Here is a 144,179-nt window from a genome sequence, read left to right as displayed (position 1 = left end):
CAGATGACGCTTTCAATATCCTCTTCTGCATGGAGTGCTCTACAGTCGAGTCGGTGCTTCAAGTTTGCCGAAGATTCGAGCAGGCTAAACAACGACGCCTGGTACATCGCTTTGAGCGCCTTCCGAACACGGCAGCTACATCATCCTGCAATGATCTGGCTCCTCCGCAACAGCCTTCTCAGTCCACTACCATGACTCGGATCGTCAGGCGAGAACTTGAGGCCTTAGCTCCTGCGCCACTCCCATCTCCACTGCCCGACACCGTGGCCATGATACAGACTGTTGCCCGCCAGGAACTTGCCAACGTTGCTCTTTCCTCCATCCACGTACCGCCCTCGTCACCATCGCCTCCTTTTCCTGTAGTGGCTGCTGCAACCACTAGCCAAGCTCCCCCACGTCGCTACGTTAGTCGCAATCCTGCAGAGTGGCGCACCTCAGACGACAGGCAAATTTGTTTTATTTGCTGTCGAGCCGGCCACACTTCACGATATTGCCGCACTCGTACCTTCGCCCTTATTACAACGCTGACCGTCGGTGCTACTACGAACCTCGACGCTTCCCTGCCCAACCTGAACAACTCCGCCCCGCATATGATGGACCTAGACACTTGCCTTCTCACCCAGATAAACCTCACACCGAAGCCGTCTCAAGGGTCCGTCACACCAGCCGATCTCCATCTCCACGGTCTCGTCGATCCCGTTCACCGGTGCCTCCTCGAAACTCCTCCCCATCAAACGCCGGCACCTACTCGGAAAACTAGTGAGTGCAGCGCCCGGCAGTGATGCTGCATTACCGACCCGGACTGTCAACTCGGAACTGGCCCTCGTACCCAGACGTAACCTCATTGACATTTTTGTGGGCGGTCTCAAGGTTCGTATACAGACAACATTAATATCCGAGGAAGTAGCAGGTGGGACAGCGGCCGATGTAGCTCAGTTGGAAGAGCCCCGGACGCGATATTTGGAGGTCGTGGGTTCGGTCCCCACCATTGGAACGTTGTTTTTACTTCTACTTTGTATTTATCTTTCCCCTTAACAGATTACGTTACTAATTTATGTGATTACCGAGGTAAAAATTAAAAAAAAAGACAAAGTGTAATCCTCAATGCTGTCCTTGGCCTCGCCGACTGTTGGCTTCTTTCCTTCGTGTATTATAACGAGTACCCTAATTTCCCCTTCATTTCTTTCTCTCTCTCTACACACACACACACATATATATATATATATATATATATATATATATATATATATAATGATACGTGGTGCCAAGCAAAGAGACGGCACATGGCGACAGGATGAACGATGTCTGGCCTAGCGCGAGGGCTCCTCTCGCGCCACTGCCGATCTTCGCAACACTTCCCGGCGCCACCGAGCGATCGTCCCGATCACTTCGTTGAAGTCTATGGTGACGTGGTGGTTAAAATGTTGAAGAAAAGATTGAAGAGAATGATGCGCTTGCCACCACGATGACGATGAACACCGTAATCCTTGGGTGGTCCGCATACCTTGGCAGACCACACAGAGACCACACGATCAATAGAATTGTAGTGACTCTTGCGGTCTTTCTGGCAGGCTTCTGTGTTGAGGCGGGCAAAATAATGGTATCTGGCAACATGGGATAAGCACTGGGCAGGTATTGACGTAGAGGAATATTCAGGCGTAGAGAAGAAAAAACTGTCGAGAATTTAGGTGGGAAGAAGGTCATAAACGAGGTAAAATGCAGAGTAACCGGTAGTCCTCTGTACTGCTGTATTATAGGCGAAGGTGACGAACGGTAGAATAGTGTTTCAATTTCGACAATCCGATGTGATGTACATGGAGATCCTATCTGATATGGTGCGATGAAATCGCTTAGTTAGACCGTTAGTCTGGGGACGATAGCTTGAGGTTGTCTGATGGAGGGAGGATGATGCGTGAATAACGTCAGCAGCGACTGCCGATACGAAGGTCGTCCCGCGGTCACTTAAGAGCATCCGAGGACCACCTTGACGCGATACAATAGACCGCAAAAAGAAATTGGTAACCTCTTGTGCCAAGACATTGGGCACGGATGCTGTCTCAGTGTAGCTCGTAAGGTGGTCGACAGCTGTAATGATCGAATGGTTGCCTCGATCGGAGAGAGGCAGGTACCATATAAGTCTATGTCGACTAGGTTGAATGGCGTGGTGGGATAAGGTTGGGGTTGCAGGAGTCCAGCGGGTGCAAAAGTCTGCTTTTTACGACGTTGGCACAAGGGGCAGTTAGCGACGTAGCTAGCTACTTTGAAGGATTGACCAGACAAAATAAATCGTCTGTTCACACGGTCGTAGGTTTTGTAAAACCCTAGGTGACCTGCTGTAGTGTACTCATGAATAGCGGCTAGTATACGTGGCCGAAGCATACGCTGCACGCCCGAGATGCAGCTGGTTCCATTTGGACCATAGACGCAGTGGCGTAGGATGCCATCGGTGGGCTTGAAATTGCGTAGTTTTTGGCAGATCCTAGCATTTGGTGAGTTCGAAGCGCTGATAAAGCGCTCGATGATGCGACGGCAGTAGGCGTCGGCTAGTTCCTGCGAGCGGAATGCGTGTTTGTTGTCACAGTCGCCAGAGCCAACCGTTTTGATATGCGATGGAGGGAGAGGTGGTCGGCTCTGCCAAGAGGTGAAAATTTATGGCATAGAAAAAAGCAGGCTAATGCATAAAGTGGGCAGCGAGAAAGAACGTTGGCGTCTTAGTGTTGGCGACCAGATTTATAAATGACATCAAAATGGTACTCTTGCAGGCATAGATTCTAACTGCCAAGTCGGCCTGTCACATTTTCCAGCAAAGACAACCAGCAAAGAGCACTGTGATCGGTCCCAATTGTGAAGTGGCGAACGTATAGATCAGGGCGATTTCTGGACCACCCAGACGACTGAAGACATCCCTGCTCAGTAAATGAGTAAGGTGTCTCAGCTGTAGCCATGGTCCGGCTGGCGAAGGCGAATATTTACTCATGCGAAGATTCGTCGCGCTGCAGAAGTACTGCGCTGAGACCGTGGCCGCTGGCATCAGTGTGCAGGATGGTTGGAGCCCTGTTGCTGAAGTGGCTAAGAACAGGGTTCAATGTGAGGACGTGCTTTAGGTTCTTGAAAGCAGTTTCGCACTCCTCAGTCCACACGAAAAGGCTGCGGGCTTTAGGAAGATCATTAAGTGCAGTTGCAATAGTTGCAAAATGCCTAATAAAACGCCGGAAATAGGAAACTAGGTCGAGAAGACTGCACAAATCTGCAGAACATGATGATGACCAAAGTTCAGGACCAAGATGATTTTTTCAGGGTCTAAACAAATGTCGTCATGGCTAACCGATAGCTCAATATTTTATTTTCTTTCTCTGCGAATTCGTAATTGTTGGTGTTTTGATCTGAAGGCCCTCTGAAGTGAGGCAAGTGAGGACTTTATTCAGGTGCGTGAGATGGTTGTAAACATTTGACAAAATGATAACAATGTCGTCCAAGTAACATAAACAGGTTCTGCATTTTAAGTCATGAAGTACAGTGTCAGACATTCCTTCAAATATCGCTGGTGCGTTGCAAAAGCCAAAGGGCATACCCTAAATTAGTAAAGACCATAGGAAGTTGCGAAAGAAGTTTTTCTTTGTAGTCCTTGTTCATAAGTATTGACCAAAAGCCTGAGCCGAGGTCCAAGGTTGAGAAATATTCGGCGCCTTGGAGACATTCAAGGGCGTCATTCATAAGAGCCATCGGATAAATATCCTTGTGGGTAATTTTGTTGAGTCCGCGGTAATCAATAAAACATCGCACCGGTTCGTCCTTTGTTTTAGTAACACTACTGGAAAGGACCATGAGCTTCTTGTGGGACGAATAATATTGCGCTCGAGCATGTCATTGAGATTTTCTTCAATTACCTTTCGTTCAGAGAGAGAGAAACCCAATAAGGTCTTCAGCCCACGATCGATTTACCTTCAGCAAATGTATGGTGTTGTGCCACATTATTCCGTTCCAGTGGTGGGGAAGTGGCATACAAAATGGCATGGCGTTTTCGAACCAATGTCAGCAATTCTTTGCGTTGGTTCGGCCTGAGGTAGGATTGATCGTCTTTGACAAATATGGAAGAGAGACATCCAATGAATCACGTGGAGGCAGAAGAGCGGTGAGCACCACCAGTGACATAGGTTGAATATCCACTATGCAAGGCAGTAAAGTATCTTTAGCCAGCACGATGAATTCACATGAAGTGTTCATGGCCGCTATTATCGCTGAGCTGCTGCGAAACCGTACAAGACTTGAAGGGAAGGCGATGCCGCGTGCAAGATTACAATGAGATGGTGCAATGAGTACGTCCCCATCAGTGGTGTGTTCTGACACAACTGTAAGAAGTTGTATCAGCTGCGGCGGTATCCGCTGTGGCAATGAGGGGATAACGGCTCAGAAAAGTCAGATGAAAAATCATTGTCATATGAGTGAGATAGTCGCCACCAGACATTAACGCTGAAGCGGTTGACAAAAATCACATTCGAAAATCATCAGGTGTGCGCAAGGTGATAGCACAGCAAACTGCATATTGGCGCGGACGCCGTCGATAACAACTCGAACAGTGCATTTTGCTGAAATGAGCAAAGGGACGCCATTTGCTCCACGAAAATCAGGCTCATCATATGGTGTCGTCACAGATCAGCGTGAATGACAAAAATGGCTATATTCATCATATTATACGGGCGATCGTAAGGATTTTTATTAAGTTCGAAAAGTGAAGTTTCATCCGCGGAAATTGCACTGCTTCGTTTTCTGAATGACGGGCTGGGAGAGTTGTTGCGGGCCAAGTGGAGGAACTGAGCGACGGTATGGAAGAGGAGAACAACGGCAAGGTGGATGGGTCTCACTTGGGTCAGACGAGGATACCGGTGGTGGATGGGATCGGCGAGGTGGACTGAGAATAAGCTGGCGCTGATAATATGAAGGTAGGCTACTTTCGTAGGCGTCGTAACCACGGCGCGCGTTCTGAGGGAGTCGACGACAGAAGCGGGATGTATGTCCTCGAATACCACAGTAGTAATGCACTGGTCGGGAGGGGCCCCAAGGCGCATGATAAAGTGGCGCAGGTTGAGCCGTCGCCATGGCGTTGATGTGGTTGTACGGTGGTGCGGTTCGGGGTGGGATGACCAAAGGAGGGGGATGCAACTACGTGAACGTAAGTCGGCGGCGCTGGGTGAGGTGCAGGAGGATTTATTTGATGTTGCGAAGGGCGCCGTCATTAGAAGGAGGAGAAGAATGACCACACGCACTGGCAGAAAGGGCTGAACGCTTGGAGCTCCTCGCGGGTGATCGTTGAAATCAGTGTCAGCAAAACGAGGTCAGCAGTGGTCCGGAAATTAGTTGAGCCTTGCTGCACTCGGAACGACTGCAGCTGGTCGAGGTGCTGGCCGGTGGTAATAATTGAGTCAGCACTTGAAGGATTCTGGGCAACTAGGGTGTTAAAAGCAACAGATTTGATTCCTTTCAGGGTGTGGTGTACGCATTTAGTTTCCTGCATAGTAGGACTAAAACGCCAGAACATTGCAACTACGTCCTCTATGTAAACCGCATATGACTCATCGGCACCTTGAATGCGGAAAGCGAGCTTCTTCCGACTTCAATCCGGACGGCCGGGTCAGCGAAGTACTGTCGGAACTGCTGTTTTCAGGTAGGCCAATTTGTGGTGTGGGGTTTGCGGTTGATGAACCAGTTTCTGGCTAGCTAAATGAGGTAATAAAAAACGCTTAGACATTTTAAAGCATCGTCCCACCGGTTGTAGGCACTACAGCGATAATAGGTGTTGAGCCAGTCATCCACGTCTTCGCCGCGACGCCCAGCGAACAGCGGCGGGTCGCATTGCCGCGTGGGTAGAGTCTAAGGGATTGGTGCAGCTGAGCATTAGGGTAAGGCCGCATTAGGGTTGCTCTCGGTTCACATGGCAAGGATGGCAGTTGCCAAACGGCGACCGGAACGTAGCTCCAGCGACAGGCAGGCCACAAGGCAACAAGGGGATCGAGGTGTCTGGTTTAACGAAGATTTATCCTGGACTCCGCATATTATTCACCTTCTAACCGATCTTTCCCGTGCCGTAGGTTGTATTAGCCGTATAGCTCCTCTTATCCCTCTCTGGCTTAAGAAAACTTTGTATTACACATTATTTTACTCGCGTCTACTTTATGCAATATTAGTCTGGGGTACCACTACGAAAGGAAATTACGATAGGCTGCTTGTACTGCAGAAGCGCATTCTACGTCTATTTGAAAACTACAAATGTAAAATAAGTGACTTGCCAACCCAGCCACTCTTCCTAAAATATGATTTATTACCAGCCAACAAGGTATATTACTTTAAACTGATGCAAATCATCCATAAAAGAAAGCTGTACACAAGGTACACAGATATATCTCCACATTATAGCTTTCGAACCCTTGTACATAAAACAAAAAAAGCCAGAACCAATTATGGCAAACAGGATCTTGAATATCAAGCAGTAAAATTACTAAACCTTCATGAACACAGGATTGATCTTACGTTACCATTTAATTCCTTCAAATCAACATATAAAGCATTCCTAGACACCACGGAATATATTTATTGAATATAGGTGCACCCATCTGAATCCAAATGATCAGTTTTCGTTTTTCTTGATGATTTTTTTTTCGTTACAGTCTATGTCGTCATGTTATTTCCTGTCAAATACAGATCCAAATTTTTATTGCATTTTTGTTCTCATCTTCGCGCTGTCACATATTCTCTTATGTGTTTGTTTCGCTCCAAAGTGGTGTTATATACTGTAAACTGCATTGTGTGTTCCTATGTAACTTGTATAGCTATTTTTGTTTTTTTAATTTTCTGTATTGTTAATCAGGACATTTCCCTTTGTATGCGTCGTAACGTGTTGCCTGTTGCGAGCTGCACATGGGAGACGAGGCGTTGTCAGGTTACACGCCTTTTGCCTCGTATTCCTTTTTCACTTGAAAGGAAGATAAAGTGAACTGAACTGAACTGAACCACTTGTAAATTAAGGCCAGGTGGAGACGGCATGGTCGTGACGGCAAAGTAAAATATGCCGTGCCTGGCGTTCATTCTGATGACGAACCGAGGCGTGAGACGGAGGCGGCACCACGGGATGATGTTGGTATGTACAAGTGAAAGAAGCAGATCCATGGAAGGCTCACACAGTATATATATATTTATGTATATATATATACGTTCTGAGTCCGCCGCTATGGTTGAGGGTGGCCCTGGTGAACACTCGCAAGGTTCGTATACAGACAACATAAATACCCAAACAAGTAGCAGGGGGGACAGCGGCCGATGTAGCTCAGTTGGAAGAGCACCGGACGCGTTATTCGGAGGTCGTGGGTTCGGTTCCCACCATCGGCACGTTGTTTTTTTCTTCTACTTTGTGTTTAATTATATTTCCCCTAACAGATTACATTACTAATTTCTGTGATTATACAAGTAAACATTAAAAAAAAAGACATAAAGTACCATCCCCAACGCTTCCTTGGCCTCGCCGACTGTTGGCTTCTTTCCTTCATATATATATATATATATATATATATATATATATATATATATATATATATTGTGAAGATGAAGAAGTGCACAAGGAACATGCCAGTCAGTGACATCGTGATCGCTGCGCGTGCTGGATCTGACTGTGTTAGCTGCCGCTGTGTTCGCCGCTGATCTGCTCGGTTCTGCTGATCAAGTCCTGTTGATCTGCTGAATAAACCCCCCATTCTTACATTTAGTGGAGGTGCCGGGTAAGATCTATCCTCTCGCCGAACTCCGAAGCCGTACATTACCAGCTCCTGCGATGCCTGAGGACGTCAACCACCAAGACGTACAAGTTGGCTCGGCCATCATCTGTCCCGGCTCCCTCCGCCAGCGAGACCCCGCCATCTTCAGCGGCACTGACGACCACGATGTAGAGGACTGGCTCACATCCTATGAAAGAGTGAGCGTTTACAACAAATTGGACGCGGAAACAAAGTTAAGCAACGTCATTTTTTATCTCACCGGCGTAGCAAACCTATGGTTTCGAAACCATGAAGCGGACATTCCATCATGGTCCGCGTTTAAAGCCAGCTTCTCTGAAGTTTTCGGCCGACCAGCTGTGAGGAAACTCCGCGCTGAACAGCGCTTGCGTACGCGGTCTCAGCAAGTTGGCGAAAATTTCACGAGCTATATCGAGGACGTCGTCGACTTGTGCAAGCGCGTTAACCCACACATGTCAGAGGCCGAGAAGATCAAGCACATTCTTCAAGGCATCGATGACGATGCCTTTCAGATGCTGTCGGCTCGAGATATCCGCACCGTCGCGGAAGTGGTCACACTGTGCCAAAGTTATGATGAACTGCGCAAATAAAGGGCCACAACTCGCGCGAACACCATGCACTCTGAGTCCCTTGCTGGCCTGACAGATGTAGGCGAACATTTTGCGCTCCTGCCACAAATTAAGAGCTTCATTCGGGAAGAAGTTGCTCGACAGCTCTCCCTTATATCCTGCCAACAAGAACCTTCCTCACACCTAGCTCTCAGTTTGCGCCACATTATTCAAGAACAGGTAGCTGAGTCTCTTCCTCCATCCCCTCAACCTATGCCTGTTACAGCGCCGTTAACATATGCGGCTGTTGCGGCCCGACCGCCACCTACATATGCTCCACCGCCACCTGCCTACGTTCAGCCGCCTCCTGCGCCTGCGCGAGAACCTGCGCAGTTTATGCGACCGGCTCCAAGACCACGTAATCCCTGGCGCACGACGGATAACCGGCCAATTTGTTACACTAGCGGGCTTGCTGGACACATTTCTCGTTATTGCCGCAACCGTCTCCCGGTGTCGGCACCACCTACCCATGGTTCTGCATACTGGTCTCCGACGCCTCAGTATTCCGCGCCTACTGAGCCTCCAGCCCGCCCTCAGTTCTCCCCAGACCGCTCAGCCATCTTCCTAACATCACATAACTTCATCTGCAGCGCCTTGAGGATGCCATCTAACCATCGCGTTCGCTGCCTACCCCTTCTCCGGTGACCCTCAACCTTTCCCAACATCAAATCTTTCTCCAACGACTCCTCTCTTCTCATCAGATGTCCAAAGTAGCTGAGCTTTAACTTCAGAATTTGACCCTCCAATGAGCAGTCAGTGTTTATGGTCGACAATATTGACTGATTTGATCTTCTGGCAGTTCAAGAAACTCTCAAGGGTCTCCGCCAGCACCACAATTCAAACGCGTCAATTCTTCGGCGGTCAGCCTTCTTCACAGTCCAACTCTCGCATCCATACATACTATTCGCGATTCCAGCAATCCATGCGGCACCTGGCGGCGAAACCATGCAACGCGTCAAAGAGGTCCAGTAGCAGGTGCCCCTCGCTCGCGCTATGGAAACCCGCTAGCACAGCGCTCATAGCACCGCAAAAAAAAAGGAAAAATACCAACGAATAACCGATTCAGCAGCGTTCCACAGTGCGTGTCAGCACAGTGGCACATATTTTATGTATTTCCTTCGTGCTCTAGCGATCGGCGCCAGAGAATCGATGCATTTCCAATCTCCGCGGAACGCACTGAAAGTGCCATCGACAATTTATATATAGCCTCGTCAGTTTTTTTCGTTTCATTTCTCATTTCCTTCATTACTTTCGTCATTCCTTTCGTGGTATCAACTGCCTTCTACAGGCACGGAACGCCTACGGATAAGTGCCAGTAAACAATAAGTACTACGCAGCTCGACGTCTCGCGTCGCATACATAAGTCGATATCAGCGCACGCACGAACCACTGTTAGTTGCGACAGCTTGATCATGGCGCTTCTTAGCCTCGTTCCGCTAAAAATGTCATCACCATATGCACGTAAGGGACCTGTCTACGACGATCGGCTGAATTCTTCGCCGCGTCAAACACGCGTCTCGAGATCTGCAGACCACGTAGCGCGCGACACTGTGCTCGATCTTGGATGGCGCACGTTACGAGAATTGGGCCCGTTGCGTGATCGTTCGCCTATGTGCGGCCGCTCACTTTCCGCGTCGCTGCTTATCACAGTTGAATAAGATCCCCGAATCGGTATAGTTTTGTCGAGGATAGGTCTGTGACGACTACGCGCGGTGAACCGATTGAGCCGCGGCATCTTTTTTTTATGTATTATCAAATAAACGGTAATTCGCCAGGGACAAAGCCCGCTTCGGGCGCTCATTTGGCCAAGTGTCCGCATGTGTATCACACATCGCCGATTACCAAAGCAGCAGTGAATGTAGTTATACATGCATAGACATACACACATCGGATCCAGAATTAGCTTAATTACTATATTAATCAAATAATCAAGCGGTTGTTGAATTGACTCAAAAAGATTTTGAAATCAACAGCTTATCCGTGCTCAAAATGCAACTTAGATGAACTCATCTTTTGAACTCAAGTTCCTGATGGCCCTTCATACGTCTTGCCACAATCAAGTTTAGTTCTAGGATATTTCATACATGTGATATATGCTGAAGTGTGAAGTAAACATTGCACATTAAGAAAAGGATATCAATAAAACAAATGAATGATTTTCCAGATATATCCACACATCACCTCATGAAATGCAGCATAAATAACCAATGTGAATAAGTGAAAGTGAATGCAGATTGGCCATACAAAACTAATGTAAACAACCTTCCTTGCATATACGGAGAGTGGGCTTTCTTGGACACCTGACAGTTAATTGCAAGAAACGATTTGAAGCTATTCTAAACGCTGTCTCATAAAACAGATGTCGAAAGGAGCTTTATCAGATGAACGAGCAAGCCAAAACACTCATTAGTTTTTCATGTTTGATGACACACTATTAAAGGAGATGGCTTTCTCAACAGCAGCTAGTATTTACTTAATTCCACAACTTCTTGAATTTTTTTCTGCATATGCAGTGTACAAGAGTATTGCAAGTGTGCATAAGCACTCACCAGAATGAGGGGAAGATGTATACACAGTATCAAAGAAAACCAAACAAGGGTTGAGCACGAGCCTGTTTACAAGCAAACATTTCAACAAGATGATCGGTCTTCACCTGGACGAAGAGAAGTCCTCTTGTTGAAATGTTTGCTTCCAAACTGAGGCTTCCCCTCAAACCTTGTTTTTTTTTTTATAATAGGTGCCCAACGCTTCCATTTGTCACTTCTCTAATGCTCTAATTTCGTGCTGCTAAATACAAGGTTAAAGGCACAAGCAGTAATTTCCGTGTGCCTCCTGCACTTGATATCAGATTGCTTGTTCTCTTTACAGCAAAGCATTTCAACATTAACACCCAGCCGCACACTCCCCTGCAATATCCCGCTAAGCGCTAAATAAACCACACAATCTCGACAACAAGTTACCTGTGAAAGGTGTCACAAACTGCTTTCAGTAAACTGGCACACTTGTGTTAGCAAAGCACTATTGCATCAATGTCTAAATAGTAGCGACATACTGTACATGACTGTCTGCGCTCGACATAGTTCTCTTGAAATGTATTGCTTTCTGCACCATTCTCACTTTTCCAGTTTACATCTTCGGAAGCTATGTAGGCAACAGCAGCAAGCATAGCATTGTTCGAGTTGTGTAAAACTATAGATCAGCATCAGGTAAAGAAAGAACATGAGATATGGCAGCTATGTACCATAAAGCATAAGTACACATTATTAGTTGCTCTACCATGCAGCTTATATGAAAGGCAAAACTACTTACCACATATAGAAAACATAATTAGCACAGCCCTTGGCTGGAACATAGTGTTTCCGCTGTCACTGAAGCCACACTTCATGCTTTCACTTGGGGTTGACCCATGAGTTTCATCCATCAATGTTTAATTTTTAGAGCAGTGTTTTCCTGCTACAACTCCGTCATTGCTCCGATCAGCTTGCAGTGAGCAGGAACTGTGTTGTTTTCTCATGAGAATGCACACTCAAGACATTATACATGAAATATTTTTATTACAAACCAGGGAATGATAAACTAGTTTTCTCCATGACAGTTGCATTGTTATTCTGTGTCCTGATCTTTGAACAGCTATGACAAACACATAAAGTGGCCCTGTCATCACTTTTGGTAAGGAGCACAGTGCCATTCAGTGCCAAAGATGTTATCTTCAACAAACACCAGAATATATATCAGTCGTGTAGTTCGACATGGAAGACCAGGAGGCATGCTTGAAGATGATGGTAGCAGAGCATATATTTAGAGCATAATATATATTGAGAGTAAGACTGGGAGGACCAAAGATGAATTAACAAAAACAACTACTTTCTGCTACTTAACTGGTTAGGACCCAAGCACCTAAATGGTTACAACCTAACCATGTTGCATGACTAAGCATAGAGTCCAAGCTTAGATGGAGTGAACTACCCTTTCTTCAATCACTTGGTTAACAAAGAAATATGGGCAGTAATTTTCAGTAGCCATGCCTACAAGTCAATTCGTATTGCTAGTCTGGCTCTACCCAGGGCCCCACTATATGAACTGTACATCAAAAACAAATACAGTAGCACTTTCTACGGGAAGGTATAGAACCCTCTCCTATCGGGAGGCTGTCTTCCCACTTGCCTCCTGCACCCTGTCACCCCATAGACACACGCGTTGCTAGTCAAATTCAATTCCAATTTTATTTCCCAGAGTGTTCTGGTCGGCTGCCTGGGCTAAAAGCCGCGAAAAGCTTGACGAGACCCACGCAGCCATTATAAAGCAGGCCAGCATACAATAAAATAATATACATACAAATACAAAAAGCAAATACATTCTTTTAATGTTTTAAATGCAGCTAACTGGATCACTAATGTAAGTAATGCAATGGAAACATAGGTATATCACAACAGCATTTAAATATCAGTTCTGCAAGCAAAACAAACTTGCAGGATATATTCACAGAATCACTGAAAAAAAAATTACCGCAGATAGTGCATACTTTAACAACGCTATAAGTGCGAAATTATAACAGAGGCCATGAGTGAAAATAAGAGAGAACTTTATAACTGTGGAATATACCATCGGGTTACATAACTACAAGACACTGATGCAGTGCAGCTTTAGTGGACTGATTTAGGTCTCCTAATTTATATACAATTGAGGGAAGAGTATATTCTAATGTCTGCAGCCTATAGTCCGTGCGCAAAAAAAATGGTACCAGCCACTTGTCTGTGTTACGTGGTTCACTAGATGTCTATTTTCTTTTGGCAGGGTGGCATCTTTATTCATAGTTCTGAAGCTGGAAGGAAAATAATATAATAACAGAACTCGAAATTCATACATATTTTGAATCCTTACTATATTATTTGTCTGGAGAGCTTGTCGAGTATAGGCTAAGTAACCAAGATTTGCTATATGACGAATGGTTTCTTTTGAAGGAGATAAATTTTCCCCATATTTGTTTTAGTAGTTGTGAGCCAAACTAAAGAACAATAATTCAAACACGAGACGAATAATGCATTATATATCTGAAGTTTTATTTTAGAAGGAAGAAAAGTAGGGCAACAAGCATTTGCATATGTCACTGATGATAGCTTATTAACACCTGAATATACGAATCCCAGGTCCACTGATTCTTTCCACTGATGTGTTTCTACGTGCCATGTATGATTGTATTCTGCCAATAACAACATAAAAAGGGCTGCAAAGCCTCTATGCCCAAGGCGATTCAGGGCTCGGAGCTGGAGAGGATGGAGATTCTGGAGAGGAGATTCTAGTTCCCATGCTTTGTACTATGCCAGAGTGATGTTTCAGCTGCTTCTTCAGGCACTCTGTCGCCTCAACAGAGAAAGTAAGAAGAATACGCATTTCCCATGACACTGGGTTGTATTGTTACAAAGTGCTGTTACGTGTTCCTGAATGGCACCAATGTTAGTTCATGCAGCGGCATGGGTGGCTGAACGCTTTTCCAAAATTGGGGGAGGGGGAGGGATTTGCCTATAGTAGAGGAAGTTGCCTAGGCGGGTAATGGAGGCGTACATCTGTATGTGAGTGCAGACCTGCAGAATCACTACTGCACAACAATAACATATTAAGTGGAAAAATATATTGTTGCACTAACCAAAGTATTGTTTTACAAATGAACACCAATCTCCTTCAGTACAGTATATGCCTCATTCGGCCTCCTAACCTCACTAGGCCCTATGACATTCCATTTCATGCCCTCTAGTTCCTCTAACAGCACTGCTAAACTAGCTTCACTAGCTAGGATTCTCGCATTAAACGCTGCCGGGGTCAGTTTCCGATGGCAGCCTGTCCAGCGGAGCCAGGCATTCTTAGCACCCCCTGCTGCGTCACAGGTTTGACCGCCGCCGTGGTCAGACCGGGGTTTTTGGAGCTTATCATAGGAGGTTGCGGCCAATTACTGCACCAGAGTGGCCAACTCCTGTTCTGGTGAGGGTGTGCGTTGCCGGAGGTGTTCACTGGCATCAGGTCGCACCCTAAACCTGTTTATGCAATTCCATCGACACGCGGATTTTTTTAATTTTTTTTTCATCCGGTGGAGAATTGCGCGGCACCGGGATTTGAGCCACGGTCCTCTTGCATGCGAGGCGGATGTTCTACCGCTACGCCACCGCTGCACCCGTGGCATAGATTTTATGCTGACCTGCAATGCCTTTTACACCGCACTCCATCATCAGACGTCTATTTTGTCATAGGAGACTGGAATGCTAAGATGGGGAGTGAAGAAATATCCGAAATTACAGGCAAGATCGGTCTTGGTAAGACAAATGAAGCTGGGCAAAGGCTAGTAGAGTTTTGTGAAGAAAACAACCCGACCATAGCGAATGCTCATTTTCAACAGCACAAGAGGTGCCTGTACACATGGACTCCACCGAACGGTTTGTACAGGAATCAGATCGATTATATTCTTTGCCGGCAGAGATGGAGAAGCAGTATACAAGCAGTAAAAACAATGCCTGGGGCCTATTGTGGCACCGATCATTAGCTTCTTGCTGCCAAATTTAAGCTTCGATTGAGGAAAACGCAGAAAACTAGAAGGCCTTTCAGGTAAGATCTGGATCAGATTCCATCAGAATATGCTGTGGAAGTGAGGAATCGATTTCAAGTATTAGATCTGGAAGGCAGAGAGCCTGAAGAGATGTGGACTGATGTTCGTGATATAATACAAGAAGTTGCTACTAAGGTAGTTCCAAAGCAAAAGAAATGCAAGAAAGCAAACTGGTTATCTGAAGAGGCTTTGCAAATAGCGGATGAAAGGAGGTTGGCAAAAGTTATGAGGGAAAGAGAAAAATACAAGGTTCTCAATGCGGATTTTCAGAAAATAGCAAGGAGAGATAGGAATGCCTTCCTGAACATACAGGGCCAAGCAGTTGAGGACAACAGCCAACTGAGGAACACAAGAGCTCTGTATAAGATAATCAAAGATATCAAAGAAAGCTTCTGTGCTACGCTGGGCGTGATAAAGGACAAACGAGGCAGGGACCTCACCGAAGCCTCAGAGATAAAGAAGTTGTGGCAGGAATACAAAGAACTGTACAAGGACCCGGATGTGTAAACCCAACATAAGACGGTTGTGATTACTGATCTCGAGCCGGGCATCCTGAAGAGTGAAGTTCAATGGGCCTTAGCCAGCCTTGCTAAAAACAAAGCTAGCGGAATTGATGCGCGCTTATTTCGCATGCTATCAAGGTGATGTTGAAAATCCTCCAAGGTAGGCTGCAGCAGTATGTGAATCGGGAGCTTCCGGACATGCAAGCTGAGTTTCGCAAGGGCAGAGGGACTAGACACCAGATTGCCAAAGTTCGGTGGATCATGGAAAAAGCAAGAGAGTTCTAGAAACCCATCTACTTCTGCTTTATTTATTATGTGAAAGCGTTTGACTGCGTAGATCACAGCAGATTGTGGCAAGCTCTCCAAGACTTTAATGGCAGAAAGTGAAGTGCAGAGAAAAATGCATCGGGTTTGTCGGACATAAACCTGAAACCCACCGATCGGGTCCGTCCGCCGTACTCCTGAAAAATATTTCCCGGATACGTCCTACGTATCCCGAAGAAAAACGCACCGGATCCGTCAGATGTACATTTAAGACCATTGATCGGGTCCGTCGATTGTACCTTTAGCCACAGCCTTTAAATAAACGTTTTGTCTCTCTCTCTCTCTTCACCCCGCGTTACTACGGGATTTCTCAAGCTGAGAGGCAGCCGCGGCAACCTTCTCGTATTTTTTACAAAACCCCTTTGGCATGTACTTTTTATCGAGGTTTACCAGAGAGGCGACCACTAGGAGTAGGTTTCCTTGTCAATAAGTATATAGCGGGTAATATACATGAATTCTATAGTATTGAGAGGGTTGCAGGCATCGTATAGGGCTTAATAAGCGGTATAAGCTGAAGGTTGTACAGGCCTATGCACCTACATGTAGTTATGATGACCAGGCAGTTGAAAGCTTCTATGAAAATGAAGAATCGGCAATGCGAAACGTAAAGACGCAGTATACTGTACTAATGGGCGACTTCAATGCTAAGGTAGGAAAAAAGCAGGCAGGAGACAAGGCAGTAGGTGACTATGGCATTGGTTCTAGGAATAGCAGGGGGGAGTTACTAGTTGAGTTTGCAGAGCGTAATAACTTACGAATCATGAATACCTTCTTCAGCAAAAGGAAGAACCGGAAATGGACATGGAAAAGTCCTAACGGAGAGACTAAAAATGAAATCGACTTCATAATGTGTTCAACCTCCGCCATTATGCATGATGTAGAGGTAATCGGGAAACAGCGATGCAGTGACCACAGGATGGTGAGGTCCCGAATTTGCCTGAATCTGAAGAAGGAACGCAATAGACTAGTAAGAAAGAAACCCATCAACGAATTAGCGGTGATGGGGAGGGCGGAAGAGTTCAGGATCTCGCTACAGATTAGGTATTCAGCTCTAAGTGAGGATGGCGACATTACCCTAGAGGCAAGGAACAACATTTCAGAGATATCATTACTGAGTGCGCCGTAGACGTAGGCGGTAGGATAGTTAGAGAGGATACCGGTAAGCTGTCTAAGTAGACGAAATATTTGATTAAAAAACGCCAGAGTATGAAAGCATCCAATCCAACAGACCAGATTGAATTGGCCGAGATATCAAAGCTAATCAATAAGCGCAAGGTGGCCGATATAAGGAAGTATAACATGGAGAAAATTGAGGATGCTGTAAAGAACGGGGGAAGCCTTAAAGCGGTAAAGAAGAAATTGGGCATAGGCAAAAACCAGATGTATGCGATAAGGCACAAGGCAGGCAACGTCATCACTAATATGGACAAGATAGTCAAAGTAGCCGAGGAGTTCTAAACAGATCTCTACAGTAGCCAAAGTAGTCAGGGACCATAATGAGATTGGCGGTAGGGAAATACAGTCAGACGTTCCACCAGTGACGAAGGACGAGGTCAAGAAAGCACTAGAAACTATGAAAAGGGGAAACTCAGCTGGAGAGGATCAGGTAACTACAGATTAGCTGAAGGACAGGGGCGGGGATATCGTGCTAGAAAAACTGGCCACCCTGTATACGCAGTGCCTGGGGTCATCGACGGTACCGGAACCATGGAAGAATGCAAACATTATCCTCATTCACAAGAAAGGGGACTCTATGGACCTCAAGGATTACAGACCAATCAGTTTACTGTCTGTTACATATAAGGTATTTACTAAGGTAATCACTAATATAATCAGGACAACCTTAGACTGCAATCAAGCAAAGGATCAAGTAGGGTTTCGGAAACGGTACTCTATATCGATCATATTCATACGATCAATGTGGTGATAGAAAAATGCTCGGAATATAACCAGCTCTTATACATAGCATTCATTGGTTGGTTGGTTCACAGGAAGGGAAAGGCGCAGTATCTGTCACACTTCCTCTGTGGACACTTGAACCGCGCCGTAAGGGAAGGGAGGAAGGTGGGAGTGAAGATGGAAAGAGAGAAAGGGGAGCCGTAGTGGAGGGCTACGGAGTAATTTCGACCACCTGGGGATCTTTAACGTGCGCTGACATCGCACAGCACACGGACGCCACTTCGTTTCGCCTCCATCGAAACGCAGCCGCCGAGGTCGGGTTCGAACCCGGGAGCTCCGGCACGGTAGTCGGGCGTCTTACCACTGCGCCACCCCGGCGGGGCATTCATTGATTACGAAAAAGCATTTGACTCAGTTGAAACCTCGGCGGTGATGCAGGCATTGCGAAATGAGGGGGTAGGCGAGCCGTACGTGAAAGTGCTGGAAGATATATATAGTGGCTGCACAGCAACCATAGTTCTGCATAAAGAAAGTAACAAATTGCCCATAAAGAAAGGTGTTAGGCAAGGAGACACAATCTCCCCAGTACTATTCACAGCTTGTTTGGAGGAAGTATTCAGAGACGGAATGGGAGCAGTTAGGGATAAGGGTAGATGGAGAATACCTCAGTAATCTGCGATTTGCTGATGACATTGCCTTGCTAAGCAACGCGGGGGATGAACTGCAAATAATGATTGATGACCTAGACAGGAAAAGTAGAAAGGTAGGCTTGAAAAGCAATATGCAGAAGACTAAGGTAATGTCCAGCAGCCTCGGCAAGGAACAGCAGTTTACATTAGGTAGCGAAATACAGGAAGTAGTAGGCGAATATGTCTAATTGGGACAGGTGGTAACCGCAGATCCGGACCATGAAAAGGAAATAACAAGAAAAATAAGATTGGGATGGAGCGCATTTGGCAAGCACTCTCAGATTATGACTAGCAGCTTACCGGTATCGCTCAAGAGGAAAATACACAACAGTTGCATCTTGCCTGTACTCACCTATGGGGCTGAAACGTGGAGGCTAACCAAGACTGTTCTACTTCAGTAGAGGACAACTCAGACGGCTATGGAACGAAAAATGGTAGGGATAACATTAAGAGATAGGAAGCGTGCAGAGTGGGTCAGAGAAATAACTGAAGTTACTGACGTTCTAGTGGAAATTCAGAAGAAGAAATGGGCATGGGCAGGACATGTAGTGCGAAGAGAGGATAACCGATAGTCGCTTAGGATAGCAAAGTGGATTCTAAGGGAAGGAAAGCGTAGCAGGTGGCGGCAGAAAGTTAGTTGGGCGGATGAGGTTAAGAAGTTCGCAATGGTGAAGTGGATGCAGCTAGCACAGAACCGGCCTAATTGGAGAAATATCTCAGAGGCCTTCGCCCTGCAGTCGGTATAGTTAGGCTGAATATGATGACAATGATGATGACGATTGCATTTCACACCACACATCTTAGGTTATAATTCCTAGAAATGTGAGTTCATTCAGTTTGGTATATTTCTCTAAGCTATTTTTTTGAATATAAAAGCAGCTTTCTGGCTTGACAACCATTGGCTTCTGATGTCGTCACGACATATCATCCTCATGTCGTCTGCTATTCGCGGTGTTGATTGTACTCTTGCATGCACGCTCTGGATGGTGGTCGCTGAGAGCTTTTGTTGCTTCACCAAAAAATATTTGATTGCATATTCTGTATTTTCTTTGAGAAGCCCTCACTACATAATACGCGACCTTAGTAATCCCCGAACTTGTTTTGTGCTTCCGTCTAAAGATTGTTGAGGAGACCATAATCGATGGGTTCATGCAGTAATATATATAAGCATTCAATGAGAACCATATTATTCATACGATAAGAGAATCACCTTGTTTTAGCAAGAAGCGACCCCCCATATAAAAAATGTGCTAGTCCAACGTTCGTTCCCTTTCGCCGTGTGCGCCTAGAAAGGGGGGGATGAGTTATCCTTGTTTTGCTGGTTGCTGAGCCGCCGCTGGGAGAAAGACAAATCATAAACACAGATCCACTACTCGAACGTGAGAGGCAAGCGACAGGTATTTTGAGAGAGTCGAGGCGGCACCTCTTGTGTTGTTAAGGTGTTCAGTTCAGTTCAGGCGTTCAGTCGTGTCCGACTCTTCGTGACCCTATGGACCATGTCACGCCACGCTTTCCGGTCTCTCACTATCTTCTTAACATCACATAGCTTCATCTGCAATGCCTCGAGAATGCCATCAAACCATCGCGTTCGCTGCCTACCCCTTCTCCGGCGACCCTCAACCTTTCCCAACATCAAATCTTTCTCCAGCGACTCCTCTCTTCTCATCAGATGACCAAAGTAGCTGAGCTTTAACTTTAGAATTTGACCCTCCAATGAGCAGTCAGGGTTTATGGTCGACAATATCGACTGATTTGATCTTCTGGCAGTCCAAGGAACTCTTAAGAGTCTTCGCCAGCACCACAATTCAAATGCGTCAATTCTTCGGCGGTCAGCCTTTTTTACAGTCCAACTCTCGCATCCATACATCACAACTGGAAAGACCATAGCACGGGTTATACGGATCTTGGTTGGCAGACTAATGTCTCTGCTCTTTACTAGGTGGTCAAGGCTAACCATTGCTCTCTTTCCCAGAAGCAGGCGTCTCCTAATTTCATGGCTGCAGTCTCCTTCCGAGGTAATCTTGGCGCCCAAGAACAGAAAATCTGTCACAGCTTCCACTTCTTGTCCATTGATGCTCCAGGACTTGATAGGGCAAGACGCCATGATCTTCGTCTTTTTAATGTTCAATTTAAGCCCAAACTTCTCACTCTCTTCTTGTACGCGCATCAGAAGTCTCTTGAGTTCCACTTCACTTTCTGCCATTAAAGTGGTATCATCCGCATATCTAAGGTTGTTGATACGTTTTCCAGCAATCTTCACTCCAGCTGAAGACTCGTCCAGACCGGCCTTCCTCATGATGCACTCTGCATATAGGTTAAATAGGCAGGGCGACAGTATGCAGCCTTGCCTCACCCCTTTCTCAATCGGAAACCAATCAGTAAGACCATGCCCAGTTCTGACTGTGGCCTCTTGCCCTTCATAAAGGTTACTGAGGAGACAGATGAGGTGAATTGGAACTCCCATCTCTTAGAGAGCTTGCCACAATCTGCTGTGATCTACGCAGTCAAACGCTTTCGCATAATCGATAAAGCAGAAGTAAATGGGTTTCTGGAACTCTCTTGCTTTTTCCATGATCCAGCGAAGGTTGGCAATTTGGTCTCTAGTTCCTCTGTCCTTGCGAAACCCAGCTTGCACGTCCGGAAGCTCCCGATCCACATACTGCTGCAGCCTACCTTGCAGGATTTTTAACATCACCTTGCTAGCATGCGAAATAAGCGCGATCGTGCGGTAGTTGGAACAATCTTTGGCACTGCCTTTCTTTGGAATGGGGATGTAAACTGACCTCCTCCAATCCTGTGGCCACTGCAGGGTTGTCCAAATCTTTTGACATAATGTATGCAGTGTTAAGGTGTAGGCTAGTGAATAATAATGCGGAATTCCCATCGTCTCTGTCCCTGCTATTCAGAAAGACTGATGCTGCCATCTCGTGGATAATCATTTATTTACGCAGCATACGTATTTGCAAATAATGGAGTTCTCTTTGTAAAAACAGATTACGAAGAAAACAGTTTATTAGGAAACTCGCCAAAACTCAATCACCTTTTTTTTTGGCGAGTTTATACAATGAAGATAGAAAAGGCACTATGTGCAGACGCGTTATTAACAAAGAAAATTTAGAATATAAATAGAAGATAAATGTCCCAGCAATACTCTGTAAAAAAAAAAAAAACTATTTGTACAGCGTTGTTCTTCAGCTACAGAAAATGACTACAGGGGGAAACAGTCTCATTTCTTGTGCCTTAAGGCGAAGCAGTTGCTGTTTTTCTTCAAGACAGAACCGTTGAAAACTGGCTGTAATGTCTTCGTAAAAAAACAATGCACTCTTCAGACATGAACAAAGAAAGAAACGACCACACAGCACTAATTTTTTTGTCGTGTATGTTGTCGTTTTTTTCTATGTCCATGTCTCTAGAGTGTGGTGTTTTTTTCCCAAAATGAACAACCAACTAGCCCATTCTTTCACCCTGGCTTACTAGGGGTCGGGGCCTTCAGGGATGAGTTTCGTGCACAATCCACTGGACTTAGAGTGAGAGCTCACTAGTTAATATCTGGCGCCATTTTCGGGCTATTATCACCACTCAACGCCATCAGGAATCAAATCCACCAATATGGTTTGATATTTTAATTACTGGAAGTATTTTTATCACAAAAATTTGATGTTACTGCTGCATTACCACAAGTGGGACATTTGAGTTTTGAAGCGCGGCTGCTACCCCCTCTTTCAATACAACACATGCAGATTCGTTCACAAAAGGCCCATCGAAACTGAAAACGTCGCCAGAGCGACAAAATTAACGAGCTCTGCAAGTGCAGTGCCTAGACTAACAATTGGGTAGCACTGGGTGCACGTGAGGCGATTCCAACATGTCCAAATCGCCGATTTAAAGCATCGATCAACGGTGATCGATTTGAATAGGCGTGATAACGAAAGAGTTAAGGAGCACACCATGCGCCATTCCTGGGCCCGAGTGGCGTCGTTGCGACGCTGTTTCCCGTCGTGAATCACTGCCTGGCTGTCCAACACGGCGAATGATTTTATGTGGGCCGAGGTTTCGAATGAAGAGCAATTTTATTCCGCCACGGCGGCTTGTCGCCTCAACATTCAATAGGTTTGCAATCTTGCAGACCTCAGCGCGTCTTCGCAAGTGTAACGTCGCGGATCAGTGCGTTGCTGGTCTATTATGCGTAGCCGTGCAAGTTTTCAAGCTTCCTCGGCACGCTCAATGTAAATAGTGACGTCGAGACTGTCATTGTCATCATCTGTCACTAGCAGCAGCATGCGTCGACATGTCTGTTGGGCTTGGCTTTTGAGAGGGACTCACTGGCATGCAAGATAAGTTTACTCCGTCACGCACTCTTTTGACCGAGGACGCCTCCAAGACACACACTGCCTACCTTGGAATGAATTGCGGTATCGGCGGTTTCACCAAAATGGCCGAGAAGAAGGGGGGACAATATGCGGCACTTAAGATATTTCAACACTTCGTCTTCTGACCTTTCCCACTTAAATTGCTTGCTTCAAAGGTTCGGCAATGCGCGAAATGTTCCTCAAAAATTGACAGTAATAGGAGCTGTCCAAGAAATCGCTGCGCAGCTTCTATGCCACCATGGTGGCACAGCAGCTGCGCAGCGATTCCTTGGACAGCTCCTATTACTGTAGCAACTGCTGTGGAAACAGCTGTTGAGTTGATTTCTGTAGGTATCGGCGGACCCTGTCCTTGCTCAACCCGTAACCGATGAAATACAGGTCTTCATAGGCGAAGTGGCACTTTTCTGATTTCAGTGTTAGCCCTGGCTAACCACTTGATAGTGAACAACGCATAACGAAAACTTTTCAGATGGTCGTTAAAGTTCGTAATCTTTATCTTCTAAGTACACCATGCAGACCGAAGAATTCAAGCCTCCGAATTAGTATGAATTGCACGCTATAACGTTGCTGGTGCCGATCATAGGCAAATGGCATAATCGCGGCAAACTAGATTTCTTTGACTGGCCTCATTTGGCAGTAAATGCTCTTAAGGTCATGGATGAGAAGTACTTTTGGTTTGAAGCCGGTCTAGCGTCGTCGATATAGGGAGCGGGTAGGCGTCCTTCTTCGGTATGTTGTTCTACCGACGGTAATCGACGCAGAAGCGAAGGGCAATGTCTTTCTTTTTGACAAAAGCGACTAAGGCAGTCAAGGGATCCTTCAATTGCTAAATGAATTCCTTACGAAGCATCTCCTCCACCTGATCCCGGATGACTTGGTGTTGACACGATAGGGACTTTACGCCAGCTGGCGGGTGTGCTCGTCCATGACAAAAGGGTTCTCGCCGTACAGAGGTTGTCGCACATTCGATGTTGACGAAAAGCTCTCGCTGTAGATTTAAAGAACGGTGCGTACTTGGTCTTGTCTGCTTCGTGGTAGTCCTGCGTTCATATCCAAAGTATGCTGGTAGACCTAGTTAGGGTGGTTTTCTTCACATTCGTCGGGTATGACGAACATGTCTCGGATGTCTGTTAGCGCATCGTGGAAAGCGATCATTGTACCCCTGAGAGATTCCGTTATTCTGTGGTGAAGTTTGTTATCAGCACCCGAGTTTATCCATTCCGGAAATGGGCTTGCCTTTTGCGATGCCTACTCCTAAACTCCAGATCAAGTGGGTGTTTCCTTCGACGATACCTTCGGAGATATCTGTGTATCCTGCATCAATGCAGTCTATACGACGCTTAATCGAGATGGCACGTTCAACTCTTCGTCGAGGACGTTTAGAGCGGCGTGATGCGTAGAAGTTGTTGGTTTGCCGTCGAGGGCTTTGTGAAGATCGGAGTCGATAAATAGCCGATGCTGACATAGAATATTGTCACGAAGACAGGGATTTAGGGGTATCGGCAACAGGGGCAGATACACACAGTCAAGAGAGAGGTTCCCGAGAAACGGTAGCACGAAGACACAAGCTCAAGAGTCCACAAGGGTTAACTAGCCGAAGCGCGCGAGAGTCTCCAACTTCTTTGACGTTCAAGCGCTACCTCGAACCGTCAGGTGGCATTATTCCCCCCCTCGAAAAAAAAAAACCCCAAGCTCACAGAAAAAAAAACTGCTCCGGATGGCAAATATGACTTTCAGCGGGTAAAATACGGCTTCGTGCGAAGCACATGCACCAGGTCAGACGAGCACTGACGACTAGAACTCGGTACAGTTCCGTCTGGAATAACCTCGTACGTAACTTCTGAGAGGCGACGCAACCCTCTGTAGGGTCCGAAGTAACGATTGAGAAGTTTTTCTGACAGGCCTGGGCGCCGGACAGGTGTCCACACCCAGACTTTGTCACCAGGCTGGAACACGACATAGCGATGGCGGTCGTTATATCGGCGTGCATCTGTTGCTTGCTGTTTTGTAATGTGATTACGGGCGAGTTGGCGAGCTTCCTCAGCGTAGGTGGTGAATTCTTCTGCGTCAGCGGTAAGCAGCTGGTCGTCAGCCGCACATGGCAGCATAGCGTCGAGCATGGTCTGTACATCGCGTCCGTATACTAGGCGAAACGGAGTGAATCGAGTTGTTTCTTGGACGGCCGTGTTATATGCAAATGTGACATAAGGCAATATCTCGTCCCATGTTTTATGCCGGACATCGACATACATGGCGAGCATGTCCGCTATTGTTTTGTTTAGTCGCTCAGTAAGGCCATTAGACTGAGGATGGTAAGCAGTAGTCTTTCGGTGATGTGTCTGGCTTAGTTGGAAAACTTCTTCAAGAAGACGCGCTGTAAATGCCTTGCCACGATCAGTAATGAAGTATGAAGGGGCGCCATGGCGGAGGACAATCTGCGTCATGAAAAATTGTGCCACTTCGGAGGATGTTGCACGTGGCACCGCCATAGTTTCCGCGTAACGTGTCAGATAATCTGTAGCCACGATAATCTACTTATTGCCAGCTGACGATAGAGGAAAAGGGCCAAGAAAGTCCATACCAATTTGGTCGAATGGTACTAGCGGTGGGGGAATAGGCTGCCGGAAACCCGCTGGCTTCAATGGCGGTGTCTTGCGTCGCTGGCACTCGTGGCAACCTCTAACATATCGATGAACAGTGGCGGTAATTTTGGGCCAGTAGTAGGAATAATGCCACCTGACGGTTCGAGGTAGCGCTTGATGTTCAGAATTCATCTCGTATACTGTTTGCTTAATCCAGATTAAGTTCCTTCAGTGTTTACGGGAATCCCTTAAGGTGAGTGGGTTTATAATGCGGGACCTATTCAAACTAGAATGAACCAAGCATTTGGACCAACACCGTTGCAATTTAGTCTTGTTTACCAATTCTTCAAAAGATTACACCGACACCATTCCAACTTCTAGTTATGATCATTTTGCACGCGTCCTAAAACCTAATCTGCTGGCCGTCCTGGTTAGCTCAGTTGGTAGAGCGAGTACAAGGGACAGGCAACAGTCTCGGGTTTGAACCCCGGACCACGCCAAGGTTCTTTTCAACAACGAAGTTTCTGAGGGCGCTGCATAGCTTTCGTTTGTTGCCATATGTTCGTGCTTGGGTTGATGCCAATCAGGTAATCATTCCCGTATTATGATATTAACTCATGTCCTTAAAAATATCTAAATATAAAAATTACACTAACTTTCGTCAAGCTACTCGTAGCAGTCGTCGGTTACGACAGCATCCTTTTTTAAGAAGTTTTCAGATAGGAAATGTACCATTACTTAGTCTAGAATAGGTCCATTACGTGGCATAAATGGGGAGTTTTATAAAGACAAAGCGGTCACGTAGGTTTTGGCAGAGGAAAGCGATCATTTGCATAGAGGGACCAAGCGTTATCCACTCCTCGTCCCTTTGGCGAGCTACAGCGGCGGATCGAGGCACCGTGAGCTGTAGGATATTCGAGCTGAAGCTGCTCTGTGCAAAGTTAGCGCTAGTTTCTCCGCTAGCAAAGAGGTGCGGTCCGTAAGGAGCTATGCCAGCGTAGCCGACGAAATCTAGTGCTTTGTTGAATTCGGCGCATCGCAACGAAAAATGCGCTTTCTTATTTTTATATTTCCATTCTGGACATCATAGGCCGAACTATGCTTTGAAACATGCAGTAGTATGAAGAACAGGATAAATGGAGAGTCTAGTCAGCGTTGTGTTTGTCTGTTCCTTTAAGCTGCTGTGATCTCTTTTAAGATCGCACTGTTCATCTTGATGTGACACAAAACCAACTATATTGCCAAAACGTCTTAACAATCACCTCCTCGACTCTGAATGATGCAGGGTAACACTAGTCTGAATTTAGGGCATACAGAGTGGTTATTATTATCGCTTTTCTGATCGTCATGCAAGAATTGAAATTGAGGAATGTGAGCGCGCGGTCCGCGGAATCGAGATAAGATCGACTGTAGTCCTTTCTAGAGTTTATGTTCTTGTTTTGCTTGAACTTCATAAGGTGTGTGCTGTGATAAGAAAACGCAAACTTTAAATGTTGCAGATAAGGTTTAAGTTTATAGGAACTTACCGTTCTGGTGAACGGTCGCATCTAAAACCACCCGCGAAGAAGAGGACACACGTTTGAAGGGCTTATAGAGTTTAATGTCCCAAAATGACTTTGGCTATGAGAGACACCGGAAATTTCAACCACCCGGAGTTCTTTATCGTGCACTGACGTCGCACAGTACACGGGCGCCTTGCTTTTCGCCTCCATTCAAAAGCGGCTGCTGTGGCTAGGATTCGATCCTGCAACCTTGGGTACAGTTGTCGAGTGCCCTAATCCCTGCACCATCAGAGCGGGGCCGAAAAGACGCAAGCAGCAAAAGCTAAAATTACTAATTGTAAACTGGCTTGTTCTATTTAAGAAGGGGTAAAGATATCTGTATACTTCACGAGCCCTGAAATTGGTAGAAATACAAGGGAAAAAGTGTGGGGTGCTTTAAGCATTACTTGAACCTAGTGATAGAGCGAAAACTCTTAGGGTTGCAGCGATTATTGTGCCGCCGTTACAACGTTGGAACGAACCTTTTGTCCTAACAACTGTCTGTAGTCGTTCGGCTCTGCCACCTACCTAACGAGTTATCATTCTTCTCCTTCTTCTTTTACTTCATCTTTATTTCTTCTTTTCCTTTTTTTCCTTCCTTTTCTCTTCCTTCTTCTTTTATCTCTTTTTCTTCTTCCTCAATTTCTTATTTCCTCTTTCAACTGCTGGCCCGGCTCTCGGTATATACCACATGACAGTTGCTAGGCGACGGCATACGGCACACGGTGCCATGGTGCCACACAACGGCTTGAAAACCTAGCCCAGTGTAGGTTTCGCTACATAAGGTGCCGGACATGGTCTATTCTATTTAATTACTTCTACATCTAAACGGAACGGCAAGAAGGAACGCCCTTCCCTCCCTTACCCTTACAAAAATGAGTTTTGAAACTCTATTGTTGGACTATTGACCACCTTTTGAATGTATTGAATTTCGATAGACATTCAACCCCAGCTGAGTGCAATCTTTACAGGGCCAACAGAATTTTCATTGTGTTCTACCCAATAGACTTTTTGTGCTATTTTTTCTATGTGCTTTTTGTTGTCAGTTTTAAACGTTCACGAACAATTAGCGTGTACTGTTCATGCTGACCCATGTTTTTAAGTAGTTTTAGGCACAAATGATAACAACATGATGTGACAACTTCGTTATGAATTTTTGGTCTCACTTGTAATCAACTATTGGCCACATTCTGTAAAGGGAAATATAAGAGCAGCATGCAGTTTCGTGCCCGTTCATGTTATATAAAAGTACATATTAACGGTGCACACTTAGCTCAAGCTTCGCAACACAGTGAAAATAGGCCCTAAAAACTTCATGATGGCAAAGCCTCCACTAATAATGCAAATACATAGTTGAATGTCAATCGGAATCCGTAATGAATCAGCTTCTGTATGTCGCAGAAGGTAACTTTAGTGGTAGGACATATTTTATATTTATCATAAAACAAGTTGAGTGAGTCATCATACTAACAAACAGGATCCTAGATTGAACCTACCATGTAGGGCAGGACAGAGCTTTTTTAAACCAGTTGCAAAGTTCACTATATATATGCATCATGGTCTGACATTCTGCCCAAGCCTAGCTATTTTTGCTCGTAGCTTTTGCCGCAAAATGAGGTGCAGTCTGTATTGGAATCCTCCACCGCTGTATGTCTTTGGAGAATTTTACTGTTATTTTTTTCTTTTCCTTCCTTTCTTAAAGTGGACACCATGCTAAAATGAAGTCACTTTAAACATTGAGGGGTTCTAATAATGACGGATTGATCCCACGCATACTATAGAGTTAACACGCATAGCAAAAACATTCGCGTATGAAATAAAAAGAAAAAAAAAAACAGGATTGCACGCGTCTTCTATCGGCGACTCGTCTTTTCAAAGAAGCATTCGGCCACTGCCTTGCTCCTGTCCACACCCATCTTTCCCCCGTGCCTCGAACGGCGCCAGCATGTCCGGAGGGTCGAGTGTTACTTCCTGTCGGCTGGGGGGAAAAAGGGGGGTGGAGGGAGGGGTTGCTCCCTCTGGGTCTCTGCTCTCTGCCTTCTCCGTGGTTTGTCTTCACGGAGATGACCTTGGCTACAGCATAGCTGGAGTCGCGCAGCGGGGGCGGCGGCTCCCCCTTTTCACCGAAGCTGTTCTTCTGCGCCCCGTTTTCTTTGCACGCAGACGCGGGTACGCTGAGTGCGGCGATGTGCCAGTTCAGTTGGCGTTTTCCCGCCACCGTGGTCGCATCTTGCACTGTGAGCGAAGCACCGTATGTAGGTTTTTCGCTGGTGATTATCACGAAGATCGTTTTGTTCAAATTGGAGCGCGAACGTACGCATTTAAGTCTACGGAGGAATCCGCTCTTGGGTGGCAGCTTCTGCGCAAGGAAGACGTGTTTAAGAAGTTCAACAGTCGCAGGCGTTTTGGATTCTAGGCGAAAAGCCGGCGCGGGCGGAGGGAGCGTCTGCACTTTGGTGAGTGTTTTACTTTTTCCTATTCGTGTTAGTGCCAGTCTTGTACAGTGTGTGCTACGAGGTGAAGCACGCATGTAAATATTTCTAGCAGGCAAACCAGCCTCATCGGAAAAAAAAAGGAGGGGGAGAGAGAGAGAGAACGAGGCTTGTCTCTACGCGGACGCTGGGGCCGATGGAACGCCAGCTGGAATGGCGACATTTTCTTTCTTTCTTTTTTTAACCGGTGACCGTTTTTGACGGGTTGTTCGGCACAGTGCTGTACTCTTTCGATACGCTACTCGCGCTGAGACGGACACATTACCGAGATCATAATATGCCTCTGTCACACATTGTGGATTATTGAATCTGTGCAGCTCCACCAGTTTTGCAGTGTTTGTTTTTCTTTCCACTCATTTTAGTGCCTATAGTTGGTAATTTTGCTTCAAGTTTTCTGGGTAGTAATGCTTGTGACTTGCGCTTTGCTATTTATATTCACAATGGGATCTTTGACGGCAGCATATACTGTTTATCAGGGAGAAATGCACGATGTGGTAGTGCTGCCGAGCTGGGGAGGCAGCGGTCGATGCCGTCTAAGAAGTGAAAGACAGTGACAACTCATTTTACACAAGAAATTTCCTGAGCTATGACGTGGAGCAGCGCACAAATGCCTTTGCTCTATTTTTAGGTTAGTATATACCGGAACCTAATTATGATTTATATTGTTTATTTCAGCATCACATGCGAGGAGTTCCCGGACGTATCAGCGTTTTGCGCAAAGAACAGCCTGGCGTCATACCTTGCACATGAATTGAAATAAAGCAAATAAACAACCCAGCTCATGTTATGGGTTCACCAAAGATGCATATTTTTTCTTTCTCATTAACGCGCATTTTTTATTCTGTGTTCCCTTTCCGCTACGGATTAACAGAAAATGCTGCGTGATCAACGGTTAGCCAGGAGCAGGCACGAGGTGGTTTACATTAATGCAAAAGTAGCACAGCACATATCCTTGCTGCGGTCAGTCAACACATTCTATGTTCTGCTCGACCAATCAACAATTTAGTCAGTTTAGTGTAGGTTAATGAGTGAGTAAGTATAATCGGGCTTAAAAGATCAAGATCTGTTCTGTTCTTTTATGCCTCACTATGCTTATATTAACCAGCACTGATCAGACAGGATTGTTGATTGGTCGGGCAGAACATAGAATGTGGTGACTTATCGCAGCTAGGAGATGTACTGTACTACTTTTGCATTAATGAAAATCACCCCGTGTCTGCTCCTGGCAAACCGATGGTCGTGTACTATTTTCTGTTGTTCAGGAGTGGAAAGGTAGCAGAAAATCAAAAAGCGTCACTTGCAGAGTTTCTGAAGCATTTGAGCCTGAAATCAACAGAATTTCAGTTGCGCGAATTCCAAAAGCGCTCTTAAGAAACACATGGGCCACTATTTCATAAGCGCTCAACAAGAGGTCAACACTGCATCATCCAAGATGTTGCCGATTATCGACAGACTTTCAACAGCGTGTATTGACACAACGCTTTCGAATTTCTATAGAAACCCTACATGCATTTTTGTAAGGGTATTCACCACCTTGAAAAAGACACACCGCAAATGAGTGACACAAAATGTAGTATGATCATTATTGTATCGTGAATGTGAGACTAAATAGAAAGACAAGATGACATGTGTTTCCTGTGGATCACCATCTAGTTCTTACTTTTACCCTAGTCAACAAAATTATGAATAGCAGGTGAATAATACCTAGCGTCGTGGCGCATGTCAGGAGTCTTATCGTCTAAAAATATATTTTGGTCGGAAAGCTCGAGTCTATGGTGTGCTAGCATATTGATGTTTCCAAATTTTGACTTTGAAAGGCTTCAAAACCCTGCCGGGGTGGCGCAATGGTTACGGCGCTCGACTACTGTTCCCAAGGACGCGGGATCGAATCCCGGCCTCGGCGGCAGCTTTTCAATGAAGGCGAAAAGCAAGGCGCCCGTGTGCTGTGCGTTTTCAGTGCACGTTAAAGAACCCCAGGTGGTCGAAATTTCCGGAGTCCTCCACTACGGCGTCTCTCATAGCCTGAGTCGCTTTGGGACGTTAAACCCCACAAACCTAACCAAACAAAAGACTTCAAAATATGGTGTTAACGCTGGTCACGCAACTTTTGAATGATGCGTGTTGTTCACCAGTGTAGTGCATAAAGGGTTCGGTTTAGTTTGGGTTGTAAGCTTAACATCCCAAAGCGACTCAGACTATGAGAGACGCCGTAGTGGAGGACTCCGAAAATTTCGACCACCTGAGGTTCTTTAACATGCTTCGACATAGCAGTGAACACGGGCGCATCCTACAATTATCACAACAAACGGCAGAGTTGGAACCTGTTGTTTCTGGTGTCCGGTGAGCGTTGTAAGGGGAGTAACCGACTCCTGCGGCGTTATGAAATTCTTTTTCATGAACGTAAATATCACAACATAGGCCTCCAAGACTGTGCGTTGCCTTAGCTGCGGCGCTCGCACCAAAAGCACGTCTCGGTACTCGTTCACTAAGCTGCAGGACTTGAATGCCACTACGAAAGTTTTCTGTGATATTTAACCCTCCGAGTGTGGAATGAATTTGTTCCGCATGAGGTGAAGAGCACAGGCTGATATTCAATAAATGTTTGCCTAGTCTCAACAGGGGCTTATTTTTAGTACGCATATGATATTTAACGATCCATTTTCTGTGCTATATCACAGTGTTCGAGTGAGTTGATTTTGGGGCCGAGGTATCTAAAGAGTCGAGATATATAACCTTAGTTTTCTTTTGTGGCTTGACAGAGCACCTTTTTGAAAACTTGCCGAAAACGTGAGTTAGCATGATTTGTGCGGTTAATCTCTATTTCAATCAATTAGGTAACTACTTTCCAGAGTGCTGTAATGACAATAATTTAACGTGCACTGACATTGCACACCACATGGACAGCTCTTCGTTTTTCTGGAGGTAAAACAGAGACGTCCGTGTACTGTGCGATATCAGTGCGCGCTAAAGATCCCCATGGGGTCGAAATTACTCCGCAGTCCTCTACTACGGGTCTTATTTCTCTCTTTGCATTTTCACTCCCAATTCCTCGCGCACCTTAACGGCGAAGCACAGAGACAAGTGTGACTGATATTGCGCCTTTCATTTTTTTCCTCTGAATCACATCTTATAATATTGGTAATATAATGGAAACTTCAGCTGGCATCTGTGTGAAACCAACAGAATCAATTATTGTTTGCTCCTACGAATTGCTGAATATTAAGGCTGAAACGTTGGTTTGTTCATTGGCTGCTTAAATATTAGAGGGAAATGTCCGCATGATCTGGCAACAAACCAGATTGATGTGTTTATTGATAGGAAAGGCGGAGAGGTTGGTCGGATTGATTAAAACCTGTCCTGCTACTCTACATTGGGGAACCGGAAGGGGAGAGGAAAGACGATCGTGATGCGTGACGGTGTGGGAGAAGACATGTGTGAATATATACAGTCAACGTGACGTGCGCTACGGCATCAGAGAGACTGTGGACCGTATATTATTGTTGTACCCAGTGTATGCGCATGACCGAAAAGTGCTAGTTGCTTCCTTGAAACGTTTGGACAAAAGGCCTCTGTCAGAGAAATTGCTGCTGGGCGCTTGGCAGGACAAGGGAAAGTGTGTGCACGCAGTTTGGGCTTTTTTTTTGCTAAGCGGCGCTTGAGTCGCGCATTAAGTTTAACCTTCCGGGGAATCCCCCTGTCTAATAACGGTAAGTACCTGCGCGTAAAAGCCACGTTTAAACGAAGTTTATATAGTAAGTATGCATGATGGCGCGAAATTTCACGCGAATCATACAAAGGCATATTCGATCGAGTCTTCTTGACAGATGCTTCGGGCGTCTCGCTAGGCCCAGTAAGCTGTTGTAGCAGTCGTCTTAGAGTTCGTAAGAACACACGAGTTATATGCTCCTTAAAAAAAGCACAACTGCTCGGAGGTGACTGCTGAGGGCGCTCTTCGCTTGCGTATCGGTCCCGCAGTGCGCAAGGATCCATTGAAACATCCTACGAACTCGCAGTCGGAAAGATATAATTCGCTCCATGATGTTGAGTGCCAGAGACTGGTTGGCGGTGTGGAGTAAGAAATTTGCCAACATTTGCAATTCAGTCCTTGAATCCCTGAATTTACGTCATTTGTGAGGTCGTTCCCCACTTATGTAGCGAACAGATTCTCGAAGGGCTACAGTTTCAGCAGCGGTGGACGTAAAAGTATACCTCAAAAAGAAATAGAAAGCAGTTTTCTGAATGGGTAAGGCCACAGCTGCAGCGGATGCCTGTACTGACACAGATCCGACAGTGTATACGTAAATATAATTATATTATTCTGACCAGATGTGGCCAGAGTAAGTTGTTTGAGCCTAATAAGTGGCACCATAGATTTCTTTGGTATCCCGGAAAAGGACGGCGCATGGAAAGTTTATCCAGCATCTATGGTGGGTGGCCGGGATAATATGGTATTGCATAGCCTGTTCGTCATTGCGCCTAATTTGCGCGTAGTAGACATATAAAACTGCAGTCCTGCCGCTCATTCATTATATTCACCATTGGACGAGAGCGATGTCGTGTAAATGCTCGTAAAAACAAAAAGTGGTTCCTACGACAAGTATAGCGATATTGGGCGAACATGTGGTTCTTCAGTAGTACCTTTCTTAGAGGTGGACCTGGACAATCCAAGGCATATCTTCAGTCCCTGTGCTTGCACGCTGTCTAAAGTGAGCAGACAGAAAATTCTGATTTTAAAAAGAAAATCAGTATTCACCGGGATTAGAACCTCTATCCCTCCATGCCGAGACGGGCGCGCTAAGCACAACTCCACGCCTGGCTCGTGAAAAACATCGTTATTCTACTTGTCTACAGTGAGGATGGTAGCGGCGTTGACAATGACATGTTGCGTTTGATAACGATAATGATGTTAGCTATTATAACGAGATTCCATTTTGTGATAATGATAGTAGTAGCGATGACAATGATAATGTACGAAAATTACGTTAAAGTTATTGAAAACAGTCCTGAGGAGTGGTTTTCGCCATTGCCGCTCTTAATAAGATTTAAGCGGAGTCCTATAATCTTTTAGTCCAGGACATTTATGAAAAAATGAAGTACAAGATGCAAATAACATTCGAGTGATGCCAATAACATCAGTTTTACCTAATATATTAGTATTATATTATTTGTATCAAGGAACTTTATTGACAGAAAGCAAATGATACGCATGACCACTCTGTATACTCAGGTAGAACGAAAGGAAGAAGATGGTTTGCACGGTATAAAAAAGAACTGAACAGGGTAAATAGGGTACGCCTCAGGTCGCAGATGAGCCAACGTTTCGACAAGTGGACTTGTCTTAGTCTGGGCATAGCGATCATCACTGGCAGGGGTTTAAATACGCTTTTGCTTCCGAAGAAGAAAAGCTGGGGAGGGGAAAGTGGGTGCGAAAGAGTGAGGAGGAGAGGATGGGCGAGCAGAAAGTGGGCCATGAAGTGGAAAAAAAAACAAAAAAAAACGTCTTGAGTATGTACATATCAGCCATGGAACCAGGGATTCTGTTGCCTGCAAAAGAAGTAAAAGCGGCAGTACCAGAAAAAACTACAATGCCGGTTAGGTGATTAGTCACCACTAAAGACGGTTTGGTGAAGATGCACCTTACAAAGGGAGGCTATGATAAGGGCCCTGATAAGGCATATATCTAGGGTGACAATTCTTAAAAGGAGGGGGTAGGGCGGGGAGTACATAGTCACAGGATAATAACCGCATAGTGAAAAATAATAATAACCTTAAGTATGTATCTCAACCTGGAACCGGAGATCCTGTGGCCTACAAAAGAAGTAAAAGTGGCAGTACCAGGGTAAAAAAAATAAAAAAAAAATCACAGTACGGGGTAGATGATTAGCCACCACTTAGGCGGGTTTGGTGCAGATACATCTTACAAAGGGAGGGTTTGCGAAGGGTCCTGATAAGGCATATATCTAAGGGGGACAATTCTTAAAACTTTCTGCAAAGGGGGGGAGCTACAAAGCAGAGGATAATAAGCGCACTGGGAACTACAACTGACATGAGAAAAAAAAAACGAAGAGTGAAAAATAATAATAACAAAAAAAAATGTTTCAGGACAAATTCAAGCAACAAGTCATAAGGAGGAAGTGTGTTTAGAGGAACGTGTAGGGTTATGCTATTGCGGAAGGGAATAAGGTGTACATGCGTTGTGAATAAAGTGTACAATTAAGGCTATGTGAGATTGTTTTCCCGAATAGTTATGATGGAGAGAGAATATTCCTAAGGGATTCTAACGTTCCCTTATATATATTTATTCCTGCTGGTTCCAATGTTCTAAATTTATGAATTAGATACGCCTCTCTAAATTTTCTGTCCCTTGCAGATTTAAAGCCTGACTGGAGAATATATAATTTAATTTCTCCGAACTTATGGTCTTTCTGATTGAAATGCTGCGAAACTGCTTTCGGGAGATTTTTGCCTACGTGTGCTCGATGTCTATTAAGCCGCATGGTCATTGATTGTCCTGTCTCTCCGATGTACTGTTTATGACAAAAGGAGCATTCTAGAAGGTAGATAACATTTGAAGATGTGCAGTTAAAGCCTGATTTTATGTGAAAAGTGAAATTGCTTGCGTTGCTTTTAACCGTGGTGTCTTTTTGTATATGACTGCACGTCTTACATCTAGGTCGAGAGCAGGAGTGTGGTTGTGTTGGATGCTTGTTGTCGAGTTTAGAATGTACTAGAATATTTCTGAGGTTCGCGTTACGTTTGTATGACACCCTTGGCGCCTCCGGAAATATTTTTTTGAGGTTTAATGAACGCCTTAAGAAAATATTTCCGGAGGCGGTCATGGCCGGAGCATACCGTTATTATTTCGCTTGGCGGCGGTGTCGGCTTGCACTCTGGTCGGGTGGTCGTCGATGTCGTCGTGTGGAGCAGTAATGAAATAGCTGCGTCGTCGTTAGTGGTGGTCATCGGCGGAGGATCTTCGTCTTTTCGCCGTTGAGCAACCTCACCTCCAAAGGTTGCTGCTTTTAGTTTCCCCTACGGGGGCTAGGAGACCGTCCTTGCACGTAACTGCGGCCCGGCGACGCAAACCGGCTTTGTACGGCGATGGGGAGCGTGACAGACACCTTGGCGACGAGTGCTCTCCGCTGCGCAGGAAGTCGTTGATTTCCTGTGGTCGCTCGCCAGGACGGGGTCGTGGGGCGTCAACAGCGAAACCGCGGAGGCCGATCCGTCTGTACGGGCAGTGACGGAGGATGTGTCCTGCCTCACCAGAATGAAAGCAGAGTGGTCGGTTGTTTGCTGTCCGCCAGGCGTCGCACTTTCTGGGGCTTGGGGGTCGTTGGTAGTCTTGGCGGCCGGGGGCCAAGGGGCGGTTTTCAGGAACAGGGCGGTAATGCTGAGGGCTGGGAAAGTCATCACGTCGGGGCGCAGGGCGACGTAATGCACCAGCGTAGTTCATCGCTGTTGCATCTTGTGCTGGAAGAGTCGCAGCCGTCGCTTGAGGTACGCCCAGCGCCTGCTGGACTTCTTCACGGAAGACGTCCGCAAGCGTCGCCACGTGGGGTGTTGCGAGGATGGCATCAATCGGCGGAGCTCCTCTCGCACGATCTCCCGAATGAGGTCCCGAAGGTTCTCCCCGCTTGCAGATGCGCTGGGGTAGCGGCTTAAGTAGTCCGGTTGAAGTGGTCGCTCGTAATGTCGCATCCGGTTGTCCAACATCTTCTCGATGGTAGACGCTTCTGTTTCAAAGTCCGCCACAGTTCTTGGCGGATTTCGCATAAGACCTGCAAAGAGCGACTCTTTAACGCCTCGCAATAAAAATTTGACTCTATCACCTTCGGTCATTTTAGGGTTGGTGAGGCGAAAGAGACGCTATATCTCGTCAACGTGCGCCAGGGCAGGCTCGTTAGGGAGTTGAAGTCTTGACTGAAGGAGGGCCTGGGCTCTTTCCTTTCGGACGACGCTTGAAAAGGCAGTCAGAACCGCTTCCTTGAAAGTCTCCCAATACTTCATAGTTGCCTCATGATTTTCGAACCAAACTCGGGCATGTCCTTGAAGAACAAAGTAGACTTGCCTACGTTTCACGGTGTCGTTCCAGCCGTTGAGTTCTGCCACACGATCGAAAAGGTCCATCCAGTCTTCCGCATCTTCACTGGGCAGTCCTTGGAACATGAGGGGCTCTCTGGGCTGCACGAAGACGACTGGTGGTGTTGACTGGGCCATTTCCAAAGTTGATGCCTTCCGGAGTCGGACGGGGTCAGGCAGCAGACCGTGTTCGGGCTGTAGGCCTTGGAGTCGGCGGCTGGCTCGGTGACCTGTAGGCTGGTCTTCCAGGGTGACAGGAACAAGGCTGATTTCTTCGCTTGGAGGTTCAAGGGCAGCACCTCCACCAGATATCACGTGGTGATGACCAGGGTCGACGACACAAATGAAGGCACAGGCTTGATGGTACGGAAATTAACTCTTTATTGGGCTGACTTGCGCCCGCAAACGAACTAAGCAACTCGGCGGTGGCGATAGCAGCAAACGTGCTCGTCGATCGTCGAACGAAGAATGCTCGTCAAACTTGTCAACGCTCAATTTAAAGGCTGCACAGAACAATCTAGATAACGTCGCAAACAACTACCAGCACGGGCTGGAACATTGTGGAAAGACACACGAGTGGCCGGAATCTTCGAGATAGATCTCGGTGCATCTTGCGCTACAACGAAACTGATAAAGATGTGACTCTCGACATCGAGCATTATCAAACAAAGATTACGGAACTGATACGCTATCCAGATTCAGACTGATAAGCCTGTATGCCGGCGGCTGTTGAAAAACAACATATACAGTTTTGAAGGTTTCGCGGCAATATTAAACACGTATTTTTATTGTCACCTGTCTAAAACTGTGTAGATAGAAATCATTATTGATACTTTGGAGTAATGCTTAGGTAACCACAACACAATGCTTAAAAATAACTCTTTAAAAACGAGATGTGTAATGCACTATATTAAGCGTGAAGTGTGTTTAGGATGACCGTCTTTTGGAATTGGTTATTCTGGGAGACAAAGAGATTGCCTTCATCAATATCATTGAAAACACATCAAAATTCATCTCTTATGACAGACTGAGACAACCTGTAACAATAGCCTTCTTTTTCTTCGTTCGTTCACACAGAATGCGATGAACAGCGTTCACTATTACATGCCTAATCTAGTCATCCCTCAGTCCTCTTAGTTATGTGTATGCCACCTATTTTTATATTCACCAGTCACCTACAAACAAATTATTTGTAAATGTTTTCTCATGCCTTCATTTTTAGTTTTTCATCGATTCATTGTATATTGTCTTGCATAGCTAACTGCATAAGAGCACAACCACAAGCTTTTGCCTTCTTGAAATAATTTTTCATATCCATGTTGCACTTGTCAGTCTTGCTTAGAATCAGCGGTTCGGGGCAAGAATTTAGCCCCGATAATTTAGATTTCGCCAGTCAGGAGATCTAGATTGCTCAGGATATGCGGTCGGAAAAGGATGCCACAGGGCTGCCGTGGAATGCGCTGCAAAGCAGTTGGGTAGAGAATTCGTAGACGGTGTTGAGCTTGCTTACCGCGAATGTGCATGTTGTGTTAGGTAGGGAGTCATCGCTCGCCGCAAATTGTCCGGCCAACAAGTAGTCACCCCGGGGTTCCGATTTCGACACCCGAAGTTCGCCTCGGAACGGTTATCTACCATCCCGAACTGCCAAGCTCTCGCACTCTCCAGTCTTGCAATTTCCCTCCTTAATTCCTCCGTAACAAATTGCCTTGAAGTTGGACATTTCCTCTCGCCTGTAATATTGGACATCATATGCGGTTACTAAAATTTCGTCGCTCTATCCTATGTCACACACTCTGCTGTTATGAAGTGAAAGGTAGACGTTTTGAAATAGTTGACTCTGGGGAGTAATTACGTGCTTATAGCTGACATTCCTGACTCCTGCGTCATGTATGCGTTTAGCGGCTGGTCACTCATGGAGCTATCGCCAATGAGACACTCGGCCCGGCATAAGATCTGGCACTAACTTAAAGGTATTTGTGTTTCTCCTCATCCAAGCTGGCGTCAAAGAGTGCGGATGAACATTGGCAACTAAACTTGTCTTTTAACCCTCTGCTTCCTTTCTGACAAACTTTCATTTAAAATTCACTAAACGCATTCTCAGATCATCCCGCTGCAGAATTCACTATTTCTTTGAAATTATTTTTCTCGTAGGGAATACCTATCCCAGCGGTGGTTCTGCACAACCAGTACTAATGACCCATGAACCTTACTTGCCGTAATGTTCTAATGCTAGGCCTTCAGAGGTATTGCACTGAAATCCAAAAGCTTTCCATGCGGCCTATAATTTACAAGTAATATTGAAGAAATTCCACTGGCAACCCCTCAGAACCGATTAGGGCGACATCTTCCCACGCGGCCGCTTCCTGGTGATGCCATCAGGGCTAGCCTAATTCTGCCACTCATTGCACGCTCCAAACTGATGTGGGAAGGATGCGGTGGAGAAGGGGCGCCGTCGGTGCTTGTTGTCTTATTTTTTCTTGCACGCCGGTATGAGCAGAGTTTAGGGCTGAGAGGCACATTGTTTTGCACGCTAATCAGTTGGCGCTAATGACGCTAGCTTAAAGTCTCCTAATGCTCGGAGAGAACTGACGAGACACCTAATGCTCGTGCCTGTTTATTGATTTTAGCAAATAACTTTTAATGGGTCATTGTTGCATCATCGTAGAGCTGCTGAAAGTGGAATGGAGCAATGGCGACACCTATAGGTAATTTTTGGTCCTTTGCAGGAAATCGAAAAGCAAAATGCCGACCGTGGTTACATTCATGGTTGTAACCACTGTCTCCGAATTACTATTCTCTCTTGATCGCGGATATGGTGCAACACTTGGTGAGAACCTTTTCGCCCTCAGCTACTTTACTTTCTGATTCCTTGATAAACGGTTTCACTAAACATGACTAGTATGACACGTTGTCGGAAAATAAACTGCATAGCATACAGCTGGTCTAATTCTACAGCTTCACCATGCCTGCGGACTGAAAGCACTTCTCGGCAGACTTATCAGAATTCAAAGGCTGTATAAATCATTCAATAATGAAAAGCTGACAATGGGTGAGCTCTGCCCCCTTCAACCGAAATATTGTGGAGGCTCAAGAGTGCCATAACTACCCCTGTAAAGTGCTGAAGAGTGAAACAATTAGCATAAAACACCGCGAGTAAGAGGATAGATATCTTTGTCGTGAATTCCAGGTTAAAATAGCTAGGAACATGAAAGCGTGCCGACAAAGAAAATTCTAGAGCACTCTTCTGCATTCGCTTCTCTTAGTGTGAGTCATTAGAGAGTAAGGCATTTGACACAGTCTTGTCTCAAAGATGGAATTGCTGGGATACAGGAGCCTTCTGCTCTCCACTTGCACCTGGCATATCAATTCCGTTCCAAACACAAAACACATGTGTGGACAAATGAAACGTAAAAACATAAACACCTTACATACTAATGAGCTTAGAGAAATGCCACTGTTTAATGTTCACATATGTTGCAAACAAATAAGCACGCTGAACAGTAAATGCAGATAAAGAAATGGTGGAGAAATTGTTCGAGTATGTCCTGGCCCAGTCACTAATATATTATGAAATATGAAATATACTTACCGTGAGCTTTTATTAGGTTTTGTTAGAATAGATGGTTGTTTGTAAAAGAATGGTTGCTATTAGTTTGAGGTATCTTATAGTGCAAACATAAAAAGGTACGACAAATGGCAGGAAAACGCGTCACATGAAACTTGTTTCTTTTCATCATGCTTTATGGCAGCATATAGATAATAATAAAAAGGCATTCTTGCTCGTCGGAAATGCAAATTATTAGGGGTCAAGGCGGGGTAGGCGAAACGAAATTCTTTGAATAATCAACGTAACTGAGGGAGGGGGATGCGCACTCTATTGGGAGCTTCGGTAAGACTTCCCTAGTGAAAAAAAGACTGAGTCACAATAACCTCAGGAACAGTTCTCACACAAACATCATAAAATCATCGTATATCATCTCATACAAATATCAATCACTGTATGAGAAATATGTGAGATTGTATGAGATTTGTATGGGTTTAGTATGAGCTTAATATGATAAATCTGCATGGCAGTTTCGGCAAGACTTGTGCCTCTTCTTCCAAACTTTGTTAATGACTACTGTTGGCTTTATGAATAGCAACAACAAACGCAATGACGCTCATAAAACCTCTATGTATTGTTTTTGCGTATGGAACATCAATACCATGCTAGTCATAGTTTGCATGGGAAGTCAGGTAAAACTGTAATGTTTTCTTGCCCGATATTTATAGTCTATCACGCGAGGAGCAAGCGTGAACTAAAAAAGCAAGTATGAAAAAGTGACAGATTTAATCACTTTTTTTTTCACCATTCCAGAGACGATGACAGACTACGAGCTTTGCTGTACAGACGTCTGCAAAGAAAGAGGTAAATATTGAAATATGCAATGGCGGTTTCCCTTGACTGCTTACCTCACCCCTTCTATTGGGCCCTCCTTCCTACAAAGTGATGAATGCAAGAATAATTTGGCTGATGTCGTGCCTTTAGCATTTTCATTTTCCGCTTGGGGGACGGATGGAGGAAATAATTCGTCACGGGTCATTATGTCCAATTTTTGAAGGCGGACGTGAAGGCTTTTTCTCACCCACTTCGTCATGCGTGTCCGGAGTTCCCATGATTTCGAAACATTTGCGCATGTGCCGCGAAGATAGGAGCCAGCAGATGACTTCGCATTGCGCAGGCTGCCGTCAGATGTCGCGGGTTCCCAACACGCTTATGACGGCATATTCAATGAACAAAACACGCTGAGTTGGAGAATAAAAGCTAATTGTAAGCCACCACATACTTGCGCCATTGGTAGAACTTAAAGGCTGCCCAACTATGCGTATTCATGTGAAATGGTAGCTCTACCCGGCCGGCACTGTCAACTCCACAGTTGACTTAGTACTGGATATAGCCTGTGAAACAAACCGTGAGCGAGGAATCACAGTAGTTCTTGCCAAAGCGCTTGGCTTCTTGCACACTTTTTGCTATGCAGAACGAATTGTGAGGACATCTGCTGAGCTTTCCCCCAAACCTTGGGGGCTTATGCGAGTAACAAAAATCATGTGCCTTTACTTCGGTCTTTGTTTCTTTGGAGGGACTCTGATTTGTGTTTATTTACTTTGAGTAGAGCCCTCCGTGAATATAGTTCGCTATGTAAAGAAATTCAGTTTGATTTTTTGCGTCATACTTTTAGAGCATGCGCCACCGTAAGCTTCTTGGAAAAAGGGTTGACTTATTCCTGTGGTGTTTTGCAGCGAGGCATTAAGAAAATAGATGAAAGGGGCCTCAGAAATGATCAATGCAAACTTAAGCGCTAAAAAATGAGTTTTTATTTATAATTTCTGCCTCCATTCTGAATTGCCTTTCCGAAACTGACGCTTCCTCTTTCTATGCAATACATGCTAATTATGAAGCGTAGTTTATCAAAAATTTGATACACTAGACATGAACCCCACTGCTAAACATCGCATTTTGACTGCAAAAATCAAACAGAATTTCAATTGGACAAAAAGCTAACGGTTCGGGCAGTTTTAAATAAAACACGGCGGTAAATTTGATGACGCACAATAAAAACTGGAGTACACCGGAGAAGAACACCAACACCCTTGTCGAGTAACGACTGCGGAGATGGCGAAGCTCTTTGCAGAGGAAAAAAATGATTGAAAAAATAATTTTTAACTCTGATTAGTCAAAAATGGTCAATTAGAAACGAGAGCGCAAATAAAAAGTAATATTATTGATTGAATTAACCTACCTGTTAGTCAGAAAATAGTTCTGTCAGGAGAAAATTAGGAATTTGTGCCTCATGCAATTTTCAGTTTAATTTTTGCAGTGAGGTCGAGGCTTTCAGTATTTCCCATTCAAGTCTCAGGTACACTTAGCACAGCCGGTCTGTGTAACTGAGTCATCAGAACAGAAGCTGGTGACACCCTTCAAGTGCACAGGAAGTTGGAACCACGAAATCGCGCTGAGAAGGCACGTTTTGTTACGGGACGATTGACAGTCATTGCAGCTGTAGAAGGACGTCTAGGATGGCGTCGAGGTCGGCGAGGAAGCGCGGCGAACAAGACCAACATGATCTGCGCGATAGCGATCCGACAACTGCTTCTGCTTCATCAGCGTCATACGAAGGGATCCATCTTCTTCTTCTTCACAATTCCCCCCCCCCCCCCCCCCCTGAAGATATAGAGCCATCCTTGCGACTTAAGGGGACGAAGATAAAATGGGATAGTAGAAAGGCTTAAGGCACTGCACATGACCAGTCTCACGGTAACGGCATCACAAATCGGAAGATGGCTTAAGCGGCTCAACAATATAGTTCACGTGTGAAGTGCGCTCAACGACACGGTAACGCCCATTATACATGGAGATGACATTTGTTCAGAGTCAGAGGCTGCCGGATGGCACTCATATCTACACGAGTGAGTCGGGCTCGAAGAGAGGTGTATTCTTCTGATCGGTGTCATGGCGATATTTTTTCCTCCACTGAGAGTCGCTCGTGAATGTCCGCGCACGCTGGCGGCATTCTTCGCTGTGCTGTGCAGCTTCGTAGACTGTAGTGCATTCTGATGCGTCAAGGTTGTATAGGGGGACAGTACAAAGGGAAGCAGATGGATGCCGACCGTAAAGCAAAAAGGACGGAGAGAACCTCATGCTTGATTGTGTAGCAGGGTTGTACTTGTAGGTGATACAAGGAAGGACAATGTCCCAGTTCGTGTGGTTGGATACGATCCTTCGCGAGCATGTCAACAAGGGTGCGAATAAATTGTTGAGTTTAGCTTGCTGGTGGTAGGCGGTGCATCCAGTGAGTGATTTTGAACTGAGCGAGCAAGGCTTGAATGATGTCAGGTAGGAAAACACGGTTTCTGTCGCTGAGCAATTCATGAGGAACACCGTAACGGAGAATGAAGTTCAATAAAAAACCGGCAACATATCTGGCTGTTGCGCCTGGGAGCGCGGCGGTTTTGGCATATCGCATCAGGCGGTCGACGGCGACAATGACCCAGCGAATGCCATCAGCTTTGTACGGAAGAGGGGCTTAGAGGCCAATGCCAATGCGGTCGAAGGATCTAAGCGGACATATAAGAGGCTGTACCTCACCAGCCAAACAGTGACAGGCAATTTTGCGACGTTGACAAGCCAGGCACGATTGAATGTACCTAAGAACCGAGTTGTACATACCACGCCAATAGTAGCGAAGACGGATTCGAGTGTGCGTCTTGAAAACTCCGGTGTGACCTCACTAGGGATTGGCGTGGGTGGCGCGGAATCACAAGGAGCCATTTTCGTCGACTTGGGTTGTAGTTGCGTCGATAAAGGAGGTTATCCCGAATATCATAGTGGGAAGATTGACAGGAAAGGGCGCTAAGGGCTAGTCACCCAATTCCTGGAGAGGTAGTCAATAAAAGGTGCGATCCATGGATCCTTTCCCTGTTCGGCGGGCACGTCACTGATGTAGAGTGAAGACGCCACGGATTCCAAGACGGAGAGGCTGGCAAGGTCGGCTGGCAGCGGCGAACGAGACAAAGCGTTGGCGTCTTTATGCTTGTGACCAGATCGGGAGATAACACGGAGGTCATATTCTTGTAGACGAAGAGCCCACCATGCCAAGCGGCCGAAGGGCCCTTAGCGATGAAAACCAGCAGTGGGCATGGTGGTCCGTGACTACATTAAACAAATGGCAGTAAAGTTAAGGGCGAAACTTTGTGAGTGCCCAGAAGATTACCAAGCACTCTTTTTCGGTTACAGAGTGGTTCATTTCGGCTTTCTTGAGAGTGCGACTGGCGCAAACGACTACGTATTCACTGAAATCAGAGGGACGCTAAGCAAGCACAGCGTCGAGGCCGGCACCACTGGCGTCTCCATACTCTACGGAGGGCACCTCAGGGTCACAACTGCGCAGGATAAGCCGAACTGTGAGGAGGCGGCGCTACGTGTTGTAGGTATCATCGCATGCTGGTGATTACTGCGAAATATCTGAGGTATTGCCGAGGAGATGAGTCAGCGGGGCGACAATGAAAGCAAAGTTCGTATCAAAGGTCGAAAGTATGAGCACAGGTCCAAGAAACTCCTTAGTTGCCTAATGGTGGTAGGTTTCGGAAAGGTCGGAAAGACAGTCACAGCTTGAAGCTTGGCGAGATCAGGACGGATACCCTCATTGAACACAACGTGGCCTAAAATTGTCAGCGCACGAGCACCAAAACGACAATTCTCCAAGATGAACTACAGACTGTCGCACGCAGGACATGCCATTACCTGCTTAAGGCGGGTCGGAAATTCCGGCGAAAACACCGCGATGTCGTCAGGGTAACAGAGGCACGTCTTCCACTTCAGGCCACGCAGATTCGTATCCATCATACGCTCAAATGTAGCAGGGGCATTACTGTGACCGAGAGGCATCGGGGGTGACAAGTGCGGTTTTAGGGCGATCTTACGCGGCCATGGGCACCTGCTAGTAGCCGGATCATAAATCGTGCGAAGAAAAGAGTTCAGCACCTTGTAAGCAGTCCAAAGCATCATCCATATGCGGAAGAGGGTAAACGCCTTTCCTCGGGCTATGCTTTTTCTCTGTCTGTCGTCCTTTAGCGCTGCAAACAGTTTTAATGCAGCGCTTGTACATTTTCTAAGGATTTTTTTTTTTTCATACGAGAGCCAATAATGATTCTCAACCGAAAACGTCCTTGAGGTATTCTAGCCAAACTAGAAATGGGTGTTTGAAACTGAATTTAGCGCTCGAAATACTGCCGTATTACAATTTTAATAATGATCAAGCAGCAGCTTTTTGTTTTCGTATATACATGTTTGTGATTAGAGAAGATGTTAAAAAAATAAAAGCTGCACCAAACACTGGGCCCGAGTTTTTCTCATCATCATATGCTTGACGCTTTCCAGCCGCTTTACTCAAGGCCAGCATCAATGTAAGCGTGGAGCCATGTGATGATTTCTTCAGCTTCGTGTGCGACGGATGGATCGCTAATCATACTATCCCACCGGATGAGGAATCGTATGGGACATTTGAAGAAACGGACAAGCGTGTCCAATACGAATTAAAAGGTAATTTTCTTCTACTTTGTATAGGTCGTACTCTCTTTGCTTCTTATAGTAGTTTCTCCTAAAGTAGTTCTGAATACTTTGCGCGCAGTGAAGGGAACAAAGTTGTAGTTATTTTGTAAAAATGTGCCATACGTAAACGAATAGCATGTTCCCGGCCCCATACAATGAAGTAAAGGCATAAAATGCAGTTCGTGCGACACTGCTCGAGAGCAGCTACGTTAACTAACCGCGAGTGTCGTGCACCATAAGCTGCATTGCCACATCGACCAGCCTCACGAAAGCAACGCCTCGAAGAGATTAACCTGCTTCTTTTGGACAGTAACCTAAGCTTCCTGGTAACTTTAAGCTTAGATTGTGTTTTATACTGAGTGTTTGCGGGATCTCTTGGAGCAGCTGAGAATTTTATTTGTGCTACCGTCCGTTCATGATGTGTTAAAATATTGAAGACATTGTGAGAAGATATTAATTTTTGATAAAAAAATATTCTTAACAATTTCAGTTACTAGACCATGATGATATTCATGCTCCGTTCTACAAGTATAAACGCTGAACTATGAGCTTCGACTTCTGGTGTAACACCTTTGTTCCCTGAATCTTAACAACTACCTAGTAGTATATAGTTGAGAGTTATGCAAAACGGTGCAAAAGAAGCTCGAAAACAGTTTATGTCGACAAAACAGAATGCTCTTCAGCCTAATAATAGATGCAACAGGAATTGTATCGGATGCTACCTATTCCTACCAATAAAATAAAATTAAATTGTACGGTTGGTTATCCTGAAGAGACGCACGAGAAGCCTAAAAATAGAACCTTTCCTGATTTCAAAACCTTCTGCTCAGCACGTTTGTACAAACGGTATTCAATAGTTCCCAAAGCAAAAAATTCACTTATTAATAGCAGTGGAATGATGTCATCATTTTGGTTTTGCATGGATTAGGCAATAAACATAAAGCTTCCGCCTTCGGAAGCACAAAGGCGGAGCATGAACCCGTGTTGTATATAATACTCACGTGCGTCGTTAGAGCCCTATTCGACGGAGAAAATCATCAGCAAAGCTAGCTCTGAAATAGCTGGAAATGGGATGCAGTTATTAGCATCACACCTTACTGTCAAACGCACATGCAGCTCACTAGCGTGGGTGTTACTGACTTACATTGTTGTGTACATGTACTCAGGTACCGCTCACGGAAGAGTGCCGTAGAGCCGCTTTGCTGGGCATTGCGATGGATTGAACATTGCCTAATTGTGTTTCCGCTGTGAGAGTTCACAACTGTTTGCGCAGAAGTTTCCGATATGTGCTGCCGGGCGACAGAGACGGGATCACAGAAAATTCGCCTCGAAGTGATGTTACAGGGTTGCTAACACTGCACATGCACACTGTTGATAGACAGAGTTGACCAATGACCTCTGCTGTATGACGGAGCATTTTAAGTAACGTCTATTCAGAATTTTCGCACATCACTTACCAGGTACCTTGGTCACACCAGAGCACGTGACGCATACCCGAAAGCGATTGTGAGCGCATCTTGCAAATTTTATGCATCTAGAAACGCGGGGTCACACATGTCTCAACAGCTTCATGGTTTCATTTGGCGGAAGGCTTATTAGAGCGGCGCGGGAATGCTCGCCCCATTCGAATGGAATCCAAAATAGACTCTCAGAGTTCTATAACAAGACTTCAGATAATTACCGTTGGTCGCCTAAGATGCTTCTTTTTGAACTCTGACGGTTGACCACAGGAAAGCATTCCCTCCGCAAAAGTTATTTGGTTATGTAACGGGTGAAGCTTTCTTGCATAGCGTCCCATTGTTATCCTGTAGAAGTGCCAAAATTAATTCCAGATTTCGCCAGCATTCAATCACACAAGAGATATAAATTCTTTCATCGTCAATTTCACATCCTGTATGAAACCATTATCCAGCCAAACAGGCGGGCACAAGGAAGCAGATGCAGACAGGAAAGGTCATACATAAAGAAATAACTACCTAAAAAGACGCAAACTCGAAAACAGAAAAGCAAACAGGACAAAGTGACCCACCTTAGCAAACCGGGCGCGAGGCAGGGAGATAGAGCATGTATCCACTTAAAAAATTGCCTGCCGCAACTGGGAAAAAAATCTGCCACTTTCCTGTCTGCGTCTCTGTTTTTCCTGAATGCGCCTTTTGAAGTACGATCTTCACTACGTCATGCAAAGCAAAGGTCATCGTGCGGAGTCAGAGCCTCTACTGCGCATGCGTAGAGCAACAGGTGTGCCGCGTATAACGCCAAAGTTGCACCGGCCTCGCTGCGCCGAACAGTGCTCCGCTCGGCTTCCGCCGACTCCACAGCCTCGCTACGCGCGTTGTGCACGCGCAGTAGCTACATATGCGAAACACGGGACGTCGAAGTTGCGCTGCAGTCAACTCCATAGGCTCGCCCAGAGCGCCGGCTTGTCAATCATCAAACTAATACTTAGAATCATTGTAATCTAAACTGCCGCAACAGTATCTGACGTAATTGTTGTTATGTCTGAGCTGACTGGACCACAAACAGAAGATAAACAAGCTGCGACAAATAGAAGTTTTACAACGTGTAAACGTGTGTAAAAGCTTTCAGAACGCGCAAAGTTAAACCACATCTGTGTTTTGGCTTGTTAACTATTTCTTCATGTAACTGCATCAACTAGCTAACAACGTGTTCTAAAAAGCAACCTCCCATTTCAGGGATATATATCAGAGGAATGTTCCCAAACAACTGCAATATAAACAGATTTCCTGCGCCGTAAGGAAGCTGTTTGAGCTTGTTTGTGTATAAACGTACGGCACCCTCTGACACACGTTAGTTTTCTCTTTTTTGTTCATGGCGCGTCAATCTTTAGCGTAAGCAGGTCTTCTTGTCACGCCATGGCATGCCCGGTCAACGGTATACTCCTAAACCACGAACCACTCGCAAAGAGATTTCTCGTCCTTTGATGACCGGCTATACCCGAAACAAGACTGCATGAAATTGCACCTTGCAATTATGAAGCTACACTTGTAAGTGAACGCTGACACTGAACGTGACACATGTCCATCACTTTCATGCGATGTTATCAAACACCTAACCATTTACTTTTCTCTGGTACGATGTATGCAAACCACGACGCCTATTCTGAATTGTGCTCTCATGTGAATCATGTGAAATAATATATAGACTACTGAGTAAAGCGCAGTGAATGACCGATATTTTTTTTTTCAGAGCTGATTGAGAACGTAGATGTCTCCTGTGAGCCTTACAATATTACTCAAAAGGCGGCAATTCTGTACAAGGCATGTATGGAAAACAGTAAGTGTGCTATGCTATAATCTACATTACTCTTTCTTTTGACTCACAACCATACTTTGGTAGAACGAAAGGAAGAAGATGGTTTGCACGGTATAAAAAAGAACTGAACAAGGGTAGCATGCCCAGACGAAGACAAGTCCACTTGTCGAAACGTTGGCTCATCTGCGACCTGAGGCGTACACTATTTACCCTTGTTCAGTTCTTCTTTTTTAAACCATACTTTGGGGAATTTAGCACAATACAGTTTCACTTTGTACTATCAAACAAGTGATATTTGATTTAGGACTCATTCATCATGATTGATTTGGGCCTATTCATTGAATTGCAAGGATGCTGGATCGAATCCCGGCCTCGGCGGCCGCTTTTTGCTGGAGGCGAAAAGCAAGACGCCCGCGTGCTGTGCGATGTCTGTGCACGTTAAAGACCCCGGGTGGTCGAAAGTTCCAGAGCCCTCCACTTCAGCGTCTCTCATAGCCTAAGTCTCTTTGGGACGTTAAACCCCACAAACCAAACAAACCAATCATTCATTGCATTCACTCAGACAATCTTAATATTCATCACTGTCGGACTTGTTTAACTGAAAAATTAACCTATCGCGTACTAAAGCTATCATTGCTGATGTTGAAAGCAAATATATTTGTACCGGTTATCTTTAAGGAGCTCAAGCTTGAAAACAATGTTTACAGACGACGTTGTTTTCACTTAAACGAGATCGGCCTTTGTTCTAGAAGGTATCGACGATATCAGTGGACTTAAAACTGTGTCCCGAGACAAAGGCAGATTGTAGTTTTGTGAAACCAATGAGGCCTTGTAAATTAATAATTAGATACCAGTAAAAGGCTTGGCTGTTTACCTTCGTAGGGTTTAACGTCGTCGTACCGCAAGGCATGTTTGAAGAAAAGGCCAAAGAAGCAGTGCTAAAGAATTTTAAACCTGTGGATTTCCGTGCTTCGCCCAACGGAATCTAGCCATCAAGCTGCTGAACAAGATGAATCTGGGCGTTGTAAAAAACTCGGTGTCAAAAGCAGACAGAGAGTTTCTGGAAATTTTCATCACTGGCAAAACGCACAAGCTGGACTGTCCGCTACGTGCGATAGTGTCCGAGAGAGACAGTTGGCAGCGTTCTGTTAGCTCCTTTCTTAAATGCCACCTCAACCAAGTTCTGGGACATGATCCGTTCCTCATCCGTGGCTTCAAGGACCTGCTACTGGCTCTGGAACAAGAAATGCCTTCCGCTTCCACAGCTATTTCTGTTGATGTACAAGATCATTTTTTATTCTGTACCGCACGAGGGAATGTACACTGCTGTTAGGGATTGTATTGAAGATTATGTTGAACTAGGTTTCCGTAATAAGGCTGGCATCAGTATTGAGAATCTTGCAGAGGTTTTACAGTTTCACTTGAGTTCCAAGCCACCATTTACGATGGACGCTTTTATGTTCAAAAGTCCGGAATTTGCATTGGGTCTTTAGTGGCTCCAGTGCAGTGTGACGCTTTTATGGCTTCTTTATAGTCAGATGCCTAGAAAAAGAGCTTTCAAAGCACCCTGTATCATGTGTGTTTCGTTATGTCGATTACTTTTTAGTGTTTTTAGACAATTCTTCCACCTATAACCTTGACAGAGCTGTCACTAACATTATTAACGCCTTCTCCTCGGAGGGGCAAGACTTGATCTTTACTTATGAATTGACAAGGGACAACCGTATTCAGTTTTAGACATAAATCTCCTCTTCCCTGCTGACCACGTTAGCTGGTCGTATAGCCCAAGGTCTAACAAAAGTCTTCTACCCTTTAAAAGCGCTCATTCAATACTAGTAAAACGTGGCATCATCAAGTCTGCCTGCCTATCTGCCTTGCAGAAATCCTGCACCCACACCATTTCATCCAGTTTTCAGTGTCAACTTTGCCTTCTTTCTGCTGGCTATTCCCGTCATCTCCTCCTCAGCACCTGCGAAACCCTGCTTCAAAGGCTAAAATCGCCACCTTAAAAAGAAAAAGGATGCTCGGAATCCAACCCCCATTTGTCATGCCGTATTTTCATTTCCTTTCCCATAACATTAAGAAGGTAGCGGAAAGGTATGGAATTCGCGTTGTTCTTTCCGCGCCCTGCAAGCTGAAAAAGGTGTGCCCTCTACTGACTGGTACGAGAAAAGAATCAACCACTTGCAAGAAGAAGCAAGTTCACAAAATGTGTTTCCGCAGTTATTTATGAAATTCCTCTGTCATGCAACCGTTCCTACATAGGCCAGACTGGCCGTTGTTTTAATGAGCGCGCCTTGGGAAATAGACGATCCATGAGCAGTGGCACTGACACCAATCTGCCCTTGCATTGTAAGAGCTGCGACACCAAAAATTGTTCTCCTTCCCTGGCAAAAACAAAGTTCCTTTCTAAGGCTAAAACAAAAACCAAAAGAGAAGTTAATCGAGGCTTTTTTCATCTCAAAAATGGGCGATAAGTGCGTTAGCGCGCCTTCTTTGTCTCTTTCAAGGCAAGAGATTAACTTCTTAGATGGTCGCATCCGAGCTTTCCATGGGTCGTAACCACACGTGGTCTTGTTGACACTGTCATTGCCGTGCGCACGTTGCTTTTTCCTGTCTCTTTGTTTTTATTTTTTTTTAATCAAAAACTTTACAAGCACTCTGCTTTCGCTAAATAAAGTCAGTTGGAAGTCTGCGCTTTGTGCGTGTGTATTCGTGCCTTCTTGTTCCGTTGCATTCGCGCGGTTCTGTTTTGCTATAAAAAATTACGGCACAGAACAGTGAAGAGTGTAACGCATATTTAGGGAGGTATGCAGTAAAAATAAAGCCATTTGAACAAAAATTCTAAAGTGTCGCAAATGCGAAGCACCCAAAATATGAATAAGTATACATATCAAGAAATAAAAGACACGAACATGTGTAGTGTTTTCTGTTTACCAGTAAAGGGGGATCTGGATACGCATGTGTTTTTTTTAGAGGAGGCGGGTAGCCATAGTTATATATGGATTTGAAATCTTCGTAAAACGTGGTCTGTATACTGAACAGCCCACAATCACCAGAGACTTCAAGATTTCGCCCTAATATATTAGAGCCGCATTTGTGCTCGATAGATATTATAATTTAGTAAATGGAATCAATAATGGAAGCACATACTAATAATCGAGGGGAAAACGGGCACAGCGATGACAGTACTTCGCTTAGTACGAATCGCAAAGCATAGTACATAAGTGTATCCTCCGCGCTAGTACACGATCAACCTGAATATTGGTTGTTTTTCAGAGCAATACTGAATATTGTTGTTTTTCAGAGCAGGCAAGCAACAACGATAATCACTGAGTGAGAAGGGCGGGGGTCGTGACGCGCCGCAATTACGATGCCACTGCGGTGATCGTGACCAAGGAGGTTATAAAATTGTTCTTACAATAGAGCTTTATATATAGTTTTTATAACCTCCTTGATCGAGACTGCGTTGCCTAGTGAGAACGGCTGCGCGTATTGAATGTTGCCCGGCACATTTCAACACGAAATGTGACGACATTGACTGCATAGACACATAAATGATATCGCCATATGCCTGGGTATCACTAGTATGTGCTGTTATTTACGTTTCAGAAAGTTTCACAACCCCTTAGTGGGAGGACATGCACATCCGAGCTAGATATTTTCTTTTAAAAAAGAACAGAAAGCTAGTGGGACACTTCAGCGCTGCCCTTCAGTCTATGACGCGATAGCGAATGTCTGTCTCTCTCTCTCTCTAACACACACACACACACACACACACACACACACACACACACACACACGCACACACGCACACATACACATGACGCCTTTTTGTTTTATAAAGTTTAATTTTAAAACCCCCACCATTAGGATTAGCAAACGCGGACATTAGACTCTGAGCCATATCTTCCCTTTGAACCTCCTTTTCTACTTTTTTTACGTATTGTAATTATTTGATCAATCACACACATTATTTTTTTAATCAACGCCATGAACCATTGGCTTTTCATTCTCAGCATTTTGCACGTTTGAAGATCCCTTTTTGAAATTTTTGCTTTTATTTCTTTAATTCATCATATAAAAAGTTAATTACAAAGATTTAATCAACTCGTTATGTCTTATGCTTGAATAACTGCCCAGCACTCTTTTTTTCCACACACGATAATAGATTAGAAAAATCTGTCTTTAATCATTCTTTTGTTCGGAACGTTTCGAGTGTGGTGAAGCAAGTGCCTTACCATTCTCATTTTATACGTTTCTGCACTTGTTATCGTTCTTAACATACCATGCTGATGTTGTGTTCTTGAAAGCATTATTTTACTGGTCTAGTTAAACTACTGTGTGATCGCCTATTTTGTACCTCTTTTAAACCAAGCAAGCGTTTCAAGTATGTTTCTGAAGCACTGACCTGTATCATATCTGTACATTCCCATCTGCTTGATCTTCCGAGACTTAGTATATATAAAATAAACAACTTAAATAAGTCACTAGACCTACAATTTATTATGATAGCTTGTTCTAAGCTGCCCTGGCTTATTTCCGACACATGGTGTCCAATACCGCAATTTCGCGATTCTAGGCGCAGCCCCTAGCTTTACAAAGGTATTTTGAAAAACGAGTTTCTGTGTGGGCCTAAGTACCCCCTTCTTGCGAGGAACAGCGCATAGACAAGTTTGCCAGCGCCTTTGCACAATACGGCATCGAGGCAGAGTCCCTGCAAGTCCAGAGGTGTTGCGGCGTCCGCAGCGCGACCTCCCGCTTCTTGCGCTGCTTCACTCCAACCCTACCCGGCAGCTTGCGGCACACAACGCCAAGCACTGGGCTCGAAAGCAATATCGACAAGAATATCAGCGTCTTTTGACGTGGAAATGCAGAGCGTAGTCAATCGATAGAGCTCGGCAGGGTCCGCAGGCATCAGCGGGTGCAGGGTGCTCTTTTTGGTGTCAGTTATTTCACCGTTGTAACGTAAGACGGAACCAGTTTGAAGGGGCTGCCACATCATGAACTTCAATCTAACGATAATTGCGTTTTGTCGAAAATGTTTCCCAAATTTATTTTCCAAATTAATTTTTTTCGTTCGCGCCTTTCGTCAAGGTATGACTCGGGAAAGCAGGAAGAGGGGGAAGAGTTAATATAGATTTTTGGAACCTAAGAACTTCATCCTATCTTTTGTTCCCATAGCGATTAGAAAAACAGGGCGATTAGAATCAAGTAAATACGGAATTACCAGTGCTACGACGCCAATGGCGTTTCGGCCGAACGAGCTGTGTAAGCTATCCCTGAAAATTTATTTTAAAGCGGACACATCCAGCGCCAAGCTTATACTTATTCCTCAGGACTAGTATATGCGGTGACAGCATGAGGGAGTGTGGTTCAGAGATTCCACATATTAAGATGCGTTTAACCCAGGAGGAAATCAGATTCTGCGAATAGGTTCACATTATCATTACGTGTAAATTGCTGTTAGTCCATTTTCGACATTATTAGAAGCTCACACGCAAGCGTTGTAGCCACACCAGGGTTCCTCGGTGCTGTACCCGCAACGTGTTTCACGATGACTACTGCTCCGAGCGGATTCTCTGCTCTTTGCTTCTTCGTAGGAAACGCAACGCCGATGCAAATGGCACGGTAAGTCAGTAATAAAGTAGATGGTCTTACGGAATTATACGCCTCATCTTCATCAAGACTTTATTTAGAATCTATTGCTCCCAAAACAAAAAGAAAACATCGATATTTCTCTATGTTTGCAGATTTCACGGAATTTCAGATGATTGGAGTATGGGGAGATCTACTTTCTGCTCGAGGCTTTAACAGATGGCCTATCGTTCAACCTGAGCATGTTCCGTACAAGAACTACACGGAGCTGCTCACGAATACTACGCTGTGGCCTGTATTTTACATAGCCGTTGCTCAAGACATTCAAGACAAATCTCGGTTTATCATTGAGGTATGTTTTTCAAACTAGCAGGACCAGTTTGATAACGGGGACGGGGATTTACTCGCAATTTAAAGAGACATGCTGCACTGCGAATAAGCATGTGCAGCGATATATGTGGGGATTTTGAAAGGGTGCCTTGTCCTCCGTCTTAGTCTTCTTGGTGCCGGATCACTGGCAGCATGGTGCGAGTATCAGCTAGTTTGCTCATTTTTTCCAAGGACAAACGCACGTGCACTGTCTGCGCTAGTTTGTGCACATGTTAGACGCCTACACTTATACCTGAGAAAGCCATGTTTTTAACTACAAGCACGCTACACTGACTAGTGTAACCATTTCTATGTGCTGGCAACAAGGCCGGCAATATAACAGCCTCCTTTCTTTTGTTTTTTTTTTTCACTTTTCACATTTTTCGATATGCAATTTCCTGCCCAGTAACTATTTCTATCTGGCTCGCCCGGCAGTGCATGTAAGTGAGGCATTTTTTGTACATCCTTTCAATAAATTATTTACCTTAGTGTCCTTGCATGCACACATAGAGGATTTGACACGTAGGCTTACGTTAGTGAGCGTATTTTTACGCCACTACTGTAGAGTTGCACTTAAGTTGAGGACAACGCAGAGGGCTATGGAACGAAAAATGGTAGGGGTAACATTAAGAGATAGAAAGCGTGCAGAGTGGGTCAGAGAAATAACTCAAGTTACCGACATTCTAGTAGAAATTAAGAAGAAGAAATGGACATGGGCAGGACATGTAGTGCGAAGAGAGGATAACCGATGGTCGCTGAGGGTAACAAACTGGATTCCAAGGGAAGGAAAGCGTAGCAGGGGGCGGCAGAAAGTTAGGTGGGCGGATGAGATTAAGAAGTTTGCAGGGGTCAAGTGGATGCAGCTAGCACAGAACCGGGTTAAGTGGAGAAATATGGGAGAGGCCTTCGCCCTGCAGTGGGTATAATCAGGCTGATGTTGATGATGATGATTATGTATGCATACGTTCTTGTAGCTCCAACGAGGTAAAATCGAGAACGCTTTCAGCACAGGGACATCGCAAAATGTATACAAGCAACACCATATAGAAGGCATAAAAGTGCTGAAAACGGTCGGATGTCGGCTAGAAGCAATAAGAAAGCGGTTATGAGCTGAAGATTCCGCGCAAAACAAATGTTACGGAATTTACAATTAGTAAATTAAAATTTTTATGTGTAGAGTGCATGTAAATTTTACTCAGCGCAGACATGATTGTCAAATTACTTTTTAATTCAAAGCCCAGGCACCATGACCTCGTAGCTGAACCAGTAGGTTGGCAAGATTACGACAAAAACGTTGTCGTAGTTATATGCAGAAAATACAACGTGAGAGCCCACCCAACAGTGCACCACGTGTTGTAAGATATCCCTGGCTACGTCGACACATTCCCAGCCAAGTCATCACATTCAGGGGTCGGACAACATCGAAAAACGACGATGCTAGGGCCCGAACCACGCTGCTATTCCTCTGCGAGTTTGCACGTGAGGCAGGGATTGACACAAAAATGTGACCTCCCGGACCCTACTACCCCCTTCTAGAATCAACCTTCGTGCCAGCTCCACGGATTATTAAAAACTACCATACTCACCACTTTTACTAAAAGCTGTGAGGGAACTTGGACGTAGCACGCTTTGCCGACAGGTTAGTTGTCAAACTCAAGCAGAGGTTCGGGCCTTCCTCTGAGCACATTAACACTGAGGAGTATTGTAACCACCAAAGGCAACCCGCTTTCAACGTATATTGTGCATTCAACGTGAATATGTGCATTCAACGTTGACTCTGCAAATGCACATATGAAATATTTTAAGGGTTACATAGCATCAACTTCACATCATCACAGCTTCACCACAGCATAGCAGCGCACCAGTCTTTTTTCCCAAAACAGCTCACTTCAGCAGCACCACCACCATCGCCACTGTGGCGTCTGGAGCTCCCATGTGTGTGTCTCGATATTCCGGGGATATCGAAGAAATCGAACTTATCAGCGCTAGCGCTTTAGCAACTGACACTGTCGATGCTACACAATGACTACTGGGACCGTATTAACGTCTACACAGATAGCTCGGTAACCTCTACTAGTTCTGTATGCGCCGTCGTCGTTCTTGCGAGACAAGCAAGCATTTACCATCTAATTTCGCATAAGGCTACTGAAGCAGAACCGGCCGCAATTCGCGCTGCTGTAAAGTTTATCTCTGTGCAAGCTCCTCAAAAATTGGCTCTGTTCTGTGATTCAAAACCTGCCCTAAAATGTCTTCAATCGACCTTGTGCCGTGGCGACCATCGGCAACTTGCAGTGGAGGTTCGACATCTGCGCCACCAGGCATTACAAAGGTGTCCTGACAATCTATCAGTGGATGCCAGGCCATGTTGGAATTGTTGGCAACAACTCAGATGACGATGCTGCTCGATCAGCTCACTATACAACCCACATTGTCGAGATACCATTGACAAGAAGCGACGCAGCAAGAAGCGACGCACCTTCGACTGATTTACTGAAACGTGACTAGACAATCATGGTCTACGCCTGGAGGCTGAGCGTCCCTCTCGCATCACTTTGACCAGTTACTTCAACTTCAGGTACGATTCGGCATCCTCCGCTGTGATGCTACAATGTTGGGTCGCCTGTGGCTAGAAGTGGCATTTACAAACGTCTATTCCCAGCTCATCAGAATGGCTGACTATCGAACGTGTGAGCAGTGCGGGTGTGTTGAAACAATTGCGCACATACTCTGTGACTGTCCTTAGTATGAGCGTGAGCGTGCCTTCTTGGTTGCTACCCTCCAACGCTTAGACTCTCCCGATCTTACTCAAACTAAGATTCTGGGCCCTTGTGTACTCCTTCATCGCAAAGCAAATCAGTGAAGGCACTCCTTAAGGTTTTAAAGGACTCGGGCTTCAGTTCAAGACTTTAAGTGTATGTTCTCTACCCCCTTTCAATATAGAACTCTGGACATCTGACAGGTACCTTTCCTTGGTGCTCTTTCTTCCCTTTTTCTCTCTTTGTTCCACTCTCACGTGTAAGGTAGCTTACTGGGTATAGCCTGTTTAACCTCCTGCCTTTCTATTCTATTTCTCCCTCTGTGCTGCGTGTGATCGTGCATCAATCACTTTCTCTCTTCCAAGTGCCACTTGCTACACTTTATGGCCACATGCATGTTCTGCCTGTCCGCGCTTATGGAGCAAATAGACCAATACGGAATTTACACGCAGAAAGAGGTGCTTTATAAATGCGCAACCAAGCCACAACAGTTAACACGTAAAAGCACTCGTACGTATAATGCTTAGCATAGGATTAAGCACGCTGCCGAGTCCTCGCGATGAACTTCTAATAGCTAATGCTTTACCATGATTTTTAGGCGTGACTGAAATAATGTCGCTCGTCCACATCAGTGAGGGTCACAGATCAGGCGAGGGTCTATGAAGGTCTATACCAGATTTGGACGCATGTGATGGGAATATAGGGTGCAGAGGATTGATAGTGACACACCAGTGTTAATTGGAAAAGTGTCGATGGTCGGAAGTCTGCACCGGCGTATAGACAAAGTGGGCCGCAGCAGCTAGCTTGTCATGCCAGCGTCCTTGAAGCTTCGACGCAGGGCCCGCGTTCCGCAAACGGGGTCAATGCCGTAGTCAAGAAAACTGAAGAGAAAGGCGGCGGGAAATAGACCTGCTAGTCAGGCCTTGAAAACTAGCGTTGGTGTCAACCGACAGTCTTACAGCACTTCTTATACCAACAAACTTCCTCTATTAGCCGCGCCAACTTGTTGTTCTCGCAAAAATTGCGTATACCAACAAGGAGCTTTGAATTTGACCAAGCGGTGATTACAGATTCGTAGGTAGAATACGGCAGAAATGAGCATATCGTAATATGAGCAACTCAGTTTCTGTGTTTTAGGTGATGACACAACTTACTGAGGTACATTTTATGTGATATAAAGGCCGAAAAAAGTAGAAAATATAACTACGGAAAAAATAGAGAATATACAAACTATTAAATAGAGAGCATAAAAACCGGTTAATGCGCAAACTACGCTTCTGTAGCAGAACTTTTAACAGATGCCTCCCGAGCTATGTGTATCGGCAACAAAAAAATATAATAGGCTCCTGCTGGACACGAATACGAAGTCGCGTGAAGGAAGCCTCAGGCTTGCGAGGCCACAGGGCTCCACTCCACTAAGAGAATGGAACGTGTTCAAAATCAGCGTGAATGTAAGCCCTGAGGTGCCAAACTTGAATTATAGACCGCAAAACGCCCGTCTTTTCTGAAAGCCACAAGGGAGTGTGGACCGACATTTGAGGACACAGACAATCTGTTTTGGGCCCAATCCAGCTCTCGTTCATTGGCACCAGAGCATGGTCGAGGAAATGCTTCCTAGGTTCCGCTTGCACCCATTTCACGTTTAAAGCAAATAAGGTGAGACCATCAGGGAGACCCAGTTCGGAAAGCAGGCTGCAAATTAAATTCAGCCTGGGTGATTGATGGTGCTTACAGGAATGCCTAAGAAAGTTTCGCATCTGTCACTTCGCTCGTGCACATTAGCAGGACAGATTTTAATCATTCCGGCTAACCTCTCTGCCTTTCCTATCAAGATGCCAATCTATCTCTGCATCTGCTTCCAATGCTCTATACAAAGAAAGCGCATTTCCGACGTCAACCGCACTGGGAACTGAGAGTGCGAGTTCGGAGCTTGTTTTCAGGCCTGTCATGTCCTCACGCTCCCCAAATATGATCCACGTGACATTGGATAAATTTTGTGGCTGGCAAAATTTTATTTGAGCTACTTAGGCGGATTCGTGAGGGTGAGGAAGGGCCAGGAGGATGAGCAGAACGGTGATAAACAATGGGGATGCTTCAGATGATGGGGCACATTTGAGCCGTGGCGAAATTCAAGGCCCAACCTACGATGCGAAGCTGTAGCACCGGTTGTGAGCTGCATAGAGCAGCCTCCAACCACTCCTGTCATTCTAACCCTACAAAGGGAAGCGTGGTTTAGTAATGAAAAGTTTAATAAGTGTGTTTGATATGAGCTTTGGTGGTACGGCATGCTTACAGTTCGGAGCTTTGTCCTTCGTATGCATGAATGAAAGTTGGAAAGGGGATCGCATGGTAACGGTTTGTAATCGACGCTCTACATCATATTTGGCCAGGGAATAGTGAGAGTGGAGATTAGGTGGAAGTTTCTATACTGCATGGAAATGTCATGGTAAGTGATCCCTCGCACTACAGAACGAGAGCTGGCTGTCCACTTCCCGATTGACAAGTTCGGCTTTTTCGTGGGCGGTGTTCTTGCTGGGTTGTCAGCAGTGCGCTGGAAGGCAGTGGAGGATGATACTGCAATTCGGAGGCCGAGCAGATTGCAGGATGCCAGTTGCTTGAGCGCAAATGTTTATTTTGCCGAAATTTCACTTTGCGATCTTTGAATAAAAGAAGACATATTTTTCGTAAGATTGAGTAATTGGATAGATTATTGCGGCCTCTTCCTCTGTGGAGTTCCGTGGAGTTCCAAATGAAGAAACAGGTAACTGAATTTGGATCCTTATTCGCCACTAAAAAATGCGAATGCGAACTCACGAGCATAATCATGGGCATCCTGATAGAGAGCAGGTGCAAATGGGGTAATGCTTGTAAAGAGCCTTAGTAATATATCTACTGGGACTGCGCCCGGAATAAGTGTTTCTCGGGAGCCGCGGTATGTAAACATTTGCGCTGGTGTTTTTTAATGATTTTATTTCACTGGGGTATCAGAGTGGTATGTGGTATTGAGTGGTATTGATAGATGAAGAAACGATCAAATTAGTGGAATGACCCATGATGTGTTCTCTGTGTCCTGATAGTATATGTAATATGATTTCTTTTTGGATAACTCTCTACCATTATGTGCCCGATTTTTTTAGTTTTCATTGCTGGGAAGTACTACAGCGAGTGGTAAATATCTGAGTCGACATTTTAGTAGCTGAATATTGGACATCTTGGGCGGTGACATATATGTCGGAAAGAAGGCCACCTCCAAGTGACGTAAACCGACGGCCATCAACCATCTGACACCCTCGGAAAAAGAAGCGCTGGTGTTTTTGTGAGCGGGATATAGAGCGATTGTTTGACGACTGAAGCGAAGTTGCGGAAGAGTTGCTGCGCGGTTTTTCTCCAAGCAAGGCAGTAGTATTGGTCCATTAAGCGTATCATGAATAGCTCTTCTAGAGTGTTATGTGCCCCAACAGGAAAATGTATATATTGGCAGACATGCCGGAGCTGTAGCGCTCTGTGAATGCTGATAATATCACAGTCCGTGCTAAAGCAGCTATCTGCACCGAGGGGCTAATATTATACCGCCCAAGCCCAAAGTTAAGCCTCCGCTGCTCGGTATCCAAATAGAAACGTTTAGTAATAAATTCAAAAGAACGTTGCTCCCTCTTTTTTTGCACCATTCGCAATGGCGCCCCATCCAAGCGATCAAGAGAATCAAAATACTAGGCCTCTCATTATAAAACGATGGAACGAACACCAATGACTTAAAGGGCCACTGTCCAGGGAAGGCCCTTTTAAGCAAAAGAGGCCAGTGTTTCGATCAGGTACCGGAGATAGTCTGTGCAAAATGCTACAGTGACACGCACGCCGCAAAGCATCGAAAATACAATTCAAAGCTCTCTCATGCTCTCCTTCGGGAAGCCAGCTTTCCCGTTTCTTGCGCTGGCCCGTCGAGTCACAGTAATGACGTACGTACCGCTAACGACGTCCATTGGTCCGTCTCGCTGACTGGCAGGAGAAGGATGGGTGTCTACCGCTCGCTGCGCGCTTTTCCCTCGCCACGGCCAGACTGAATCCAGCGGCGCGGCGCGCGCTCCCTCGGCCGTTTTTTTTTTCGCGCTCGCGGAGTGCCACGAACCACCTCTCGCCAAACGCGGAGGAGGGAGGGGAATTTGTCTTGCGGAGGCTAGACGACCTCTGGCAGGAGAGTGAAAAACCTTTGCGAGGGAACGGAAGGAGAAAAGCATGACAGAATCGGGTGATTGCGGTTGCTGCAACTGCGTTATTAGTCACTCTTTTCAAAAAACATTTTGCGGCTTTGCGTTCTAGGGGCGAAGTCTCACAGTCACCGGGGAAGAAAATATTTTCAACCAGAGGGTGGACAGTGGGCCTTTAAAGAGTAATTGCAAATCTATGCGGAGCGCTGCGACACTTACCAAAAACATCTGCGGCCGCCATTGTAACATGGCAGAGACGACCGCACGCCCCTTATAGAGATTTCCCTATTCCTTCCCAACGTTCGCCTACATCTCCCCCTCAAGCACCAAAATCGTGAACTGTCTTATTGTCATCAGTCGAACTATAACCACCAAGGGCCAAAGCAGCTCCAATATTCCTTAACTTGACCCGGTCGTGTGCTGGCTGCATCAATTTGACCAGTGCGAACGTAATATCATCCGCCTACCTAACCTACTGCTGTCTCCTGTATCGCTTTTCTTCCCTTGTAATCTAATTTTTTACCCAAAATACCATCTGTAATTTCTTCGCACTACATGCCCTGCCCGTTCTAATTTCTTCTTATTGAGTGCCATTTCATTTTATTACATTAAAGACCCCTTTCAGGGTATTACATAAGGGGTGGATTAACAAATAATAGAGATTCTTAATGCTCGAATATGTGAAGTTACAGTTGTTGCAAACGTCGTAGGGCAGGTGATGACAGCAATGGCGTGGGGAAGGCCGTTCCAGTTGATGGCTGTTCGGGGAAAAAATGAGCCAGCAAATGTGGTGGTTCGACACAGTGGTCGTGCAATATAAAAAGGATGCGCGGTGGGATATGCTGATGGCGTGGTTATGTAAGGGGGATGATTGAGCGAACTATGAAAAAGCTTATGAAAAAGACGGAGGCTAGCTATGCGATGACGAATGTCATTAACTCGAGTTATTTGCCTCACCCACTCTGCAATCTTCCTCTACCTTATCGTTACACCTACCTTTTTTTTCATAGCCGTCTGCGTTGTCCTCTGATCATGCTGATCAGTCTGAGAGTCTTCTCAGACTGGCCTAAAAGACGACCGATCTTTCCAAAACGACTTCTATTGCGAAACCTTCACCACGGAGGCATATGATGCGGATGGCGATGCACACTGGCGTAAGCAATAAATAGCTGATCTAGCATCCGGCATAATGCCTATAAACGTGAAACCATAGCTTCTGACGATATGCAGGAGGTGGCGATGAAGAAGTATACGAAAGATACTAAGCGGTGAAAGTTTAAAATTGATGTACGAATCGCAAAAGCAATGTTTGAAATTTTATTTCCCTAAAACAATGACGCATTTATTAGCTTTAATTTAGGCGATGACGGCACAGGGAGTAATTATTATAACGCTGGCTAGTGGATGAGAAATCTAAGAGGTTGGCGACTAGCAGTTCAGGGCAGATTTCCAGGCAAGGCACAACGGAAGATACGCCCTGCCGACAAAGAGTGGAACTTGTGGAACGATTAGATAGAGTACCTCGTATCCATTTCGCTCTCCCCACAAGAAACCTGTTTTCTGCGAGCCATTGTAATTTAGCGCTAGAATCCCATCATCTCACCGTGGTTGTACAATCCTGTGTCGCAAGAAAGCAACCACGAATTTGGGCAACTCTGCACAGTTTGTACAGTATAAGTGCATCTGCATAAATGTAAAATTAATTTTATAAGTCATTGCCCCTACAGGACGGCGTTTTATTTTGAAAACACGAATAATTTAAGCAAAAAGTGTTCTCCACTACGTGAATCCAGAATATAAACCTGCGAGAGAGGAGAAAGAAATAATTTGCGAAACTAAATGAACTTGATTTCGGATGGAAAGGGTGGTGCATTTAAGGCGTAAAAGTTCCCATCATGATTTTATCAAGATTCTCATAATCGGAACATGTGATCGTATAAGCAGTTCGCAACCCATATTTTACTAAATTTGTGGTGCGGTGCTTCGCCTTTTTCAGCTCGATGAAATGCCATTTGACGTCTTGGGAAGAGAGCAGTTGGTCAATTCGAATGCGACTGAGCGCAATCGTCAGATTGCAAAAAGCTACGTCTTTCTCATTGCAACGGCAGTATTGATCTTGAATCCCGTAGCCACAATAACGGAATGTTTGGCTGTCGCCGAGCAAATCTTCAAGTTTGAGTCAGAGCTGGCTAAGGTAAGCTTTGAACAATCTGAGAGGCAGCACGTTATTTGTACAATATGGAGAGAAGGCAGGGAGATCAGATTCATGAAAGCAGAAATACAGAGGGCTCTTGCTGCCCTCATAACCTTCCATTTATGATAATATGGCTTTGATGTCGTGGTTCGTAATCCGCCTATATTATCAAGCAAAGTGCACGGGTGCCTCAGTATATGGTTCAGTAGCTACGCTTAATGCATTTTTTGATGACAGGCACTTTGTAGAGGCAGGGCTCGATGGTGCCACGTGAGTCTTAAAAAAGGACATCTAGTTGTTTATTAGGTATTGGCGCCTTTAAATATTGAATAAATGTACTGTTTGAACTTGATACTCGGTGAAGCTTGCAGAGTGAACAAAGAGTCATTTTGTGTAGTGGATTTAATAAGCATAAAACAGTTTTCCAGTACACATGAAGGAAGCTGAAGCCAGCAAAATGATCTATGGATTTCCTTAACTCTTGCTGCTAAATTTTGTCACAACCTTTCTCTGAGCTTCTTTTCTGACTTGGCAATGTGATAATCAAGAGATTATCTGTTTTGTTACATTTAATAGTATGCTGAATGGATAAAAAGTGCGAAGTGATCATTAGTCACCAAATTAATGACCACTATTTCAAACATAACCTTTGAATATGTGTGATAAACAGTCAGCTTAGTGAGCATTATTCTTGCGACTGAAGCTGTAACACTGATGCATAAGTGGCTGTTTATTATTTATCCTTAACTTTGCTTTAGCCTATGTCAGCAGGGCAATTTGTTCTGAAGTCCCCACCAAGCATATGTGATGTTTGGTCTTGCTAAAAATGGCAAAATATATTCCAAAATGTGAAAACAAAAACGAAACTGGCATGATTCTCAGTATGGTTGGCAATAGCAGAGGAAAAATGGTTGAACTCGACTTTTGTACCAGTGTTTCGTAATCTGGTGTTACAATACAGAAGCATGACTGTTGTTGATCATTCATGTTTCTTAAAATGAAAGCCCAAACGTCGCTACCCGGTTCATCAGTACGATTTAGAATAAAAACAGCACGAATCCAGGGAACGACTGAAAAGCACAGGCACAGCCCTATTGTATGGGCTTCTTTTATGTCGTGCCGTGGTTTCGCACTGTTTTTATTGTTAACCATGAACCAACTAGCCCAACAATATTCCCTTTTGCTATTAGTACAATGTCTGATATACGATTTCTTCAGGCACGCGAAGAAAACTTTGCTGAGTGTCGAACCAGGTGTCAGATAACATTAATGCATAAAACAATACCCCAGCTTCACCGAAGAATCATTCCAGGCGTGCGTGTTTATTTTTATAATATTGCAAATTGAAACGAATGCATACGAACCTTGTCTGATTACTGTTGTTGTTTTCAGCTAACAACACCTCCTAACGAAACACTGAGCATTAGTGCTCGTTACAAAAAAATTACGATTGAAGAGTTAGAAAAAAAATTACCCAAGGTAAGTATGCTCAGTATTTCCGCCCTTTCAAAATATATTGTGGAGGTTGCCGGGCAGGCGCGACCGCGGCCACATCTGTTTGAGGAGAAGCTGAAGAGACGGCGTTTGCAGCGTCCGGCGGAGGAGAAGGTCCCGAGCGTTCCAAGCTGCCATGTCTGCGCTGCTTCATTCTCTTCAGCACCTACCGGGCGCTTCTTCTCCGGCGCCAGCGTATGTTGTGGCGCTACAGCGCGTGTGGTTGCTCCAGCGCCTTTGGGATCCACTTCGACTTTCGGCTTACGGCGGACGTATGCCGCGCGAGTCGCTGTAATTTATTTCTGCTTCGAAAGTATACCTGCCACAGGCGATGCAAAAAATACATTGCAATGGCACCCTAGTAGTCTGGGTACCTACCTTGCATGCGTCAGTGGAAGGTTCCATACCAAGTGCCGCAGCGTAACAGCTGGTTCTACGGTGAGAATAAAATACCCTGTTGGCTGGTGCTTAGATTCTCTGGGATAAACTTTTAATTATCGTCTGTGACGTCTACTTGTGTGAACCAATCAAACTACATCATTGCGCTCCTTGGCTGCAGTGGCCGTACATTTTTAGCATCACCATGAACACATGTTAAATGTTCGACGCTCGATGCCCAGTGCCGCAGGTACCAGCTAGTTCTACAGTGACTACAAACTACCACCTTGGCTGGTGCTTGGCTTATCTGGGATGTAGTTTTTAAGAAATAGATCTGCGATGTTTACTTGTGTGAAGAAAAACAAACTACGCCATTGCGAACCTTGGCTACAGCTGTCGTTGAGCCACAAATACTGAGCATCATCATCAACACACGTAAAATGCACCGCGTCATCTCTGACTACGTTCGTCATACTGGCTGAATAAATAAAGGTCCCTGCTCGGCATTTGTTAAAAGTGCATGTACTTCATCTGTAAAATTACCTATCGGTGCATTGCTGCGGTACCCTATGTGCTCTACTAGGGTGAGTGTGTAAATGTGATGCGTCTCTGGTTTTCCTTTAATATGGTTATTTTTAGGGTTTGCGAAAGGTTTATTAGCACCAAATGCATTGCGAGGTTGCGTATGTAAGCTTGTCGAACCGTGTATAGCTTTTGCTTGCTGCAGCAAACTTTCACAAAGATTTACGGGTAATATTTGTTCAGACTGCAATATCGATCCTACTTGGTTAGTTTTCATTATAAGCGGCACCGAATTTGTGAATTTTCTTAGTGTCCATTATCTCATAAACCGATCCGACGTAAACATATTGCAACGTATTTGAATGAAAAAATCAGTGAGGCAGATTCTTTCACTCGGCGCAAGCCGCTGCTGCTTCACCTTGTAATAAAACAGAGCGCTCGCCTCTGCCTATTCAAGTGACAGTCATAATGTCAACCAACCGCAGCTACGCGGCAGCCATGCGCTCGCTATGTCTAAGTAGCCTCCGCTGCCTCCCAGCCGGCGCAACGTATTGGAACAGCTGTCGAAAATTTAACGGCAGCAGTCGTCATGGATGACGCAGATTAGGCACCTCGCGAACTGTATGCGACTCGGACGTGGCGAAGGCCACATACCGAAGACTATTTATCCAGTGGAATTAGCTCGCCGAGAGGATGCCGTAGATAGACGAATAGAGGCGGGTTTAGCACTTAGGTTATTTAATTTAGACGGGGTGAACTTGTGCCGAATGGTTTTATGCTTGCCGCAAAATATATCCATGCGAGGCACGTTTTTTACAATTTAAAACATCTAGCTCAATTTATGTGCCAGTGGGATCCGTTTAAGTTTATAAAGTTAGTCAGAGAACAGAACAAATTTACGATTTCCATCCAATTTCAATTAATTCGCTACAAGGGGCTGCACCACCGTGGTATAAGACAAAGCAATTCCTTTTCTATCCACATTAGGAGCCAGCCAATACATGTCGTCAAAGCAGGCGAACATCACCGCTCGACACTTGGCTTGAGTAGCATATCGACCCCTGTCGAGCAATTGCAGTCGGCTCTTTTTATAGAAAAGCGCACTGTTTTGATTAGCATTAATGGCTCCTACATTACCTACGCACGTCGTAGAACATAGCGGATACGTACGTGTGCGAAAGAATACCGCGAAGAAAGAACTCCGGATTGTGCTCGCCTGACTGGACGCTGTCATTCCATATATTGAAAACATCACAAAATCATATATCGCGAAACAACGCAAGAAGAAAATACAAAAAGCGATTGCGGTTTTATTTGTAGTAAAGCGAAATACGGGGTGTTCATTATTTAAAACACGGTGCTAGAAGCTGAAAGCAAATTCCCGCACTTCCGTCTGCGGCGGACACTTTAACGGTTAAGTAACTATGCATTTTGGATCAATTGGTTCTTTCTTGATTGCCACATTTAGCGGGCACACATTTGAACTTTTACTCATTCAGAATACGTGTTGCATATGAATACAAGTGAAGACCAGTGTTACAAAAAACCACAGGATCAGCAACACGTGATTTAAATCAAACGCAATCATCGCTACCCTGTTCTCTCTTTAACGATCAAATGTTTCTTATCAAGCAAATGCCTGCTCACACAGTTTTCTTAGCCTCAAATCGTCATCTATTTCGTCGCAAGAGCGTAGTATTCATGGTGTAATAGCGTTGCAGTAAGCTTAAGTAGAGAGCTGTCGAACAAAGAATGGTAGGTTTAACGTTAAGGGATAGGAAGCGGGCAGAGTAGGTCGGATAAATAACTCGAGTTGCTGACATTCTAGTAGAAATCAAGCACAAAGCAGGACATGTAGCGCGAAGAGACTAAAACCTATGATCGCTTAAGGGAATAATCTGGATTCCAAGGGATGAAAAAAACAGAAGAGGGTTGCACAATGTCAGGCGTACTGATGAGGTTAGGAAGTTCGTACGTGTCATGTGGATGCAGCACAGGACGGTGCTAATTGGAGGAGTATGTGATAGGCCTTCGCCCAGCAGTTGGTATTGTCCCACTGATGATCACGATCAAACTCGCCTTCCTTGATGTCACCTGTCTGCTGATCAATATGCAAAACCACACCGTTTTAAAGTTTCTGACTAGCGATGCAGTGCCAAGTAATTTTTGATGCCTTAAAAGGCCTCATAATTATACTGTCATTGATCCCAGTTCATGCACCGAAAGTTTAAACAACGCAGCATTTTCTTACGGAAAAAAAAGAGCACTTAAACACCAAGGAAGCGAAGAAGTGCCGCTATTTAACCCGACTTGTATCTCGGCTAGATGGTACGCAGCTTAGAAAGGGGAAAACAAGCACACTGCAAGCCACAGCCCTCCCGGGGGTTGTGCATTGGTAAGACGCCTGACTACTGTGCCGGAGTACCCGGGTTCGATCCCGACCGCGGAGCTGCGCTTCAATGGAGGCGAAACGAAGAGGCGTCCGTGTGCTGTGCGATGACAGCGCACGTTAAGGAACCCCAGGTGGTCGAAATTACTCCGTAGCCCTCCACTACGGCCCCCCTTTCTCTCTTTTTACTTCCACTCCCACCTTCCTCCCTTCCTTTACGGCGCAGTTCAGGCGTTCGCAGAAACAACCCCGCCGGGGTGGCGCAGTGGTAAGACGCCCGACTACTGTGCCGGAGTTCCCGGGTTCGAACCCGACCTCGGCGGCTGCGTTTCGATGGAGGCGAAACGAAGTGGCGTCCGTGTGCTGTGCGATGTCAGCGCACGTTAAAGATCCCCAGGTGGTCGAAATTACTCCGTAGCCCTCCACTACGGCTCCTCTTTCTCTCTTTCCACTTTCACTCCCCCCTTCCTCCCTTCCCTTACGGCGTGGTTGCGGTGTCCACAGAAAACAAGTGAGACAGTTACCGCGCCTTTCCCTTCCTATAAATAAATCAGTTCGCAGAAACAAGTGTGACAGATACTGCGCCTTTCCCTTCCTGTGAACCAATGAAAAAAGAAAAGCCACAAGATTATGAGGCAGATATTCACCACTTATAGTGGGTTTGCCCGACACTGAAGCCGACGAGCATTCGGCACCGGACGGCAGTGGGCCTTTCGCCGAACAACTCATCTTCATACATTGCATTACGCAAGGGCCGTATCATCGCTCTCTCTTGAACTTTATTAGAACAGTTTCTTGCTTTCATTATATACCCCTTTAAATGTTTTTACATATTTCATTATGCTTCGAGGCAATAAACAACGTTATTAAAAAAAAGTAGCCTTTGCTACAAGAGAGACTCAACTTGCAGAAAGCACGTATTTCGCCGTCGAGATTTTTTTCCCCATTATATGGTCAACCCTGAGCTTTCGTGCTTTGCAACATACATTTTTGCAAACCTTACCGCTATTATGAAGGCAGAGAAAATGGCTTTGACAAAGGGTAATATTACGTCCTTAGGATGGTGTGACAGTCTGCTACTTTAAAAAAATAACAGCGCTTCTTTTTTTCTTACAGTCGTCGTTCCTTACTTCTTGTGCTTTGTTTTCTTCAGGGGCAAATCTTTGAGTGAATGTTTACTTTTTGATGCATGCTTTTTTCTACAGAACCAAACGTGTATTGAAAAAGCTGACGTTTTTCGACGCCGCACGTTTTGTAATGAACTGTAATAGTATTAAAAACGTGCTTCAGGCAAAGAATGGTGCTATACTTCGTCTCACCAGCTTGAAATGTTCGCATAAAAGATTGCATTTGCCTGTTGGTTCTGCAGCTTTGAAACCAGCACACATGATTGATTTTAAGATGAAGTTTGAGGTTTTATGTTTTATGATGAAGTGAGATGAATGAAGTGAGATGAGATGAAGTTTTATATGGGTAACTCGTGGAAAAGGATTGAGTTTCTTTGGTTTGTCCTTGTGTACTTGCCCATTCATCAGCTAGTTTCGCGTTCTTGCTCTCATTTTCATATTGGGGAACGATTCCTGCTTGAGGGTTCGGTTGGGTTGCGGGGTTTAACGTCGCAAAACAACTCGGGCTATGAGAGACGCCGTAGTGGAGGACACCGGAAACTTCGACCACCTGGGGTTCTTTAACATGGTACCCGTACTTATTAGGGCTGTTAGTTTCCACTTGCCTTGTCTCCACAGACAGGAGAAGCGCATAAAGGGATTCTATGGCTCCGCCGGGGTGGTGCAGTGGTAAGACGCCCGACTACTGTGACGGAGTACCCGGGTTCGAACCCGACCTCGGCGGCTGCGGCTCGATGGAGGCGAAACAAAGAGGCGTCCGTGTGCTGTGCGATGTCAGTGCAAGTTAAAGATCCCCAGGTGGTCTAAATTACTCTGTAGCCCTCCACTACGGCTCCTCTTTCTCTCTTTGCACTTTCACTCCCACCTTCCTCCCTTCCCTTACGGCATGGTTTAAGTGTCCACAGAAGACAGTTACCGCGCCTTTCCCTTCCAAAAAATTATTCAGTTTTTTTTCCAAAAGGATTCTATGGGGTTCTTTAAGGACGTTGCGGGTAGCATTTGTCGCAATGCGCGCTTTTCTTTAGATTATCTGTGTAGCCTATCCAGAAGGCATATTACCTAATTTGTTACTGCGGCTTTGTTTTTCATATCTTTGTATCAGCAATCTGATCAGTACTTTGTTCACCCTAGTATTTCAAGGTGTGTAAAGCGCATGCGCATCGCCTGCCGGAATTTTTTTTGTCCAATTTCACACATTAATGCAGGGCTTCATTCCGCGCACATGTTTTGCGCCATTTTCAATGAATTGCCGCCTGTGTAACACGCGAGAGACCATTAACCACTTTGTTATTCAGTGCCGTGATCTGTTTGTACTTCTGGCAGATATTGCAGCGAACGCTAAAGAAGGACATTGAAATTACGCCATACGCGTTTTTCCTTTGCGGGAAAACTGTGATGTGCCTTATGATTTGTTGATTCTGGTTAGTGTATTTAATATATGGGAAATCCGAATGATGAGCCGTTATTTTAAATCACGACTACCAGAAGTTCTTATTCCCATAGCTGCGAACTTTGGTGCGTGGAGTGTATGCTGCGCTGAAGGAGCCGCTTTCGATGCTTGTATGTGCGTCCTGGAATTTCGACATTCATATGGTAGGAATTATTGGTTTATAACGGAATTGTAGTATAACACCCAGTGATTTGAGGCATGAGTTAGTCTAGTTACGCTTCCTCAGAAGTTATTTCATGTGTAAAACAGTCTCCGCCGTCGACCACAGCCACAGCCTTCCAACCCCTGGCGCACACAAGACAACCGACCTATCTGCTACGCCTGTGGAGTCGCCGGCCATGTGGCTCGTTTGTGCCGCAATCGTGGCCCTCGTCCCTACGACTATACACGTGAGCCGATGTACAATCTTCCCCCGTCCCCCTCGCCCGTGTTCCCTGAGCCTCCTCCGCAGTCCTCTTCAAGTTACGATCGCCGCTCCCACCGCTCACCTTCTCCTGGCCGTCGTTCCCATTCTCCGATGCTCCGCCGCCAATCAGCCGTTCACACGGAAAACTAACGGCCGCAGTTCCGGAGGCAAGAACTGCGCCGTCAGGGACCAACTCAAGACCTGTTTCCGTACCAGCCAACATTATTACCGTATTCATTGAGGGAGTTCCTGTCAAAGCACTTGTAGACACTGGCGCAGCCGTTTCAGTTCTTAATTACGCCCTCTGTCGCAAACTCAAAAAGGCAATGACGCCGCTTCCTGCCGCTTCTCTTCGCACCGCCAGCGCTCAGGACATTCGACCATTAGCCGCCTGCACCGCCCGCCTTGTCATCGACAACGTTCAAAACACAATAGAATTCCTCGTTCTCGCCCGCTCATCACACGACGTCATCCTTGGTTGGGACTTCCTCTCCAATCATAGCGCCATAATAGACTGCGCCCATGCTGAACTTGAGTTATCACCCCTCAGTGACTCTTCTTTCGACACGTCCGCTGCTGCTGCCGCTACCGTGCACGTCGCAGAGGACACCGACGTTCCGCCTTTCTCCTCAGTGCTTGTGCCTCTTTATTGTGCTGCTCTTTCCGACGCCACTGTTATCTACACACCCTCGTTGCGATGCACTGACCAAAAATCCGTGTTGCTGCCCCATGGTGTGCTGACAATTTTTCGCAGCTCAAGTGCTATTTTTGTTTGTAACCCGTGCCCCTGCCCTACCACTTCACTTCGTGGCCAGTCACTGGGTAGTGTTGTTTTGCTCGATTCCACTCCCACCTATCCCTTCGTCGATACCACCGCCAGCCTCCACAACAGTGCCATAACGCCTATTCCTGTCGGCACTCCATCATCCCTCGAAGTTTTCCATCGGTCCATCGACGCTGGCCTGACGCCCTTACAACGAGCCCAGCTTGTCGCCATCCTACAACGTTTCGCGACTTCGTTCGACTCCCAGAAACCTTCGTTGAGGCGCACAACTACCGTTACTCACCGTATTGATACCGGCACCCATGCCCCTTTGCGCCAGCGTTTGTACCGTGTTTCAGCCGCCGAGCGCCGCATTATTGACGAACAGGTGACCGGCGTGCTCCAGCGCAACGTGATGCAACCGTCGCACAGCCCTTGGGCGTCTCCGGTCGTCCTGGTCAAGAAACAAAGACGGTTCCATCCGATTCCGCATAGATTACCGCCGACTGAACAAGATCACGTGCAAGGACGTTTATCCTCTTCCTCGTATCGACGACGCCCTTGACTGCCTGCAGGGAGCTGAGTTCTCTTCTTCAATAGACCTGCGTTCCGGCTACTGGCAGGTGCCGATGGCAGAGGCCGATCACCTGAAACCGCTTTCGTCACACCCGATGGGCTCCATGAGTTTAATGTGACTGTGCAATGCCCCTGCCACATTCGAACGCAGTATGGACAACCTACTCAGAGGGCTCAAATGGCACACTTGCCTTTGTTACCTTGACGACGTTGTCATCTTTTCCCCATATTTTCCATCTCACCTCCAGCGCCTTGAGACACTTCTTCGATGCCTTACCGACGCTGGCCTCCAATTAAATTTAAAGAAGTGCCGTTTTGGAGCACGGCAGCTTACCATTCTCGGACATGTCTATTTCTTCCCGATCCGGCAAAATTTCGAGCTGTGGCAGAATTTCCCAAACCAACAGATGTGATAGAACTCCGCTGCTTCGTCGGCCTCTGCTCGTACTTCCTCCGCTTCGTTCGCAATTTCGCCACAATAATCGACTCTCTCACCAAGCTTCTGTCCAGCCACGATCTTTCAGCCTGGTCTCCGCACTGTGATGATGCCTTCGCGACACTCCGCCACCTTGTGACGACTCCGGCAATCCCTGCGTCATTCCGACCCTTAACCCACGGAAATCCACACTGATGCCAGCGGCGTCGGCTTCGGCGCAGTACTCGCTCAGCGGAAGTCTGGCTTTGATGAGTACTTTGTCGCTTACGCCAGTCAAACCCTAACAGAAGCTGAAGCAAACTTTTCCGTCACTGAGAAAGAGTGTCTCGCTATTCTCTGGGCAATAGCAAAATTTCGCTCCTACTTGTATTGCCGTTCCTTTGATGTCGTCACCGATCATCACTCCCTCTGCTGGCTGTCTTCTTTGAAAGATCCTTCTGGTCGACTGGCCCATTGGGCTTTGAGGCTCCAAGAATACGACATTAACGTCATCTATCGCTCTGGCCGTAAACATGCCGATGCTGATGCTCTATCATGTTCTCCCTTGCCGGCTGAAGCCACTGCTGCTATATCCGTTCTACATCCCACCGACATGCCCACCGATATGACTTTCGAGCAACGCAAAGACGCATGGATCGCTTCACTCCTGGATTTTTTATCTGGCCGCACTTCACGACCTCGTTGCCGCGCTCTCCGTCGCCAGTCTCACCATTTCGCCATCAGAGACGAGCTCCTCTACCGTGGGAATTACCTTCCGGATGGTAGAAAGTGGCTGCTTGTAATTCCGACCGATCTGCGCTCAATGATTTGCTCCCATTACCACGACGATCCCCAGCGTGCCCACACTGGCTTATTAAAACCTTCACTCGCGTGCGACAGCGGTACTACTGGTGTGGGATGTACCGTTATGTTCGTCGGTTCGTCCAATCCTGCCAATAGTGTCAGCACCGAAAACACCCACCTCGCCAACCCGCCGCTCCTCTGCAGCCGCTGACCTGCCCAGCTCAGCATTTTGAGCGCGTTGGAATCGACCTATACGGCCCGCTTCCTAGCACATCAACAGGCAATCGCTTGATCACCGTTGCAATCTATCATCTCACAAGCTACGCCGAAACGGCGCCCTTGACATTTGCGCCAAGACATTTCCTCCTTCATCCTCCATCATATAATTCTTCGCCACGGGGCTCCCCAAGAACTGCTGAGTGAGAGAGGTCCCGCCTTTCTTTCTGAAGTTGTCGAAGCTGTTCTTAGAGAATGCAAAATCGTTCACCGTGCCCCCTCCGCGTACCATCCGCGAACAAATGAAATGGTTGAGCGTTTTAACCACACCATGGGCGACATGCTGGCAATGTATGTCACTTCCGACCACTCCAACTGGGACCGCGCTCTTCCAATCGCCACATTCGCTTATACCTCTGCCAAACAAGCAACCACCCATGGACACTATTTTTCCGAATTCACGACTGTTTCACAAGCTGCAACGTATGCTGCAGAATGCCGCTAGCTTGCCCGGTCCTTCACTTCTCACGCTCGCCAACAGCAGAAAACCACCCGAGATCAATCTGCACTTCTTCCTACTTACCGTACAGACTCTTCGGTCTGGCAATGGGTGCCTTCCTCCAGTCCCGGCCTTTCATCCAAACTTCTGAGCAAGTATCAGGGCCCCTACCATATTGTCAAGCAAACATCCCCCGTCAACTACCTCATCAAACCCCTTACGCCACCCACTGACCACCGTCGCCGCAATCGTGAAATAGTACACAGTAACCGTCTGAAACCTTACTACGATCCGGCCATCGTCACATCGTCATGAGCCGCCAGGATGGCGTCTTTTCGCCCAGGGGAAGTTGTAAAATAGATATTCGGCTCTGATATGTTCAGCGCCTGATGCTGAAGAGGACGACAAGCATGTTAAACGCGCGTGACGGTCAGGAAAGAAAACGACGACGAAGCTCGCTTCGACGCTCGTGCGAGTGCTGACAAACGTCTCACGACTGATCATAGAACGTTACATTGACTGTTGACGTATCGCCCTGTTCAAGGTCCTCTACAACACATGCAATAAAAAAAACCCGCAGAGGCCAACTGATTCGCGCTTCGGGCTGCGGATCGGAGCGTCAGAGGTTCCATTTCCGGAGGAGACATTTTTTGTCTTTTACGTCGGTTAGCAGTTAGTGCGAACATTTCCGCAGCACGTGCGAACTAAGGGAGTCGATGCTATTTAAGCAATACAATGTTTTTATTTTTGTTTGTTGTTTAAAAAAAGAAAGGTTCAGCTTGCACTTGGAAGGATAGTGCCTGCTCCTTCCACATAATTTTGCCATGGATAACTAAGCGTCTTGTAGAATTATACAGGGGTACACGTAGCTGCTAGCACCACTGCGTACGTTTGCAGCTCAGAGATGGTGATTCAGATACAGCTATGTGTTCCAGCAACAGAAAATAACTGCTTATTATTCTGCTATGCAAAACTCTATAGAAATGAATATATTAAACCAATGATAATGCCTAGTGGTTAAATCCGTGCGTAATTACGTGTATTTATGCGACAGTGGTACACGGTAAGAGTTTTCCGCGTACTTTCCAGCGCCGAAATTTAACGTTTAATGCTAGAACCCTAGCTAGTGAAGCTAGTTTAGCAGTGCTGTTAGAGGAACTAGAGGGCGAGAAATGGGATGTCATAGGGCTTAGTGAGGTTAGGAGGCCGAATGAGGCATACACTGTACTGAAGGATGGGCATGTACTGTGTTATCGAGGTTTACCAGAGAGGCGACAACTAGGAGTAGGTTTCCTTGTCAATAAGTATATAGCGGGTAATATAGATGAATTCTATAGTATTAATGAGAGGGTTGCAGGCATCGTAATTAGGCTTAATAAGCGGTATAAACTGAAGGTTGTACAGGCCTATGCACCTACATGTAGTTATGATGACCAGGCAGTTGAAAGCTTCTATGAAGATGTAGAATCGGCAATGCGAAAAGTAAAGACGCAGTATATTGTACTAATGGGCGACTTCAATGCCAAGGTAGGGAAAAAGCAGGCAGGAGACAAGGCAGTAGGTGACTATGGCATTGGTTTTAGAAATAGCAGGGGGGAGTTACTAGTTGAGTTTGCAGAGCGCAATAACTTACGAATCATGAATACCTCCCTCAGCAAACTGAAGAACCGGAAATGGGCATGGAAAAGTCCTAACGGAGAGACTAAAAATGAAATCGACTTCATAATAAGTTCAACCCCCGCCAATATGCAAGATGTAGAGGTAATCGGGAAAGTGCGATGCAGTGACCATAGAATGGTGAGGTCCAAAATTAGCCTAAATCTGAAGAAGGAACGCAACAGATTAGTTAGAAAGAAACCCATCAACAAATTATCGCTGAGGGGGAGGGCAGAAGAGTTCAGGATCTCGCTACAAAATAGGTATTCAGCTCTAACTGAGGATGGCGACATTACCATAGAGACAAGGAACAATAATTTCAGAGATATCATTACTGAGTGCGCGGTAGAAGTAGGCGATAGGATAGTTAGAGAGGATACCGGTGTCTAAGGAGACGAAAGATTTGATTAAGAAACGCCAGAGTATGAAAGCTTCCAATCCAACAGACCATATCTAATTGGCCGAGATATCAAAGCTAATCAATGAGCGCAAGGTGGCCGATATAAGGAAGTATAACATGGAGAAAGTTGAGCATGTTTTAAAGAACGGGGGAAGCCTTAAAGCGGTAAAGAAGAAATTGGGCATAGGCAAAAACCAGATGTATGCGATAAAGGACAAGGCGGGCAACGTTATCACTAATATGAACAAGATAGTCAAAGTAGCCGAGGAGTTCTATACAGATCTCTACAGCAGCCAAATTAGTCAGGACCGTATTGAGATTGACGGTAGGGAAAAACAGTCAGACGTTCCACCAGTGACGAAGGACGAGGTCAAAAAAACACTAGAAACTATGAAAAGGGGGAAATCAGCTGGAGAGGATCAGATAACTACAGATTTGCTGAAGGAAGGGGGGATATCGTGCTAGAAATACTGGCCACCCTGTATACGCAGTGCCTGGTGTCATCGACAGTACCGTAACCATGGAAGAATGCAAACATTATCCTCATTCACAAGAAAGGGGACTCTAAGGACCTTTAAAATTACAGACCAATCAGCTTACTGCCTGTTACGTATAAGGTATTTACTAAGGCAATCGCTAATAGAATCAGGACAACCTTAGACTGCAATCAAGCAAAGGATCAAGCAGGATTTCTGAAACGGTACTCTGCTATCGATCATATCCATACCATCAATCAGGTGATAGAAAAATGCTTGGAATATAGCCAGCACTTATAGATAGCATTCATTGATTACAAAAAAGCATTTCACTCAGTTGAAACCTCGGCGGTGATGCAGGCATTGCGAAATCAGGGGGTGGAGGGGCCTACGTGAAAGTGCTGGAAGGTATATATAGTGGCGGCACAGCTACCATAGTTCTGCATAAAGAAAGTAACAAAATTCCCATAAAGAAAGGTGTTAGGCAAGGAGACACAATCTCCCCAGTACCATTCACAGCTTGTTTAGAGAAAGTATTCAGAGACTTGGAATGGGAGCAGTTAGGGATAAGGGTAGATGGAGAATACCTTAGTAATCTGCGATTTGCTGATGACATTGCCTTGCTAAGCAACTCGGGGGATGAACGGCAAATAATAATTGATGAACTAGACAGGAAAAGTAAAACGGCAGGCTTGAAAATCAATATTCAGAAGACTAAGGTGATGTTCAACAGCTCGGGAAGGAACAGCAGTTTACATTGGGTAGCGAAATACTGGAAGTAGTAGGCGAATATGTCTACTTAGGACAGGTAGTATCCGCAGATCCGGACCATGAAAAGGAAATAATAAGAAGAATAAGACTGGGATGGAGCGCATTTGGCAAGCACTCGCAGATTATGACTAGAAGCTTATCGGTATCGCTCAAGAGGAAAATATACAACAGTTGCATCTTGCCTGTACTCACCTATGGGGCTGAAACGTGGGGCTAACCAAGAGAGTTCTACTTAAGTTGAGGACAACCCAAAGGGCTATGGAACGAAAAATGGTAGGGGTAACATTAAGAGATAGAAAGCGTGCAGAGTGGGTAAGAGAAATAACTCAAGTTACCGACATTCTAGTGGAAATTAACAAGAAATGGGCATGGGTAGGACATGTAGTGCGAAGAAAGGATAACCAATGGTCGTTAGGGTAACAAACTGGATTCCAAGGGAAGGAAAGCGTAGCAGGGGGCGGCAGAAAGTTAGGTGGGCGGATGAGATTAAGAACATAGCGAGACTGTAGCGCAAAGCAGACAGGACACACGAGCAGAACGAACAACACGAGCGCTAACTTCCAACAATCTTTATTTCAGACATACAGCACATTTATACGCCAAAGATAGGAAATCACTTGTGCTGACAGTATCACCGCCGGAGAAAAGAGAGTTCTTTATCGCATAAACTAATAGACGGAGTGCTAACACAAGTCTCTCCGCAAGCATTTACCTTCTCAGCTTCAATTATGATTCGCGTGGTCATGTCAAAATTTCTTGCTACCACAACTGCTTGTTCCAAGTACGGTTTGCAAGTTTTCGATTCTCAAGAAAGAATATGATCAACAAGAGTACTACCCTTCCCATTCTTGACGTTACGTGCGTGTTCCATTAATCGCTGATTTAGGCACCGTCCTGTCTGTCCGATGTAGTGGCCACCGCATGATAAAGGTATCTTGTACACAACACCTTCAATGCAACTGACGTAAGGCTTCAGATGACGAGTCGGGCAAGCTCGTGCTCCGTTACTGTTTGATTTGCAAATCTTTCACAAGGAAGCGAGTTTTGGAGCTGAAAATACGACAGTTGTGTTTGCCCTACGTCCAATTCTCTTTAGATTATGTGAAATTCTGTGCATATACGGCATAACAACAAAGCGTTTTCTTCCATCGGACAACGGAGGCTGTTGACACTGATACTATTGAATTTTCTCAGAAGTTTCTCGGCGACAGATACCTGGACATCGGCAGGGTACCCAGCATTATTCAACCTTGTGGATTGCTCTTTAAAACTTTCAGTTATCTTGTGGGTACACGACTTTTTCAGAGAGTTCTGGAAACACATGCTGACGATGGCTCTTTTTACGAGTTTTGAATGTGCGGAATGATACGGCAGTACAGGTTTATTACTGCGAGGCTGGTAGGCCCAGCAAATGCGATTAGGGTGGAAGGTGAAGATGAGGTCTAAAAACCTGATAGTGTCATTTACTGGCAATTCAGTGGTTAAAACCAGTGGGTCTAAACATTCCTTCATCACGGTCATAATGTTAATGGCCTTTGACTCTAATGAGCCAGAGTCACCCACAAGTCGTGTACCCAGAAGATAACTGAAAGTTTTAAAGAGCATTCCATAAGGTTGACTAATGCTGGGTACCCTGCCGATGTCCAGGTATCTGTCGCCGAGAAACTTCTGAGAAAATTCAATAGTAATCAGTGTCAACAGCCTCCGTTGTCCGATGAAAGAAAACGCTTTGTTGTTATGCCGTATATGCACATAATTTCACATAATCTAAAGAGAATTGGACGTAGGGCAAACACAACTGTCGTATTTTCAGCTCCAAAAAAAAAAAAACTCGCTTCCTTGTGCAAGATTGGTAAATCAAATAGTAACGAAGCAGGAGCTTGCACGACTCGTCATCTGAAGCCTTACGTCAGTTGCATTGAAGGTGTTGTGTACAAGATACCTTTATCATGCGGTGGCCACTACATCGGACAGACAGGACGGTGCCTAAATCAGCGATTAATGGAACACGCACGTAACGTCAAGAATGGGAAGGGTAGTACTCTTGTTGATCATATTCTTTCTTGTGAATCGAAAACTTGCAAACCGTACTTGGAACAAACAGTTGTGCTAGCAAGAAATTTTGACATGACCACGCGAATGATAATTGAAGCTGAGAAGGTAAATGCTTGCGGAGAGACTTGTGTTAGCACTCCGTCTATTAGTTTATGCGATAAAGAACTCTCTTTTCTCCGGCGGTGATACTGTCAGCACAAGTGATTTCCTATCTTTGGCGTATAAATGTGCTGCATATCTGAAATAAAGATTGTTGGAAGTTAGCGCTCGTGTTCGTTCTTCTCGTGTGTCCTGTCTACTTTGCGCTACAGTCTTGCTATGTTCACGCACCAACAAGCCCAAAAAGCCACCCTTTTGAGATTAAGAAGTTCGCAGGGGTCAAATGGATGCTGCTAGCACAGAACCGGGTTAAGTGGTAAAATATGGGATAGGCCTTCACCCTGCAGTGGGTATAATCAGCCTGATGATGATGAGGAACGCGTAGCTTTATGCGAAAAAAATAAGGTGGTAGAAGCATTCTGATTGCTGACCTAAAGAAAGGACGTGGCCTACATTTCATACAGTTTAGCCGCGCAATTAGTTCAGTGGCTGAGGTTTGAAATTATACACCGTGGAGAGCAAATGTTTAGCTGATTTCGAGAAACACGCATAGCAAACAATGCGTGCATTGGAGTGAACCGAAATGGAGCCTGGAGTCTGCGGAGCACAGTACTTTGAGATTTTCAAACCATTTTGCATGTTATTTCCTGGCTTCCTTTTGGCCACATCTATAGTTTCTGCATTAGATAGAGCTAAAGTATTTGTGAAGAGTGACTTTATATCATCCAAATAGGTAGGCCTAAGGTGACTACAACACAGAGAGCAACCGAACGAAAAGGGTCAGGTGTAACGTTAAGATATCGGCAGCGTAAAGCGTGGCACATAAATAACTCGAGTTAATGGCATTCTTATCGAAATCAGTAATAAATGGACATGGGTAGGGCATGTAGTGCGTAGAGAGGATAACCGATTGTCGCTAAGGGCGAGAAATTGGATTCCATTGGAGGAAAGCGCAGCAGGGGTGGCAGAAAATTAGGTGGGCGGATTAGTTTGAGAAATCTGCAGGGATCACCTGGATGCAGCCAGCACAAAGCCGCATTAATTGGAAGAATAGGAGATGCCTCCCTCCTGCAATATGTATAGTCCGGCTGATGATGAGATTGGTGGATTGGGAATCCAGTAGTGAGATCTAGTGTATATCTTTCGACGAATCTGGTGAGAAGAATCCCATAAGTTCAGAATCGGCTCAGAAATAGGTTCAGAATCGAATGTATTTAATTGAGTGCAGTTATACTTAGGTTATTTCACATTCTTTATTAGGTAGGTTGCGTGGCATGAGGAATACTTTATCTGCCAATGCGTGCATCGCCAACCGCGAAATGGCGCGTCGCCGAAATGCAGGGATGCCAGGCGATAACTAAAAAGCTGACTTTTCTTATGAACAACCAGAAAAAGATCCGTGAGATATATTTATTTTTCAGTGGCGTTCAAGTGTACAATGTCTTCGGACTAATAGGCGTCATTTGTACACACAAAGAAAAGCGTCTGAACGCTGCTTTAGCCTGAAATGAAACCTTTCCGAAGACAACGCAAGCATGGATATAACGGCGCATGGCATCGTAAACCATTTGTATACTCTCATAATCGGTTCCTTCGCTATACTTCTTTTGCTGATGCGCCGAAAACATATAGGAAAATTTGGGATTTAGGCGCCACCAACTACTTCCTAGAAATTAGTAGCTTTTCTTTAGGAACCGCGCAGAGTATCAAAGGCGCGTTGGGTCTTATCGGGCTAGATCCAGCTCATTAGATCTTAACCGCGGGCGATGAATTTCGAAACAGCTCACACAGGCCAACAACAGTTATGCCGAAAACGGCCATGCTGAACATTGATGAATATTGCGCACTCATGTGGGCTTACTGCTAATTAATTCTAAATATGTTAAGTTATCGAGATTGACCATTGAAAGCTAACGGAGGAAAAGTGAAATTGCTGAATGCACATGCGGCTTAAAAACATACGAGAGTAGAAAACTAAAAACAAATTATTAACCAGGACGCTTAGTGCTGTGCAAGGGTCCCTGAAGAAATGTAGAGTAGCCATATATTTTCATACAAAAATGCGGGTATGATGAAGTGGGTTTAAAGTGTGAACGCGACATGGACTGCAGAAGCTGTCGGCATGGAACACTCCGGAATAATGTCGACTCTCCAACAGCGTTAACATGCAGTGCCATATTGCACAGGAGAGATACGACTTGTATTTTGTCTTCCTTGGAGCGAGGCCACCGCGGCCGTAATCGGGTCAGTTTGCTCGGGTTCAGAAGTCTGCATTCAGGGAGTAAGATAGAAGGTAAAAAATTTCAGCTGAAAGTTATTTTATTCACCTTCTATGTTCAGTGCATCGTATTTTACACTGCAATTCAGAATGTGCCGGGCATGCACAGGTTCAGGCCCAGTAAATGCAACACGCTATGCTGATTAATTCGTAACGTAAAGAAGACGGGGCTTGCGCTCGAGCCGCGTGGTCTTCGCCTAGTTCGCGTGCATGGCTGGTCTTGCTGATCGGTGACTGCCGTTACGCCTTCTCCAGTTATCAAGCCTTATAGAAATAAGTCCCCACCTTACCTTTGGCGCCGGTGCCGGTTAAGATCCCTCCTCTGGCCCTGGAACTGCGCAGTCTCACGTTATACCACCTCCTGCGAGGCATTAAGACCACCAAGCGTATAAGTTGGCTCAGCCGTAATTTGCCCCGGCTCCATCCGCCACCGAGACCTCGCCATCCTCAGCGGCATTGACGTTCATCACGTTCAGGATTGGCTCACATCCTATGAGCGGGTGAGCGCTTTTAACAAATGGAACGCGGAAGCCGAGATGAACAGTGCAATTTTCTTTCACTGGCATAGAAAATTCATGGTTTCGAAAATATCAAGCGGATATTCCATAATGATCCGCTTTCAAAGCCAGTTCTCTCATGCTTTCGGGCGTCCAGCTGTAAGAAATCTTCGCCCTGAACAGCGCTCGCGTGCGTGCTCTCAGCAGGTTGGCGAGAATTTTGCCAGTTACACAAAGAATGTCATTGACTTGTGCTAGCTTCTGAATGCGCAGAAATCGGAAGCCCGCATGATCAAGCACAATCTGAAAGGAATCGGCGAAGACGTCTTTCAGATGTTACTAGAGCGAGACCTGCGTGCCGTCGCAGAGGTTATCACACTATGTCAAAGTTTTCATGATCTATGGAAGCAGGGAGCCCTGCCTTGCGAACACACCACGCACTGAGGTGCTTGCTGGCCTTACAGACGCAAGCGAACAGTCTGCGCTCTTGCCGCATATCAAGAGATATTTTCTTGGAGTTGCTCGACAGCTGTCCCTTATTTCCCTTTATGAATAGTTTTCATCACACTAGCTCCCAGTCTGCGCCAGAGTATTCAGGAGTAGGTCGCTGAAGCTCTTCTTCCAGCCCCTCAACGCATGCCTGTCATTGCCCTGTTGACATATGCAGCCGTTGCTGCCCAATCACCACCTTCATAGGCTCCGCCTCGACCACCTGCCTATGTTCAGCCTCCTGCCCCCGCTAGAGAACCCGCATAATGTGTTCGACCGCCTGCTCAAATGGCGAAGTCTTGGCACACTTTTGCGGCTTCCCAGTTCATGTGGTACGAAACTGACGTCGACACATATACGTTTCTCGCCCGCTTGCCGACGTTTCCGGCTACTGGAACCAGCGCCAGTACTGTTCTCTTGCCGAACCGTCGCAAGGGCATTGCGTCTCCTAAGCACATTGCCTCTGGTCGCCGTGCACCTCCGCCGCGTCGGTGTTCTCTGCTGCGTCGCCGTCCCTCAGCCACCCAAGAAAAAAAATTAGGCGCCAGAGTACCTCAGGCCAGAACTGCGCTTTTCTAGAAATTTAAAGGGCCTCAGGTATCTACAGCTAAATTAACTGAAGTTTTTATGGATGGTATCTCTAATGGCTGCAGCCCTTTGCTCCATTTTGAGGAACTTGAAAACGCCCCTTTCCGACCTGTCGTTACGAAGTGCGAGTGCGCATCTCATTCAGTAGTCAGCTGCTTGTACTGCTCGAGTACTCATCAAAGATATTTTGTATACAATCGAATTCATAATTTTGCCATCATTTTCACATGCTATCATCTTGGGCTGGGACATCCTATCGCTTCGCGAGGCATTAATAGATTGTACCCGTGGTCAAATGGCGCTCTGTGCGTTGCAGTCCCGTGCCGGACACTGAGCTTTTTGATGCCTTTGGTTCTGTGAAACTTCTTGTCGCCGACAGTGCTAAAGTTCCTGCGTGCTGATTTATGATTTCATCTCTCACCTGTCACTCTATTTACGATCAAAGCGTAATCTTCACACCGCCTAATAATTTCTTCCCCGCCACTGTCTGCCTCTGACCTATGATGTGCTCACCATAATTGTTTGCCTCACCTCATTATGGGTTTTGAACCCGTTTTCAAGCCCATACTCTTTTCCCCGCGCGAAATTCGTCGGTATTGTCTAGCTCCTAAATTTTAATTTTCTATACCGACGACGACACCAGAGGATCACCTCCGCTCGACATGAGCGTTCTCAGCCACCTACTTAAGCGCCTGCTGCATCGTCGCCAGATCTTCTTTGCTCTATTGATTTCTCCTTTCCTTCACCACAGCGAAACCAGTTTCTTGCGCTCCTTGAAGGTTTACGTGCCTCTTTCCATTGCTACCAACCTATTTTGGAACGCACGTCCACTGTCGAGCGCCACATTGACACCGGTGCCCATGCTGCTCTGCGTCAGCGCCCATGTCGCGTTTTCGCCGACGAACGCCCAGTTATTGAAGAGCAGGTGGACACAGTGCTCAAAAGTGAAGGTATTCAGACCTTCAATAGCCCATGGGCCTTTCCGGTAGTACTCTTCAAGAAGGAGGATCGGTAAGCCGGGCGCTTGGGACGCAGCATGTAGTGTAGCCACTGCCAGCGACCGGTTAACGCTGCGCCTGCTTTCTCTAGTACAGTGTTCATGTGGGTACCAACGTGCAAGAAACGCGAAGCTTTTACTGACGCTGTTTTGTTGTCTAGGACTGCAGCAGAAAACCAGCGCTATAACATCCATTGGAAGCATGTAGCATAGAGCGAAGAGCTGCAGGCACTTCACCCAAAGGAGCAAAGAGCACAAAATGACGACGAAGCGAAGCTTTCGAGCACGCACTGCCCAAAGGAAAGATGCTACAGCTGTCTATGGACACAACACGTCACAGTCATCAGCATACATAGTTGTGCCTTCAGAGGCGGTACGTTAAGCTCAGCGCAATATTGTAGTTGCCGTTTGGTTGATGTCTCCCCACATTAACACCGATGGATGGCGCTAGTACTTTATTGCGAAAAATATTTATGTTATTCGGCATCGCAGCTAAGACTACAAAATCGGCTTAATTATAAAAATCTTCGACAAGCACGTACTGTAAGCGACAGCATTTATAAACGTTTCTAGCAGCTGAACTCTTGTGTGAGTAGTTCCAGAACGTGCGCATTGTTTAGCCAGCAAGCCTTTTCTTGACAGACCGTGTATCGTGCTGTTTTGTGCACTTATTTCCAATATATAATGCCGTTGCTAACGGGGCCGTGATATGCTGTTGGTTTGGTTTGCCTCTATAGAACGCGCATCGGTCCTACATTATGATCTGAGGGGCTGTTTAGAGCATCGGCAATAAAATGAACTAATTCAGAATGTACACGACTCTCAAAGTTTACTTAAACGAACGCAGCAAACAGGAGTGGTAGAGCATTACTTCAGGCTTCTAATCGTGCACAATTCTTGGTTGGTTCGGCACGTTCGAATTGCCCACCTCTAAGCTGAGTCTCACTGTTGGAAGCCACGAAAGGATGTGTCCCCGTTTAGTATTTTTTCACGCTGCGTGATTCTCCTAAATGTTCTTGTATTAAGGAGTAAAGGCTCTTTACATCCTAAAAATTTTAATATTTTTCGTTACCTTTAAAATAATTGGAGGGAAGGAAAAGGTTTGGCCGAAAATACAGTTCAAGTACAATGTTTGCTTCGAGCGTGTATAGACAGATAATCACCGATGAGGTGAAACTTACTCGACGAACCCGAAACGGATGTTAGAAGGGACTTTAGCCGAGTGTGTAGGTAGATGGTGGGTAAGTCGCGACATTGTGATTTGCGATGTTACATAGGCAACAACGGTAACAACTGACGACTCTTGCGATTTGAATTGCTCAGGCTGCTATGCTTGAAACGAGGAAGCTGCACGCGCAGGGTGTTGTCCGGATGCTTTATCTCGGCATTTATTTTATATGATGAGTTCGAGCTTTCCACGCTCTCTTTGTGCACTGACTACTGTCGTTCAAGCTCGGAGAAAACTCGGGTGAGCGCAACACTCGGAGCGCCATGTATATCCCGAATGTAAAGTTGCTTACTGTGTACATTCAAAACCTTCGAGACACTGCAAAATAGCAAAATAACAAATATATATTGTATTTCAGCGAAATTGCCATGCCAACGTTTTCATTTCCATTTAGCTTCCAATCCTGGCCAGCTTCAACTACGAGTTTTCTCTCGCAAACATAACTATTAACAAAACTGAACATGTTGCGATGTTTGGAATGAATTATTTTGAAGCAACGATCCAATTTTTGGAAACTCATAGTCTGTGAGTGAACTCTTTAACATCCTCACGCGTCCTTGAGTAACTTATTTCCTCAATGAGCAGCATTTTCTCTTTCTAGAACGGACCTCTACAATTTTGTCGCGTGGAGAAGAGTGTGCAATTTGGGGCTCATTACATCCATACGGTTTGCCAGAGCCTATCAAGAACTAATGGCGGTGGCTTTCGGCATAAAGGCGCCAAGGCCACGTTGGCAGTACTGTCTCGGAAAAGTGGCTGGTCTTATGCCGTTCGTGGTCGGTGAATTGTACGTGCGCAAGAACTTCGCCGCCGAAGCTAAAAATGACGTAAGTCTTCCTTTGGGTTCATATCCTTCTACAGAGGTGACGTGAAGCGGTAGCCTGAGCACCAAAATACAGAAAGTTGTAATTCGAAATGGAATGTGCCTGCATTTAAGTGTTTGTGTGCAGTATGATTGTTGCACTCATTTAATCGCTTCCCCTCCAGTACGCTGTTACAGTGCCTAAATTTTCGCGATTTGCACGGTATGACACCGAAAGTCTTGCAAATGTGTCCAATTGGGCTACCAAAAAAAGTTGCACATGTGACATAGCAGTAAAGGGAAGTTTAAAAATGCTCGACTGCCCTACTTTTTTTTTAAGCAAAATACATGTAAACGCCGAGACAAAAAGATCACCCTGTAAAATGATAGACTAAAAAATTGTCTTTTCAGTTTATGTCTTCTAGCTATTAATTTAAAGCTTGCCTAGATATGTTTATAATACAGCCCCGCTCACATCTCAGTTAGTAATGAGTTAACTATCTTTTTAGGTTGAAATTATGCTCAGAAATATTACCAATACCTTCAGACAATCGCTTTGTTTTGATACATGGATGGATACAAAAACAAGGGATGAAGCACTGCAAAAGGTAAAATATTCAGACATTCGGAGAAGAAAACCCGATGTATGCTCTTATCATTTAATGTGCAGCTTGGTGCGCCGATGTTACAACTATTTTGCAGGCTTACATGTTTTGAAGCAATATCCGTCGTTTCACTTTGTAGTCTACGAACGGGAATATATACAAAGGGGAGTGAAATAGGTGCCGGGGCCCTCCCAGAATCGGGCCAACACTCGCCACGTAATGATTGCATCAACGCCCATGATAACCATGTGCTTTCCATTATTACCTCCACTTACTTGCTGCGCAAGGCAATCAGTCCAAGAAACTGTTCTGGACCTCTCGCTAATACTTATTCCGGTTATCCAACAGTATATACCTACCGAGGAGGGGGTTAAAAGGGATGCAACAGGACAGAATAAAGAAGTGCGTAACGAAACTGAATTGAATATCATGTCAACGAATTTTTTTTTCGGAATAGGTTTTTTAAATCGCTTCAAAATTGTACACTCTCTGAGAAAGGCAACCTTGAAACTGGTGTAACCGACAATCATGTTAATGTGCTTCTGGCATTAATAGCAGAGCCGTTTTTATGCGTAATGCTTGATGGTCGCTGATATATTGTACGCTGGTGAGGCAAAAGACATGCTAAGACTTGGCTTCAGTCCAAGAGGCCCGTGCGCTTAATATGGAACTAACTTATTAAAAAAATTGTCTGTCTGAAACAACTTGCAGTTCCCGTATCTATGCTCATATTTGTGCGTGCCTCGTCCGAAGTGTGTGGCTATAATGACCCCGGAGGGTAGATCAATTATGTTTATATAGATTCATCTCTACGCTGTGAAAACGTCGAGTCTCTTGTTGATCCTTATCTTTTATTTTCAACCTAGTCCATGGCGTAAGAAGGTTTAGATAGGGAGACAGCACGGACGAGGCCTTGGGCGAAAGTTACCAGAAAAGTACCAGCCAAGCTCCTCCGAACCGGACCGCTGATCGCAGCCTCAGTATCGAAGTAACGATGAATCTTCGCCGAAAGAAAAAACACACACACACGAAAGACGCCATTGCGATAGGAACCAGCGGATATCGCGCAGCGCGTTTCTCCCGCGCATGTCGTTTGTGCGGTCCCAACTGTTTCTCCGTCTTATCCATAAGCATTACCGTAGCACTTTATTCTTAAGTGCAGAAGTGAAGTCGAGAATAATTTATTGGCTTGCGAATACTTTTGACGAAATTTACATCCTAACAACGCAGCGAAGAAAAGGCTGAAGTTGCACTTTATATTAAAATGCGGTAGAATGAACAACATATCACTCAACCGGTGAGCCATGATTATTCAATCGAAGGCGCTTGGGAAGCGCAGTTTCCTCACTTTAAATAGCGTAAACAGGGCAGAGAAATCAATCCCCGCGTTCGATGAGGTGAAAAGGAGGACCTTAGCGCTCCCTACGGCTTGACACAAATCACTAACGCCCAAACGACTGAATCAGCGAATGGGATAAGCAAATGAACAAAAGTATGGACAGGTTACGTGTACGAAAAGGGAACAAATGCTGTCGGATCCAAGGCTTTGTTGTCTCAATCATGCCCAAGTGCCACCAATGTTTGCACGAACTCCGACTGCACGAATGACTCCCGATCCCCAAAACGCTTGACAAATTGAGCCCGCCATGTCCCCTTTACACATCATGCCACGATTGCTGACATACAGCTCATGGCAATAAGACTACACACACTGCCAAAATCACCGGCTGGGCTGCCGCCGTCATAAGCCGTCGGCGAATAGCATCTTGGTCTATGGTGACGGTGCGAAAGCGGGAATTGGGTAAAGAAAACTTGACTCTCTAAAATTGGTTTCAATGAAATAGGCACAGTGCATGGTCCGTGCGTACTGAAACCACCACACTTCATTAATTATCGCCATAACCTCGAACAAAAATATCAGTGCGTCATTGAAATACGGTGCCCTGTATGAAGGAACCTGTATGAAGGGCAAGAGACCACAGTCAGAACTGGGCATGGTCTTACTGATTGGTTTCCGATTGAGAAAGGAGTGAGGCAAGGCTACATACTGTCGCCCTGCCTATTTAATCTATATGCAGAGTGCATCATGAGGAAGGCCGGCCTGGACGAGTCTTCAGCTGGAGTGAAGATTGCTGGAAAACATATCAACAACCTTAGATATGCGGATGATACCACTTTAATGACAGAAAGTGAAGCTGAACTCAAGAGACTTCTGATGCGCGTACAAGAAGAGAGTGAGAAGTTTGGGCTTAAACTGAACATTAAAAAGAAAAAAATCATGGCGTCTTGCCCTATCAAGTCCTGGAGCATCAAGGGACAAGAAGTGGAAGCTGTGACAGATTTTCTCTTCTTGGGCTCCAAGATTACCTCGGAAGGAGACTGCAGCCATGAAATTAGGAGACGCCTGCTTCTGGGAAAGAGAGCAATGGTTAGCCTTGACCGCCTAGTAAAGAGCAGAGCCATTAGTCTGCCAACCAAGATCCGTATAACTCGTGCTATGGTTTTTCCAGTTGTGATGTATGGATGCGAGAGTTGGACTGTGAAAAAGGCTGACCGCCGAAGAATTGACGCCTTTGAATTGTGGTGCTGGCGAAGACTCTTGAGAGTTCCTTGGACTGCCAGAAGATCAAATCAGTCAATATTGTCGACCATAAACCCTTACTGCTCATTGGAGGGTCAAATTCTAAAGTTAAAGCTCAGCTACTTTGGTCATCTGATGAGAAGAGAGGAGTCGCTGGAGAAAGATTTGACGTTGGGAAAGGTTGAGGGTCGTCGGAGAAGGGGTAGGCAGCGAACGCGATGGTTAGATGGCATCCTCGAGGCACTGCAGATGAAGTTATGTGATGTCAGGAAGATAGTGAGAGACCGGAAAGCGTGGCGTGACATGGTCAATAGGGTCACGAAGAGTCGGACACGACTGAACGACTGAACTGAACTGTGCCCAATCATAATTTTGAAGGACCTGTAATTATTGGAATTCCTTACCCGAATTTTTACGCAGCATCAAGCATCCCATTCGCTCTAAAGAGTCCGTAAATTCTGAGTAATATTTGTGCCCATTAACTGATTGGGCACAAGTTATGCTGCTTTATTGCACCCCATCACATTCAAGAGAGCATTCTGGCGGGCTAGTTGTGTTGTGTGGTCTCGTCTTCGTTTTCGCGCTGTTTTTCTTCACCCCATCACATTATTGTTTATCAAACCTCTAATGTAGGCTTAAGAAAAACGTTAACCATAATTTTTACCTATATTGTTTTGTATTGTACAAATTATGCTTGGTGTTCTTTTTAATATTTTTGAAATTCTCTTCCTCTCTGTATTGTGATCTGGATCATGAGGATAAAAGAAATAAAGAGAAAAAGGAAACAAGAAGCAAAAAAATGATATAGAGCATGTGAAATATGGGAGGAGGCAGTTGGAGTGGGGAGCTTGCAGAACTCAGTTGGAGAACTTTAATTAAGGAAGGATAAAGTAATAAAGTAGCGAGGAGAACTAGGGATCAAGCGAGTGCGCGTGGAGAGGGCGAACAGATGAGCTGGCACACTGGCGCTCGAACCAAAAAGGCAACGTCAAAGAACAAATGCAACCAGTTGTACTTAAAGCTTTGTTGTAAACGTGCCGCAACTTATTCGTACAGCAGGTTCGAATTGCGCGCGAAAAATTGTTCGCCTTCTACGCCCTTATATAAGAGTGGATGAAGCTACTGATTCCCAAACTGCACCTAATTATAAACTTAGACAAATATAACGTGGCAAAAAGGCTTTCCTCGCATAATCGCTCAGAGTTGAAAATAAAATGGGCCTCAAGAAGCGCATATTACCCATACAAAAGCATAACCTCCCACTACGTCACTGGCCGTTGAGCGAAATGCCATTTCATAGGGCTTAGACGAACTAGGGGACTTGATCTTTCCGCGACGCGGCCCGCTGTGCCCCCACCTCTATATCTTGCACCATGACCCAGCCTCAAGACCAAACCTTCGAGACAGGCCATGATATATCTTTGTTTAGCTTATGTCGCCTACGATGGCACGAAGCGTTATGTCGTTTAGGAGCTTTTGTTGAGTGTGATTGGATAGGAATAATTGTACATTTTCTTTACCAATAGTTCAAGTCTGTCATCTTTGGGTAGCTTAAGTCTAGTATAAGTGTAAGGGGTAAAATTTGCTGTGATTAGATTTGCATTTTATTGAAATTAATAATATTAACCTGTATTACACACCTGTGAGTTAAAACAGCAAACCAAGTTCATCTAAGCGAATAGTTGATTGTGTGAGGTGGCGCCACAATCGTTAGCTAGGCGATGCGGATACAATATATAAGTATAATTTAAACTACCAACAAAGAAACGTAAAAAATAATTACCTGCAATTGGGTTGCACATAACACAGAAACGAAATCAAGGAACGGTAATGGGAACTTTTGGCATGTACGCTATATGAGAACCTTGGGATTAATAAAATGTTATAGCATGTATGATAAGTGCTTCAATTCAGACCCAGAATTAAGAGAAATGCATTCATCTGTCAAATCATTAAACACTTTAGGGACGTAAACGCACATTTTGGCCCTTTATCTAGTCTTGAAGGATGGAACCAAACCAAAAAACGCAGTTCTTTGCGAAGCAGGCATAGGCTGACGTAGGATATTTGTATTTGTCGCTACAGAAGTGTCCCAGCCCTGCTATAAAGTAAAAATAGTTTGAAGAGAAAGTAAATCAAGTTGATAAAAATATCTCCTCTCAAAGATGCAAACGCGATTATAAGCCACACATTTCAATATGTGTTCTTTACATTAATATCTCCTGTTTCCGAATGTCTGAAGGAGAAAACCTAGACGTTTTAGCATATTTCAATATGCTTTGTTCAGGCATGTCTACTATCATTTTTTTAATTTGAAACAGTGCCAATTATTTTATATCAAAAATCAAGCAACAGCTGTAAGTAGGAAAGACCTAATAATAATATCGAATATTAGCATCTATTAGCATATGAGAGTAGCCGCCAATATTACTTAATATATCATGCTGAGAGGCACATATTTTCAAGACGTGCTCACGAATGACGTTGCTTCGCTCCGTTAAATGCATCAAACGCACACTTATTACGTAACGTTACTTAAGGAGCTGAAAAATTCATGTTTGAGTGACCATGCACGACGGGACGGAGGAGGACGTCGAGTTCTATGTTCCCTAGCTTTGTTCTATATATGTCTGAGAATATTTGACAGTTACTGGAAGGAACCAATAAGGTGTATTATTTTTGATCCATTATCTGGAAAAGCGCTTTTGGCGTAAGAATTATGACCTGTAAGATAGCTTTGGCAATTGCAGCAGTAGCGTTCGATGCCGATTCATAATATGAGTTAGTCTATTGGAGAGAATCTCTAGCTTTCCTTTATTATTAAATGCTTGCATTAAAAATCTGTTTATGTTTCTCGCAGTCCTTGTGATTTTGAATAAGGCGAGCAATGTTGAAATGTAGGCTTGTTTGATATTCTCAAGGGCGCTAACGAAGAATTTATCGGCTGACGCTTCGCTGCTAAGTTTTCTTAATACGCAAAACTGGAACTGGAATTCTAGCCGTATATGAGAGACAGCAAAACACACAATACACAAAAACAATAAGTATGCCCGGACACCTGATACAAAATTGAAAATACGGCAAGTACTCCTTCAGAATTAGGTGATACTGGTAAGGTGCTAAGGTGCCTAGTTCCCTTTATGAATACCATTGGCTCAGTGTATACAGGGCAATACTTCAGGCTGTGTTGTAATTTGCGTTCCCCCAGCTGGCACGCAGCAGGCCACGTTCCATTACCGCAAGTCGTACCTGTGGTAATGGAAACGCGTCTAGGAGTTCCGCTACTGCTTGCCAGTAGACTCGAGCGTCGTTCAGCCAGTAACTGCTACAGACAACCCTGTCGTTGGTACCATCACGACGTCGTGGTGTTTTGGGCAACTAGAACAGCGCGTATTTGAGTACAGCATGTCGATGCGTGCATAAATATTAAGCATACAAAATCTTGGTCGTGAATGGCAGGCACTACCACTTCAACAGCTAGATGTTGGTAGCCAGTCATGCAAAATCAGCCAAAGAAATGCTGTGAAAGTATAGACGCAAGCCTCGAAGTCGTGCACCCATGAAATAAAACGAAATTGCTGGGATTCAAACCAGATTTACTTAGAGTGTTTAGCGATAGCTGAATTGACACGGTCAGGCATGATTTGGTTCGGCGTTTAAATTTATTGCTCTGAATGGTAAAACTTTGCCGGCCTTAGTTATCTAGCAGCGCATGAAGAACCTTAATCCGTTTCAGTACCGACTTGATGCCACTTCCGTGCTCTCCTGCTCGCCAAATCAACTTCGTGCTGCTCTCTATCGTGACGATCGTCTGAGGTATCACGGCGTCTGTGATGCTCCGTCGACGGATGCTGCCCGGCAACCGGCTTTGTGGCTTTCCGCATCAGCTGGGCAGTGTACGCCTTATATATTCACGCTAAACTGTTATACCCATGATTAGGCCACCTTTTTCAAATTAATTACAACCCTTCCCGGCTGTTTTTGTAAGTAAAATGTAAGCCATCGATGGAGTAGTTCGGTCTTTTATAATCTGAGACAAAGAACAGTACAGACTATAAGATGATGAATTGAGCTATCATTAGCGATACTGCGTAAATATAATGGGTGAGTAGACTGCATGAATAGAGAAACTATTTTGTCTTATTAAATTCCTCTTCATGCTTTGAATCTCAGAGAATTAGATTGTCGTCAGGAAGCAACTCTTAGACAGGTTCTCTAGAATGGCGCAGAAAATGTCTAAAACGTCTATAAAAGAGATGCGTTTCATTCGATCTTCCGCACAGTTGTCCAATATGACCAACAAGATAGGTTATCCTAACTGGATATACGACAATGCATACATGGAAAGCCGATTCAGATTCGTAAGTGGTTCCTCTCTTTCTTTTTACCTCTTCGCCTTCCCAAGCCAAGAGAAGCCAACTTATCTTTGTTGCTATGATTGTTCGCTGAAGGTTGAACCGATCCACCCGAGGGAACCGTTCGCACGAATGATGGCAAAGTACTGGAAGAATTCAGCCATACAGGAACTCCTTCTGCTTCGTAGCACTCCCAACAAAACCACAATGTAAGTATGAATACAGCAAACTGTTTTCAGTAGTAGCAGCAAATGGTATGCATACTAGCCGTTGCGTGCACCTTATTATCATTCCCCTCTTTCCATATTGTGCTTACGTCCTCATGAATGTCTGAAATGGTTGTTTAGGCTTTCCAAACGAAATACGAACAGCCGTGCAGTTTCCTAGCGCATTGTTAGTGATTGTGACAATAAAGGCTGAAAACGGAAAACGGATCTAAATATTAGGAGACGCTTTAGCTCCACCTTGAGTGAAAAATGAAAGCGTTAAGAACACAGTCGTGGCTGTTTCGTTGCCGTTCACTACCACTTGCTTCTCATGCAATCAACTGAGACAGTGACGTGAATCTGTTTGTAGATTATTTCAAACAGAGGGTGCGAAGGCACTGCGTTTCAATCAGCAGAAAGGCTGAGCCCAGAGACCGCATTGCTGACTGCCGCCTCGACCGCACAGGAGTCGCCGCCGGTGTCGCGAGCATGAGTTGGTCACGTGAAGATACGCAAAGAGAGAGTTTTTTTTTTTACGCGTGCTAAATGGACGGCGCTCACGACGAGAACGATGTCGATGTTTCCGTCTCCCTACCTGCCTAACACTGTCGCATTAAAGCTCCTGCCAACGAAAAGCAGTTGAATCTCTACAACGGTGTACCTAGGACCAAGTCAGACGAACTTTGCCCCACACTCCTTTCTCGCACAGCGCAGTAATCATGGTAGCGAGTTCAGCGAATAATATATCAGTGATTGCTTCAACCTATCCGCACGAATAATATTGTGACGTGCGTCGGGGCGTCAGAAAAGAAGAAGAAGCTGCGGGGAAGAAGAAACAGAGCGTTGATGTCAGTGCTCCGGAGTCCATGGCTGATCTGATACGCCGGATCGTGCGAGAATTACTGCGTGACAAAGATTCTGCGTGCCGGGCCGAACACCAGTATGACGGTTGCGCGCTGCAAGTCCCGCAAGGAACACAGCACACACCACTGTGGCTTCTGTTTCTTCTTCCCCGCAGCTTCTTCTTTTCTGACGCCCCGAAGCTCGTGACACTTCCCCCCTCTGACCGGTGGCGCCAGCCATCTGTGTGTTATAGCTGTGATATGACCGGACACATCTCCCGGTATTGCCGTCGGCGGGGCCTGCTACCACAAGATCATCGCCTGCTGCCCAACGTTTCTGATGATTTCGACACAGAATTTTATCCGACACCGGCTCTGGATACATGCAGCCCGGCACAGATGCGAAGCGGATCGCCTGCTTCAAACCGCAGCTTGATGCCGCCAACCCAAAGACAGCGACAATCACCGTCTCCTCGGCGCCGTTCTTCCCCTTTGGGAAACTAGAAGACGCGGCCCATGGGGGTGAAGTCGCCGGAAAATCAACATTCCCAATACCTCTGCCTGTGTTTATGTTAAAGAACAAACTCGAAGTATCCATTGACGGCATCCACACTATGGCACTAATTGACACTGGAGCAACAGTCTCTGTTACGAGTTTAGCATTCAAAATCGATTAGGAGCATTTCTGTCTGAAGATATAGTTGTACCTGCGATGTCCGGAGAATTGATTAAAGTTATTTCATTTACGAATTTATGCGAGGATTTCGACGCCGTAATGGAGCCTACAACACTGGCCTGTGAAAAGAAGAGTGTCTTGGTGCCTCGTTGCATAGTTTCAGTCACCAGAGGCCACACCTTGCTGTGGATTGTAAACTATTCAGAGGAGCCAGCCGCGTTGCCTCGTGTCATGAGGCTCGCTGATTACGAGGAAGGTGTGTCGAATTACGTGGCGGCATTAAGTAACCATGCTCCTAAAGAGAAAACATCCCATTCTGCAGAGTCTCGAATACAGGCAATGATAAACACATCTTTGGGAGCACAAGAGCGCCAAATTTTGACTGACCTGCTTTCCAAGCATGTTTCGGTTTTCGACTTCGCCAAAGATCATCAGCCACCGATTCCAAATTCTCGCATCCATCATTCGATTGAAACTGGAATCTCTCGCCCGAACAGACAGAAGCCCTATCGTGTGTCCCCGACCGAACGTCAGCTTACAGACAAACAAGTTCATGACATGCTCCAACGTGGCGTTATCTAGGAATCTTCAAGTCCCTGGGCGGCTCCAGTTATTCTCGTTAAAAAGAAAGACAGCACATGGCGTTTCTGTGTGGACTATCGTCGCCTTAACGCTGCTACCAAAAAAGATGTATATCCGCTTCCACGTATTGACGATGCAATCGACTGTCTTCATTCGGCGTCATACTTATCTTCGGTAGACTTGAGATCGGGGTACTGGCAGATACCGATGAACCAAAGCGAAAAAGAAAAGACGGCATTTGTGACACCCGATGGTCTCTATGAGTTCAACGCATTGCCCTTTGGATTGTGCAATGCGCCTGCCACGCTCGAACGATTCATGGACACCATTCTGCTCGGACTCAAGTGGAAAATATGTTTGTGCCATTTGGACGATGTTGTGATCTTCGGCAAGACCTTTCAGGAACACAATAGCCGCCTTGCCATCGTTCTTGATTGCATTGAGAGAGCATCCTCAACTCTAAGAAGTGCCAATTTGGCGAGTGCCAAACAATTGTTCTTGGCCACTTAGTCAATAAGGATGGTGTTCGGCCGGATCCTCAGAAGATTGCGGCTGTAACCAGCTTTACAGCACCGAAATCAGTGAAGCAGCTTCGGAGGTTTTTAGGACTGTGTTCCCATTTTCGTCGTTTTGTGCCCAGATTCGCTCACATCGCGTACCCGCTCACGTGCCTTTTGCACAAAGATGCACAATCAATTGGGCTACTGACTGCGACTCTGCCTTCCGCCACCTCAAATTCCTCCTGACATCAGGACCTATCCTACGTCACTTCTGTCCTTCTGCCCCCATCGAAGTTCACACCGATGCTAGTGGCGTGGGCCTTGGCGCAGTGTTCATCTAGCGTCATGGCACCTTTTGCGGGCCCAAAATGCGCTTTTTCTGGCCCAAAATGCGTCAAGCCATTCAGCGCTAGGTAGCTAGTTGTGTCAAGTGCCAGCAGTACAAGCTCCCTACTTCCCATCCACCGGGACCGCTGTACCATATTGGGGCTCCGACTGCACCCTTTGAGCAGGTGGGCATCGATCTCTTGGGTACTTTTCTGTGATCTTCGAACGGTAACCGATGGATAGTGGTATGTGTAGACCATCTCATTTGATATTCAGAAACAGCCGCAATACCCTTAGCCACTGCTTACGAAGTATCTCAGTTTCTTCTGCGATTTCTCGTCCTGCGCCATGACCCTCCTCGAGTTCTGATCAGTGACCGTGGGCGCCAGTTTACAGCTGAAGTTATCGAATAACTAATTCGTCTATGCACCTGCGATTACCGTCATACAACGCCGTATCACGCGCAATCGAATGGACTTGCTGAACGGAACAACCGCACTCTGACCACTATGTTGGCAATGTACGTGGACTCTGATCACAAGAACTGGGATGATATCTTCCCTTTCATTACATACGCGTATAATACTGCACAGCATGAGACGACTGGCTACAGTCCATTTTACCTCCTGTATGCTCGAGCTCCCCGCATCTGTCTTGATACCATCCTTCCTTTCTCCCTCCACAACGAGCTTTCTATCGCCACCACTTTATGTCGAGCAGAAGAAGTTCGCCGCATTACCCGCCTCCGCATCCTGGACTCACAGGAACGTTCGAAGGAGCGTTATGACAACCGACGCCCACATGTCTCTTATGTGCCCGGTGATTTAGTATTGCTGTGGACGCCGCTGCGCAAGCGTGGTTTAGCCCAAAAGCTGCTGTTTCGCTATAGCGGCCCTTTTGTCGTTTTGGAGCGCCTGAGTGACGTGAACTATGTAATTTCACGCCGCACCGAAAGTGGCCGATGCTCACGCCGGACTCAGGTGTTGCATGTGGCTCGGCTAAAAAGGTTCCATTCCCGGTACCTTATTAAACTGCTTGCCCTGGGGCTTCGTCTGCGAGGGGGGAATTGTCGCGTGCTTCGGGGCGTCAGAAAGGAAGAAGCTGCGGAGAAGAAGAAGAAACAGAAGCCACAGTGGTGTGTGCTGGTGTTCCTTGGGGGACTTGCAGCGCTTTAGACGACAAATAAACGCCCCCGTTACGTACTGAGTACGCAAGAATAGGTTGTATTGGCTATGAACGTTGTAAAGCCCTAATACCGTAAAGGCTTTTAAATGCGCATAGACGACGACAGAGAGACGCATCCGCTGAGTAAAGTTTTGCAGCATTATATCAAATATGCTTATTCGCATGCTTTCAATAGCGGCAGTGGCCAAGTTTAGTATATTTATGTGGGTGTACGACGGGTCTAATGAGATAAGCGAGAGGAAGAAATGGGCAAGGGCAGGACATGTAGAGCATAGAGGATAACCGTTCTTCACAAAGGGTAACCAGTTTCATTTCAAGGAAAGCAAAGCATAGCAGGGAGTGGCATAAAGCTAGATGGGAGGAGGAGGATAAGTATTGCATGTTGTGAGGGAAAGATGAGTTACTGTTGGCACTAGAACCTAAGTGGCCCCACTAGTGTGACTAAAGTATCCACCCTTATTTATTGATAGCAAAATGGTCTGCCAGACCTCTATGCATTAAATAGGGCTTCAGTCTCGGTGGATAGAAAAACGAAATTGTTGAGCATTCTAGAATGGGCAAGCGACCATATAACCTTATGGTTCTTGCAAATTATCCTGTTTCTGCTTTTACGGAGGAGGAGCATAGGTATTGCATGTACTGAGGGAAAGATGAGTTACTGCTTGGCACTAGAACCTAAGTGGTTCCACTAGAGTGACTAAAGTATCCACCCTTATTTATTGTTCGCAAAGCGGTCTACCAAACCTCTATGATTTACATAGGGGCTTCAGTCTCGGTGGGTGGAAAAAAAGAACTTCTTGAGCATTCTAAATGTGCAAGCGACCATCTAACCTTATATGTTTTGCAAATTATCCTGTTTCTGCTTTTATGAAGGAGGAGGATACGTATTGCATCTTCTGAGGGAAAGATGAGCTAATGCTTGCCACTAGAACCTAAGTGGTCCCACTAGTGTGACTAAAGGATCCACCCATATTTATTGATAGCAAAATGGTCTGCCAGACCTCTATGCATTAAATAGGGGCTTCAGTCTCGGTGGATGGAAAAACGAAATTCTTGAGAATTCCAGTATGTGCGAGCGACCATCTAACCTTATAGTGTTTGCAAATTATCTTGTTTCTGCTTTTACAGAGGAGGAGGATAAGTATTACATGTTCTGGGGAAAAATTGAGTTACTGCTTGGCTCTAGAACTTAGGTGGTCCCCCTGGTCTGAATAAAGGATCTACCCTTATTTATTGTTAGCAAAGCGGTCTACTGGACCTCTATGCATTAAATACTGGCTTCAGTCTCGGTGGATGGGAAAAATGAAATTCGACAGCATTCTACAATGCGCAAGCAGCCATTTAACCATATACGTTTTGCATTATCCTGTTTCTGCTTTTACTGTGCATGGTACCTCATTTTGCTGCCGCACACGGATGCGTCAAAATTTGACATGGATAATTGTTGTAAAATTTGATTAGAAAACTAAACACAGAAGACAGACATATAATAAAACAACCTGCTTTCAGCCACATCCGAGAGGTGCTAGATTGACAATGTCGTTGTGAATATGGAAAAAGGAGAAGGGTTGGAAGCATAAAACATAAGATGTTAAATTAATATTTATATGCGCCCAAGTAGCACAAAGTGGACGAGGAAAAGTGGCCGTAATCGACGCATGTGGGCAGCCCATGCGGGCATTCCTTGCTGGCCCCATGAGAGATTTGCAACGAATACCGCGCCTGGGCGGCCCCCTTATGCAGCCCAAAGAGGGCTGCCACTATTCGGCCCGGTTAGACGAATGTGGAATGCGTACTGAAATCACGAATGGGGCCTCATTTTGTACTGGTTAATGAATGTTCCAATGCTCAGGTCATTTAAATCCTCCAATACCCGAAAGGTATTGATGCGGGTTCTCGAGGGCCGGCTTAATTTAACCTGGCCAATGTGTTGCCCCCCTTGGTGGAAGTTGACATTTTTGGAGCTGTCTAAGCGCCACTAATCATCAATTGTGATACTTAATGCCCTATTTATTTACCCTGTATTATATACTGAGCAACATAACAAAAGCTTGTTTTAACACTGTACTAATAAGGGCTGGCCCGCTCTGCCCCACAAATGTTGGTTTGAAAATTTTATGATCCCGCAGTGTGTTCAATCGTAATGGTGCAGGGAAGAGTCGGAGGCAGTCCAATAAAAACTTTTAATGCTGAAAAGTTATTGCTTTATAATTTCTGGCAATAATACATAATTGGTATAGTTGCCTTGCCAAAATCATATATTCCTAATTAACGGTATAACTGTGCTTAGAACTGTTATGTGAAATATTTAAAAGAAGCAATTACCGCCGCTGCCCTATTCAAAGCCTTACACATCCATCCATCGTCTTCTAAGCCTTTTGGATCGCATTACAAAGGAGAGCTTAAGCGTGGTCCAATGTTTTGCACCACATAGATCCTTAAATATGTTACGTTTGCCCGCATGTATCCCAAAAGAGGTCCGTGTGGACAATGTGCAGCATACTTGTTTTTCAGCCCCGCCGTGGCCCATGTGGGACATATTAGGCTTTTGAGAGAGCAGCCCCATTTGTATTAGCCCATCTTTTATCTGCTTAAACGGAGGCTGAAACGATTTTAAAATTGCATGAAATTCAGCGGTTGGAAAGAATGGGCTTTATAAATCATCTGTGGCAATTTGTTTCCGATTATTTTAAAAAGAAAAGCCGAAATCGATGTTAAAAACGCGTCGCGGGCTTGCCCTCATTGCTGCCGGAACTGAGGAACAGATGTATCGGATGTCAATCTCAGAAAGCAGGCTGATAAGGTCGACAGTGCGATTTGCACGCTTGTTTCATTCAATATCGCGTTTTGCGATTGACAGATCATCGGTGGCGTTTGTTTTCTCTTATTCAGTCGTTCTGTACTACTTGTGATAATTGAAGTTGGCATAAACACGCTGCGGACTAGGGCAGTTGTCAAAGCGGGCCAGCTCGTGGGCTTTTCGCACTCGAGTGCCGAATTCCGACTCGCGAAAATCTGGCAACATCGTTTGCGCTGTCGACGTGCTTGACGGCGTCGTTCGTAGCGGCGTTTTTTGAAACTGCTGTTTGCTCGTATTCGTATGGTGTGTAAGCTATTGTGATTGCTAGAATAATCAATAACACTTTAAAGTAAGCTTTCAAATCACCTGAAGAAACACGCACGAAGCAACAACGCCGTCGCCGGCCGGAGATACCGAGAGTTACGGCATAATGGGCCCGGTCATTTACGGGCAACAGCGGTGTTTGCTTGGTAGGCGGACACTCTGATGCCCTTTGTTTTGTCAAAAACTGCTGTTTGCGTTTATTTCTGTCATTTTTAACATCTTTGAAGGGACATAAAGATATAACATACTGCGCAGGGAATATTTGGAGCGAAATCTGTTTGAACTTCCCTTTAAGGCCCAAATGCTTGTGCTTTGTGTCTGCCCTAGAGTGCCCTCCAATAGACAGATTTTGGAAGCAACCAGGCATGACCGATATTTAGCCCCGCTAAAACCCATACGAAACCTATCGAGGTTTGGGTTGGGGAGCAGGTTTTTGCTGCATAAAACCCACACTTCTGTCAGAATTTCCCTCGGGGACCGCACAATGGAACCATGTGAGCAAGGTGCGCCCATACCCGTTTTTAACTCCGCCAGCGCCAATGCGGTACAGATTGGGCTTTTCAGTTGTAAGCCCTGTTTAGGTTGTCCCAGGCTTTTTCCACATAAGGCCCACATGCATCTGCCCTAAACTTCCCCTTGAGGGTCCCTTGAGGGCCTGTGGTGGAAAATGTGCTCAATTAGCCCTTTCCACGCCTATATGCGGCCCAAAATGAATACTCAGGGGCAAGCCCAATGAGGGGTTGCCCGCTTGACCCTTAAAAGGGGCTCTCTGGGTATTATACCAACTTTCCTAGGCCAAACCGCCCATATAGGTTCTAGGTGGTTCCATATTCTGTGCTACTTAAGTGGGCACATTGTATAAGTCCTCACTTCAATGCATTTACAGGGAAGGACAAAATGTATAAGCTTTCGCACTTTCTCAATGCGTCTTCCCTTTTTTTTCATAAACTTGATGAAACCAACTCAGAACCAACTTGATGTAGCCTTGCATTTATCTTTTGAGAAATATTTTTCTTGTGCTCAAACTAACCTTTACGCTGTTGGACTGTTCGTGCAGGTGGCCGGGGCCTGCAATTGTGAACGCGTACTACAGCTTCGGAAAGAATGAAATGGGTGAATATATTTACAATTAAAAATGCATACAGTGGCTTAGATGAGGTTTGAATACCAACTTCTTCCACATTATAATGAACAGCCGTACTGTGAAATGAATTGAGAAAATGTATACAGCACCTTTTCAGCAGTCAGGCTGAAGCTTTTACAGAGAACAGAATCGTTATTCCAACATTATGAAAAGGGGAAAAATTGATAACACCTGCATTGTTTTGAAAGTGGCAATAATGTAAATAATGCAATGAGAATAGCGAAAAGACTCTTGAAAAGTTCCTACTGCATAGAAATACATTTAAAATTAAATATTTTTCATAATAAATACCCTTCTAAATAAAGAGGTAGCTATAAGCAATAGTGATGAACACAAAGCATTCTTTTTATTCTAGACTTTCCAGCTGGAATTCTGCGAGATGCCTTCTATAGGGCGGGACTACCCGCGTAAGTGACCGACTTATTCAAAACAGTTGACATATGTGCTTTCTAGAACATTGTTTTTTTTTCATGCCGCACATGGGCAATCATTGAACTTTCATACCAATCCGTAAAACAAATAAGGCATATAGCACGTAACAACCTACTTTTAGCCACATCATCAAGATGCTAGACACTGATCAGTTACATCTGAACATGAGAAAAAAGAAGAGGTACAAATGTGACAGTGCAGCAAGCTAAATAAATACATATTGAGGGCACCTTGTACGTCTTTCTCGGTGTTAAAAGAACCTTGGGGCACTGAAGCCACTTATATGTGCCAATACGATAGCATTTCCCTGCTGGGAATGCACTGTCACCACCATTGTTACTATGGCAAAGCCTGGGATGTTCAGATGTGTCTGGACTTTCAGTGGTACCGTCTACATAGAGCCATTATGACATCAGACACTAACCATGACTAACGATGAATATGATTAAGACATTGACTAACTATAACTATGGCTACCCATGAGAATGAAGAGCTATGACTAACCATAGTCACAGGTAGTCATATTCATGGTTAGCCGCAGGTTTAGGTCGTTCTAGTTAGTCACAATCAAACTAATTTATATTTATTGTTGATCAAAAAGACAGTCATAGTTATACTCATAATAATGATTAATCATAGTCAGAGCATAATCCTAGTTGGCCACAGTAGTATTTGGTCATAGTCAGAGTTAGTCGTAGTTGGTTGCAGCCATGAGAAATAGGCAAAACATGATTACTCAGTCATAGTCATATATAATTATAATTGTATTCATAATCAAGCTAGTTATGACTAGCAAATTCATAGTTAGTCATAGTCATTGGTAGCTACTGACATTGTTGTTCATAGTCATGGTCATAAATTTATGACTGTAGCTATTAATAACAATGGCGTTTTTTGCCCATGGGTAATCAAATCCTAATTATTGTTATTAATTATGAGCGATTGATTCATTATTATCGATCTAGGCGCGGTTGACAAGGGCGAAGGAGTTTTGGCCATCAAACGTTTGTTGACACAAAGCATGAGGCATTAAATGCCATCGCTTCAAAAGATGGTTTCTTACAAGCAGTGAATTCTTATTGTACTCGAAAATATAACCGAAAACGTCCACAGAGCTTTCTCAAGCACATGCAAAAGGTCAGTTGTATCGGCTGCCAAAAGGCCAAATGAGTGCCACAAGGTTGCCAGTGAAGCGCGAAGTGCACCTTTTGTGAGTGCGATATAGCAGCTCATGCGGAATAAGGAATTCTGCCCCAAGGATGGTAATGAACCGCTTTGCACATATTTACCATCCCTGTGCTGCGCCATTGGCCATTTAACCATTCCAAACTTCCTCTAGTCATCTTGCATAAGTAAGTTAGCGGCTTATTCATGGGGCGAGGGTAATGGGACAATAAAGAGTACGTAATTTAATTGTATCTTGTGTTAATCGTTCGCTGGTGAAAAGTTCGCGAGTTATGTGAGCCTCGTTACTGATATGAATAATAGCTCTCCTTCTCTTTTCTCAGCTCCGTCAACTACGGAGGCATCGGCTCTGTAATTGGACACGAAATGATTCACAGTTTCGATAACCAAGGTACTACTGCATTTTCATAAGAAATTTATGTGTGTGCTTGTTTCCCGTGCCAATGTTAACCCAATACGATGCATCGAAACACAAAACGTTTCCCAACGTTCATGCAGTGCGTGCTGCGAAGAGTATAGATAATTGCCTCGAAAGTGCATAGCATATACTACAAATTCAATCAAAGATGTTTTGCATGAAACGCGTGGTGCGTTAACGATTTTAGCCGAGTAGCAGCTGGAAGCTTTCTTTTTGAGGCAGTTTACTGCTTCCCGTTTCTCTTGCATTCTTTTCCGCGTAGTTTTTTTTTAATATGCTGCCTAAAACTATGTCCCACGAACAGCATGGTAGGCAAAACTGGCTAATGGCACGCGCAGTGGCAAGTTGGCATGTTAGGGCCAATTTCGTGTTTCGCTTGTGAGTGCCAAGCGAGTTCATTTTTATCTCGGTACTGTATTGTTCTATTTTAACATGCCACAAAATTAAATAGAGTTTTGGCAACGTTTACTAATAAAGTATTATTTGCCTTTTATTTCGGCTGAGTTGGGCTGAGTTCAAGTATTACTATAAAATGCCTCAAAAGCGTATATATAAGAGGAACGGAACGGTACTGGAACGAAACGGCTGGCGAGCTGATTCAATCGCAACATCGCGGGTTTGCATCCCACTTGTTTCTTCAAAGCATATAAGTATCAAATGTTTCATATGTGCCAATCTCTTGGCGCCTGATGTCACAATTCAGACAATGGGACTTTTTAATGTGTAGACGACGCCGGCAGACGTGCATTTAATGATACATTGGCGCCTCTATGCTGTCACATAAAATATTCGTTTATTTGTTGTACAAAGCGCTTCTGGCATGCGTCTAGGCGAGACAAGGGGTGCACAGGGTACGGCGAATCGGAGAAAGACTACTCTGAGCATTTTAAATGTGGATCCAGGAATCTAAGCTTATGATTGTTGCAAATTTGTTTTGCTGCTATGGCGCATATGGTCCTTGATTGAGGGAAGAATATAAAAAATAGAGCAACCCCAAGAGTCATTATGTTTGCGAGGTCGCAGCTGTAGAAGCTCTTGATGCCTTTGCATTGATTGATCAATTGAGGATGCTTATCATAATACAATGGCTATGCTTGAGTATTTGTGTTCTTGCGATGGTGATGAGGCTGTCCTCGTATAATCAGACGGTCACCAAAAAGACCTGACTATTAAAAAAAATAATACAAAACTTAAATCCAAAATATAAAGCCCTAACTATCTGGTTCCGAAGGAGGCTTTCCACAGTACAGCGTTAGAACTTTTAACGCCTTTCTCGTCTATCAAGTCTCCCCCCACTTCCTCCTGCTCATCACAAAATCCTGTGTTCTGAAGTCTCCTACTGTGCTCCGTAGAGGGCGCGAACTGGCTGACACACGCTTAAGACCCTAGCTTTTTACCGCTGCGTCTTCAGGGCTCTACATCGTACTTCCGTCAGTAGCCAGCTCACCAAGCAGTTGTCACACGATGGCTCTGGGACAGTTCCTATCCTGTGTGCGCTGTAAAATGCCAGAGATAGTTTTGTCTTTGTCCTAAGAACGCATTAGATAATCTTTGCTTCCTTCAGTTCAGTGAAAGTGCCTTCTTTTGGCTCACTCCAGTTACCTCCGAGAGGCTTAGCACTGGAAACTGGTACCGTCCCTGCAGCTTCGCTGTCCGTGTTATCTACTTCCTCAACACTGCAGAGTACACCAAGTGACCCAGCGCCTGATGTGAAAGGTTGCTTGTAGGAAGCCGCATCTCTTTATCCTCATACTTAGCCTTAGGTGCCACCTCCCGTTATATAATTGAGGGCTATCCATTACTTCCCTTCCCTTGGTCTCCCTCCAATGTTTTCTGTTTGGCACCCCTAACGCCACAAAGCTGACTTCGATCTACTGTCTCTCAAGCAATTCCCCTGTGCCGGCGGAAAAGCACAAAACTGCATTTGTGTACGTCAGAGCTGGCATCCCCACCATCTCCCACAGAGTACTGGCTAGATGCCAAACGCCCAGAGTGCGCGATGGCCCACGATATGCTTGTAGCATGCTGTTTTCCCGCGAATTTTCATTTCATGTTACCCAAGGTAGTTGGCGAAGTATTTTCTAGACAACTTCCTATTTTTTAGACTGCTCTGTAAATTTAAATTGCTTCCGCTTTTACATTCCGCTCGCCACATGACATCAACATTCAATTCTAGGGCTTGAACTTCACACGGCGGGCATTCATTACCGTCGCACAGATGTTAATTTTTGGTAATGGTAGAAAAGACAGCAAAATCGTTCGCGTGCAGCTGTGCTGGTATATATAGTTCAGCTTTCCTTGCGGCCTCCAGATGTTCAAAGATGCTCCAAGTTCTGTGGTGTCTGCGACATACAGCATGTACAACAAGAGTGGTAATGGATATGCCTGTTACAAGTTTTTCGGGATTATCAGAAAAATAGATCTGTGATCAGTTCACTCAACGCGCGCTTTTATAGATAAGAGCAACTCTTTTTAAACATCTAGATGAAATATTCCTCCAGGCCAAAACACCGCAGGAGGTTCCATAGCATCCCTCTGCCCACATTTCCATATGCATTGGCGATATCCATGTACTGCACGAAGAGCGCGTTCCTCGTCAACTGCGCGACGCCTGTGTTAGGACAATAAACACCTCTTTATGCGTCATCACACACGAAAACCGTTCTGGACCGTCCTATGAGCACCAGTACTTCGTTCCAACGCTTGCATTCGACCCTTTGCCACCTGTTCTGTGAAAGAAAAACCAATCAAGAATATTTTAGGTAAAAACATATATTTTCTCGTTATTTCTGGGATTGAATAGGTGTTCCTGTGCATCGTCTCTGTATCATGTTTACCCTTTTAAATTTCTTTCTCAGTCTGGCATAAGAGGTATGTAGCGAGGGTGTCATGAAGAATAACACAAGATAAATTTATTAAGATGCGAAAAATATTTTTTTCTGAGCTCAGCTTACACACAAATGGCAACCGAAAATGATATGCTTGTATCTTTCTAATCTGCCCAAAGGCTATGGAATCTCTTGCTCGCTTCATTTCTTTATGCAAGCGTAAACGAGCCTTTGAAGCATTTGCACTTAGCAATGCATATACACACAAATACCTGTAAGGCATCGCTCGAAACCAATGGATTTGTTTTCAAAACTTGATGCATATGGTGGCTTAATGCAAAAGTAATACTCCCGGTTTCTTCGTTTTGAGTTATATGCCTAAAAGGACCAACAATCTGTTCAATATTTTTTGCTTCCAAAAAACACTCGGAGAAACTTTGAACATATTCATATTCGGTAACACTTTTCTTTTGTTAAAGGAAGCCAATATGATGAGGAAGGTCGGCTTAGAAACTGGTGGACAAATGTAACACGAGAAATGTTTGAAAAAAGAGCGGAGTGCTTCGTTAACCAGTATAGCTCCGAATTCAGCTCCTTGGCCAACAGAACGGTGAGAATAAATATTTAGGCTTATTAGTTACGCAGAATAGTTACCTCATCTTGCACAAGTTTTGTTTCTGTATATTCTTGTTCGTATGCGTTCACATTTTTTATTTGTCTGTGACCGAGGCTTTCCCCCCCACGTGCACAAATTCCAGCTGCCTGCATTTGCAGTTCTTAGAGTCATATATAGAACTTGAATGGTTTTAATCTTACAGTGAGTAACGTTTTCTGATTAAAATATCCAAGCTAAAACAAAGGGCAAAACACGCAACTATACGATGAATAACAGCGGGCTACAGAATATTTTCCTAAAGCATTGACAACGCCAGACTGCCGTTCACAGAAGTTATGAAATTCATAAATGCTGTTAGCATCGAAACCGAATTGTCATTTTAAATTTAAGTAGTAAACACCGCCATAATTCCGTCAAGATGTGAACTTTATACTAAGGATTTGACATTGCGAGTTCGAGTACCTTTTCATCCGCTTTAAGGGTAGCTATAATGGGGCTTCCAGAACTTGTTTTACTGCTGTCGGCAGTGCAAGTTTTATTCTGCGCGATTGGAGCACAGTATTCAGGATCTATTTGCCTTCTACAATGTACTGTGAGATAATGTTTTCACAGATTCGGCTAGCGTAATACTATCAAAAAGTTCGAAGCTTTACTGAATTGACAAGACCGTAACAATACTTTTTTTTCTGTTCGAAAGCATAATATAAACAACAAACAAATCCGCAAATGCACCTTTCGCAGAAAGGACTTCACTCGTATGCCATTCAGCAGGGCAAGGTCTCAAGCCTACAATATGTTCCTGCGATTTGCACAGGGATATATTTCCCCGATTCTTTGCGTACTCAAATCGCCACTAACCTGCATTAGTACAAAATCTACGTAAATACACCAAAATATATTCTGGCCGGCGTAATCATGCAAAACATTAGCTGCCTATAAGTAATGTTTTAGACATCTTCAGTTGTTAAAAAGAATTAAACTGTGCCGAAAATAAGCATCTAAAACAACTATCGAACCCAAACAAGAAAGAAGTACACACTAAACCTAACCCTTAAGAAAGTATTAGCTCTGTTCCTTTCCATAGCGATTCAGAAGTTAAAATGCTCTGTTACTGAGCCGAAGGGCGTGGGTTTAACCTCGCCTGCAGTGGCAGCGTTTCGATGGAAACGAAAAGCAAAGCGGCCGTGTAATGTGCCATATAAGTGCCGGGAAAGTACCTCAAGTGGACGAAATAGCCGGAGCCCTACGCTGTACGGCGTCCCCTGTTGAGACGCTGTTTTAAGGCTTTAACCTTAACCGTAACCAGCATACGATTTCAGCATTCATACATTAGGTTACGCATGTCCGCAAGAGCTAAATATATTGCTAGTCTTTTAAAAAATGATCCATAATTTAGCGCTCTTATATAAAGTTGTATGCGGAATAAAATAGACCCGTAGAAATTTAAATGCTATTCTAATTTGGCGAACAGTAGCAATGAGAACATATTTATGAGGGTGTGCAATGTTTTGAACACTCTCGTTGCCCGTCATAAGCTATACTCTGTGACACGATTGTTAAGTTTTTATTAATTTCTCATCTTTTTTTTATTTACTGTCACTGATAGGCTTTTCATCAACTGCCTCCGGATTCCTTACCCTAGAGAATGGCAATTGAAAACGCGTTCTCACTCTCTACTTCTCCTGATTATGGGATATTTCCAGTGCACGGAGGAAGCTGAGGAGAGTGTGCCAGCTATTTGTCGCATAGATGTTATTGCAATGTTTAGGAGACTTAGTAAATGATTTAGATTTTATCTACGTGACACTTTTGGCAAATGGTTGAAAGCATAGACATTTCGCACACTGTGAAGGTTCAAGCCACGCCAGATTGGATCGAGCATACATATCGGCCCATTTTGCACAGAACTGTGAAGACTATATAATCGGAGCTGTGTCGTTCACTGAATAGAGTGGTTATATTTTAGAACACAAGAAAAATAACAAATAAATTTTGACATGCGAAAATTCATTGCGAATTTGTTAAAAGATGATACACCTATGATGGGAACACAAAAAGAAATCCAGTCGCTTTTAATTCCCGATAAAAGGATGATAACTGAAAGATGGGAAGGGTTTAAACAGAGTTCAGATGTGAGCTACAGAAAGAAGGTGTGAACTCAAGTTGTTGAGCGCGGAATGAAGGAATAACCTCAGAGAGGGTTTGCGAGTACTAGTGCAACTAGAGCCCGCTATTCCTTCCTGGAGTTCAAGAAATAATATATTGAAAACTGAAACGTGAGAATTTTGGCAAGGGTACGTTATTGTGTGTAATGAATGACCCCAGCACGAGGAGATAAGCTTTCAACCCGATTCCACGCATGCGCAGAAAGTCCAAGGGTGGTTCCGGCACTCGATCCGTTGTGGTTAAGGCACGGTGCTTGCAGATATGATCGAAAAAACAGGTGCGGGGTGCGTTGTCCGGGATTCGCTGTCGAACGGGTGTATCGGCGATGAGAAAGGATCCACCGAAAGATGCCAGGAAATCGAAGGGACGGCGCCTGGGTTTAGCCAAGCGACAGGTGCTGGGTACGGGACATGATGGCTGGAAGGCTCCAGTAGCTGCAGGCTCCAGAGTCCAAGAAACTGCACCAGGAAGAAGTGCGGAACGTAAGCGAGGGCCATCGCTGGCGTGCTGCCGAGCCCACTCATGCAAGCTCAAGCTCACACTACTACTTTTCAGCAGTCTTTTTTCTTGCGCACCGCACAGGACTGGAATGGCCTGCCCACCGAAGTCGCTACAGTCATCGACCCCAAAACATTCAAACGGCTCATTGAAAACATCTCATATTGATCATCGACTCCAGAATTTCCAAGCGCATCATCGAAAACATCTCATTAAGATTTTTGTTATACTTATATGCCCTGTAACGCCCACTCCCTCATGTAATGTCTCATCAGAGACCTTTGAGGAATAAATAAATAAATAAATAAGCTGTTGGCTGGTGAGGCACTAAATAAGCGTGTCCTCTCAGGTGAAAAAAACCTAGTCCTGAGGAACATATAGTAAAAGAAGACTCTAAAGACTATAACGGGTAACATCATACGATCAGTGCGATATAAAGGGCGTGTTGGAAGATCACTACACGCAACCTTTGGTATACTATCTACCAGATGCACCCATCATTCAAGCGATTTTTGGTCCATTGAACCTAAACTGGACCTTAATGCTACGACAGTCTTCAAAGAGACATCACCGCTAATGAAGGTGAAATAGCTATTGATCACCATAACACCCGTAAATCGCCAGTTTCCGACGAACTAATTGTTGCACTTTATAAGAAGTTAGCACCTAAAATCGCTGCAGCCTTGCTCGGGATCTTCACTGCATGTCTTGAGCATGAGCCATTACCCCTTTGCTTTATGCACTTTCCCTTAGTTTCACTCATTTGTGATCCGACAAGCAACCCGGAGCTCATAGCCCACTTTGTCACACGCTATAGACGAGCAACGCTAACTAAGCTTGACTGCAAAGTCCTCATGAATATCTTCACGAGAAGGCTGCGGTATTTCATGAAGCGCTAACCGGCTCTCATAAGCTTGGTACATTAAAATACGACAATTTGCTTAAACATCAATGTGGCAAGGAGCACACTAGAAATCCAAATACTCGAAATGGCCATGCTGGAGATTCATCTCGTAAAAGCATTCAAGAGAGTACCACACGATATCCTCTTTTCATACTGGATGACATTGAGTCACTCAATAGCAACGAAGCCAGAGTTGCATACAGAAATTGCACCAGGACCTAGTTATAAACGGCAAGCTATCGCGGAGTATAGGTGCACTCTATTCTGTACTTCAAGGTTCCTCGTTGTCCCCATTACTGTTCGCATTATTCCTTGAAAAAATGTATCTGGCAATTATTACATTTTGCACAACATTGCAGTATGTGGTTTTATGTTTTTCATGATTGTAAAGCTCATGTCCGCGAATGACGTTGCATTTGATAAAGAAAGTGTTGAGCCGGGCTCAGAATTATCCAGGAGTTTTATGCTCAAAGTGGGAGTTTCTTAAATATAGACAAATGTGCTGGTTTAGGCACAGCTTGTGAAACAAGACGCCAGTTATTTTCCAGAATGTTCACTGGTTTTAAACCCCGAACTCATAACTTGTGCCACTAGACAGCTATCGTGAAAGCGAGTGGGGTCAAACCTGTAAGCAAGATAAATGAGTGAGAAAGCCACCCGATCAATTGGGCACGACCTGTCTTTATTCCTGCGTGCTACTTTGTGAGGCGGGGTTGTAGAATACGTATTGTGGGCCCTGTGCGGTACAGGAGCGAATGTATTTTCAATCCATTGCATATATGCGGCCTCTATATTGAGTTATACTTTTTATATGTTGGCATATGTGCTTTGTGATACATTTGTTTTGCTGTCGCACATAAGGCGCACAACGTACATGGGCAATCGTTGTTGAGCTTTTATACAAAATCGTGAAACAAATAGTGCACATAGCACAATACAACCTGCTTTCAGCAACATCATCGATGAGCTTTATTTGAACATGGGAAAGGACAAATGCAGAAACGTGACGATGCAACAAGATAAAATAATATTTATTTTGGGGATCTTGTATGTCTTCTTCGTTGTTTAAAAAATCTAAGGGCACTTAAGCCTTCACACTAGCGGCATGCAGTGGCACCTCCAATGTTACTATTTGAAAGGTTACGTTTACTTGCGCGAAGAAGACGGGACACAAAAAGGTACACATACGACATGAACGGAGCGCCTTGTGTGCCTTTTTGTGTCTCGTCTCCTTCGCGCAAGTATACGTAACCGTTCAAAAATGAACCAACTCGCCCAAACAAAAGTATTACTTAATGTTACTATGGAGACACTTGGCATCTATAGACATGTCCGGACATGATGTGATGTCATCTTCATAGAGCTGTTATGACATACGACACTAACGATGACTAACAATCAATATTATTATGACTAACTATAACTATGAATAGAGATGACAATGCATAACCATGACGATGACTAACCTTAGTCATAAACAGTTGTAGTCATTTTAGTCACATTTGTTGTCAATAGTCTTAGTTATGGTTACTCATAGCTCAAATATAGCAGTCACAATTATATATAGTCATATTCAGTGATAGTCATAATTATATTCATAATCGTGTTTAGTGATTGTCACAGCATAATCATAGTTGGCTACAGGTCTGCTTAATCATAGCGAGAGTTGGCGATAGTTGTTTGCACCCATGGTTAGTAAATCATGAATGATAAGACACACTCATAGCCATTTGGTTCCCATGTAAAAAACTTCATGAACGAATATCTTTCTGCGAGTTGGTGATGGGTGCCTGGGCCTGTCTCACTTTTTCTGCGTCAAGTACTCTTACTGCTCATGTTTCATAGAGGGTAAAGACACCGTTTCTTCCAGTAATTTGTCCAGTCACGTTCTAAACTTTATACTCATAATTTGTTATGTCATCTCTCAGAGACGTACGTCCTGAAGCATCCCTTAACCTCCACTAGGTGCTTGCGTCTCATCGCTTCATTGTCAAGTGTTTCTTCAGAGATTATCTAAGGTTATTTGCAGACAGTCAAGAGAAAAGATCTTATGAAGGCCTTAGTAGCACAATATGTCCCGTCTTTTTGTATTGTTTGTTTTTTACAGCCATGTCATGAAAAGCATGTTGGAAAAGGTGAAAAAGATGTTGGTCACGCCTGGCGCACAAATATTTTTCTTTAACTTCCATGCAGGAACCTTACCAGTAAAATCCGGTTGAACGCAAAACGGATTTATGTGGATTAGTGTGCAGTGACTTCTTTGTAAGAAATAGGGGAGCATTGAACATGTCTTCATACACTGCAACAATGCAGTATTCCCTGGGATGTGCTGCACTGCACACTTAATAAAGAAATCATGCTGGTGGACGAAGTAGCTCTTTAGTATACAACCCAGTAACACCACCTGTTATTAGCTTTTGCCAACGGAAGTCGAGGTACTTATCCTTTGTGATACAATATTTCTTTTGGGCTTGCGTGCAGTTGTGTGGTGCAAGTTTTCCGCCTTTAGACCGCCGGAATTCGACCTGTAGAGGAATATTCTGCGGAGAGCATGGCGAAAATCCATGACGTGATGACCGACAGACTGTAGGGAAGAACCTCTAGTTGCGTACCTTAAAATATGACAAATAAAGAAATTAGAATATTCACTAAGGGCTAAGAGTGCTACAGTTATATGAAATGGACATGCATTATATTGCTTTGTATTGAACTGCATTGTAAACTATTGAGAAGTTTTGTTTTGTACTGTAGTGTGTTTGGTATGATGTATTATCACGCTTTGAAAACAAAAAGTCGGCGTGGCGTAGTCGTTTGTACGCTCGGCTGAGGAGCGGAAGGATAGGGGTTTCTATTCCTTGCAGTGACATGGTTTTTTGCTTGTGTAATTTTGTGAGGATACACCCTGTCCACATTCTTGGCTTACACGTTTGTTGCCACTTCAGTCCACACTACCCATGAGCCAAGAAAGACTTTGGGCTTAAACGCTATATGGAAGATTCCGTTTAAAAGCTTGGTTTTTGTGTTATAGTTGAGTAGGTCCTCGGGGCGTAGAGCTTAGTATTGCGTGGCACTCATGTTCGTGACCGCAAACAAACTGGTACTGAACTGCTTTGTAAGCCGAAATATGGCATCTTTTCGTAACGATTATGCATGGTTTCGTATCTACTGCCTTGGATGCTGTGGCGAGACCTACTTAAGCTAGATGCCTAAGAAGGCAATCGCAGCGAACAACCAGCTGTTCTCTAGCAAGCGGACGTTTTACGGTTGCCCATACTCCAGCGGGATGCAAACCAATGCAAACATACGGCCATGACCCGTTAGAATAGTTCTGCAAAGGGTTGAATTCGGTAGTTAGCTCATTTTCGTTTTTCAAAAGGGTAACACAATCAGATCAGATTTCTGGAAGAAGTGCTATGATCAATGGGTGTTCCATGGACAATGTTGTTGTGGGCACTGTTGTTGCCTGTTGCTAGTTTGCTGCATGTGTATTGGATGTTTTTATTTATGGTTCTTGCTTTTTGCCTTGAAGTGACATTTATTTCATTTTTCTGCTTCCATTATGATTTAAAATTTTTCAATTCTTCTAATTTGTAAATTTTGCTTGTTCCTTTCATTCGGTGCAGCATTACTCTTCTTTCGGTTTTCTAATTTTTAGCTCTCTGTTTGCTTCGTTTACTAAAGTAGTTTAAAGCACGCGCTTGTTTTATCCTTTTTTTCTCTCAGTGTCTCATGCACTCAAATACCAGATCTTTGTGCCCAGAAGGCAATAAATACTAATTTTCATGCTTTAGTTTTAGGCGTTGAAAGAGCATGAATGCGCCGTTGTGACTAACCTGAGACCGTATCGGCATGCCGGACATTTCGCTTTCGCTTGGCCGTTAGAGAATAGTACTCGTGGTGCAGAAGTTTTAAACACGCAGGCCTTTAAAGGTGCTCAAAAAATGCCTCAACAACGACAGGACAATATTACCTAGGGACCGGGGGCGCACCTAGGGGTGGCATGGCAACGCTATTTCGGTTCATTTGGTGCCCGGCTGGGCGGTATTCAGTGGTATTTTGTTTTCTTCAGCTGTGTGGTCCGTTTACTTTTATGCACACTTGTGCAACTCTCAGAACGTGAGTGTCCACAGTAATATCTTCGTCTAGACACAGAGGCATTTTATGACTCATTGCATCTGTAGATGTTCTAATTTTTAGACCTGTGAAGGCGGCGGTTTCCCTCGCTTTCTGAAGGCTCCAAATGCGGGAATTGCAAAACAAAGCACAGAACAAGGTCCATGCAAAAATCTGTTACTATCTATACAATCTATATAGGCTTTATGCTTGTTAGAGAGACATAAAAGGCTAAATAGATTACCTTTTGTGGTCTTTATGGGTTTATTTGTAAGTTGGTTTTTACACAGAAAATATGTCACAATAAATAGTATAGGAATTTTTTAAGGCGCGCATTCTAGGCATCTCGGCAAAATAGAAGTGTTTTATTGTGTTGCGATATCTACTGATTTCTTCGTATTCCTTAGTATAATCACTTACGGTCTGCCAGATAAGATGAATTTAAATTTTAGACTGTGAATATTTCTCACAAACGAGTGCTGACTTGTACCATTCGCTGCAGTTGGATGGCGTCAACACTCTAGGCGAGAATATAGCAGACAATGGAGGACTCCGAATGGCGTTCAGGGTGAGTATTTAAAGCCTTTATTATGCGCGCTCGCGTTCCCTTCCAAGAAATCTTGCCCTTCTTTCCGTGGACGTGCCAGCGCTAATGATATCACCCGGAATATTTTCTGCCATTATGATTGAACGAACTAGAAATCTTATATCGATCTTGAGAACACTCATAGAATATTTGCGTTACCGAGGTGTCTGGTGGTTGTTGCGTCTTACTTACCGTGTCAACCCTACCGACAATCTCTTCTGAGCGCGGGTGGATCACCTTTGAAGTTGTGGAGAGCATATCCTGCTATCTGAGTCGGAAAAAAACTACACAGCATTTTATGATATTACGACAGAATTTCTGCGCGGTTTTTGACGGGAAACCTGCTGTGACTGCAGAACATTCTGTAGTAACATTAGAAATTTTTGTAGTTACAACCGAAAAGTGCTACAGAACTACAGACAACAGAAATATATTACAGAAAAACTACAGAAAAGTACTACAGAACTACAAAAAATCTGATGGTTACGACAGAACTACCGGATATTTTGTCGTATTTTCGACACAGTTCTGTAGTATTTTCGACTGGGATGCTCTGTGACTTCTCTCGAAATAAAGTTATTTTTTTGGTTTCTTCGGTGCCTCCTCATGACTGCACGTCTTATGAAACCTTCCAAGGGGCAGATACAGCATGCGTATCCTAATGCACGTTTACCGCGCTGGCTTGTATCTATCCGGCTCAACCGCTCAGTCATTTGTGGTGAAACTGCAGGCCGAGCTTTGATATTGCGGTAACTTTTATCTCATTCTAGTAAGTTAGGTAAGGGTGCTTAACTTGTTTCTGCTGCGTACAATGCGAACTCGAAGTCTGCACCAATATTGGAGGACGAAAGCCGCCAACTCCGGCACACGATACCGCGGTTTCGCGCACCGCGTACGGCTGAGCCAAGTAGGTACAGTTGTCTTAGCTAATTTACTGTAAGACAAACGTTTACACACTACAAACTTACTACGAGACAAATTGCAACCTCAGTGAGTAGTTCGTCACAATTAAAGTCAACAGTTGAGACGGTAGGATTTTAACAGCCGCCACAGTAATCATTCATCACAACAATGACTAGCTCACTGCCCCTGTGAAACCGTCATTTATCTGTGCGCTATACTTCGGCTAGTAATCACATTCCTTACCAGCGTATGCTGTCGACTGGACTCGATCCGAGGTGTGTATTTTGGTTTGGTGGACACGGGAACAGAGCGGTTGCCTCCGAAATTTTGCTGCACTACGTACGGCGCGGTGCACTGGGGCACGGCATTTAAGGCATAGACCTAATGCTGGAGACCGGTGAGTCGACTTCGAAGTACATTTCGCATGGGAGACACAAGAAACGAGAACATACACGGGAAGGAAATTTTCCCGCCGAGAACTGAAATGAGGTCGGTCTCCACGGGCGACCACGTCATGGTTGCCGTGGTTCCCGCACGAAGGGCAAAGTTGTGCGCTCGAGACCGGAAGTGCAAGGAAAAAAGCTTTCAAAATATGTTTCTCTCTACAAACATCCCAAGTTTATTGCCTGGCAACTAAATGTTAGACGTATTTAAATCAGTTTGACATAAGTGGTTGTTTATTGGATGCGTGACGTCGCAAAGAAGCAGACCAATAGTCATTCGAAAACGCTAATACGTAGTAGCCTTGCAGGAAGATGACAAAAGTCAAAGGAAAGAGAGCATCAACTACCGAATAGGATTGTGGGACCTGTACTGCGCGTAGACGTGTTTTATTACGTTCAAATGTGTATCGCAGCATAGTCTAGCGACTGAGCTGGTTTGTGAGCAATGCTCGGGAGGTGTTGGCGGGCCCCTTTAAATAACCAGCGCCCAAACGTAACGGCACAGAGGAGGAGCGGAAACAGCTTAGCACTGCCAAAACTATGCTTCTTTCCCTCGGCTCACTATAAACACCCGGAATGCATGAGAAGCCATCGGGAGCACGCGCCGCATTCTCAATGACACGAAGTGAGGAGGTGGGCCAGGTCCGCGCGGAGGGATGGACGCGTCAGTCAGCGTGCCTTTCCGCCCATGTCGACGAGGGCGAGGAGGCACAGCATGGTAGCCGTGATTGCGCACTCAGTCGCGCCTTGGTCGAGAAGCCGCTAGATCTTTCCATCTGCGTTGTTTCCTCCTGCTCGCGCACCAAAACATTAGAAATCTGACCACCGCGACCGTACACGCGCCACCATAAGAGGATTGCTGGGCGTTTTTGCCCAGCCAAGCCGAGCACATACAAAAGGGCCCGACTTTCCTTCCAGCTAGAACACAATCTACATGCAAAGTTTCGGCTCGCAGTAGGTTGCATGCATGACACTCGCTGCCGGTTTCAGCTGTTGTCACAAAAAGTTTACAAGTAACTTTGCCGTGCCCTCACATCACTGCATGCAAAAACGTTCGCGGCAAGTCCCAGTTCCCAAAGTTCCGCACGTATCACACGTCACGATGGTCTTGACCGGGTTAGTGTTCTTGGCTCACTTCACTTGTAACTCCCTGCACACGAACACAAGCCCTATCATGCACTGGCGAGCGCGACCACCACATGTGCCGGCGAGACGCGGCTTAAGCCTGTAGAGCAGATTCCTCACGCCAAGATATATTAGGCAGCCGGTAATGTGCGTCAGCATTGCCGGTAGACGACCACTTTCCGTGGCTAACTGTGACGTTATACAGTTCCAGTGCTAGTGCCCACCTGGCGAGCTTCGCCCCGAGCGGAGCACTTGTTTGGTGGGCTGACACCACGTGGACCTGTGCTCCAAATATCCAGTGGTCAAGTTTGCCTAACGCCCACATGATGGCGAAAGCTTCTCGTAGACCATCGCGACTGAGGAGGAGTGAAATGGTGGCTGGCGAATGCGATTGGTCTTTCTATACCATTATTGTCTTTCTGAGCTAGGCAAGCACCGGCTGCAATCTCAGAGGCATCCGTAAACAGTCTGAATGGTTGATCTAAATAGGGTGTGCTCAGCAAAGTTACCCTACTAATTGAATTTTCAAGTGCCGCAGTGCTCGCTGTGCATTGTCGGACCACTGGATTGGGTTAGCACTCTCCTTTTTGTCAGTTCAGTTAAAGATGCTGCTACTCCAGCGTAGTTTTTATATATTCGCGGTAGTAGCTGCAGAGCCCAAGGCGACTTCGAAGCAGTTTTTTGTTGTGTTTTTTTGGCGCTTGGAGGAGCGATATTTTTTATAGCCGCTGTCTTTTCTGGGTTTGACCCATGCTTACCACCACCCACCATAAGGACAAAGTGGCTGAAAGTAAGAAAAGTAACAAAAACGAACAATAATTAAAAATTGTCCCAGAGTATCGGTTACGGCGGTCAACAAAAGCCTTTTGATCTAGATGAGCATGCAAATTCAAACCAAAACGAAGACACCCAGGTAGCACAAAGTGGGCTATGAATGGAGCCCCTGGAGGGTCCGATGTAGGCAATGCAGGACAGCCCCGGTGGGCTCAATGTGGGTGCTGCAAGAGTGGCCGACGTAGGCCTGAAGGGGGCTGTTGACAAAGCCCCGATGGGCCCCACTAGGGACCGATGGCAGGCAGCCCTTACGGGGCTGCCCACATTTTTCCCGCTTTCCCAAACGGGCTCATCCCGCCAACTTCCCACGATGGTCCTACTTTGGACAGATTTGGGCAGCCGCTCTCGATGAACATTTATTTTATTTTATTTTGGTTAGCCCCTCAGATAATGACATAGGACCGATGCGGGCTCTATAGCGCAAGCCGCACTTGGGCTTGCCCACATTGTTCTCATAGGGGTCCGACGTAGGAAATTGATGGGAAGCCCTTGTCCTAGTTTTCCCCATCATTATTTATGCACATAATTAAGTAATTATTTTATGCATGTCTGCCCTTTCTAAACAGTCATAATAATAAATTTTACAGTAATTCGTAACATTAATCTAGCCTAAGTGACTTCGTGTACATCTTATTCAGGCTATGGAGATGTGTGTTTTGAACAATAATTTTGTGCTAAGTGTTTTAGGCTATCCACAGCAACCACATTAGAAGCAACAGTTAACAATCAGTATGTTTTAGTATTTTTAGCGCAATTTGCATGAGCGCGAGAACTAAAGCCACGTAATATTTCTAACCGACTAAACATGGCAACAATTGTTATACAAATCATCTATAATAGTAATATAGGGCAGCATCTAATACAAATAAAGGTTGCAAAGAATCATTACCCAAATGCACGCACGCCTTCTAGCCCCATTGCGGCCGATGTGGGACCTACAGCGGTTTCGTGTGGGCAGCCCCAGTTTGGCTGGGTGTTGTTTTTGAACCTAAAGCCCACTTGCTGTTGCACGTGCCTTCCAATTCCCCACAAGGGACCGATTTTGGTATCATGCCGGCCTGCCCGCCTTCCAGCCCCATTACGGCCCATGTGAGATATAAAGCAGTTTTGTGCGGGCAGCCCCAATTGGGCTGGGTGTTGTTTTTGAGCCTAGAGCCAACCTGCGGCTAAACGTGCCTTCAAATTTCCCATAAAGGACCAATTTTGGTACCATGCGGGCACGCTCGCCTTCCAGCCCCATTACATCCTATGTGGGACCTAAAGCGGTTTAGCTAAGGCTGCCTCATTTGGGCTTCACGAGGGCTTGCCCAAATTGAGCTCTTAGTCATATTTCACCTGCCCTCAAGTTAACCTACGAGGAGTCGATTGGGCAGCATGTAGGCATGTCCATTTTTTTGCCCCCCTACGGCCGATGTAGGTCCCACAAAGATTTTACGGGGGCTGCCTCATTTCGGATCTATGAGAGCTTTCCCATAAAGAGCCCACATTTCGGTTGGATGGCCCTTTAATATCCGACAAAAGACCCTTGTGGTCTGGATGCAGAAATGTGCTCTGCATTAGCCCGAGCAACGCCTCTATGGGACCCATGCAGAAGGAACAAGGGCAAGCCCAAATGGGGCTTGCCCACATTTGCCCCATCGGATGCAGGTTTTATGATGGCTGCCCCAGCCCCACTTGCCTACATCGGACCTACTGGGGCCTCACATTCTGTGCGACCTGGGCAATGAGTCTCCCGTTAGACAGACGCGTTTCGCCATTTAGCGAGGTTGACTCAAACCACCTAGTGCTGCAGGCTCGCTGCGATTGTGCCGCGACCTTCAAATTACCGTTACTTTATTGTGAATAACACATGTCAGACGTGGCAGATATCGAGTAACGAACATGCAGCTACGTAATTGACCGTAGTATTATAAATGTTCTCGCAATACTCGAGTGCCCCTCCGGAATTTTTCAATGATGGGAGTCCGACAAGCTTTAAGAACCAAGAATTAAGATGTCTTTATTCAACGATACATAGCAAAATTTATACATAGATATTTGGACCGATAGCCGATGTGTCTAGTCAGCGGTCCAATACAAAATAGCATGTATAAGTCAGCCTTTACAAACACATTGAAGAAAAATACATTTGTAGCCTTCCTTCTGTTTTAAAAAAATGTATCTTGCATTTCAGTTTAAAATTCCTAGTTAGTTTTATTTCAATTAGCAACCAGTTCCAAGCTTTCGATCCTGTAAATTATATTCGTCTTTCTCCGTACCCATTGTGACAAACGGGAGAAATAAAATTAGCATTTCTGGCTTGCCTAGTGCTGCGAACGGGAATACTGAATATACTAAGGGATAAGGGGTAGTTGGTATTTAAAATATTATTAACAATAAGATATTTTTTGTAGTTGCAGAAGGTTGTGAACGACATCACTTGTAGCGCGTCAAAAAGGTATTGTTAGAACGATCCGAAGTAGGCAATCCCATGGGTATCAAGGCGTATTTTTGTAGTCTCAACAATGGTGATAAATACGTTTTAAATATAGTTCCCCATGATTCACTCCAATAACTGAGATGTCTGTGACATAATGAGAAGTACATTGATCTAAGAATAGCGCGTGGAAAGTGCCGGAAACCCTTTTACACACATTGTTTACCTATTCCTTCCAAGACACGTGGCAGTCAAACAAAACTCCTAAATGTTTGAAGAAAGGCACACTTTCAATAATAGAAAGTAACATAATAGAAAAATAGAAAAAAACACTTTAATCAATACAGTTTTGTTTTGAACAAAAGAAAACATATTTGTTCTTTTTTTTAGTCTTTAAAGATAGACGATTATTATAAAACCAAATCGAGATACGTAGGTGTTCAAAGTATATAGCATTTTGCATTGCTTGAAGCGAGTTCCAAGTAAAGACCAGTGCAGTATCATCCACGTACATCGAAATTTGAGAACCCTGTAATGCACTCGAGAGACCATTAACATAGAAGAAAAACAAAAGAGGTCCCAGAACTGAGCCTTGGTATGCACCACATGTTACGTTTCGGTATGCAGTTTGGAAATGCTTGAAGACGTCTTGCTGCTGTCATGCGGACTGGTAGGTTTTAAAGAACTCAAGTGCTCTGCTACGTATACCGTATGCTTCCCGTTTCATTATAACAATGGCTTGCGAAACAGTGTCAAAAGCTTTCTTATGTCGATAAATATGCTTAAGGCATTGTTATGCTTATGAAGAGCAGATAAAACAAGTTGGATAGAGTAAATACAGCCGTGGACGTGGACCTGCTAGAGAAACATCCATACTTCTAAGGACAAATGATATGATTAGTATAAAAAACTTCAGTCGGAAGGCGATTAATTTTCGAAAATTGTATTGATGATACTAAGAACAGATATTGGTCTGCATCTAGACTGGTTGTTAGGGCCACCTCATCTCTGTATCTGAACAACTTTCGCAGCCTTTAATTATTGGAGTATAAGCTAGAGTTTACAGGATGATTTAATATTCTGCATAATGGGACACAAAGAAAATCAATATTGTCCTTGAATATCTTCGCCTGTATACCATCTGCCCGGCCGCTTTATTCGTGGCCATTTTTGAAACAATAGATTTACCTTGTCCGCTGATAATGTTCGAGAAATTGAATTCATTAGCAAATCGAGAAGTTCTTTATGTCGCTGATGCTAAAGAAGTAGGTTGCGCACTGTTCTGATCGTATGTTGTGAAGAACTGAATCAACTGTTTGACAGTCTATACTGACAAATCATCAGGAACGATCTCTTTTCTTTTAACTGTTCCAATAACACCTCCTACAATCTTCCATGCCTGTTTAATATCATTTGCTTGTTGATTATTCAAATTAGTATATAACAATTTCTTTCATTTTATCATCACAGCCACGGACCTATTTCTGTGGTACTTAAACAGTCTCAATTATTAGGCGTTTGTTTGTTGTTTTTGAGTTTATTGTAGTACGAATCTTTTCAACACTGTGTGTATTTCCTCAGTAATGCTAGGACGTATTGCATGCTGATAGTTACGTCTCGAAAACTCCCATGTTGACTTGGTAATTGCATTAGACATAGCAGATATGAAGTTGGCAAATTCGGTATGAACGTCACTGTGAAACATATTTTCCAACGTCAGGCGTGTGCGCAGTCCACCGGTGAAAATAAATACATTGGTACGGTTAGGACAATTACAGTTCACACTCGAACGTGGCAGGAACAAAAACGTTAAAGAATTACCAGTAATGTTTAGGTCACAAACCCCAGTACAGACATTTATATTACGGTAACATGAAATGTGATCAATAATTTTTACAGACTGATGAGTGATCCTTGTGGGCACATTGATAATGTTCTTGAGATTGAATGATTCCAAAAACTATATTTAATCAGGACAATCATCCTTTGATAGGTCAATATTGAAATCACACACTATTACTCATGAATTATTAAAAGACAGGGGGAGGGGGGGACAAAATGGATTCCATATCAGATGTGAATTGACTAGTCCACGAGTTTGGCGGGCAAGATAGTTCACCTAATATGACGCCTGTCTTAAGGCGAGTGAAAAGTGCTTCCGTGGTACTGGAAATTCGCAAAGAATCGGCAAGCTGTTGATACTCTATGGCATTTTTAATAAAAAAGCTACGCCACCACCTCATGCGGTGCTCTCACTTGGTAACGATAGGGATGTGTAACCTGGATTGTAAGGTATTTTTCCTTTCTTAAGCAATGTTTCAGTCGGAGCGATAAGATCGTATTGGAAAGAGTATTGCGATATATATACAGTAAGCTGGTATTGGTTTTTGTTTATACTGCGGGATTGTATGTAGTTCTCTTGCCACTTAGCGTTAATTTGTTCAACGGAAAAGGCCATGATTTTAGACCACCTGAGCAGGATCACTGTCACAGGCTATATGCAGAACATGCAATGTATCTGTCTTGAACATCACACTTTTGTCATCTGATGCCCATGTGTGATTCCACTGTTTTTCCTTTTTGGCTTTCCGCGCTGCCCCCAGCAGAATTTTGTTTGCACGGCACAAGTGTGCTTCAATAAAAACTGGATTTTCGTCACCGTCAAAGTTCAAAAGTCTACTGTTCAGCCGTTGCTTTTTTCGCGGTTTTAAAAATGCTGTCTCTTGCTTTCCTGGAAGAAAAGTTGATAATGATGTTGGGGCTTTCTTTGTCTTTTGAGGGTACACGATTGAGAGCTTCAGCATCAGACACAATAAACTCGTTGCTCAAGCAATGATAGATTGATGTCATCACTGCAATCAGATTATCAACGGTTATCGAAGGGGTACCTTTGACTTCAAGGTTATTTTTTTACTGTATTGCTGCAGTTCAGGTAATTCGTACCTGAGAGTTTTCACTTATTTTGGTGTCGGTTGGTTTCCTTTTTATCTCGTTGTTTACATTTTTAACGTTAGCAATGGTCTGTACAAGAACCACAAATTTCAGTTCTAAATTTTTCGAACTTTTCATTTGAAAAGAAATTTCAGTTCTAAATTTTTCGAACTTTTCATTTGAAAAGTCAATAGCAGTTTTGTCAGATTCTATTTCAAATTTAATCACATTCTTAAATCCGGCTTTAGTTCAATTTTAGCGCCACACTCTGTAGCCAAGTCAGTCATAACCTTTGCAAGATTTTTTATAGTTGTAGGAGGCTTACCACCCATATTGCGCACATATGGAGCAATTCAGGAGCCTAAGAACGATGTTTGCAATTAAAGATAAAGGCTACAAACCTGGAAGGAACGAAGAAGGCAGTTAGCCTGTGTTTCGCTGCGAAGGTTGCCTGTATAGCTCGGTGAATGATGTGGGTTCCGTCGTACAGCGGTTATATACGAGACGCCGTCGATTTCGGGTAGTAGTGCGCAGATGCAGCTTGCCTTGGTAGGAGTGGGAGGTTGTTACGTGGATGCGTATAGGCTTCACCACCGGTGAAGGTGAAGCAGCTTCAGATTTCGTTCCTTAAAGGCGCATCTCTGGAAGAAACAAAAAAGGCGGCGAGCCTATGTTTCAATGCGAAGGCTCTCTGCATTGCTCTATGAAACGCGACCGGACATATATCTTCCACGTGGGATAGTCGAGATCTTGTCTCCTTGCTGCCGCGAAGGCCTGCATGACAGCTCAGAGCTGGTCGTTGAGAATGGAGCTGCGCAGAGCGGCGGACCACCTCGGTGAGAGGGTTTCGGGCTTAACATTTCTCAATTGTGCCTTGCACTCCCGCAGTACTTTGTTAAGTGTCGCTATGTTTGTCTTGCAGATCTTGCATGTGTTGGTTTATACACTTCCGTGTAAATCCTGTTGTACTACAGTGGGTTTGCGTATGATTTGTTTGTAACTGCCTCCAGGCGACTGCCTGAACACTGCCTATTTTGCTGTAAGGTGAAATGAAGGTCAGGCTGGACAGTTAGAAGGCCTTGGTTAAGTAATTAAAGCTCCTCAGCTTCTGTCTCCCCGTTCTTCGCCATGACCCTCTCCGGTATGGTATACGATACCTTAGGTGACGAAGTGAGCGACTTCGTGGAGTTTGATAAGATGCGGAGAGACGTTTCCGTTGTGTTCGGGGAGATTAACTGGTTTGATCTTGAAGTCTGGGGTCAGTTTCAAGTTCTTTATCATTTGGCTGGCTTCCGCGGATTTTTTACCATTGTTGTAACTTTTTTATGGTTATGCTCATGTCGCCGAGAACGACCCCTCAATAGGGATCAGATATGGCAAGCGTGATGGCTAATTCTTCGGCCACATCGGCGTGTCGGGTCGTATGCTAGCGGAGTCGAAGAAGAGGTATCTTTTTCTACATAGGGATACCACCGTTCCGTTTGTAAAGCATTCATTTAGGTTAAAAAGTACAGCGTACGACTTTGGGCCTAATCATGATGCCCACCGAAATAGCTCCCAGATGTTGGTTGAAAACACCATGGTCATGTGTAGAGCAGCAGTTGTAGACGAAACTGCCGACCATTTACTGACCTAAAATAAATAGTGGAAGGAGTTCATTTACCCCTAACTTTATAGACCGGAATTTTTTATCTATGCAATTGAAAAAGCACAGGACATCCCTCGTGTCTGATGCAAGCTTATTTCTTTCAGACGTTGAGCGCCCAACTGAATGAGTCGGTGACTCCGGACATCCGGCTTCCTGGATTGGAGAAATACACGCCTAGACAACTGTTCTTCATCTCCAATGCAATGGTAAGGCTCAGTGCTTAGATGTTACAGCAGTGCAAATGGCCGCCATTGCCGCCTATAAGAAGATGCGCACAGTGTCACACAAGGAATAAAGCCTGCCGCTCATCGTACGAATTACCAGGAGGTCATTTCTGATATTTCCAATGTCCCACAGCCAACAGTAAGAAAAAAAAAACAATTGTAAATCAGCGACTTGTCAACTGCGATTGTCACTAAGGCTTTTTGCTTACCGTTCAGGGATCATGGGTTATACAGCCGGATGTCAATACTGATAGGCCGGGCTTTAGGTCGAGCACTTATCATTGTCAATGTCTGGTCTTTGGAAACAGCAAATCCTAAACGATTTTCGAATTAGTTAGTACAGTCACCATATGAGCTATTTGATTATCTGTCGGTACGCTGCACTTCAAGCTCCTCTCTACATAGATATTATTGGAATGCAAATTTCATAGTACGAACCGCACCTTTCTGATCCTGACGTATAAATATTCACTCATAAGGCCGTCAAACGTCAACCAAACGACACTCACTACATTCACGAAATAGATATGATATGATAGGCATTTCTCACATAAATTACCGATCATGCTTAAATATTCGATGTAGTTATTTTACGAAGTATTATTTCCACACAGCAATACATAACAAATCCCTAATGAATTATGCCGGATGCTTCATGCTCCCATTGTGTAGATAGTGGCTTACAGGGGTTTTTATGCTGATTGAATGCTCAAGATTATTGCCGGGTACTTGACATCTCTTACAAGCACCTCCCATAAATTTCGATTAATTTATATTGCCTTAGACGCGCCGTGAATGTAGCATTTGTCTACGCATTTCGTACGTTTCGGCATATTGTTTCTTTCCCACTTCACCATAAAATTTGGTAACAATTCAACGCGCGCTTCACGCATGGATCATTGCTCCATGCAGCAGGTCCAAACAGTTGCCAAATGCACAGCGTTAACTCGTTACCCATCGTTCTGCAGCGCAAGACCCAGTGCGGGGGCCTGTTTTTAGGTTGCAAGTGCAGTCTTCAGATTCCGTTATTTAACATCGCAGTAATTTAAAAGCCCTTTACAGCCCTCTTGGGGTTCGGGGTGTTATTGAGATTCCGCAGGTTTAACTCGCCAGAGCGGCAGAAATTTGAAGCACAAAACGCTCGTTACCACAGCGTATCCATCGACAAGTCGTCCGTCTGGAGTACGCATTCTTGACTGCAGTTCTTTATTGCGATGACATACTGTCGCCCGCTTATTCAGAGGTTATACGATGATTCTAACTAAAATGGTTGATTACTATAAAATACACATGTCCATTTTAAGGTGGTCTGTAATGGCTTTAGGAGGCGCACCTTCAAAGGGGAGCTAAATGAGAACTTGCTACCTGGCTTAGGTAAATGCGAACTAAGTCACTTGATATCGTTTGGTTACGGGGTTTACCGTCCTAAAACTCAGGCTATCAGAGATGCTGTAGTGGAGCTGTAGTGGAGGGCTCTGGCAATTTCGACAGCCTGGGGTTTTTAACATGCACTAACATCGCACAGGACATGCGCCCCTAGCTTTCTGCCTCCACCTAAAGTGTCGGCCATGGCCCGGATTCAATCCCGCATCCTTGGGCAAAGTCACACAAATTGTCGACAAATAGATGCTTGGTCAACACGTTTACTAACTTCCACCTGTCAAAATATGCTGAAGCTGGAAGCAGGAAATTAAACTACAATAATGCTAAACGCGCTGGTCACTGGATTACCAGGACATGCTCAGGAACAGCAGAAAATATACGGTACATTGCCTTAGAGCATGAAACCAGCGCAGGTCACACGTTTCTCTCTCCAAACTGAGCCGTCATTATCCTCCTGGGCATTTACCCCCCCCCCCCCCCCTGGCCGCGTTATCCCGCGCACTTTCATAACCTTGCCCTTCATTCTCGTCATTCTTGCTGTGATCGTCATTGTGTTTTCTTCTCCGTCAATCTTGCTCCGTCATCAAATACTTCTTTCTCATCTTCGTCATTTATTTGTAGAAGTCACCTTTATCAACATATCGCCGTCGTTACTCTTTCGCTCCTCTTGATTTCTGCTTTTTGGCCTCTTATATGTGAAAATCTATTCTAGCTATCTTCTAGTACTTTCATAATCGCTCATCTACACCCTATAGAAATCTTCCTGTGCTTTCTCATACGGCGCATCTGCACCTTGTTATCTCAACGTTTCTATGTCAGCCCCTCCGTGGTGGCGCAGTGGTTACGGCACTTGACTACGGTTCCCAATGATGCGGGATCGTGTCCCGGCCTCGGTGGCCGCTTTTCGATGGAGGCGAAAAGCAAGGCGGCCATGTGCTATGAGATGTCAGTGCACGTTAAAGAACTCCAGGTGGTGAAAATTTCCGGGGTCCTTAGCTACGGCGTCTGTCATAGCCTGAGCAGCTTTGGGACATTAAATCCTACAAACCAAATCAAACCAAACCAAGCCTCCATGTCTGCTTAGTTTTCATATCGATCAAGTTCTATTTGTAATATATGAATATCGTGTCTGGAATGTTTACATATCATCCATTGTAGAATTGCCTTTACGCACTCCTGCTTGATCTTTTGTTGACTCAAATCCAAGGCTGCCGTGAATCTTTTAGTCGGCACCTTAATAAAAACCATGTATCTAAGGGACAGTAAGTACACGTCTGTAATGTTCCAAGTTCTTGGAATCTCCTTCCTTACGGATCGAAATTATTCAGAATTGTTGCAACTTTCTTCTACTCTCGAGATCATGAGGCACTGCGTATATAGGGTTCCGAGTTATTTAATTATTATCTATCCACCGTCAATAAACAAATTGGTAGGTACCTGATACTTTCAAACTACTTTCTCAGATTTCATTATTTCAAATTTTGTCAAGCACATTTAGCAGCCATGTTCCTTAAATTATTATTCGTAGCTTTTAAACTAAGGTCGTCTACCTCAATAAAATCTCAACAGTAATTCTGGAGCGAGATCCTGTATTACTCCATGCTCCCTATTCCTACTAGATAAACGATTGCCCATTTTTCATTGCTTGCTTATTCACGCTTACCCTCTAAATCTGGACTAATTTCATGCCTTACCATCGTAAAACCACGGCACCACACCTCTCTCGGGAGCTCCAAATCGTGCACAATGCCTGGATTAGATCACATTAAGAAATCCATTTGATTTTAGTCTCCTCATTCGATTTTTCCATGATCAACGGGATTTTTCGCCTTGTTGCAGGTATTCATAATCTGTAAGTTATTGCCTTCTGCGACCTGTGCTAAGGAATCTCCTATGTTTAAAGAGCGTATGCTATATTTACACACTGTGTACTACTCTCCGGCCTACTTCTTGCCTGCCTTGGAACTGAAGTAATCATTAGTACAATACATATGTTTCTACATTACCCATTGCTGATTTACATCTTTCATGAAAGGCTTTCAGCTACGTGGCCATCTTAACTAGATGTAGGCACGTAGGCCTGTGCAGCCTTCATTGTTTATGCCTGAAGCCTAATTACTATACCTGCCGAATGCCTTTCTTGCCTCGTAATCGTGCTGAAGATTTCTTCGCACGAAATTTCCGCCTCGCCTGCTATTTAACATTTTCAGAAACGAACCCATTCTCTATCGGGAATCGAACTCCTATTTCTCCAATCACCAGCCGAGTGCGCTAACCAACTACATCACCCAGGGAGTTTGGAGCACATCAGGAACGTATGTTAAGGAACATATGTTAATTTTCCTTCTCTACCGTTGCTACCGTTGTACATGGCAACGTAGGACGTAGGGGGCACAAAGACGAGGGCTTCACCCTCGTCTCCAATAGAGAACATGTACGTCATCTGCCACAAGCTAAAACGACCAGACCAACCGGCGTGACATGCGCATGTCACCGGCGCCGACTGAAACTACTCATATAGATCATGGCAAGAAAGAAGCCGCTCTCCTGACGTCTGTCAATGTCATTTCTGCCAAATATACACAAACGTAAACTAGCCTCCAAGGCTTTGAACATGTTGCTTTTAAGGGGTCTTTAGTGCCTGATACATTTTTCAATCACAGCATGTTGCCCCTAGTTGTCATCTGTTTCCTAACCAATGACACCATATTACTGCCAGCATTTTAGCATAGTGTACGCTTCATTTTTCCTTTTCACTTGACTGGGCCCTTATGGTGTAATTAAGCCCTACGACTACATGTTGGTTCTGCTGTGCGTTTGAGACCACGTGAGTCTGTAGTGGTAATTGTAATAACTTAAGAATTCTGATATGGCGCGTTTAATCTGCAGGTATGGTGTGGCAGCATCCGGAAGGAAGCATTGCAACTACAGATCGAATACGACCCCCATGCTCCTAGAAGACATAGGTAAGTTGAATGAGAATTGTTTTAAAATAGCTCTGGACCTCTTAAGGTCTAGGTTTCGGGAGTTTCATGTGGTTGTTGTCAACCCGCCCGCCTCCCTTGCCCATCTCCCCGGATGAAGAGAAAAATGGAATTCAAGGGGAATGAGCTAAAATAAAGGAGGAGGAAAGAGAAAAGGAGGGCAAAAGGCAGGGATAATTTTGGGATAAGAGATAAGATGATGAGATAGAAAAGGAGGAGAAGAGTGAGTTGACATAGGGAGAGTTGTTGCTACTTAATTAACGGCGGCCTTTTTCCACACTCCCGTGTCTAATCTGATTAGTTGAAATCAAGCATTATGAAGCCCAAGAGTTCGCCTAACAGTTTCCTTTCTCAGTTCATAAGTATCAAGTCATTGATGAAGGTTTTATAACCCCTTTGAATAATGTCCATTTCTAACGAATACTGAGAATGAATTTAAACCAAATTCTTCTACTGAAATGACTTTCAGTTCAGTTCAGGCCTTCAGTCGTGTCCGACTCTTCGTGACCCTATGGACCATGTCACGCCACGCTTTCCGGTCTCTCACTATCTTCTTAACATCACATAGCTTCATCTGCAATGCCTCGAGAATGCCATCCAACCATCGCGTTCGCTGCCTACCCCTTCTCCGGCGACCCTCAACCTTTCCCAACATCAAATCTTTCTCCAGCGACTCCTCTCTTCTCATCAGATGACCAAAGTAGCTGAGCTTTAACTTTAGACTTTGACCCTCCAATGAGCAGTCAGGGTTTATGGTCGACAATATCGACTGATTTGATCTTCTGGCAGTCCAAGGAACTCTTAAGAGTCTTCGCCAGCACCACAATTCAAACGCGTCAATTCTTCGGCGGTCAGCCTTTTTCACAGTCCAACTCTCGCATCCATACATCACAACTGGAAAGACCATAGCACTGGTTATACGGATCTTGGTTGGTAGACTAATGTCTCTGCTCTTTACTAGGCGGTCAAGACTAACCATTGCTCTCTTTCCCAGAAGCAGGCGTCTCCTAATTTCATGGCTGCAGTCTCCTTCCGAGGTAATCTTGGCGCCCAAGAACAGAAAATCTGTCACAGCTTCCACTTCTTGTCCATTGATGCTCCAGGACTTGATAGGGCAAGACGCCATGATCTTCGTCTTTTTATTGTTCAGTTTAAGCCCGAACTTCTCACTCTCTTCTTGTACGCGCATCAGAAGTCTCTTGAGTTCCACTTCACTTTCTGCCATTAAAGTGGTATCATCCGCATATCTAAGGTTGTTGATACGTTTTCCAGCAATCTTCACTCCAGCTGAAGACTCGTCCAGACCGGCCTTCCTCATGATGCACTCTGCATATAGTTTAAATAGGCAGGGCGACAGTATGCAGCCTTGCCTCACCCCTTTCTCAATCGGAAACCAATCAGTAAGGCCATGCCCAGTTCTGACTGTGGCCTCTTGCCCTTCATAAAGGTTCCTGAGGAGACAGATGAGGTGAATTGGAACTCCCATCTCTTGGAGAGCTTGCCACAATCTGCTGTGATCTACGCAGTCAAACGCTTTCGCATAATCAATAAAACAGAAGTAAATGGGTTTCCGGAACTCTCTTGCTTTTTCCATGATCCAGCGAAGGTTGGCAATTTGGTCTCTAGTTCCTCTGCCCTTGCGAAACCCAGTTTGCACGTCTGGAAGCTCCCGATCCACATACTGCTGCAGCCTACCTTGCAGTATTTTGAACATCACCTTGCTAGCATGCCTAATTGAAAAGGAAATAAGAATCACCAGAATAGATCACAAAATGGTCTCGTTGGCTGCATTAGTTGTTTTTTTTTAAGGCCTTAAGCAGGATTATTCATTTTATTGGTTCGAAAAACTTCCTCTCACTACATGGGCTTAGCGCGAACACACTTCAAAGTGAGCTTCTGACTAGGGTATGCTCAGCATGTTTGCAAATATAGAAAAAAGTCAAAACCTAGACATACGAACGTGCTGCGTATTGTTATTATAAAAAATAGACTAACATTTTGGGAAAAATATGAACCCTTCACCTGTTACGTCTTTGAAACCATTCCATTGAAAAACTTGCATTTGCCCTTCGGGTAGAATTTTTAGATATTTGCAAACTTCATCTGGCCGAACTCGGATTACATTTTCAAGCAAATATTATTACTGTGACAATGCTTAAGAGAACTACTCTTATTAGCATAGCAATACCTTTAGGGCTGCCGAAAATTGCATTACCATCAAGAGATGTTTAATGTCCATCATTTTGAGAAACAATTATCCTCTATATGTTGTTTGAAAGTATATAGGCTGCATGAACTCGGAATAATAATAGTATATCACTAGTTTAGGTCTGACTGTTGCTTTTCCCACCCACATCTCTAACACAGTGCCTGGCCTAAGACGCAATCGCAAGTACTGGTATGGATCACGACCAGGAATTTATTATGGCTTCCAAGCATCCACGTTCCCATTATCCGATACTCTTAATAGGTTTATTTGAACCAGAGCGAAACCTTTGTGTATATTTAGAAGCAAAATACTGTGTAAGCTTCAATGTTGCTTTCCTCATGTGTCGATATTTTACAGAGATTAAAATACTGAAAGAGCCCGAAGGCTCCCATGTCATTGGTTCACTATATAATTATTGTGTTTATAATTCGCTGGTATGCATTTTGCTCCCAAACACGTCCTATGCGATGCAGAGTTTTGGTAAGCCGCTGTTAAGAGGCTATTTCCTTATGACCAAAAGCATGCACGTGTGTAGTCATTTGAAATAAAGTTTGTCTTTCAACTGCGACCACAGTTTTTGAGTATGTGCACATATTTCCAAGTAAAAATTGCACTGAATACATTAGGAAGAAAGCGATTAGCACATAGGTGATTCCAAACGCCGCATTCTGGGCTGGTTTTAATGCTTAACTAACTCCCTATTCATGCTATATGTGATCACATAAAAACATTTCGTCTCTTATGTGGCATTCGAAGAAGTAAACACAATAAAATAGTCAGTGCAAAATATCCCTTTAGACCCTTTGAGTGGGGGTATTTATTCTAGACCATTTGCTTACAACTTTTTCACCTTGGCATACCAGAGATGTTTCTTCTGTTCTTCCTTCGCTCGTCCTCAGCAATTCACCATTTATTCTAGACCATTTGCTTACAACTTTTTCACCTTGGTATACCAGAGATGTTTCTTCTGCTCTTTCTTCACTCGTCCTCAGCAATTCACCATTAGCGCCCACGCGCACTAGGCATTCCGTAGAGCGTAACCATGCTCGCTCATCAAAAGAGTAGGAAATTTCCTCTTAGCCTTGTCATTAAATGTGCTTATCGGAAACAATATGTGCTGTAACTGCTTCTGCTATTCCAGTGCCAGCAGTTTATGAATCAGGATCCGCCCTGTAGGGTTTGGGTTTTTCTGGTTTTTATTCTGCACAGTCTCTCTTGAAAAATTTGCGACACGTATATTGCATGTATCAGATATCTTTCAGAAGCATAATGTAGCTTTTCAAATCATTCTGTCTGTGTATTTTTCTTTTTTTTGTTTTATTGTGATTTATGTTCTCATATGTGAAAATGCAACTATTTTTATTCTTTTGTAACATTTTGGAATTGTGGTTACCATAATATCATCATCTAATTCGAATCCGGCCCATAGGGCGCTCAAATAAATGTAATAATACTGAAAGAAATCAATCATCGGAGGTGAAACTCAGGAAGACAGGCCGTGCTAATCATTTTTTATAAATGACTCGCTCAAAGCATGAGAAACAACTTTTTGCATTGCTAATTTCAGCTAAGCAAAACAGCAGACAACTTTTTATTTTTTGTTGGTTATTCCTAAAGGAAAGGATAGGAATTTGATAAATTCAGGATCACCAAGTATCTCGGTCTTTAAGGTGGTAAATATTGTGTATGAATCGCACTTTTAGACTTATACGAAAGCAATTTGTATAATTCTAAACATCATATTTTAGGCGCATGCTACATAACTTCCTCCTTCCAGAAAAACTCCTTAAGAGTTATAACTTATTCCAAAAGGAGCGCAGCATGCATGGATGTATTTGATGTGGAACCTGCCACCCTTATGCGTCAGTGTATTTCCTTACATTGTACTATAAAGAGAGGCTGTTCCAAGTATGAACAAGCATGTATCCCAAACAAGTAGTAGCATATTGCAAGTTAAAAGGAAAGCAGAGTAAAAAGTAAAAAAGAAAGCATCACAGTAACATTCTCACACTGGCAACTCGTAAGAAAGGACGCTTTTTGTTTGGCGGGTTTATGACATCATCATCAGCATTACGACACCGCCTGCCGGACAAAAACCTTCCTTGTATAAGTTCATAAACCAGTTCCTGAGCATGAAGCAACCCCTTAATCTCCTGAAAATTGCTGTTCTCATATGTCCACAGAACTTTAGTGCAACCAGGCGATATTTTAGGCAGACTAGGACAGCATTCGGCTGCGTTGTTTGAACATGGTGGGATTTTTCTTATGGGGATATAAACTATAGAATAATTTGTTAGAGGTCAACGTTTAGGGTGACCATGATAAGTTTTTTGAAGGCCCGAGTTGAATTTTTTTTCTGTCCACAGACCAGGGAGCTGTTCTTTGAACTTAAATATCAGTTTATGTCTACTTTCGCCGAGCATAATTGCGGTTGACCCAGACCAAGCACTTGGGAGTGACAACAGGGACACAATTTGGTGCGACGATGAAATTGAGCATGGTCCATTTTACATGGATGTCAATTTCTGTCTAATTTGGCTCACCGCATATATTTTTCCTTCATTTCTCTAATCTACTTTGAATATGTATGTGAAGCTATTAACTTTAGTTTTTTTGTTTGTTTCAGAGTGAATGTATCGCTAAGAAACATGAAATCATTCACGGCGGCATTTCAATGCAAAGAAGGCCAGCGCATGCACTACAAGAACAATGAAACTTGTACAATGTGGTAAAATAAATGTACGAAATTATTAATAAACTACTTAGACAAAACCTCGAGGAGACGAGTCATCTTTTTACACATGGTACAACCATTTGCACCTGGCGTGAGCAAGCAATTTTGTATACCTTTCTTTTATGTGGCCATGGCATTCCGAGAAAAACATTACCTGCAGTAATGCGATTAGTGCGTAAGGCAATGCGTTTTCAAGAGGTCGTCAATTTCATCAGTACTTTCTGCAGAAGAGATTTTGTTCGAAACAGTCATCATTTAGCGCATTGTTATCCTGCCATGTTGATTCAAATCTCGCTCTTTTCCTTCTGATTTGCTGCATTTTATAGACCTTCTGAACAGTTCAGAAAGGGTAGGCGCCCAAATGATAGCCTGTTCGGGCTTGCTCAATGCAAAAACGTGGCTAGGGCGGACAACGAAATCTTGTATTTAGCTTTCCTGAACATAAAAGTAGGATACGCAAATGCAAACTTGGAACACGGGGAGAATATGCTAAATGAAAAATGTATCGATCATAGCTTGATAGATTTCGCCAAAAAAACGTAACAAGATTATAAAATTCGTAATACGACGAAGGGATAAATAATGGCACAGTGATGTATGCAAAGAATTAAGACAAGACAGGAATTCCGTTCATTCAAAATAGCGGAAAAGAGCAAGACAACTAACCAGTAATTATGTAGGACACACGGGCGATGACGTAAACGCTCAAATGACAGGAAAAAAAACACAGAAGGTATAGAATGAATTATTCGATAAAAAGAATTAGGTTATAACGCTATAGTGGAGTTGAAAAAGAAAGATCAGGAAAGAATCTTTCTGACAACGTCAGATTTTTGTTCACAATGTTCACAACTCCTTTTCTGTGGTTCTCATGGGTGATGTCTTAGAGGAAAAACACACAGCCAGTATGCGAAATTTGTTCATCGTGACACTGTTCCGCGTGCTTCATCATACCTTCAATCTTGTTGCTCTTTGTAATAGGATGTATTTTATAAAGTGTGTGATTCAGTATAGTTTCTGTGTCATTCAATATGTAAACAAGAAAATAATCTTTTTTGTATGGAACCTTTGCCTCCTTGTGTGCCACTGAGAAAAGCGGATCAATCACGGCAGAAAATTACAATAAGAACAGCTATGCCGCATTATTCTAACATGCATGATCTAAGACAGCTACGCTTAAGTTATGCGAGAACCTTGCCGGTATTTCCAGTAAAGAGGTTGCAATCCGCGACTTTTATACGTCCGTATGCATGGCATCGTTAAAGCACATGCGCGCAACTCTAGACTATGTAGTTGAATATTTTAACAGCTAAATGTAAATCAGAATTGAAAGCATTTAAACCGAAACCGAAACAGAGTAAATCATGTGCCGAAAGTCTCGGCTGAACGAAATTAGCGGTCTGACCAGCCGCTCGGGGCGCTGGCGCTGCTCGGCCGCAGGGCCCTATGGAAGTGTCCGCTCTTTACGTAAGTATGTTTCTCTATGAGCCCACTGTGCTGCATCCAGATAGTCTTTGATTGCTACTCTGTTATCAAACAGTTACTAATCCTCGCAGGTGACGTTCAACTAAACCCCGGTCCCAAAACTCATTCCGGTGATACCCAATCTTGCACTGAAATACTTGAAGCACTAAACGAAATTCGATCCGGACAAGCTTCACTTCTTACAGAAATGAAATCAATTCGCCCTAAACGTTCCCAGAAAGACGAAACATTTCAGGAAATCAAAAACAGACTGGCCAAAATTGAAACTGGCTGTTCATGAATGATAGCAGTTAAACAGATGAGCCACTTACAAGAAGTAGCGGATCAAAATGCTATGCAAATTGCCAGCATTGAAACCAGACTGGATGATTCGAACGACAGATCAAGCAGATCAAACCTTTTTTTTTTGGCCTTTAATATGTCGAACGCGAAACAAGGGAGCAATCTGAAGACCTCGTAATCCAGCGTTGTAGTGCGCTATTAGATACTAGCCTCGTCCTCTTGATATTGAAAGAGCTCACAGGCTGGGAAAGTTCAGGGCGACCGTGATCCACCAATCATCCTTAAATTCGTTAAAAAAAGAAAATATACTTTCATGTGCCAAGAAACTAAAAGATACATAAGTTACAGTAATTCTGAAAGTTATTTTCCGCACTCGCTTACCGCTAGAAAGCACCTCCTGGAATTCGGTAAAGCACATAAAGGAAAATATAACCTTAGACAAAACCAACTAATCGTCGGAAATAAAACCTGCCATATTTCACCACAGCATTCAGCAGGTTACCCTCCCCCCCCCCCCCCCCCCCCCCCTTTTAAACTCGTAGAAGAAAATTATTCGTGTCCTAACCTTTCCTACATCTATTTTTATATACTAATATTCGAAGCCTTTTGCCAAAGCTTGATGCTCTCCGTAATGTAGTTCACACAACAGAATCTAACCTGGTCATTCTTACCAAACGTGGCTCAATTCATCAATCGCAGACTCCGAAGTACTTTCGCTTTCTTCAGATTTCAATGTTTCCCGGCGTGATCGAAGTATCAAACGTGGTGGTGGTGTACTGATAGCCGCCCACCGCAGCCTTCAGTGCACGGACTTTAGGACCATCATCCCCCTTAGAAATTACATTCGCTATTAGCAATGCCTCTTATCCACCTATAGTATTTGACGCCTGTTATCGCCCTCTTGATGCTGATATTTCTTTCGTTGCCGAGTTCCACGAGGTCCTTCTAACAGTAACCAGCGCATACCGTCTATCGCCTATCCTGCTATTCGGAGATTTCAATTTCCCTGCAAAAACTTGGTCAAATCTTGCCTCAGTGCTATCACAAAACAATGGCGAAGGTGACTTCGTAAACACTTGCCTAACGTTTGGACTAACGCAAACAGTCACACAGCCGACGCGTCGCGGTAAAAATTCATCACACACACTGGTTTTAGCTTCCGAGTCCGATATGCTCTTTCCGCTCACATATTTGACAGGGCTTAGTGACCATTCAATTTTTCACTTTTCCTTTCATTTTCATCTACCGCATACGCCTAAAATAACGAAAACAATGACGCTATACGACAGAGGGAATTATTCCAAAATTAACGCAGTACTCGACAAATTCCGCATCTGGCTTCTTCACAATTTTTCAAACCGTTCCGTAGAAATTAACTGGTTACTTTTGAAGAACAAGATGCATGAGTCGATACTAATGCACATACCAACTACTACTATAAGAGAAAAACAGTCATCACCATGGTTTAACATCCCGTTGAAACATCTTAACAACAAAAATACAAGGCTACTCCGCTCAGCTAAAAAACTTAACCAATATTTACGGCAAAAATATTATGTAGCGGAGAAGGAGCTTTAATCACGTGCTAGCAAAACTAAACGTTATTTTTACTCACCAGTCTTGCCAAGAATGATAAAGAATAACCCCAAAACATTTTGGAGTACAATTTGCCCCAAACACTCCCTACCGTTACAACTAAGCAATCAGCAGAGCCGTCCAATACCTGACAATAAAATAGCTGAAGAGCTTAACCACGCATTCACATCTGTATTTACTCAAGAACTCGCTAACACTTTACCAGATATTCCTAGTTACGATCGCGCAGTCATGCCTGATATAATTTTCAATCCTTCCGGTATTGCGAAAATTATAAGCTCGCTAAAACAGTTTCATCAGGTGTCTATTGTATCAGCTCAAAAGTACTAAAGCACACCAAAATTGTCAGCGTTATTTTACGTCATATTTTTCAGCAATTGTTGTCATCAGGAGTGGTGCCGGAAGACTGGAAAATAGGCAAGGTTATTCCAGCTCCGAAAAAAGGTCCTCCATCTTAATATTCTAGTTATCGTCCTATTTCACTAACAAGCGTTTCTTTAAAGCTAATGGAGCATGTGCTTTATTCTCAGATGGTAAAACTTCTAATTTTATAGCCTTTTTTCATCCTAATTAACATGATATCCGTAAAGGACTCTCATGTGACACTCAACTAGCTTTATTCATCAATGACATAAGTTCTAACCTGGATTTAACTGTACCTGTAGATGCTCTTTTTTGAGATTTCGAAAAAGCATTCGACAAAGTTCCCCATCAGCAACTTTTATTTAAACTTTTACGATTACGCAATAACTCACTTGTATTGGAATGAATACGTAATTTTCTGACTAACCGGAAGCAATTTGTGTACGCTAACCAACTCTCATTGACTTGCTCCTCAGTCCTCTCCGGCGTTCCCCAAGGCACTCTACTTAGACCCTTGCTCTTCCTAATCTACATTAATGATTTTCCTAGTAACATTGTTTCTAAAATCCGCCTATTTGCAGACGATTGCGTCGTCAACCGTTCTATGCATAACCGTTCCGATTCTCACATTCTCCAAGATGACTTTAAACGGGTTGAAGCCTGGTACGACAAATGGTTAATGTCTTTAAACACTAATAAAACGTCATTACTCTCTTTTCATCAACGCCAGCACTATCAACCCTCCAGGTATGTCATCTGTGGCTTCAAAATTTCATCCGTCCAATCATACAAATACCTTGGCATCACAATTTCTAACACACTTAATTGGTCTGCACATGTAACGAACATGGCTAACAAAGCCAATCGCACTCTTGGTTACCACCGTCGAAACTTGCGCCGCGCGCCTGCCTCGATTGAAGCACTAACTTACCTGGCGTTCGTTCGATTTAAGCTAGAATACGCATTCTCCATCTGGGACCCTCATCAAACGAACCTTTGTACCATCCTCGAATCAGTTCAAAATCACGCAGCAAGGTTTATTTTTTCAGACTATTCTTATCACTCCAGCGTAACTGCTCTAAATCTCAGGCTCACCTTACTGATCTCAATTTGAGACGTTGCATCTTTAGGCTTTGCCTTTTTCATAAATTTTATCGCACACCACTTGATGTCTCAGTGATATTACCAGCTGATCGCTTCTCAAACCGCACCAGCCATCCCAAAGTTGTCTACCCTCCTCCAGCGCACACTACAGCTCATCTTCACTCGTTCTTCGTCAAGACTGCTCGGGACTGGAACAATCCGCCAATCGACATCGTGCACCGCTCCAATCCATCTCAATTCACGGCAGCCATCGAATCTATTTTCAAGTGAAATGGCAGCCCATCCCTCATGTAATGCCCCTTTCCTGGGGCATTTGAGGTATTGATAATAAAAAAATATATATGAAGTGTTGAGAGAACACTTTATGTTTTCAGAAGCCCTGTCGACATGCACATGTTTTTCTTTGCTCGCTTTGGTTTTTGTTCTGTGCATTCTTTGTTCCCTTCTTGTTGTGCAAGCACTTTAACTGTTTTATGTAGATGAAGTGGTTTTGCTGGCCGACAGATGGCGCTCACGGAGGTTGCCTGAACATGGCCGCGAGCAAGTTAGCTTTTATATTTATATACCGCCCGACGCTCACCTTTTCTTTCTTCATTGTTTATTTCGTGTTTTTGATTATGTAGCTTCTTTTTTAATTGCCCAAAAGTGCCTGCCCGTAATAAAGCATATACCTCTGTCTGTCTGTCCGGCCGACCGGCCGAACGACTGACTGACTGACTGACTGACTGACTGACTGACCGACCGACCGACCGACCGACCGACCGACCGACCGACCGACCGACCGACCGACCGACCGACCGACCGACCGACCGACCGACCGACCGACCGACCGACCGACCGACCGACCGACCGACCGACCGACCGACCAACCGACCGACCGACCGACCGACCGACCGACCGACCGACCGACCGACTGACTGACTGACTGACTGACTGACTGACTGACGACCCACCATCCTTATTGCCTTCTCGATCTTCTTTCTACTGGCCATATGGCTGCGCCATTGCTTCTTTCTGGTCTTCTTCGTTTAGAAAGATAAACTCATAAGCGAAGACCTTGAGAATTGCCGTGTGGCAGGCCTATGAGATGCAGGATAATATTAGGTTTTATTGAGATTCATGCCGGATGTTCCTTTGATATAAACAGTTAGCTTACTACTCTATGTTAATCAACACTTGCGCCAGAATAGAAGTACGACTTAGAGATCAGTGGGTAAGTGCACTTGAAAACAAACCTACGGGAAATAAGAACCACAAGAGGAGCCGCAGACGGAGCCATAACGCTATACCGAACCTTAGATTTGGTGCTTAAGCGTGG

General features: G+C 44.6%; 1 protein-coding gene across 1 annotated transcript; it reads left to right on the top strand.

The window, feature by feature from the left end:
* Positions 1 to 41,705: 41,705 nt before the first annotated feature.
* Positions 41,706 to 138,029, top strand: LOC146174289 (neprilysin-1-like). The gene is made up of 18 exons (XM_084585369.1): positions 41,706 to 41,874; positions 46,384 to 46,545; positions 49,762 to 49,848; positions 55,581 to 55,777; positions 64,752 to 64,949; positions 66,342 to 66,428; positions 86,049 to 86,308; positions 88,199 to 88,349; positions 95,794 to 95,871; positions 95,962 to 96,074; positions 104,365 to 104,420; positions 104,807 to 104,858; positions 106,392 to 106,459; positions 109,794 to 109,924; positions 118,114 to 118,179; positions 128,602 to 128,703; positions 132,994 to 133,070; positions 137,924 to 138,029. Exons 1-18 carry the CDS (start codon positions 41,829 to 41,831, stop codon positions 138,027 to 138,029), a joined length of 2,037 nt encoding a protein of 678 aa, XP_084441495.1. The 5' UTR covers positions 41,706 to 41,828.
* Positions 138,030 to 144,179: the final 6,150 nt, after the last annotated feature.

The sequence above is a fragment of the Amblyomma maculatum genome, chromosome 11 (genome assembly GCF_055883805.1).
Source record: "Amblyomma maculatum isolate TAMU_Amacu chromosome 11, ASM5588380v1, whole genome shotgun sequence".
Taxonomy (NCBI): Eukaryota; Metazoa; Arthropoda; class Arachnida; order Ixodida; family Ixodidae; genus Amblyomma; species Amblyomma maculatum.
This window is presented reverse-complemented; position numbering and strand designations above follow the sequence as displayed.

Excerpts from the sequence above, each read along its gene's own strand:
- LOC146174289 (XM_084585369.1), top strand. The coding sequence starts at position 41,829 with ATGACAGACTACGAGCTTTGCTGTACAGACGTCTGCAAAGAAAGAG. Across the intron at positions 106,460-109,793 it reads TCACAGTTTCGATAACCAAG|GAAGCCAATATGATGAGGAA; the intron begins GTACTACTGCAT and ends CTTTTGTTAAAG. Across the intron at positions 118,180-128,601 it reads GACTCCGAATGGCGTTCAGG|ACGTTGAGCGCCCAACTGAA; the intron begins GTGAGTATTTAA and ends TATTTCTTTCAG.